Source organism: Glycine soja, chromosome 9 (genome assembly GCF_004193775.1).
Source record: "Glycine soja cultivar W05 chromosome 9, ASM419377v2, whole genome shotgun sequence".
NCBI classification, from domain to species: domain Eukaryota; kingdom Viridiplantae; phylum Streptophyta; class Magnoliopsida; order Fabales; family Fabaceae; genus Glycine; species Glycine soja.
The window spans coordinates 21,323,447-21,428,815 of record NC_041010.1 but is presented as its reverse complement, the minus strand read 5'-3'; the positions used below and the strand labels follow the sequence as shown (position 1 = coordinate 21,428,815).

Below are 105,369 nucleotides of genomic sequence, written 5' to 3'. Positions count from 1 at the left end.
ATCAACATCACCACATATCAATTAAAGTCATCAATAGCAACATCAACAGTAAGTCACATTCCTTATATACATATTTCTTTCATGCCTGAGATTCACACTCCTCAGGTCTTCAAACAACACAAGTCAAATAAAGACAATAAGTTCATTCATCAACAATAAATATATCGCATCCCATTCGTCAAAAACATAGTTTTTCTTCAAAACCAGCATGCACATCAATAAAAATTATATCACATCCGATTAGTTAAAAACGTTGTTTTCTATAAAGGAAAATCAGCATGCAACAAAGACATGCATATATTCTCATAGCTAGGTTCCCTGACCCTAACTTTGGTGTCAAAACAGTAAATTTTATAATAAACTCCTCTCACCTATCGTGAGCTTCCCGTCGGTTCCTCTTTGCGTCACTTAGAGGTCTCTTTCTCCTTCACGCTTGTCGGTCCAACGCAAGTCTCTATTACACCAAAATGAAGGAAATTACTATGAATTTCAGAAATAAAGTTAACAACAATACTCTGAGTCAAATACTCATGTCACTACATGAAAGGGTTGAGGGTTGTTTCAGATTTTACGAAAGGAACATCATTTTGAAATTCCGATCACATTGGCGTGATCGGGGTTCAATGAAGATCACGAAAATAACACTCATTTGATAAAAAGATAACTTTTACAAAGTCTCTTTCTCTAAGGTTTTTCGAAGGAAGCGTAAAACATACAATGATGGTTCCAAAGTCAGAAAAGATGCAAAGATAAGCTTAAACTACCAAGGAACAAGCTTAAAATCACGGTTACCTCAAAGAAAACTGCAAAGGTCAAATTGGGCTTCGTTCTCTACCGAAACCTTGAGACAAGCTTGGAAGATTCCACTTCGATTAAAGGGTTCCTCTCGGTGTGGGGTTTCAACGGAGAACTATGGCAGCTTGCAGTGGCTATCGGTGGTTGTGGGTGATGGACAAGAAGCTTGGGGCATTGAGGAAGGGTTTTGGAAGAAAGAAGGAGAAAGGAATGGTTGTTTTCCAAGGCTACACGAAAAATAAGACTTGAAACACTCAAGTGTTTCTACTCTCAGGAAAAGAAGCTTTTCTCACACACCAAAAGACATATTGTAGATCGTAACGATCAGGTCGTAGAAATCTGTCCTATGAACCTCCAGACCAAATTTCGAGAAGATCTAACAATTAACGATTGCAGGAGGGCGCTTTTACCAAGGTAGCTTCAGGTAGCTTCCTTGAGAAGCTTTTCTCGAGAGGCTTCCTTGATAAGCTTCCTCGTGAGGCTTCTTTGAGAAGCTAGAGTTTTAACTACCCACACCCTTATAATAACTAAATTCACCTCCTTGAAATAAAACATGGATAAAACAACACAATAAATAAAATTAAACATCAATTATAATTACTAATAATATTTCAGGGTGTTACACTTCCTCTTTAAGTTTCTTATCCAAGGCACTCTCTTAGTGGTGAAGCTTCTCCTTCCATGGCTTATTCTCTAGTGGATGACGTATCCTCTCATCTCATCTTCATTATCTTTTGTTGCAACTTCATGGCTGAAAATCACCATTGAAAGACCTCATTGAAGCTCAAAGATCCAGCCTCCATAGGAACTTCTCAAGCAAGCTTCCATCAATCATCATATATCTTACTAAAGATATAACTGATGCTAATGTAGTGCAGTCTGCTAGTTCATCTCCCAAATGCTTATGTAGTACAAGCAAATATGCAATGCATCAATTCATCTCCCCCTTTTGGCATTAACAAAACCAAAAGGTTTGAACTTATACACAGATCATACAAATGAAGGGAAAGCATTTCATTAAAAAACATTACAATCATTAATCATAGAATCATGAAAACTTACCTATCATAGTAAGACACACAAAACAAAACAAATCAACAGACAATAGAACCAAGCACAAGAACATAACTGCTCTTCATCCTTATCCGGGTTGAGAAGGTTACTAAGGGTTAGCCTAATTTTTGTGTTCTCTAGCCTAGTGGTAATGTTCTCTAAGGTGTTGTGAACATCGGCTGAGTGTTCTTGATGGAGGTGAAGCATGCCATCCATCTTTTGAATCATAAGAGACTCAAAAAGACTTCATTGGTGTGCAAACTCTTGTTGAGCTTCATCTTCCGCTTCTTCTTCCATTTGGTCCATGTTTGTTTCTGTTGGTGGCTCTCCAGCCATAATCCATTCATGTTCAACAAATCTCATCCCAAGCTTCTTGAGATGCCTTTTGGTTTTCTCATTAGATGCTCTGGTGAAATCAACTATCTCATTAAAGACATCGATATGAAAATAATCAATGAATCTAGAGGCTAGCACAACATACAAAAACACATAATCCACTAACCGAAGGCTCTTCAACATGATATTTTCAATCAGAAGCACCCAATTCACTTGAATACCTGATTTTAGACCATACACGATTTGTAAATCGTTGTCAGTCACCTGTGCATGGTTGCTAGACATTGGTGTGAGAATGTATGTTATGAGATACACAAGCATTCTATCTTTAGCAATTAAACCACCTACATCTAAGCGATTCCTCAGATTCCTTGTTGGGCCAAGGAGCATACCTCTGTAAGTTTGCATCTTGTTGTAACCATCAGCAGATTCTTCAAACTTGCGGGCTCCACCCATGTCCAGTCCGGTTACTACCTTCTAAACTACAGCATCGATAACCATTTCTACACCATTAATAGTACAAAACATATTACCTTCCAAATCAGCTTGGGCACAAGTATAGAAGACCTTCACCAGCTTCGGGTAGAAAGTTCCTTTCATCTGTATAAACTTGGACAGACCCTGTGCTTCGAGTAGATTAGGGAAGTTAAACCCTTGTTGAGAAAACCACTCCAAGTCCAAAAACTTAGGGATTCTCGCATTATTCACTGCGTATATAATCTTGAAATCGTTCTTCTTATTCTCATCTATGAACCACGTGTCAAGCCTGTTGAGAGCAGGCTAAAAGCACTTTTCTTGCTTCCTCTTGGAGGACTTGGCCTTCTTTTGAGCTCTGGAGGGGTTGTTAGCCATCTTTAGAAGAGAAATAGAGGGTTCACAGGTAGAAGAAAGTTAGGGTTTCAAAAATGGTAATTTAAGGAGGTGTTGATGTGATTGAAGATGGGGTTAGGGTTGCCTTTTATAGAGGGATAATGACGTTCTGGTTGGCTGAGGTAGGTGGCGGGAGTAAAAGTTGGAGTAATGGAGGTTTTGATGAGATGAAGATGAAGAAATGTAACAGATTACACGCAACAAACACACAAGTAATTGATTAAAATGACATAGTAATCGGTTAAACTGGCCCTTGTTTTCACTTAAAACCAAAAGATGTTATAAGTAATCGATTAAATATGCCAAAAAAACTCCCCCTAAGGCCATGGTAATCGATTAAAATGTTAAGTAAACGAAATCCATCCTGAACTCATACATATAAGCATGTAATCGATTAAACATATAGGTAATTGATTAAAATAGACGACTTTAAACAAAAACACCACAAACACATAAAGCGGTAATCGATTAAAATGTGGGGCAATCGATTAAAATAGAAGATTTTCAAAACTCAAAGCACATACCAAGCAATGGTAGTTGATTAAATTATGGCGTAATTGATTAAAACATAAAGTTTTGAAAAATTGATCATGCAACTAACATACAATATTCGATGAAAACGAAGAGTAAACACATGATTTTATGAAAAACAAATGAGTAAACACACAACTCAACAAACTAAGACACGTCAAGAGTAATCAAGTGACACAGAAAGCAATATGCAACAAATAATGTGTATTAAACAAAAATTTATTCTATGCTAGATCCATCTAAAATGCCTAGTTCATTTCTAATGAAGAATAACCTATCTCAAGTAAGTGGTTTAGTGAAAATGTTTGCTAGTTGATGCTCACTATCTATGAACTCAACGCAGCAATCACCTTTTAACACATGATCTCTAAGAAAATGATGCCTTATTTCTATGTGTTTAGTCCTGGAATGCATGACAAGATTTTTAGTTAGATTGATCAGACTTGTGTTGTCACATCTTAGAGGAATGTGATCAAGGTTTACTCCAAAGTCTTTAAGTTATTGCTTCATCCAAAGACTTTGAGCACAACAACTTCTAGCTGCTATATACTCAGCTTCTATAGTGGAAAGTGTTGCATAAGCCTGTTTCTTGCAATTCCAAAACACTAGGGAGCTTCTTAATAGGTGGCATGTCCCACTTGTGCTTTTTCTATCTAATTTGCAACCTGTAAAATCAGAATTTGAAAAGCCTATTTAAGGAAGTACCTTTGGGATACCACAAACCTACATTGGTTGTGCCCTTAAGGTAATTAATGATCCTTTTAACGGCTATTAAGTGAGATTCCTTAGGATTGGTCTGATATCTCGCACATAAGCTAAATATTAGCATGATATATGGTCTACTTGCAGTTACATAAAGAAGTGATCCGATCATACCTCTATATCTTGACTCATCCACTAATTTACCTTTCTCATCTAAGTCAAGGTAGGTTGAAGTTGTCGTTGAAGTAGATGCTTCTTTGCATTTTTCCATACCGAATTTCTTGATTAGTTTTGTACATTATTTGGTTTGGCTAAGGAAGGTTCCATGTTTCATCTGTTGACTTGGAGTCCAAGAAAGAAGTTTAATTTTTCCATTATAGACATCTCAAATTCTTTATGCATACAACTTGAAAATTCCTTACACAAAATTTCATTAGTAGCACCAAATATAATATCATCAACATATATTTCAACAATTAACAACTCACTATTTACTTTCTTAATAAGCAATGTTTTGTCAACTTGGCCTTTAGTGAAAGATTGCTCAATTAGAAAATTACTCAATCTATCATACCATGACCATGGTGCTTGCTTCAAACCATACAAAGCCTTTTTTCAGTCTGTAGACATGGTTAAGATGTTCATAGTCCACAAATCCTGGTGGTTGATCTACATACACTTCTTCTCCAATGAGACCATTGAGGAAGACGGTCTTCACATCCATCTGAAAAGTTTGAAATCCATGATACTTGCAAATTCTAGCAACAATCTTATGGCTTCTAACCTTGCAATTGGAGTGTAGGTTTCATCATAGTTGATTCCTTCTTCTTGGTTGTAACCTTTTGCAACCAATCTTGTTTTATTCCTCACTATGATGTTAGATTCGTCAAGTTTATTTTGAAACACCAACTTAGTTTTGATTGATTTGTGAGAGGTTGGTTTAGGAATAAAGTCTCACACTTCATTTCTCTTAAACTGATTTAGCTCTTCATGCATTGCCATCAACCATTGTTCATCGCACAAAGCTTCATCAATGTTTCTTGGTTCAACCTAAGAAACAAAAGCCATGTTGTTACACAAAATCTTGAGTCTAGAACGAGTAGAGACACCCTTTGAGATTTCTCCAATAATTTTATCCAAAGAGAGGTTTTTCTGAGTTCTCCATTCTCTAGGAAATTCTTTAGGCGTTGTCGTAGAGATATCTTTGCTTTGTTCAAGCTCTTCAGCCTTGATGCCATCTTCAAGAGCATAATCTTTTTCCTAAAAACCTGCATCTTCTTCTAAAGAATTATCTTGAACAATAGAGTTAGTTTCATCACAAAATACATGTACATATTCTTCAACATTTAGTGTTCTTTTATTGAATACTCTATATGCTTTACTATGCAATGAATAACCAAGAAAAATAGCCTCATCGGCCTTTGCATCAAATTTGCCAAAAGATTCTTTACCGTTTTTTAAAACAAAACATTTGCAACCAAAAACTCTTAGGTGAGAAATATTTGGTTTTCTTCCTTTATATAGTTCATAAGGAGTTTTCTTCAAAATAGGTCTAATAAGTACTCTGTTCAAGGTGTAGCAAATAGTACATACAACATCAGCCCAAAAGTACTTAGGTAACCTTGTTTCATTTAGAAGGGTTCTTGCACCTTCTTCAAGGGATCTATTTTTCCTCTCCACAACACTATTCCGTTAGGGTGTTCTTGGGGTAGAAAAATTGTGGTGAATTCCATTTTCTTCACAAAAGTTTTCAAAAGACTCATTTTGAAATTCACCTTCATGATCACTTCTAAATGAAACAATGTTGAGACTTTTTTCATTTTAAATCACCTTGGCAAGTTTGCAAAAAGCGTCAAAAGCTTCATTTTTCATTTTCAAAAACAAAGTCCATGTGAACCTTGAGTAATCATCTAATATAACTAAGCCTTAGTAATTACCACCCAAACTCATAGTTCTAGAAGGACCAGATAAATCAATATGAAGTAGTTCAAGGGGTTTTGAAGTAGAAACAGTTTTACTTTGAAAAGAGTTTTTAACTTGCTTCCCTTTTTTACAAGCTTCACACAATTTATTTTTCTCAAACTTGAGTTTTGGAAGACCAATTACTAAGTCTTTCTTAACTAGATGATTAAGATGATGCATGTTTATGTGTGCAGTCCTACAATGCCACAACCAAGAGTCATCTATCTTACCAAACAACTCAGCTCCTAAAATGATGCATGTTCAATATTTAACATATAGATATTACCTACTCTCTTTCCAATATGGACATCCTGACCAGACATAGCTTCACTAATAAGACAATAATTCTTGTTGAATTCAATTTTGAAGCCTTTGTCACATAGTTGACTAATACCCAAGAGGTTATGCTTTAGTCCATCCACATATAGAACTTTCTTTATCTGAGTTTTGTACTGATTTCCAATATTTCCTTCTTCCATTATCTTTCCTTTGTTATTGTCTCCAAAAGTGACATATCCTCCTTCTTTTGACACAAAGTAATGTAGCTCCATGTGGAGCTTGTAAGCCTTGGATCTTCTTCATCAACAGAGTCCTTTGTTTCTTGAAGATCAATGGAAGCGGAATGGAGAAGGAGGAAAGATGATTGGAGACACCACTTTAATGAGAAAATGAGTCAATAACAAACTCACCACCATAGGAAGCCATGGATAAGAGCTTGAAGGTAGGAGAAAATGAGTGGAGGGAGAGGGAAAGAAGGGGCACAAAATTTATGCCTCAAATGAGGTCTGAACTTTGAAGTGTAATTTCTCAAATGATCAAAGTTAAAAAAAAATGCACACACAAAGCCTCTATTTATAGCCTAAGTGTCACACAAAATTGAAGGGAAATTTGAATTTTTATTCAAATTTCACTTGAATTTGAATTTGAATTTATGAAGCCAAATTTAGAGCCAAAATTTCACTAATTATGATTAGTGAATTTCAGCTATGGTTCAGCCCACTAATCCAAGATCAAGTCCAAAATTGTCCACTAAGTGTTCTTAGGTGTCATGAGGCATGTAAAGCATAAAGGACATGCACAAAGTGTGACTATATGATGTGGCAATAGGGTATAACAAGTAAATGCTCACCTCCCCCTTAGGCTGGTCCAAAATCTAATTGGATTGAGCTTCTCACAATTCAATTAAATTTCTTTCCAAACACACAAATCAAATAGTGCACTTAATGCATGTGAAATTACAAAACTACCCCTAATACAAAAATTAGTCTAGGTGCCCTAAAATACAAGGACTAAAAAATCCTACATTACTAGTGTACCCTCTCTACACTATGTAGCCCTAAATACAAGGCCCAAAAATAATGAAACTCTAATCTAATATGTACAAAGATAAGTGGACTCATACTTAATCCATGGGCCCAAAATCTACCCTAAGGCTCATGAGAACCCTAAGGCCTTCTCCTGTATTTCTGGTCCAATCTTCTTAGAGTCTTCTATCCAATGCCCTTGGGGGAGGATTACATCATCTCCTCTCTGCAAACATGTTCCATCTACACAATCGTGTCCACGTTCATCCCCATCCATTTAAAGAGATTCAAAAGAGTTGTTCCAAGGGAACCCTTACAGATGCTCAGAGATTTCCTGTAGCATTCATTAATGGTAATCTTGCATCTAAATCTCCCTACTCTGAATTCATCTCTATTGAACCTGTTGAAAGGGAAACCATTAGTGTCCAAGCTCCTACATGGACGAAGTATGACTATGAGCACACATCATCTGAGGCCTTTAAAGCTCTACCAACAGATGTCATAGTTTATCTTCCACTTCCACAATGGACTTGTCAAGTCTAGTGCAACCAAACATTATTAAGATGCCTCCACAATGGCTTACACCTGGCACTCAACAATGAGTTCGTCCCTCAATAAAGGTCTTCCCAACATAAGCTTGGCGTAACCTTTAGAAATGTAAAGACAAGAAAAGCACACAAAACATATATCTCTAGGGATCTATTTGAAAAGCACAAAAGGGACCCCTCGCAAGAAGTTGAACCTCCGAAGAGTGAATTTCAAAAGAAGGTGAATTTATGGATGCGTATCACAAAGCTTTTACCAGTGCATCCAGCTGATCTTAATCTAACCTAGGAAGAATACTTATCTCTTGGAAATCTTCATGCACAAATGTATGAAAGAGATCAAGCCACTGCCTACCCTTTTGGTCTACACATCTCAAGGGTCATCAATGTCAAGATAATAGTTGACAAGGTGTATCCATGTCTCCCTGTTTGGGATGCTACTAAAAAGAAAGTCTTCAAGTTGTACTACAATGAGGAGATGCCTTTAAGGAAAATAAGTTGGAAATAGTCAATCACCCGCATAAATGGAGCTTCCTATTTAGCATGAAAAGGCTTGTTCGTGCTCCTAATGCTTATGATGCCAAGACCTTCTAGAACCAGATCCTGTGGACAGACACTAAAAAAGCCTCCACTTATGGTTATGATGGAAGGTATAATGTTGAGGACCATGACGTCATGCAAGTGTTATGTCCTGTTAGGAAGTATCACTATGATGATGCTTATGTCTGCTTTACAAAGGACGCTGACAATAACTCGTTCTTTCAACGCATACTCCAACTTCCTACCATTCAATATGAAGGGACTTATAATCTAAAGAAGATGACTAAAGAACAAATGATAGCTCATGTGACTCAACTCCATAAAGCTCAACAAAATAAGAAGGTTGAAGAAGAATAAACTATTGGTTTTGCTGCTATGAAAGAAAATGCCACCTCCGTCCAAGTTGAAGCATATGCTAAAGTCGTGGATGACACCATTATACGTGGGGTCATCATTGATCTTACCAACACTAGTGTCATGGACGAAACTCCTGAGGCATCCAATGTAGCCATAGCTGATGAAGTTGAACACAACACTATAGAGCTTGCGTCCAAGAAGTCAACAACTTCAAATGAGGCTACTTATAGAGACAAGGGAGAACCTGATGTCATCATCATCTACTCCACTAGTTTAGGACTTGCTCCTCTAAATTATGCACAACCTACTACTATTACTAGAGATTAAGTGCAAGACATTATAGGGCAAGTAGTGTGTTAACTCGTTGGCAAGTGTACCAAATTTGTCACAAGTAGTAAAGTACTCGGAAGTTCGAGTGTCGAATCCACAGGGACTTTGTTTGTACTTAGATTAATGCAAACCCAATCTAAAAGCAATAGATAAAGAATTTAAAATAAAGATAAGAAAATATAGTAGATAAGATAAAGATTTAAAAGAAAGGATAAAAGATTTAAAGATAAATATAGAAGATAAAATATTTAAACTAAGATATGATAAAGATAAGAGAAAATAGAAGATAAAAATAAGATAAGAAAAGTAAAAGATAAAAATAGGAGATAAAATCAGAATATGATAAGGTTGGGACCTGGCCTGCCTTGTTTGCCTAGGATGTATGAGTTTATGATTTTTCTTTATCAATTTAGGTGACTCTGTTCTACCCACATCTGTTCAATTACTTGCCCCTGATTCCTCACGATGACAAGCCTATTTTATTTATCTATCTTCCAAATTCCTTTGCAAAGACTCAACAAATAAAATGCATGAAGTATGAATTCTAGATGTTTTCAAGAATGCATAAAATAATCATTCTATTCCTAGCAATGACTTTCTTATGAAATCCTTTCTTTGTGTTCTATTAGAAGTTACCCTCTTCCGAGTGTCTAACCCCTAAAACCAATGCATGCATACCTTCTTTAAATCTTATTTAGAAGTTACCCTCTCCCGAGTGTCTAACCCCTAACAGAATATAAAGATGAATAATGCAAGATAAAAACAGAAAAGATAATAGAATAGAAAACACCTTTGCATTGATAAATAGTGAGTACATCATACATCGTTTGACTTTTAGGCCTGCCAGACCCTAGCTAGAGGCTTAGCCACTCATGACCATTGAGGGGGCTTTACAATGAGAAAGGGGTGAAAGAAAGAGAGGGAGTAAATGAAACCCCTAGGAGAGGGGGTTGTTGTGTGTTCTTCTTTTCTGCTTAGCTTGACTCCTTTTTTATAGTTGTTGTAGTGGACTTGGGCTTGATGCTAAAAATCTTCTTTTTTGATATTTTTGATATCTTTTGGATTTGTTTTGCATGTAATCATATCTTCTTGAGATTTCTTGATATTTTGGATATTTTCTAGATCTTTTTCTCCTTTAATCTCTCCTTTTCATATCTGCAAGACATAAATAAGAAAAATATCAAATCTTAATATTTAAGCCAAAGATAACTGCTAAATATATATTTTTAAAGATATTTTCAATATATTTTTACTATCAAAATAACTCATATTTAGCAGTTATCATAGTGGAATCCTTCGCCGAACGACAACGTAAAGAAAATGAGCAATTCAAGCTCTCCATGCAGAATACAATCACCACTCAGTTCTCCAACCTTTGTGTTGTTATCTCCCAAAACATTCAACATGCTTAGATGTCTATGTTTGGAGTTATTGTTGCACCTACCTATTCGTCAACCTCCATCTGCACCTCAACCTTTTGAACCTCCACCACTAACCTTAGGCCCAACACCACCTCCTCCATCTTCACCTCCATCACCACCACCTGCTCAGTACTGACAATGATGTTCATCATTATTACTATCTTTAAACCCAATTCTTTACTAAGTAAAGTCATTTTGTAATCGAGCTTTATTGTTTATCCACTCTTGGAGTGTTGTCGAATACTCATATTCATTCAAACTACTATTTGTGAAAGCCAAGAGTGGCTTTGTATTAAAAAAATACTTTAGTTTCTTATATTTATGGGGAGTATAAGAAAGTGTCAGAAGTAGTATTAAGAATACTTGTAAAGTCAGGAGTGGCAGGTCAATTACTTGTTTTGTAATCAAGTTTTGATTAGCAGAACCCTTTACTGTTGAGTAAAGGAGAATTGAACGTAACTTAGATGGAGTGAACCAATATTAAACTAAGTATTTTTACTTCTCTCCTTTATGGTTTATTGAGCATTCTATTAACACTCTTTGTCACTTCTTTAATACCAAGTGTTGATTTGAAAAATTGTTTTAAAAAGATTTTTTGTTATTAAGTCTTTGAACCATCAAACCAGTCTTTATTAAAATATGTTTTCCTTTTAAGTGGATGATCTATCTTTCTTCTATATATGCTTCTATACCTACATTAAAAGTTGATAAAGTTCATTATATCTTTGATTAACACACTATTCAACCCCTCTTCTAGTGCGATTGTTGTTATTTCACATAAAAGTTTCTGGTTTATAATGATCTTTTGAAGAAACTTTGATTTATTTAAAAGGATTTTTTTAATTTGTATTAAGAATGATTTAATAACATTTTTGAAAGAATCTATTCAACCCCATTTCTAGATCCCACCTTATCTAACATTATATCCCTAATTTTCATCTTCACTAATACTACTCCTATTGCTAATTATTTTTATCATTGCTTTCATTTCATTGTTGTCATTATCACCACCTTTGTCATTGACACCATTATTCTTGTCATTGTTGCCCCATCCCCATTTTTCCTGTCACCATTGATTACTATTTTCATTGTCACCATCACCTCCAACAATCGCCACCACCTTTATCATTCTTTCCCCACAATCACCACCACCACATTTTTTCCACTCAATCTCAACATAATCTTATATATGACCACCCTTAATAAGTTAAATGTGTCAAAATGAAATTAAAATTTAATTCTTTGCACAATTTAAATAAGAATCACAATACACAAAATGGTTTGACCTAGTGGAAGCGTGCTAAACCCGAAAGGCTTGAGAGTGTGTACATGGATGTTCCACAAGGAGGTCCTTGACTTGATTCCTATGAAAAGCATCCCTTTGGGTATGGAGTTTACCCATGTCGCTCTAACTTGGGCATGACAATAAAAATTGAACTGATGGGTACCTATCCGACCTTGCCTTGATTTTGACGGTGAAAACTCGCTTTGATCGGGATCGGATTTTGCCCGACTTGGGAAAGCATGGTTTGGTTCGGATTTGGGTATGTCACTCCTCACCCTGTTTTGTCCCCGCCTTTGTACCCACCCCATTACACATATTTTTATAATTATTAATAATATATACTTATATTATATGTAATTGTTAGTTATATAATTATGTAATTATTTTCATATTTTATTATTTATAATTATTAAAATATATAATAATTGTAATAGTTAAATAAATAATATTATAATTATATTACTAATTATAAAAAATTAAAAACTATACATTTGGTTAAAAATATAATTTAATTCTTAAATATGTTTATATTATTTATTCTTTATTAAATTATATATATATATAATGATTGAATTAAAATATAATTAATAACTTAATCTAAAGTATATGATTTTTTTTAATGTAAGATGGATTCTCCGCCGCGAGCTTCCCTGACTTTAATAAACTTAATCTAAAGTATATGAATTAATAACACCGATGTGGATGGGATGAATTTTATTTTTTCACCCAGACTTTAATAAACTTGAACCCTCTTCATCTTTTGTGGGATCCAAGGTAGAAATAGATAAACTTGTCTTGTAACCGTTGTCATCCCTACTCTAATTCCCAAGACACGGAATTTTCCCTCACAATTTTTCATTCAAAAAAAAAAAAAAATAAGAATCCCAATTTTAAACGAAATATAAGTTTTAACAACATTTGGATTAGAATTTTTATACTACAATTCCAGTAAATTGACCTTAAATACAATCCCAAATAAAATCATTCTAAAATCATAATTTAATAAACTAATCTACATCATTTATGATGTGTAACGTGGTTACAATTTATTTATAAATGAAGATATAATAAGTAAGCTTCAACTAATTGAAAAAAAGTAAGTTAATTGTCTGGACCAATTTCTTTTAGCAAATCATATAAAAATAACAAATTTTTTTATTAGATAAAAGTGAATTTATTAAAAACTAGTCAGTAACCCATGCGTACGCACAGGTCACTCGATTAACCAAACTTCAAAGGTTGATGTTCATGTGAATTTGAAATCCGTGCATACGTATGGGTCACTTGATTTAGAGACTTCAAAGGTTGATCTTTATGCGAATTTAAAATCTGGGCATACACATAGATCACTTGATTAAGGAAACTTGATGTTCATGCAAAACAATTGTTTCCGATCACAAAATTAACAAACTATATTAAGATGAATCTCATAAGGCTCAAACATAATAAACAAAGTAAGTGTTTAAAACTAAAAGGGTTAAAAAGTAAAAAGAAAGTGTAATTAAATTGAGAATTGAAATTTCAAATAAGTCAAATAGTTTTTTTTATAAATATATCACAGCATGTCAATTATAATATAAATTACTCCATATTTACAACCCGTGCACATGCACGGGTTGTTTGGTTATTTTTTTTTTGCAAGATAGAAATAAAAAATGCATTCTTTGTTTTTTTTCTTCTAAGTTATAAAAATTGTAAATTTGCACTTATTTAAGCGCAAGATAGTTATATTACAGGCCAAATTAAAGATATTAAGCATAACAAACATTTTGTATGGGTGTAAGTTTAAATTGTATTTTAATTTATTTCAAACTCTGTTTGATAGACATATTTTAAGGAAGTCTTTTGCCGTTTTAAGCTTATATAATCGTTAGTTTTATTGTGAATGTGAAATGCAGGAAAAATAACATGTCCGATAAAATTCTTACTTTCTTCCCCACCTATTTTTTTTATTGATTAAACTATAAACTGGTTGTGTGTTTCAAGCTGATAATTTTTTATTATCTTGTTAGAAAATTAGACTAAGGTTTCAAATCAACCAAACTATGACTAAATTTTTTTTATTAATACAATTTGTTTTTAAAATATTACATGAGACATTTATATTGAAGCAAGAGAAATTAAATAATTGCTATGATTCTGCCCACGTTGGCTCTCAGAGCATGCATGATATTGATGAACTATGTTGGATACATAATAAGAAAGCATGCAGAGGAAGAAAGATGTTTTATGTGTCCCTGCTGTTCACAATATCCCATAGAAGTATTTATAAAACAAACAAAAAGAGGAGACCCGTGATGCAGAGAAGAAAGCATATACACCCAGACCTCTCAAATATACCAATAAGAAATAAGAAAATATACCTAAAAATATCATCTTGACATTTAATCAAACACATAACCTGCAACCAATAAATGTCCTAATGAACATGATTAGAAAATGTGAATTATCAATCTGAATGATTTTGATTAATCAAAAATGGGGAAAAAAAGTTATCCTAAAATGCTAATTAGAAACCTGCAACCTATGTATATTACCTGTGATGAGCTTGCCAATTCGAAAATCTGCGAGCAATTTCCTTACCCTGCATCTTGTTCTGCAGACAAAATAAAACACCATTAAGGAAGGTAAAAATGTTAGAAAACTCACAAACACGTTAAAACAAAACAAAAACAAAAACTTGGCAATTAGAGGAAAGAAGAGGGGAAAGTGTGGGAGAGATCTCATTCGGAGAAACGGTGTCGTTTCGCCCACGTGGACGGTGTTGCTACCCCCCTCGTCCTACTACTGCTTGCTACCGGTAAAACCTCTTACACGGTATCGAACTGCCAGAAATAGAAATAGAAATAAAAATAAAAATAAATTAAAGAAAATAGAAAAGCGGGGTAGGATGGTACGGTCCGTTGGTTGCACTCTCTCCAGGACAGCCTTTCTACCGTTCTTCTCCTTCTATAAATAGCAGCTTCTGAGAAACAACTAATTTTTTTCTTTCTCTTTCTCTCCTTTTTGCCATTCTCTCCGCGCCTCGTTTTCCGGCGAAATCGCCGGTGAGTCACCGTCGTTTCCGCCGGACACTCTCTTCCCCCGTCGTCGTCCTCCTTCAGGTTCTCTCCCCGTTTTACATCTCAGCTACCGTTTATTTCCCTTTCGTCTTCTCAGATCTGTCTATTTTTCTGTGCAACGATCAATTGCGCTCATTCTTGCGTCGCAGCTGAATTTAACTTTCATGCGTGATTTGTTTTTTTCTCTCGCTTAGTGAATGAGGAAGAAACCCAAGAGGGTAACAAAATAGGCGGAGAAATTGTACGAAAGTGTGAAATGAAGGAATTAAAAGCTATTTTAGTAGGTTTAAGGAAAAGAAGACGTGTTGCTGTTTTGGAGAAAAAGTAAAACATGTGTTGGACAATATAGCAAATCACACATGCAATGCTACACCTGGATGTGGCAACAGACAAAAAAATGCAAAAAAATAATAAAAATGAACAGGTGTGAAGCTTTCAGCTATGGGTATTTTGACCAAAAAATCAAAATTTTGGACGGCTGTCAACCTCTCAAAATGGGTATTTCAGTATTTTCAATTTCCTTCTCTTTTATATATAGATATAGATAAACTCAAGCTATTCATTCAAGTTCATTATCACAATAATCAAAGTTACTTATTTAATTTATTCATTTTATTTAATATATTTTACGTATCATGCTCAAAATATCCAATTGTTTTTCTTAAAAAAACACGATGGCAACTTGTCATTAATAAATCCAATTTTAATTAAAAAATTGTATCAAATTAAAATAATTTAGTGTCTATTGTGTTAATTTTCAATCATTGAATATATAATATTAAAACATAAAATTAAGTTAAATTTAATTACAAATTTTATATCAAAATACATGGTATAATATTAAAAAAATAATTTTAATTGTCATGCAAATGATCTGATATTGCTCATTTTCTCTTCACTTTAATTTCAATTTTGATTTTGATAACATTATCCAAATTCTTAAAAGAAAAGTAAAACCATAAAAAAAGAAAAAATATAAAAAAGAAAAAAATAAAAGAATAAAGAGAGTGCCCTTAACGTATGGAAAAGACTTGGATGAAAGATACAAAGATTAATTTCATGACTTTTTGTTATGGGATATCTTACTTTTATAAAAGAAAAGAAAAAGAAACTAAATAACAATTTTGATGTCCTATAATTTCCGTAATTTTAGTATTTTTTATTCTAAATCAAGATATTTCATTTTTTTCATTTTTCAAAATAAATAAATTTGGTCTATTCAAAATTAAAAATTAATTTTGATGTGATATATTAAGGTTGATAGAAAGCTTATGTAGACGGTTGATATGACCTTTATTCATAAAAAGATAATAAACCACTTATACATTTACTTTGTTTAGTTAAACATATTAATATAATTTTTTTATTAGTTAAGAATTATTAATTTTTTTAAATTATCAAAATTTATAAGTTAAAAATATTTAATACATAAATATTTTTAATTTTATTTTATATCATTTTATATATTTTTATTTTGATAGTTTACATTTTTTTATTTTATCAATTTATAACTAAATTTCATAAATTAATATTTAAATCGCTTACATAATTTTTTAAATTAATTTTAATATATAGATTATTTTCACTCTAATTATTTACATAAAACTAAAAAGATTTATATATTAAATATCTTTTTAATTTATAAATATTGATAATTTGAAAAAATAATTCTTAACTAATGATATATAAAAAATAATATTAATATAATTAATTAAATAAAATAAGCATTTTATATGAATAATTTTACATAAATAATTAGAATAAAAATAATCTGTATATTATGATCAATTTAAAAATAAAATTATGTAAATAATTTCGGTATTAATTTATCAAATTTAATTATAAATTGATAAAATATGTAAACTATTTAAAATAAAAACATATAAAATGATATAAGATAAAAGTAAAAAATTTATACATTAAATTTATATTTTAATTTATAAATTTTGATAATTTAAAAACTTAATAACTTTTCAGTGATGATACATAAAAATAATATTAATGTAACTAATTAAATAAAAAACTTAGTAATTTATTGTTTTGTTTATGTATAAAGGATGTTGAATTTATATTTTAGTTGATCAACTGATATAACAATCAAAATTATTTTAGAAAATAAAAGATTAAGTATTTTTTATTTAAAAATAAAAAATTAAAATTACGCATCTAAAATTATAAGTATAACAAAATTGCAATTTAACCAATAAAAAAATGTCCTTGGGATTCTGTTCTGGGCGATAAAGCATAGAAATAACATTAACATAAAACGCTGCGTTTTAGAGAAGTCAGCTGTGAAGAAAGAAGCTACGCTGTCTACCTCGCTTCGCGTGTGCGCGCGTGGCTTGTTCTAATTTTTTCTCTCGTCTTCTCCTCTTTCTTTCTTATTCTTTCCTTCCTTTCTCTGCGTTAGGTTTTTCCATAGCTACACTCTTTACACCCTCTTTTTTCTTCTTCTCCACCGACAACACTCTTTTCTTCTCGGCCCCTATTCCCCTCATCCGATGCGAACTCCAACGATTTCCTTTCCTCAAATTCTCGCGCGATAAGGTACGGTTCCTTCCCTTCCTCGCAACGCTTTTCTCGTTTCGCCATGCATTGCCTCCGGTTATCGCCGCGAGATTTAACGGTTTTTTTTCTTTTCGCGCCGCGAAACAGATATGTTTTTCGCCTTGTGAGGTTTTGGCTACCGCGATGGCGTCCAAAGGTCCCAGGTCCAGGATTGATCACGAGAGCAGAGCCAAACGGCAGAAGGTTAGCTCGCGTTTCGCCTTCTTCGTCGTCGTTTTTTAGCGTTTCACTCTTTTTTTTTGTGTGTTCATTTTGGTGTTGAATGAAACTGTAGTTACTGGCTGAGAAATTAAAAAAAAAATGATTTATTAACAGAATTGAAGTTCTACTCAGTGTCTTCTGGCTCTTGAATGCAAAATTGTCACCTGCATATTTCAAAACTTTTTTTTTATAATTTTATTTTATTGGTTTGGCTTGTTAATTTTTGGCGTTGAATGGAACTGTAGTTACTTGTTATGATTTCTTGCTCTATTAGGGTTTGTTCCTCTTCTTGTGAGGCTTGACTTTTTTTTTGGGTCCTTTGAACGATTAGTTTTGTTTTTGGTGTGTAAAAAATAAAAGAAAGGAACTCAGATTCGGGAAAACTAGCTGCAATGTTGATGGTTGTTTTTCTGGTGAACTTAGGAGTTGAATCAAGTAAAACTAACTGAAATGGTGCTTGTGATGAATGTGAATTGGAACTGGCTTATACAAAACACATTCACGATAAAATGAGTAAAAAAGTTGAGGTGTGGTGAAGAAAATTAAGTTAGCTACCCTTTAATGTGTTAATATAGGTTGCTGGAGATTAATCCTTGGCTTCATGGATAACAAACCCATGCTTTGGTATGGGAAGACAATGTCCCTATTGTATCAAGTGAGAGCGTGAGAATTAACCTTGACTGTTTAACATTACACGGATGGTTAAGATTAGTTTTAAGTGAAACTAATCTCAATCATCCAAGTTTGTATGATTAAGATTAGCTCCTTTTAGCTCCCATGCTCTTACTTGATATGCCTCCTACACACTCATGCTAGGCTTAAGAAATTAAAACTGATTTATTACCGAAATTTGAAATTCTACCCTCTTAAATGAAAAGTTGTCACCTGCATATTTTGAGAGTTTTGAAATCAATAAACTAATATATCCTGATGCTAGAAGGCTCCTTACTATGTGAAGGTATGGTGGAGTGTCATTGCATATGCAGCCTTACAGGATGTTGTTCAATTATGACTTATGAGCATATGCTGTCTTCGATCCTTCCTGTAATGACTCATTTGTCTCTTATTCTAGTGAACATGAGTTTCCATGTTAATTTGTAACAAAAGGAGCAACTAGTTCTTGTGTCAGTTGTATTGTATTGGTAGTGTTGGATACAAACTACATGGATTAGTCAACATCATTGAGAAGTGAGATCTGTCTCAAACAAAGTTTTCAGTAAAATCATTTAGAGCAAGTTCTTTCTTTAATGGTTTGTCCTAATATTAACTTAGGTTGCTTTACTTCTCTTAATTGGACTATCTTCAATTTGATTCACTTTTATCATTGAATTCTCTATCAGTTGTATCGCATGACGCATGACCAAATAACATTAGCCAAGTGCGTAATCTTTTCCTCAATTGGTATTGCAAAATTTGTTTTGGACATTAGCCAAGTGAAATTTTATTTAAAGTAAGATTGTAAAATCATGTTATCAATTCTCAAATTATCTGAAATTTTGGTTAAATTTGGGGACTAAATATTTGACTGTTGACTTGTTTATTAACTCTCCTGGATTTTTTTGAGTTTAAAATAGGATTTTTCCTGTTTTTTCCTGTCCTTAATGGAAAGCCTCACCAAATGCTAGGTTTGAATATTGGAAGGAACATTTACATTTTTATGGGTTTAATTTGTAATTCATTTAGAGAAAAGTAGAGAGCTTTGAAAGACTAGAAGAGGATAAGAATCCTCCTAGAACAACCTGAAAGAGGAAAAATAAAATCTTCCAATGAGAATCTTTTTAATTGCTTATTTTGCAAAAAGTATTTTTCTCTTCCATTTTCTTTCTAAGTTTGACCTTTTGCTCTGTCAGGCTCTTGAAGCTCCAAGGGAGCCTCGGCGACCCAAAACTCATTGGGACCATGTCTTAGAAGAGATGGTTTGGCTATCAAAGGTATCCACTAGTTTCACCTTCAAAATCTGTAGTGTTCAATGCTACAATATTTTAATTTGTATATTTTGCTTGTGTTCTTTGTTTTGCAGGACTTTGAGTCAGAGAGGAAATGGAAATTAGCTCAGGCAAAAAAAGTAGCTTTAAGAGCCAGCAAAGGCATGTTAGATCAGGCTACAAGAGGTGAAAAAAAGATGAAGGTGCTGATCTCTCTTCTATAAATGAAAGCACTGATAACCTGCCACAGTTACCAATGTTTTTGATTGTATTATTATAAGTTACTGAAAGCATAATTCAGTGATTGTATGCTTGTTTTATTCCCCACTGTAATGTTGCGCGATGAAAGCTGTATCTTGTACAGGAAGAGGAGCAGCGGTTAAGAAAGGTTGCACTTAATATTTCTAAGGATGTCAAGAAATTCTGGACAAAAATAGAAAAGCTGGTAATTTGTTTTTACTAAATTGATTTGTTTGCTAGCATAGTTTTTGTAATTTTCATTTAATGACCTTCATTTCATCATCTATTATTGTGGTAGGTTCTTTACAAACATCAAATGGAACTCGATGAGAAGAAGAAAAAGGCACTTGACAAACAGCTTGAGTTTCTATTAGGGCAAACTGAGAGGTAGATTCCCTTTTATTTTTTTTTTCACTTATCTTTCATGGAAACTGGCAGCCACTTGACTTTGTTGAACTTATCTTTTATATATTGTTAGGTACTCAACAATGTTGGCTGAAAATCTTGGGGATCCTTATAAATCAGCAGAGAATAATTCTGCAGAGCACCGCAAGAGTATTCATTGCAAAGATGTACATGATGTTATTAATGAACCTAAGGAAGCTGATGTTGGTAGGTAGAGAGATGTATCTTTGAGGTTATAAATGGAAATCACTTCTTTTTCTAACTTAATTCAATCCAATTGTAGTGGAGTATCAATCAGATGCAGCTGACAATGATGAAGAGTATGATGTGCAATCTGATGATGAATTGGTAATTTTTTTAAATATTATTCTTTTGATTATTGCTACATAATCATAAAATTCACAGATTCTTAAGGTTTGGGCATGTTGTCTGTGAAGGCAACTTGTTACTTCCAAAAGCCTAGGTGAAGGTTGAGTTTCTACTTTTTAATATTTATTTATTTAAGATGAGATTCATGCTTTCATTATTATGGAATATATTGGAGGACATTCTGGTTCCCTATTGGTGCCGCTTGCACTCTACATGTGAAATAATAACTGGTTTTGGTAATCTGCACATTGTTTGTTTGACCGAAGTTCATATTTTCGGAATAAAAGTACTACTAGAATTCTGCTGCATGATAAGGAGAAATAAGTGTGTTTTGTCTCTCTGGGTAAGTAATAGAAGAAACAATCCGCTTGGTAGTTGTTTTGCTAAAAATGTAACTTTGGGATAGTGTGGATATGTGGGGTTCCACAAGCTCAGGTACTGTTTCATTTTCTTTGTTAAAACACCTATAAAAGAGTGTTATATTCCTATATTATTATGTTTTGTTCTTTTGTTTCTTTTAAAAAAGCACTATATCATTTGCTTTTTGCACTTTCTAATTGCCACATTGTTGACTTATTCATGTGCATACTGAATGTTTTCTATCTTTTAAAAGACATTATATGATATACATTCTGCATTTTCTTGTTGTGACTTGTGACATTGTTGAATAATCCATGTGGATTGCTGAAGTATTCTCAATAATGAGTTTCATTTGAATGTTGAACAACTCTGTTTTTGATCTGATTATTTCTTGTGGCGTTCTAATGGGTGAAGATTGGTTCAAAAACATATATGGACTTATGTTAATGATGGTACTGTTTCCAGGAGGATGATGAGCGAACAATTGAGCAAGATGAGGCTCTTATAACTAAAGAAGAAAGGCAAGAGGAATTGGCTGCTTTGCGTGATGAAATGGATCTTCCGATTCAGGAGTTACTTAAACGTTATGCTGGGGAGAAAGGTGAGATTTATTTATTTTTTAATATTCTTTAGATTAAAAGAGAGAGAGGCAGTTTTATTATACCAAGTTACCAACCATCCTCTTTTTTGTTTTCTGGAATTTTGAGTTCTCTATTTCTCATAAGCTTGACCTTAATACTTCTATTGTGATTGCCTTAATAAACTATTGGAGCATTTATGCCACTGTTTATTTTACAATTAGGAGAATCGGTAATGAAAGGAAGTAGTCCAGAGCATAGTGAAGATGGTGGGAAAATAGTTAGAGCTGGTGATGGTAAGAAAGGACTAGGATCAGGTATGGGCACCTTTTGTTTTGCTCAAGTTATACTTGTTTCTGACATAGAGCGTGGTTAATATATTGCAGAAAACAGAGATGATCTTTTATCTGTCAGCAAAGTTGACACAAGCAACTCCAGCATGGTCTCTGGTCGACGTTGTGTAAGTTGTATGTGTTTTAGTTTTACCACTTTGAATAGCAGAGTGTTTAAGGACTTAGTGTAATGCCTACTTTTTAATAACAGGATGAAAGTAATGGTGATGTTGCTACACCAACAAACAATCTATCTCAATGTGAGGATGGTCAATCTGAAAATCTAAAAGAGACTCCCAGTGAGACAGCCAATGAAGATTTTGCATATGATTTTACCGATGAAGAGGTGATAATGTGCTTAATTTTTTTTAGACAAACATGTATCCATTATAATTAATTGCCCACACAGTAAGGGATCCACAGATCTGGCTTATATGTGACACATCTTCATAAGTGATAAAGTGACGCAGCAATTGTGATGTAGAATTATCCATCAGACAATGTAAGAGTGCACTTGTTTGATGACTTACTATATGTTCACTTCATCTCCCCTTTCTCTTCATCTTCTCCCTTCACTCTCCTGCAACACCACAATTTTTGAAAAAAAAAACGACTTTCCAAAATGAAGATGTTCATCTAAATATAAGATACTCCTCGAGTCCTTTGGGCACCATTAGATAATAAGTGTAGATAAACTTTTCACTGCTGTAAGGCAGAAAAAATGTTCATTTTTAATGCTAAATCGCCATAGAATGAAAATGAATTCATGATTCGTCATCTTTGGAAACTGACCTAACCCTCAAATTGTAGTTCTGAAAACTTGATTTAGAAATATCAAGTCCATGTCCTGGGATTGAGTCTAGAGTTTAGATGCTAGCAGACTCTGTTTGGGACTTTGAGGTAATGATTCATTAGCAATCTGAATAACCTTGACATGGTTGGGAAGGATTCAACCATGTGCCCATGATGGTGGAGATCTGATAGTGATCCGTGGTTTTGCATGCAACAAAAATAAATGATATAATATATTAATATATGCCGAAAATCTAGCATGGAATAATACAAATCACTGGAGAACTAGCTTGATCCCCCAGTTGGATATGGCTATGAGCAAGTTACTGTTCATCTTCATCCTAATTTGAAGATTCAGCTTAATTATAGTCTTAGTGTAAGATTGTAGAATTGGTGATTTCTAAGTAATGAATTAGGTAGTTTTGGTGGACATGCGACATCCATGAGGGAGAGAGGTAGTTTTGGATATCAAGACAGAGGGGACTTATGACAAATAAAACTCTTGGGATAATATTAAGGGGTGACCTTAGAGAGGACAAGTGCTCTGAAATTTTCCAACAAATTATGCTTTTTGGGATAATCACTCTTTCTGCTTTTTCCTTGATTGCACCTTTTTTATCCAACAAATGTTCAATTTTTAATTCCTTTTGCCGTGTTCCTGACATCTGCTCTGGAATATTGTCAGGAAGATGGTGACTTTTTGCTTGTCACAGAAGATAAGGTAATATTATGTTTGAGGATATAAATAATTCCCATTTTTTAGTTTGTTTCAATTGGTTTTACTTTTGATCATCAATGAGGTAGGTAGGTGTGGCTGGTAGTTTATGTTTTCTGTTATCTCCATGCCAGTTGTGTGTATTTGGCCCCTATATTATATCTGTTGCAGATGTTGCATGTCTAAAATGTTCTAAGAGTTTGCAAAGCGACCACAATATTTTGTTCTTTCAGATGTATACTTTGCTTTCCCCATGGTGACATTGACATATTGTATGAAGTTGTGAATGGTGTAAGGCTACTGGCATCTACATGTTCTGTTCCCCTAACAACATAAATGAAAAAAAAAAAACTTGCACATAAATTAAAATAGGGTGCATTTTAAGATAGTTGCACATACATAATCTTTGAAGTGCTATATGGGTGATAAACTATAGCCAATGCTGTTACAATTGAAATCATAAATGAGGCTCCTTTGGTGGATACAAATTATCAATTAGTTTTTATTGGTTGACTTATAATCTTGGAGATGCTTCCTAATTGTTGTGGACCTCACTACCTCAGCAAGGTCTCTGAGCCAGTAATCAAGTGCTATTCCCAAGTCAAATAGCTGATTCGTCTTTGCAGTTATCCTAATTGCTATTTGTTCTGATTCACATTTTCTTTTTCTCAAGTTTGATCAGTGCAAATGCCCAGCTTAGCTTTGTTGTAATTTCCAGTTTGAACATTATGACAAAATGGTCAAACATCAAATATAACATTTTCAGTTGAGGGGCTGACTATAGCATGGCTGAAGCTCTATGGAGGGATTTTTCCCCCCTTTTTGTGTGTTGTAGTTTCTGTTAGCATGTGCAATTTATGTATCAAGCCTTTGCTCATGGAGAGAAGTGCAGTTTAGCTAGTAGTTGAATGACTAGATATGAAGTGATCTGCTGGTAGACCAAGCCTTGCTGTATAGGTTTCAAAATCCAAATGTAGTATATGATAAGGTTTTGCTATTCAGAACTCTAGTATCCTTCCATAATAATCAAAGTATTTTTGAAGTCAATAATTTGTTGGATATAACTTATTGGATTGGATTTTATAGTACAGAAGTTTTTGACATTGTTGGTTGAATCAATTGTTTAACTCTTTTGAAGGTTTTGCTTATATATTTTGTTTTCACTTCTTGGCTGTTGTTGCCTTCCATTTTTTTAACTTCTTTAAAATGATCAGGATGATGAAACAACCTTATCTGAGGAGGAAAAAATGGAAAGAGTTGATACAATTGATCCCAAGGATGAGGTTAAGAGCTAATCTGCCTATCTTTCTCCCAAATTATTTCTGAATAATAATATAGAATTTTGGAATTTTTCCCCATAAACGTTGATCCAGTCTGCTTGGTTTATATATATATATATACTGGTAAGTTACTCTTCATGACAAAATTGTTATTTGCAGATTGCATTATTACAAAAGGAGAGTGACATGCCTGTCGAGGAACTGCTTGCAAGATATAAAAGGGTAAGCGGTTTTCACCTGCAGTTGTTACTTATGGCTTGATTCATCGGTACTAAAACATTGATTTTATTTCTGCACCCTCCCCCTTATGTTTGTTAGGACCCAAGTGACGATGAAGATGGGGAATATGAATCTGATTATGCTTCTGCTTTATCAGAGAAACATTCGGATTCTCCAGTCCATCAAGATGCTGGGCAGAAGGATCCTGCCATTCCTATGGATGAAGATATCAAGTCTGGTGAGCACCTGGCTGCCACCATACAGTTCCAGGAAGAACAGAGGGAATCACCTCGTGAAAATTTGGAAAAAAGAGAAAGTGAGGATATAATTGCTGATGCAGCTGCTGCTGCAAGATCAGCACAACCCACCGGAAACACCTTCTCCACAACTAATGTGCGTACAAAGTTCCCTTTTCTACTCAAGTACTCTCTTCGTGAGTATCAACATATTGGATTGGATTGGCTTGTCACGATGTATGAAAAAAGACTCAATGGAATTTTGGCAGATGAAATGGGGCTTGGAAAAACAATTATGACTATTTCTTTGCTTGCACATCTTGCTTGTGATAAAGGGATTTGGGGCCCACATTTAATTGTGGTACCAACTAGTGTAATGCTTAACTGGGAGACTGAATTTCTGAAATGGTGTCCTGCCTTTAAAATTTTGACTTATTTTGGAAGTGCAAAGGAGCGAAAACTTAAAAGGCAAGGATGGTTAAAACCTAACTCCTTTCATGTATGCATAACAACTTATAGATTAGTTATTCAGGACTCCAAAGTTTTCAAGCGCAAAAAGTGGAAATACTTGATCTTAGATGAAGCTCATCTCATTAAAAACTGGAAGTCACAAAGGTGGCAGACACTCTTGAATTTCAATTCAAAACGACGAATTCTCTTGACTGGTACGCCACTACAGAATGATCTCATGGAACTGTGGTCTCTCATGCATTTCTTAATGCCCCATGTTTTCCAGTCACATCAAGAGTTTAAGGATTGGTTTAGTAATCCTATATCAGGGATGGTAGATGGAGAAGAAAAAATTAATAAGGAGGTTGTTGATCGCCTTCATAATGTACTTCGTCCATTCTTACTCCGTCGACTTAAGCGAGATGTGGAGAAGCAACTTCCAATGAAGCACGAACATGTCATATACTGTAGACTATCAAAGAGGCAACGGAATTTGTATGAAGATTTCATTGCTAGTTCAGAGACCCAAGCCACTCTTGCAAGTGCCAATTTTTTTGGGATGATTAGTATTATCATGCAACTTCGTAAGGTTTGCAATCATCCCGACCTATTTGAGGGTCGTCCTATTGTCAGTTCTTTTGATATGTGTGGTATTGATATTCAGTTAAGTTCTTCTGTTTGCTCCATACTTTTGCCTAGTCCCTTTTCAACAGTGGACCTAAGAGGTTTGGGTCTTTTATTCACTCATCTTGACAGCATGGCTGCTTGGGAAAGTGATGAAGTACAAACTATTGAGACCCCTGCGACTTTAATCATGGAACGTACTGATATGACCGAACTAGAAGTAATTCGGCCACAGAAATGTCAAAAAAAGTTGCAAGGAACAAACATTTTTGAAGAAATCCAACGGGCAATCTGGGAAGAGAGGCTAAAAGAGGCCAAGGAACGTGCAGCAGCTATTGCATGGTGGAATTCCTTGAGATGTAAAAGAAGACCCATCTACTCGACAACTCTAAGGGATCTTGTTACCTTAAGACATCCTGTATATGATATTCATCAGGTTAAAGCAGACCCTGTTTCATACTTGTACTCATCAAAGCTAGCTGACATTGTTCTCTCCCCGGTTGAACGATTTCAGAAGATGACTGATGTGGTTGAGAGCTTCATGTTTTCAATTCCAGCTGCTCGGGCACCCTCTCCTGTTTGCTGGTGCAGTACAAGTGAGACAAATGTGTTTCTGCACCCATCTTACAAGCAGAAATGCTCTGAAGTTCTGTTACCGCTACTAGCACCAATCAGGCCTGCAATTGTCCGCCGGCAAGTGTATTTCCCCGATAGGCGTCTTATACAATTTGACTGTGGGAAACTGCAGGAACTAGCAATTTTGTTGAGGAAATTAAAATCAGAAGGTCACCGAGCTCTGATATTCACCCAGATGACAAAGATGCTTGACATATTAGAGGCATTCATTAATTTGTATGGGTATACATACATGCGCTTAGATGGATCAACCCAGCCGGAGGAGAGACAGACCTTAATGCAGCGCTTTAACACAAATCCCAAATATTTTCTTTTCATCTTGTCAACCCGTAGTGGGGGTGTTGGTATCAATCTAGTTGGAGCTGACACAGTTATTTTTTATGATAGTGACTGGAATCCTGCTATGGATCAACAGGCTCAAGATCGGTGCCACAGAATTGGTCAGACACGTGAAGTTCATATCTATAGATTGATTAGTGAAAGCACCATTGAGGAGAATATTTTGAAGAAAGCAAATCAGAAGCGTGCACTTGATAATCTAGTTATACAAAGTGGGGGTTATAATACCGAGTTCTTCAAGAAGCTCGATCCTATGGAACTATTTTCAGGTCATAGAACACTTTCAATAAAAAATATTGTGAAGGAAAAAGACCAGAACAATGGGGAAGTTTCTGTAACTAATGATGATGTTGAGGCTGCATTAAAATGTGTAGAAGATGAAGCAGATTATATGGCATTGAAGAAAGTTGAACTGGAAGAGGCTGTGGACAATCAGGAGTTTACAGAAGAAGCCATTGGGAGACTTGAAGAGGATGAATATGTAAATGAGGATGATGACACTGCAGAATTAGGTGAATCTGTTTCGAATTTAAATAAAGAGAATGTGTTAATGTTAAACGGAACTGATCATAAGGAAGATAGACCGACACACTCTGTTCCTGTCAAAGAAGATGATCCTGACATGTTGGCTGATGTCAAACAGATGGCTGCAGCTGCAGCTGCAGCTGGACAAGCTATCTCAGCATTTGAGAATGAGCTACGCCCTATTGATCAATATGCCATTCGTTTCCTGGAACTGTGGGATCCAATTATAGATAAAACAGCCTTGGAATCTGAAGTCAGGATTGAGGACACAGAATGGGAGTTGGATCGCATTGAAAAGTACAAGGAGGAGATGGAAGCCGAAATTGATGAAGATGAGGAACCTCTTGTATATGAAAGTATGCACCACATTACTCCCTTTGCTTCATAACATTTGAAATTGTCGCTATTCATGTTTATAAATGTTAAAGTGGTTGTCATTATATTAGACCTCATGAAAGTGTGATTAACCATGACTCTATCCAAATAACTTGTCTCTAGCATAGTTTAGTATGTCTGAGAAATTATAAGCATGCTATAAAATAACTTGTAGTTTGTGTTCCTTCGTATGTTCATTGCACCTGAAACCATTTGTAATTGTGTAATAATTATTCTTGCTGGCATATGGTTATCCTTTTTCATTGATTTTTGGTGCTTGCAGTGTTTGGTATATTTTATTGACTCGTTCAGCAGATGGTTTGTTACAAATAGTGATTTACAAAGATGTTTAGTTTGTATGCATGACATAATTGTAAGATTGAACACTTTCTTGGTCTGGATTATAGGCTGGGATGCTGATTATGCAACTACGGCATATCGACAGCATGTAGAGGCCTTGGCTCAACATCAGGTGTGTTGGATGAACTTTGTTTTTTTCTTTTGTTAATCTCATTTAGGAATGATTATTAATGTTTACTTTTTGTTTTCTTGTAGTTAATGGAGGAACTCGAATATGAAGCTAGGCAGAAAGAAGCTGAGGAAGAAACCTGTGATTCTAAAAAGTATGCCAGCACTGAACTTTCATCGTCTCCTTCCCATCATTTGCCTTCAAAAAAGAATATCTAATATCCATACTAAAACAGTTTTTTTGCACTTTTTAACTGTAGTATTCTTCTACAAACCATAGTAGTTAATTGTGCACAATAGTGACGCGATTGCGTCATTTTGTTGCGTTGCGGCACCCTGCTGCTCCTCCAAGGGCCATTGTGTCGCACCTGGCCATTGTGGCTGGAGGGACGCTTTTTTCTGGCCAAAATCACGGAAAATGGAAGCCGGAGCGAGGAAATCGCGCCACACTAAAGATCTACAGCTTCTATTCACTGTGCCATTTCATGGCTGTACTTGCTGCTAGTGTGTCAGAGAAGAGAGATGGCCCATTCACAATCCCCTATCTTTAAATGGGACACAAATCGTGTTTGGACTTGGACAGTCAGTTTTAACATCACCATTTGGACCATCACTGGACCCTAATTCATACTAGAGTAACTTGACTTTCTTATCTCTTTTAGTCAAAATTTACAAAATCAAAAATCAAAATTCAATTATGTTAGGACCTCGGTATTGGACTCTAGCCCAATATGGAGAGTGTATTCCAGAAGGAATAGAAAGGGGAACAAAGGATAATTGCTGAGCTGGCAGAGAGAGAAATTGAGTAGTGTGTTGGTTGTGAGGGGAATTCGGTTATAAGAGGGGTTTGTCATGAGTTAGTTATGGGCAGAGAGCATTTGTGCCTCTGAGAGCTGAGCTCTTGGCAGTAGGAATTGTGATTCCTCTGTATTTCCTTTTATGCATTCTTAGTACATCATATTTCATCAGTAGTATTTGTTTGACACTACCGTTTCTCTTATATGTGATTGTGGTTTCTAACAAGTTATAGACGCACTATAATAAAGTTTATTTTCCAATCAAAATTTAAATAAAGATATTTCCTAATCAAGATATTTTAGAAACAAAAATAAAAATATTTTTAACTAAGATATTTTAAAATTTCAGGTTTAATTTAATAAAAGAAAATCTTAATAATAGAACTTATCATGTATTGTTTAGTTTCTAATAAAAAATATTTAATTGCTAGTTCAGTAGTATGGAAACCTTACCATAATTCTTAACGGAGTCCAGAAGAATGGAAACCTTACCATGTCCCTCAACGTTTTAATAGAAGCCTTATTTAAGGCTCCTTCACACTCCTTATTGAAATTAAGGGGTGCTTCTTCTTCTATACTTGGCTGGCCTCTTAGAATTTGGGTTTAGGGCCTAACTCTACCCCACAAACTGGCTCAGCTTGTAAGGTGAGGACTGCCTAAGCTTTGTAAGCTATATTCAAGCCATATATCTTATTTGATGTGAGACTAAACCACCACTCTTGAGGCTGGAATTAATGCAGCCCCCAAAGTGGCCCCAACTAAGATGGGCTAGGGGTGACCACAATTTAGGCAGCTTTCCAAAAATCTCTTTTATATATCAATTTATGTTTAATACCTTTTTATCATAAAATCTATCATTAAAATTTTAAAATCTGTTATAATTTTTCAAATACTATTATTTAATTAATATATGACAATCTTAATAGCATTATATTTATTATAAATTTTAATATTATTCTACTATAATATAATATTAAAATAGTGGCCATCCTGCTATCTGTTATGGTGTTTTTGGTGGTGGCCGCTCTGCTCCGCGCTGCTATCTGCTATTAACTACTATGCTACAAACTACGCTTTCTGTGGTGGTTGAGGTTTTGGTATTAATCCTTGCTTAGAAAATCTGCTTTGTTTTAATTGTCTCTTCTACGCTTTAACTAGTAAAGAGTTTGAAATACATGGAAAGTTTTACATTGAAATAAGTAAATACCTGAGAATGCTATATCTTCTTTTTTCTGCAGGACTCCAACACCAGGAGATTCGAAGCCCAAATCTAAAAAGAAACCCAAGAAGGCAAAGTTCAAATCTCTAAAGAAAGGTTCTTTAACCTCTGGCTTGAGACCTGTGAAAGAAGAGTCACAAGCACAGCCTATGAACATAGATGATGAGAATGTCCCTGGTCTAGATTTTCAGTCTCCAAATTCAACCATGCAGAAAAAACGTAAGAAATCTAAATTAACAACTGATGGTGAAGAAGAAAAGAGACTTAAGAAGTCCAAAAAGTCCAAGAGGGATTCTCCTGACATTTATGCTTCCGATTTGGAATCCAACTCATTAGTTGTGCAGGATGAACATGCAGAATCAAAGACTTGTGAAAGTCTGGTTGATTTAGAACAGAAAACAGCAAGCAGGAGTAAGATGGGAGGAAAAATATCCATCACTCCTATCCCTTTAAAACAGGTCTGGATGATAAAACCAGAAAAATTGAAAAAGGGAAATCATTGGTCCAAAGATTGTATTCCACCAGCTGATTTTTGGCTGCCTCAGGAGGATGCAATATTATGTGCTGTTGTTCATGAATATGGTCCTAACTGGAGTTTGGTTAGTGAAACACTTTATGGCATGAGTGGTGGTGGGTCATACAGGGGAAGATATCGTCATCCTGTCCAATGCTGTGAGAGGTTCAGAGAACTATTCCAAAAGTATGTCTTGCTGTCAATGGACAATGCAAATCATGAGAAGATCAACAGTCCGGGCTCTGGAAAGGCTCTGCTTAAAGTTACAGAGGTTAGACGGGCAATGTTAAGTTTTAACATGTCTAATTTATCTCCTCAATATTTTTTCTTTGCATGTCGTGGTGACCTCATCTATACAATTTCATTTCATTTGGAGTGGATTTCAACTTTTATTTGCTATTTATGATTTAGAAAATATTTGACCATTCCTATTAGGCATTAGTTATCCCAAAATTGATAATTGCAATAGAGAAACCTTTGTTTCCCCTCATATCTAATCTCTTTTGGCAGGATAACATTCGGATGCTGTTAGATGTTGCTTCTGAGCAGGTAAATAGGGAGTTACTGCTGCAGAAGCATTTTTTTGCATTGCTTTCATCTGTCTGGAAAGTGGCATCACACGTTGACCACAGGCGAAATCCATCACCCTCCTGTAATGGTCTCTATTTCGATCAGAGTTTCTATACTTCCATTGGCCAGCCTTCACAAAATTCCTTGAAGAAATCCTCTGAAAGGATGGCATTTGCAAATTTGGCCCCGAGCAAGAATTTAGTAGCAGCTGCACTTGATGATATCACAACTAGGCAAGTGAATGACAAAGTCATTCTGTCTAACCAAGGGGAAGACATGCCAGTGAGTGCAGATCAGCTGGATATAACACTGGAGTTTGCAAAAGAGGATAGCGACGTCCTATCTTCATTTCCATCTGTTATAAATTTATCAATACATGGGACTGAACCAACACCATCTTTAAATAAGCTAACAGGAGAAGATGATCTTAAAGTTGGTTTGTTCATTGCTGAGAATCGTTTCAGGTATGGCTGAATATAGGTTTTAGTTCATGGTTTGACTTGTGAATGAAATTTCTGGTAATTTGTTTTTTATTTTGTTTTTTTGTGTCTGCTTAAATAAGGGGGCAAGCGTTTGATATAACTGTTACAATCACTATACGAACATTTTTTTCTTGGTTACTGTTGGAAAGCTGCTTATGATGTTTTCTCCTTTTTCCCCCACCCCTCAGGGAGGCTGCAAGAGTTTGTGGAGAAGACAGCTCTGGATGGGCATCATCTGCATTCCCAACCAACGATACAAGGTCTCGACCTGGATCCAGGTTACAATCCTCCGGAAAGCGGAAGTCTTCTGTATCTGACTCTTCTAAGCCTTCTAGGTCAAAGTCCAAAAAAGCTTCAATGGATCGTAGTGAAATGCATCCCTATCAGGCTGACTCAATATTCCAGTCAATGCCATCACTTAAAGATCTGAAAATTGATCTCACTTCATTAACTACTGATGAAGTTGGAATTGATGGTATGGATAGCATTTTCTCCTTTGACTTGAATGGGGAAAGTTCATTGGAAATGGAGAGTGTTGGAATGATCCCACATGATTATGTTGCTGGTTTAATCTCAGACCTTGATGATAGTACAGCATTCCCTGAATATACTGACATTAGATAAGGATGAAATCAAGCCTGAAATGCAGTTTTGAAATGACCTTTGGCTTACCAAGTGGCATACTCTTGGCAAGTTAGTCTTGATCAGTTCATGAATTGCTGTTGGCTTACAATTGGAAATGCATTCTTGCAGTTCGCTCCTTGGCATGCCATTTTTGGATATACAGACAAAACATTTCAAAGGCTAGCCTGCTGAAGGTTTCGATATGAAAATATAGAGATGTAGAACGCTGTCAATGATTTAATTTCTTACTTGGAATTATGTATTGGCTTGGTGGTTCAGCTCGAATTTTGACAGCGCCATTCTTCCATAGATCAGTGCTGATTGGTAAGAAGCCCTTCATTTTCTCTTCCCTCTAATGGTGCACATGGATTTGCCTTGGATGTTTTGCATGCTCACGTACATATGTTTTTAGCTGAGGCATGCCTAGGGTTTAGTTCTTTAACTTGCAACATTTTGTTATGCCAACAGAACAATTTAGTCCTTTAGTGGCTAGTTCATTAGTCCCATTCATTTAGAACAACACTTCACATGATTTAACATGAGTTTTACACCATCTATAAGCTCAGTCTAATATATTATATATTTTAGAATGATGTTTCCCTTTATTTTTTTCCGGTTCAAGGAACGATGATAAGTGATTATAACATCCCCAATCTGCAAGCCAAGTTGCCCAATCTGTGTTTCAAACCATATGTTTCGCTTTTTATGTGATAAGTCCTCACGACCTGAATTTGTCGGAACCATTTTCTAATGCAAATAGCATTTTTTGAATAGCAGACAAGTCACGAGTTTATGTAATCCATTGTCCACTGGGGTGAACTGATTTGTTAATATCATAGCAACAAAGTTAGCTTAATACAACTCTTATGATGCATTATTTCTTTTTTCAATTTATAACCAGTAATTCATTTATAATGCTGTAACTAAAAAAAAATGATCAAATTGGCTTCACAAGTTACAACACATTTTTATGGCTCATCAATCATGATTTTTATTTTTAAATTTTGTGCAATCTTGGTTCTTTTTATCATATGCAACGTTTGCTTGTCTAAAGAACCATTTCTTTCTCTGAATGTTGTCTCAAAGTTGTTTGTCCGCGAAACATTGTATGGAATAATTGTTCGAGATACGCACAACCTGTGGAAAAGATGCTCTAAATTCTCGAAATATATCGGAGCTGCTATTCGAACATAATGAATTTTACGTTTTTACCACGTCATTCTGAATTTTCCAAATATTATACATTATAAAATTCTAAACATAGTTCAATCTGTTACGAAGTGTTTGCAGTTTGCACCGAAAATTCTTAAATTGTATTATGCTATTTAAGCTTCATGAATATTGAAAGTTGAAAATTATTTATAGGTGAAATTATTAAGGAAATAAAAGTATTCACGGGAAAGAAAGTAAGCGTCATGTATAAACAATTGTATTTTAAAAACTTATTTAGAATATTTTAATTCGAGGAATTATATTTAGATGACGTTCATGCACGTTTTTTAGGGCATTGACAAGAATTTTGAAAACATCCAATCACACTTGAATAACTCAGACGGGACTAGTCAAACTTTTAAATGTTTGCTTCATTCATTTGACACCTTGTGTGCGCTTGAAATTAAACATTATGGCGTGGGTTGAAATAGAAGATTAAAATGAAGAAGAACCATTACTTCGGTGGATCATTTGATAGGTGGTCCATTATAAACCATAAATTCTGGTTATTGGATTATTATCATGTTAATAGATATATTTTACATATATCACACCAGATTATTCTTCTCCTGTGTAATCCTGCTGCCGACGACCACCTTGTCGGGAGACGATTTCCTGGGACTGTGCAGCTTCCACTCCCTTGCCGGAAAAAACACGCTTCCGATCTACTCTAGACACAGTTGCTTGATCAGAGAAATCATAATGTCGTATACTCAGTTCTCCTTTCGTTTCAATCTCTCTTCTCCAGCAAGTGAGTGAAAAGAGAGTATCTTGAACCAATTTTTTTTTATAAAAAAAAGGAAACGAGGGGAAGAACGAAATTGACAAACCCAAAACCTACGAATTCCAATCTAGTAAATCTTGCTGTCATTTTTTAACAGCAAGGTGGAACACATTTGCTGCAACTGGAACTGCAAATTATTTCTCTCATTCCATTTTTAGTTTTGCAGATATCGTTGGTTTGAATCGTGTTTTGGCTTTTCTCCTTTTCAGAGGAGAATCTGAGGGTGTGGTAGGTAGTTGGTTGTTGGATCTGATGAAGTTCAGGTTATAGATGTTACATTGTTCCAATTATTTTGATAGCCTTGTAAAATTGCCTGCGATAGTGATGTAGAAGGTGAAAATACACTTCAACCATCGAAGAGGTTGCAATGGCCACTTACTGGTGTGTTGCAGTGGCAATCTTGTACAGAGGATGTATGGTATAAAGATAGGGACTGGATGAATCTAACGGTAATTAAAAAATGGGGCCCTATAAATCTCCTGTGAAGTGGTCTGTGCTAGCTTCCGCCTTGAACAATTATTAACATATTTTATAGAACGAGTTTGAAGATGACAGATTCAATTTTTTTTCTTCAAATATTTAATATGTAATATATATATATATATATATATATATATATATATATATATATATATATATATATATATATATTTCTTTTTTTTTTATCGTCAAGTAAAATTATTAATCTTTAGTAATTAGATGTAATAATGTTATATGATTGATTCACTAAGAGGTCACTCATTTCATCCCTAAATTTGTTATGGTGTAAGAGTGAGCCTAATTTAAAGATGAAAACGAAAAAATAGAAATAATTTTTTTTAATTAAAATAAAGTGTAGAAGGTGTGAGACCCACATGAGCTTCATACAATTTTTTCTATTTCTCTCCTCTCCCACTCAATCAAGCACACCCTAAAATACAATATCACAACAATATTATACAATAATGTTAAATAAATATGTAATTTCTTGTCATATAATTATGAAACTACTAAGAGTTATTCAAATAAATATTTGAACCAACCTATCAGATCAACACATTTTGTTTGGGCATCTTGTTGGAGTTAAATGTGAATTATTTGTCATCTATTTTTTTTTTCTATTCACACCACCTCTATCTCTGTCTCTTTTTCATTTCCCCTAAAAATATCCCTAACAAATGCTGATTTTTGAAATTTAATATATCGAGTTCTTATGTATTGTCAATTTAAATGTTTTTATATCATGAATTAATGAGAAATCTTTCTCTGACTTTAAGATAATTGTTGTAAAAATTAATAAACTTATCATATATGATTGTGTAAAAAAATTACATCGTGGGTACATATATTATTTATTTTGCACTTACAATTTCTACGATTTCTTAAGATTTCACATGACCTTTTGCTTCTTTTTTTTTTTAATGTTTATAACAACTCTTCTAAGAATTTATAATGTAATTTGTTTCTTAGGTAATGTAGGATGTTAGTGTAATATATAACAGATGCCAATGTAGCCTATTTTAAACATTAAAGAGAATTGGTGTAGGGGTAAATGGTCTTACTCCTTTATGAATCAAATGAGAAATTCAATGATAGGTAATTAAAATATGTTGCATTCAGTCTTTTATTTTGTATAACCAGGTTTACATTATTTATTATGATCCATATTGATGGAGGAAATTGACTAGTCATTTAAGATACCCAACCTAGTGACGCAACCATTTATTAAGCATAAACTCCCTGACATGAAGTACTACTAACACTCAAATCTTTTGTGCAATCCTTCCTAATTAAAGAAGATAAAGTTAAAAAGTGGAGCACATGTAGCATTGATGGTTTAAAAAAGATATTATAAAAGAAGTATCCTAAAAATGAGATTCTGGTTTAAATCTAACATGTCCAAACTTGCAATAGAAAATGCAGAGATGACAATAGGATAGCCTAGTACTTTATCCCTTTTTATGGTAGGCTTATTGTTGTCATCAACAAAATGAATCAAAGCGGTGCTTTTGCATTTAGGGCACTTGTGGTTATCCTTATTGACCATCACATACATAAGGCAACAAAGGAACCTACTAGCACCATGGAAATGACTTCAGGGTTACTGGAGTATTCGAGGTTGTTGTTGTTGTTGTTGCCATCTTGGTGTATGATCAAATGCTTATCACTAGGACAAAAACTATAGCTTATAATCAAGGTTCAACACTTTCTACTTAAGAGCGTAATAGCCCAATCGTCATAAGTCGATTGTAACTTGACCCACTTGGGCCTCCGCCATGGGACAATTGATGCCACAACCCGACAAACAATCTCCCTCTCAGCAATTGCCCCGCTGGGAATCAAACTTGTGACCTTGGCTCTGATACCAACTGAAATAACAATAAAAACACTAAAAGAGAGGAGGGGGTTGAATAGTGTGTATATCAAAGATATAAACTTTTGTAATATTAAAGCGAATATCAATAGTGATATATATGTGTGTGCATGCGTGTGCGCACGTGTGTATGTAGCAAGTCGTCCACTGAAGATAAAGTAGATATTTGATTAAGATCAATATGGTCGTCCAATGACTTGATAAAAGAGAGAGTTCTTAAAACAATTTTTCAAATAAACACTTGGTGTTAAAAAGGTGATAGAAACTGCTATAAGAATGCTCAATAAACCGTTATGGAGAGAAGTAGAAACACTTGGTTTATACTGGTTCACTCAACTTGAGCTATGCTCAGTTCTACTTTATTCACTAGCAAAGAGTTTCACTAATAAAAACTTGATTACAAAACAAGTATTCTAATTTGTCACTCCTAGTTTTACAAGTATTCCTAATTCCACTTTTGGCACTTTCTTAGACTTCTCCTGAATTTAAGAAACCCAAGTAATGTTTAATACTAAGCCACTCCTGGCTTTCATAAACAAAATTTTGGATGAATACAAGTATTATGTAACACTCAATGAGTGAATAAACAATTAAGCTCAAATATAGAATAACTTTGCTTAGCAAATAGTAAACAAATGAAAATTGTATATCATTCGTCTAGTGATTTTAACAAAGTTTTGCTTCTGATATTTTCTTGCTCTCTTGTAAGATTTTTTGTCAATTGCTTCCTGGATGGAGACAACATTTTATAACTTCAGTGAAGAATTCATTATGGGATCAACGTCGATTCCTTGAAAGGACTATTGTCTCACAGTGAAGGATATGACGACATGTCATGTTTGATTGGAAAGGAATGAACCATAGTACAAATAGCGTCATGTGCTTCTTGTCTTTAGCAAAAGTGACCTTTAAGAGAATATTCCATGAAAACCTTTTATACTTTTCTATATTGTGTTTTTCTTAAATTCAAACATTAGCAATTCAAAATAAAGAGAGGCAAATTGAATTTGTTACTGGTTTTCACAAGGGTGGACGCTGTCTGATTTTACATGTTGGACGCTAGATAAAATAAAGCATTCTCTCTTGGATTGTGGACAATACAAAATATTTTCAAGTCCTATAACATATTGATCCTGTTCACTTGTCAAAAACTCATTAGAACATCAATAATTTATACTTATTATTATTTATCAAACTTTAAGGTGGATGAGACAAATGGTCGTCCAGACCTAACAATCTCCCCATTTTTTATGATGACAAACAATATAAATTTTGATTTAAAAATAATTAGATTTTTAAGAGAATGAAATGAATGTAATGCAGTTAAACTCCCCCTGAGTTCGATCATGGCGAGAATATGACAGATGAATTATATATGACATATGTGGTAGCAAAATAATAACAGTTAACAAATAAATAAAGAGAAAGCATATGAAAAATACTCCAAAACCTCTTATTTAAAACTGTTAGCTCTTTTACAATCAAAATTCCTATTTCTCCCCCTTTTGTCACAAGCAAAAGTTGGGTTTGAAGATAGAAATATTGAAGAACATCATAGTTAGTCCTGAGCAAACGGTGGTAGTGTAGGTTGAGAAGGTGGTGGTGAAGATGGAGGAGGTGGTGGTGTTGGGGCTAAGGTTAGTGGTGGAGGCTCAAGAGACGCAGGTGCAGGTGGTGGTTAAGGTATTGGTGCAGATGCAGCAACAACTCCAAGCATGGGCATCTGAACTTGTTGAATGTTTTGGAGAAGAATGACACCAAGATTGGAGAACTGAGTGGTGATTGCATTCTGCATGGAGAGCCTGAATTGCTCATTCTCTTGATGTTGTCATTTGGCAAAGGTTTCCATGGCTTGCCCTATCATATCTTGCACTTGATCCCTGGTAATAGTGGTAGGTTGTGCATAGTTAAGAGGAATGAGGCCTGAATTGGTGAAGTAGACAATGACAACATCAAGTTCGTCCTTGTCTCTAGACGTAGCCTTATTTGAAGTTGTTGACCGCTTGGATGTAGGTTCTAAAACGTGTGTTCAACTTTATCAGCTAAGGTTGCATTAGGTGCCTCAAGGGTTTCGTCCATGACATCAAAGTTCGTAAGATCAATGATGACCCCATGTACAATGGTGTCGTCCATAACTTTAGCATATGCTTCAGCTTGGACCGAGACAACATCTTCTTTCATAGCAACAAAAATAACTTCTTCTTTAGCCTTTCTCTTTTGCTGAGCTTCATAAAGTTGAGTCACATGAGCTAACATTGGTCTTCAATCATTGTCTTCAGATTATAGGTGCCTTCATATTGAATAGTTGGAAGTTTGAGAAGATGTTGAATAAACAAGTAGCTGTTAACATCCTTTGTGAAGCATACACAAACATCATCAAAGTGGTACTTCTTAGCAAGACGTAACACTTGAATGAAGTTGTGGTGCTCAGCATTATCACTTCCATCATAACTAGAAGTGGAGGCCTTTTGAGAGTCCATCCACATAATCTGATTCTAGAAGGTCCTGGCATCATAAGCATCAGAAGTGCGAATTAGCTTCTTCCCACTGAATAATGAGTTCCATTTGCGAGGGAAATTGACAATCTTCCCCTTCAGCTTTCTTGAGGGCATCATTTCATTTTAGTATAGCTTGAACCCCTTCTTTTTGGCAGCATCCCAAATTGGTAGGCATGGACTCACTTTATCAGCAACCATCTTTATATCAGTGGCCCTTGAGATGTGTAGACAAGGAGGGTAGGCAATGGCTTGATCTCTCAAGTACATTTGTTCATGTAGTTTACCAAGAGATGAACAGTCTTCTTGAGACAAATTGAGATCAACTGGATGCATTGGTAAGAGTTTGGTGACTGGCGTCCACAGATGCACCTTCTTTTGAAACTCGATCTTTGGGGATTCCACTTCTTGCGAAGGGTCCCTTCTGTGTTTTTCAAACATATCCCTAGAGATGCTGCTTTGTGAACTCTTTTTATCCTTGAACTTTTGAAGACTGCACCATGCTTCTGTGGGGGATACCTGATGTGATCTTGATTAGGAGCGGATCGCTTGATACAGGCTACAGAGATTTGGATGACGCCACTTCCAGTAAAGGAAGATAAGTCAGGATAGACGCCACAAGGATTACTTTGATAAGTCTGAGATTGGTTCAACAAGGAACCCAGAGAGAAGCTCTCACCAAATTTTATGAAAATGCCAAAAGTCCTTTTATTGAAAACAAAAACCAATACTTATAGTGTATCTAAACAAAAAGATAAAAATAGACATGAGCCTTCTAAACAGTTTGGGCCAAAATTACAATAAATAAAAATTATAACTAAAAAAACATATTTAACTTGGGCCTTCAAATTAGTTTGGACCTTCAACAACAATTAATAGTCTTGGTAGTGCCTCTACCTCTGGGCCTTCATCTTTCTCCACTTGGGCCTTCAATCATCATCAATGGCAGCTATACAAATGATCAGCCTTGTCTCTATGACGTGTTGGGCCTGTTTAAGTCTGTCTCTGGTCATGAGCCCTTCAAGTGCTTCATGGTCCTTGCCCTTAGTTATGTCCTCATCACTGTGTTGGGACTATTTAAGTCTGCCTCTGGTCATGGGCCCTTCAAGTGCTTCATGGTCCTTGCCCTTAGTTGTGTCCTCATCAATACCTTAGTTGATGGATGAACTCATTGCTGAGTACTAGGTGCAAGCTAGTAATGAGGCATCTTGATAACATTGGGCTGCAATAGACGAGTCCATTATGGAGGAGGAAGATGAACTATGGCATTTGTTGGCAGAGCCTTAAAGGCCTCAAATAGAATATTCTCATAATCTTGCTTCGTCCATGTAGGTGCTTGGACATTAATTGTTTCCTTTTCAATTGTTCATAAACTATAAAATAAGAGTATGGAGTTTCAGGGGTTGGATTACCATTGATGAATGCCAGAGGGAACCTCTGAGCATCTATTAATATTTCCCTTGGAGCAGCCCTTTTGAATCTGTCTAGATGATTGGGTGATGGAGGTGGACGCGGTTGTGTAGAGGGAGCATGTTTGCGGAGAGGAGAAATAAGAGTATCATCTGTGGACTCACTATTTGATGATGATGATGAGGCTGGATCCTGCTTATTCCCAATGAAGGAAACTCCCTATTCCTTGTCACCAATCTTGGGGTTGGCTTCGATTGCCCTCGTCTTGGAATAGCAGAGGGGATGACAGATACTCATGGTTCATGGTCCCCCCAAACTTTTTCCAGCATATATAGAGATATAGAAGATATAAACAAAAATGTCTTGCTCATAGAAATTTTCTCTATTACGTAATTAAAAAAAGGCATCATCTAACCTTGTGTGTGTTTGGGCTTAGTTACATTAGGAACAATTGAAATGGGCTTATAAGCTATACTATCCATTTTCAATCTAGTAACACTTCAAAATGGGAAAGAGATAGAGAACAACACGTTTATGTCTTAAATCGTATGTATGTTGTCTTTTTTTGTTATTGTTATTTTTATAAATAATTTTTTATGTTAATATTATTATACTTATATATTTTTACTTTTGATAACATAAGTACTTATGACTTATATTAAACGTTTATAATACTTTTCATATATTAGCTATTTTATAATTGTAAAAAAGAATAAGCTATTTTATTAATTAATTGAAAAAATATGATTATTTTCGAAAACTTGTTGAAAAATCCATAGGAAATTTTGATATTTTATAGATTTTGATACAAATTTGGTTTTATATAAGTAGTATATCTTGAAGAATTTTACACAAAACAATTTTCAAATAAGTTCTCTATTTTTTCTTAATTTAGTATCAAAGGTATAAATTTCATAAAAAAACCTAAAAATGTTTATTAATAAAGTACGAAAATAGATATTTTGGTATAAAAATAATTAATATTGGAATATCATCTTTAAATGCTTAAAATCAACCATGAAAATAACATTTATCAAAATTAGTACATTTAATTATGCAATGTAATCTTAATTATTTTGGCCCCTCCAAATGTTTTTTCCAAGCTCCGCTACTGGTTGTACACTTTTGTTAACTGTATTAAAGCTAATGAGATAAAAGGTCATAAGCTAACACTAACATTGTGATCAGCACTGTTCTGATAAATTTTCCCATTGATGGTATAATAAACAGACAGATGATAATAAGTTATTGCTTCCATATGGCTACTTGTGAATTCATTAGTTTGCTCTGATACAATGTTGCCATTATTAAGTATTGCTCTGTAGCTGTTGAGTTAACTAGTCTTTACACATGATCATTAATTATTTTTTTGTGAAATCAAAATAAGAATTTATTTTTATGTGGATATAAGGTGGAACGAATGACTGGTCTAGACTTAAGCATTGACATGGTATAAGAAAGACTTACTATGGTAACGGTTGATCCTCTGCAAGGGGGCCTTGTTGGACCTCTGCCACGTCACCTATATCTCTTTCTTGTGTTTGACATAGTGTTCCTGCTTAAGTGTTTCTCTTCGAGAAACTTGGTTTTGGAGTTTTGTTGGTTTTCAAAATTTATTTGAACATAACACATGTATTGTTAAACAATCCGTGATTCTTTTTCCATGTTTACATTCCTATGCTAGGAGTTACTTTTTCACTTGTGTCCTAGAAAACAGGAAATAAATATAAAGAGAGGCTTGCATTTTAGATTGTGCTGTACCGTCTTTTTCAGCAATGCTGGCTGCCCTGCCCATTTGGTGAAGGCTGCCACTTCTTGCATTACGTTCCCGATGGTTATAATGTTGTTGCACGCATGAGATCTAGTCATTAGCATCGGATAGTACCTAATATTACAGAACAAATAAAAGACACAAGATGTCACTTAGGATGATGTCTCGTGCATCATAAGTAGCAAAAACCACTCAGGCAAATAGTTTTATAAAAAAAAACCCACTTGAGTAATTAGTTTTACAACATAATCCATTTTATTTTAGTAAAAAAATTCATGAATATAAAACCTGCAACTCCTCCACGAAGAACCGTTGCTGCACCACCAACAGTCCTTAATGTTAGGAATTATAAATTTTTTAATTAATTAATATGGACTACATATTATATTATAACATTTATATTAGTTATTTATATTTAAATGAGTTCAATATAAAATGATCTATTTAAGTGAGCCCATTAGACTGTCAGAAAATTGATATGGACTTAATGAGCGGAAATCAGTTTGACCAATTAGGGGATAATGAAAATCCTAATAGGTTTAAAACCTAAAGCATGGTTATGGTCTTCAATACACCAAATCAATAAACAGTTTCTCCTCTCTCCATCTGAGGAGAGAACGAAGGTCCCATAAGGAAAAAGGGAATTGGTTGAGGAAGGTCATTAAACTAATTGTTCGTGACCACTGTCAGATCCGCTGCGTGTTGATCAAACTCTCTATGGATCCAGGTATTCCTTAAAACCTCTTGATAATCTGACGTAATGTATTTTGATGCTCATTTGGTATTTTATAAGGTTTATTGAAAATTACCAACAAGTGGTATCAGGGCCACCATTACTGTTAGATTATTGAGATTTAAAGGCTCTGTTTGATATGTATCATATCTGAATCATTTTAGTTATATGAACCCTAATTTTATTTTGGGGAGAAACTATTTTGATCAATAAAATTGTAAAACCCCTAAATTTATGTGTTATGGTCATAAAGTTTTTTTCCTCTTTAGAATTAATAAAAAACCTCTGCATTTGATTTACGGGGTTGTACAATTTTTTTTTGTTTGTGTCGCATTTGCTGACATATTATTCTATTTGGGATAAATGTTCTACGTATCTGGTGTTGACATTTAGTACGTGGCGCAATTTCATAAATATATATTTTTTTGTTTATATGAATCAGTAATAAGACAATGGTCTTTTGTCTTATATGAATAATTTATTAGTTTTTGGCCAACTATTTTTTTATGAAACGGTGATAAACTGATAATTTATGATATTCATGTGGTTAGTATAAATTTGTGATAGTGTTGTGATATGTTTGTTTCGGGTGCGTAATTAGTTTACCATGATGTAATTTTTTCAAACATTTACTGCTATCACAATTGGGTGCAAATTTAATCATTACAGATTCTTTCCATTTATATGCGTGTCTTGTAATTTTATTTAAATTGATTGAACCATTATTTGGTCAAAGTAACCTCTATTGCGTAAATTAATTTAATTAAATTGCATGGATGTTAGTATAAAATTATTTATGTGAATTGTGATTGACCCAAAGGAAGACACAATTTGGCCAAATAATAACATACCTGCGATGATAAATATGTGACAATTATAAAGTTTTTTTTTTGTGAATAATAGTCGGTACCAAGAAAGGCTATTATTTGACAGAACTAATTGTCAATATTTGATCATTGCGTTGAGAGTACCAATTACAAATTAATTTCTCTGTCCAAAGACTAAAATTAATGTTGTGCTAGGTATCTTGTGATGGATTTGTTATAGGAAATATTTGCATATCTTGTTATATATACTTTATATGACTTGCTTGATTATTTGTGAACATGTTATTTTTGTTCTCTGTTTAGTTAATATTACCAGTGCTGCAAATGTTACTGCCCAAGTGTATTCTATCCCAATGCTGAATGGGACAAATTTTAAGGTCCGGAAGGAAGCCGTAGAAATTGTTCTTTGCTGTATGAATTTGGACTTGACATTGAGGATGGAATGACTCATTTCCACTCCGAAAACCTTTAATGAAGTAAAAGTTGAGAAGTGGGATCGGTCCAACCGAATGTGCCTTATGATCATGAAGCGCTCTATTTCTGAGGGTCAAAGTGCAAAGAAATTCCTTGAGGAAATTGAGCAATACTTTGCCAAAAATGAAAAGGCGAAGACGAGTAACCTTTTGGCTAAACTCATCTCCATGAAGTATAAAGGCAAAGGAAACATAAGGGAGTACATTATAGAGATGTCCAATCTCGCATCAAAACTCAAGTCACTTAAGTTAGAACTTGGTGAAGATCTACTTGTGCACTTGGTTTTGATCTCGCTTCTTGCACACTTTGGGCAATTCAAAGTGTGCTATAACACTCAGAAGGACAAATGGTCCCTCAATGAACTTATATCTCACTGTGTGTAAGAGGAGGAGAGGCTGTAGAGAGATAGGACTGAAAATGCTCACTTGATTTCGACCTCTCAGAATAAGAAAATGAAGAAGACTAAGGGTGCTGCGGAAAGGGCTTCTCAGCAAAAGAAACAAAATAAGGATGAGGAATTTGCCTGTTACTTTTGCAAGAAGTTGGGACACATGAAGAAAGAGTGTCCCAAGTATGCTGCATTGCGTGTGAAGAAAGGTAAATTTCTTACTCTAGTTTGTTCAGAAGTTAATTTGGCTTTTGTACCTAAAGATACTTGGTGTGTAGATTCTGGTGCTACTACTCATATAAGTATGACTATGCAAGGTTGCCTGTGGAGTCGACTACCAAGTGAAGATGAAAGATTCATCTTTGTGGGTGATGGCAAGAAGGTTGCAGTGGAAGCTATTGGAACTTTTAGGTTATAGTTAAGAACTGAATTTTATTTGGATTTATTTGAGACTTTTTTTGTACCGTCTTTTAGACGGAATTTGATTTCTATTTCTAGTTTGGACAAATTTGGATTTTCTTGTTCATTTGGAAATAATAAAGTTAGTCTCTACAAAAATTTAAAGATGGTTGGTTCTGGTTCTTTAATTGACAATCTTTACATGCTTGATGTTGTTAGTTCCTATAATGAAATACTACAAATAAGTTCACATGATACAAAACGAAAATTGAATGAGAGTTCAACCACCTTATGGCATAAGCGTTTGGGCCATATATCTAAACAAAGAATTCAGAGACTTGTGTTGGATGAAATTCTTGACCCTTTGGATTTATCAAACTTTGAGGTCTATATTGAATGCATAAAGGGAAAACGAACAAACATAAGGAAATTAGGCACCGAAAGAGCTAAAGACGTCTTAGAACTAGTGCATATAGACATTTGTGGTCCTTTTCCTACAACTTCTTGGAATGGACAACAATATTTCATTACGTTCATAGATGACTACTCTAGATACGGTTACCTATATTTGATACATGAGAAATCCCAATCCCTAGACGTTTTTAAGACTTTCAAGGCTGAGGTTGAACTTCAACTTGGAAAGAAAATTAAGGCTGTCAAATCTAACCATGATGGTGAGTACTATGGCAAATATGATGGATCAGGAGAACAATGTCCATGACCTTTTGCACTTTTCCTCAAAGAGTGTGGAATTGTTCCGCAATACACTATTTCGGGCAAACCCAGCATGAATGGTGTAGCAGAACGAAGAAATCAAACTCTTAAGGATATGTTGAGAAGTATGATTAGTCATTCCTCTTTGCTAGAGTCACTTTGGGAAGAAGCCTTAAAGACCGCAGTTTACATCCTTAATAGGGTGCCAAGTAAAACAGTTAACAAAATCCTTTATAAACTTTGGACTGGTAAAAGGTCAAGCATTAAATATTTGTACATTTGGGGTTGTCCAGTTGAGGCACGACCTTATAAGAAAGAAAGCTGGACTCAAGAACAATTAGCTGCTATTTTTTTGGCTATGCTGAACACTCTCGTGACTATAAATTTTACAATCCCACCTTAAGATCCTTTTTTGAGCGGGAAATGCGAGATTTCTTGAGGAAGTTGAGTTTGGGAAGGAAGAGAACATAAAGAATGTTGTCTTTGAGAAAGAACCTATTATTTACAATGATCAAGTCCTCGTACATATTACTGTTCAAGACACAACTTCAGTAATAGAAGACAATGTTCAAACTATTGACATTGTTCCAGAACAAGACAACAATGAGGTTCTCTCTCAAATACCTTTAGAGCAACCTCAACAACCTCAAGAAATGCCATTAAGAAGGTCCATTAGAGAGAGGAGAAGTGCAATCTCAAATGATTATATTATATTTCTCCAAGAACATGAGGATCGTATTGGTTTAACAGAGGATGATCCAATCAACTTCTGTTAAGCTATGCACAGTTCTAACTCTCAAAATTGGATTGAAACCATGAAGGATGAGATGAAGTCTATGAATGTGAATGAAGTTTGGGATCTAGTCGAGTTGCCTGAAGGTGTGAAACCTATTGGTTGTAAATGGATATTTAAAACCAAGAAGGATTCAAAGGGTAATATCGAGAGATATAAGACTCGTCTAGTTGCTAAAGACTTTACTCAGAAGGAAGACATTGACTATAAAGAAACATTTTCTCCAGTATCTTCAAAGGATTCTTTTGGTTAAATTGTGTAATTTTAAGAAAATTTGTGTAATTTTAAGACCTCCTATTTGCTATATTAATTTGTCTTGTATTTTTTGGTTAAATTGATTGAAACAACATGTTGCCAAAGTAACCTCTGTTGTGTAAGTTAATTTGATTGAATTTACATGGATGTTGCATGAAATTATTCATGTGAAGTGTGCTCGGCCTAAAGGAAGACACAATTTGACAGAATAATTACATGCTTACAATGGTAAACATGTGATAATTATAAATAGTGTGATTTTCCATGTGAATAATGAAATGTTCAAAGACAATCATTATTTGACCGAAATAATCATCATATAAGATTTTCATGTGAGCAATGTAGTGTTCAAAGACAACCTTTGTTTGACGGGACTTATCACTAATGTTTGATCAATGCGTTGAGAATACCACTTGCAGTTAATCTTTTTCAATCCAAAGATTGAGAATTAATGGTGCGTTAGGTATCTTGTTTGGGTCTTGAAATTTGCCATAAAGATTATTTGTGCATTACATGTTTATTGTTCTCTTCTTTAATTGTTGTTGTTGTTACTACTATGGTTTAAATTACGCATATGCGAATCCCAAATCTGCATGTATAAAATTTAGAGTTTGAAATTATTTTTGTGGGAGTCCTAAGGTGATATATGAGTAACCTTGGTATGCAACACTAGAAAGTAGTAAAGTGCATTATGCATTAATTGAAGAGAACAATGAACTACATGTTTTCATATCGAAAGTCTAAAAGTTTAGAGATCATTGGGTATTATGACTTTGAATATTTCAGAATGTCTTAATAGCAATCACTTCACATAAGGATTCACATTTGACTATGTTGGTGAAATTAATATTTTGCTATGAGACATTATACTAGAATTTATGATTGCTAAACTATTGTAACTGGCTTGTCTGTTGTCGCCAACAATAAGTAGTCATCAGGTGTTTATTGAAACAATATCTTAGCAGTCTTGTTAAGGATTCAACTAAGTAAAAGTATTTTTTTTTGGTTGACATAAAGTATTTGGTTATTGAATAAAGAATTTAGAAAATACATATTTGTATAGAATATATAGGAACTCATTCCATGCTAGTTGATTCACTTACTAAAGGTATGATACTAAAGTTTTTTCACAAGCACACTGCTCATATGGGTATAATTCCTGACAGTACCTTAGTTTAGTAGGAGTCTTACTCATGTTTTATATATTACGGTTTACAAACATTTTGTTATTTGGATTTTTTGTAGAAATAAAGTTGATGTTTATCATTTTATTTTGAGTTCGTTTTGTGTGCAATATTTGTATTGCATTTTGGATTGATCTCTATAAAGAATAAAGTTTGGACTAGTTGAAAATAGACATGATTAAGATCACATTGTATGTAATTTTCATGCCGCTTATCCATATTTGATCTATGTTATCGAGTATGAGTAACAGTGGTGATCATTGCGGCTTAGTTAAGCTAATTGTGATGAAAACTGCAGTGATTTCTTGTTGCTATATGAGATGGACCAGATTATATAAAAGGAGTCTAAAAGTAAATAACATACGGTTGCGCGCCTAAAGAATTTTGTAATATAAATGTCTAAGGTTAATATGAAACCCAAGTGGGAGATTGTTAGGAATTTTATAATTCCTAATTAATTAATATGAGCTACATATTATATTATAATATTTATATTAGTTATTTACATTTAAATGAGTTCAATATAAAGTGATCTATTTAAGTGAGTCCATTATACTGCCAAAAAATTGATATGAGTTTAATGAGCGGAAATCAGTTTGGTCCATTAGGGGATAATGAGAACCCTAATAAGTTTAAAACCTAAGGCATGATTATGGTCCTCAATACATCAAATCAATAAACAGTTTCTCCTCTCCCCATCTGAAGAAAAAACGAAGGTCCCATAAGGAAGTAGGTGATTTGGTTGAGGAAGGTCATTAAACCAATTATTCATGACCACTATCAGATTTCGCTGCGTGTTGATCAAACTCTTTATGGATCTAAGTATTCCTTAAAACCTCTTGATAATTTGATGTAATGTATTTTGGTGCTCATTTGATATTTTATAAGGTTTATTGAAAATTACCAACAAGTGATTTTGCTCCATTTGCTGTTATGACCTGCATATGTAACTAGTTCGATCCTGCCAAAGGATGCAAATTTGGTGGCAAGTGCCATTTTTGCTCATGGTGAATGAATGAGAACTTGGCAAACCTATTGCTCCACCAATCGATGATGATGATGATAATCCGGCAAGGGGGTCGTATGGTTGTTCGATTAGAGCCTCCTCCCGCGTTGGCTGGTAATTTTGGTGCCATTTCTACCACCAAGATCATTGTAGAAGCTTCCCCTGCTAGAGCTATCAATGGAAGGGTGGTGTGAACTCGAAGCAGATCTGTCCACAAAAAAAAGAGCTAAACTTTCAATTGGAGAACATGAAACTGATCCAAATCTTAGAAACATTGAACTCGAGGGAACTTTTGAACAGATTAAGGAAGCAAGTAACATGGTAAAAGATTTACTATTGACTGTGTCAATGTCTGCCCCACCAAAATCTACCCCAGGTGTTCCTGGTGCCCTTGCCCCTTGCCCCTTGGAAGCAACTTCAAGGCCAAGCTGTGTGAGAATTTTGCAAAAGGATCTTGCACCTCTGGAGAAAGATGTTACTTTGCACATAGAGCTGCTGAATTGCGCAAATCGGCATTTAAAGTGATAGACATGTAGCGGGGTTGACTATTATTAATTTTTTTCAAGTAAATGATTTAATTGAAGGAAATGATCAGAAATTTGATACGAGGGACCATATGTACTAAAGATTTTGAAGTGAATGAACTTTTTATGGTCTTTAATATTACATATATATTATTTTTTTATTTTTTCAAAGATAGGATATGATTTTGAAAAACAGGGTTGTCAACGGATGGATAAGTATAATCAAATACATGTAACTACAGATTAAAGTGGGGGAAAATTGACAATTTTGAGAGTTTTGAAAATATCTTCTTATATCTGGAATAGTTTTTTTTAGAGGATGTTCGTTTCACGGATTATTTACTTATTCCTATGGATGTGGGATTGAAAAAAAATTATCCTCAGGTTTACTATAAGGTAATAAAATAAATGCTGTAAGTTATATCACACGTTTTTTTTTTGAAATACTCACTAATAACATTTCTATGTCATGTTTCCAGCAAGGATTAAAGGAATAGTTCGTGAAACAAAACCAACTTAGTCTCCAATTTGTATATACTTTGTTTCTTTAATTAAATGATTAAAAATTTGGTAGAACAATATGTCTAAATAAAACATTCCGTTGATCAAGTCTATTTTCTTTCTCTCTCTCTTTTTTTTTTTTAATTTATTGTTTGGGATGTACTGAAATTATTTATCAACCTTGGTGGCTTTTGTTGACTTATTAACTTAAAGAGATCATAATAAAGGTATTCAAGAATTTTTTTTTTATCATGTGTTAAAGGAGATTTGAATTTCAATTTCAAATGTTAAGTATTTTTCAAACAAAAACATGATTGTATAGGTATTCCATTAGACATTATGTGTTAATGAAATAATATTATGATCTAAATATTCCAAACAATTAAAATACACATTTAAAACATTTACGTCCACCCATTGCAACCCACATTTAAACTTGACTTTAACTTCGTTATTCTAGACCCTCATTTACTCAAATTGATTGTGATTATTCTATAGAGAGGCTTGGTGATACAGAACTGACAAATTTGCCTCTATTTATAGAACTCTACCCATCACATAGCTCAACCTTCGTGAATTAGAACGTGCGTATGGATAAGATCTTGGGTTGTTGCAGAACGTTGCTTACTCAACATTACTCAATGTGGGTTGAACGTGGACAAAAAATGAATCCCAATTGAAAATAGTTCTTCCCAAAAAATAGCAACGAAAATTCATTCAAAAAATAGATCAAGTTATTTATGCTAAATCAGGAAAATCCAACATTCTCCCACTTTACATTTAACCCAACATTAGTAATAACATGAAACACAGTATAAGTCATGACCATAAGACCTCTAATAATGAGTATTATCTTTCATGTATCACAATATATAAAGTTTTTATATATTAGTTCTCAACTTAATGATATTTCTTAAAATAAATAAATATGTACACAAATGAGACAATACAAGTACACAAGATAAGACATGATGTACAATTAAATGAGCTTTAGACTTGACTTCACCCATTCAACAATAATTGCACAGTTACTGGTACTTATAGTCGTGAGTTTATAGGCTTTTTGACCAATGTGCACCTTCTCTCTTCAGCAAATTCCCAATGTACACCACTTTGAGAAAAAATCCCCCAACTGCACCTGTTTAATTTCTTATAGGGGAGTCGAGTTTGGGCACCCCGACTTCTTCGTGTCCTTTTTTTAAAATTAAATATTATATTATATAAAAATATTTTTAATTACTTTTAAAATTATTTAATTACTAAATTATTTTTTAATATTGATTAAATTAATTTTTTTTATTAAAAAATTGATATTATAGAATTTAACTATTTTTTTACATTATTTAATTTATTTGAGATATTTTTGATTGAATATTTGTTTTAAAATCTGAATTTTGAATGATAATATATTTATTTTGGAAAAAATTTTATATATTAAATTTAATCATTTTACTAAATATAATTAGTTTGCTTATGTCATTAGATTTAATTAAAAATGATAAAACTAAAACTTTTAACAATTTATTTATAAAAGAAATTATACTGCATTATCAATAAAATATTTAAACAATGACATTTGGCTAAAGAAAAATTTAAGATCAGAATATATTAGGACAATTGTTTTTGCTATGACCATGTTACCGACAAAGTCCACATTTTTTTCTACTTGCTCGTTCATTTTCGTCTTCGTCCATCTCAGTGGGAATGCGAGTTGAACAAGACGGCCCTTTGCAGTCCTCTTTCTCCTTGGATCATGACCCCACTGATCTGCTTCATATTCTTGCCACATTGATTCGTATGGCAGTAAACCAAAAGAGTTGTCGTAGATGTGCAAAATGTGTTGCAAAGTGAATAACATCGGCACATAGGTCATGGGATCAACATTGACAGATTTACAGGTAGCCATGACGTGAGAACATGGTAAATGTTTAGCCTGATATTCACCACAATCACACTTTTGGGATTATAACATTACTCTAAACCTTCCAGGTGGTCTGGGTGTTTCAAGTGGGGATTGAGTCTCTGTTATAATAAAAGTGTGATTGTGTTTATCGAATTCATTTACAATGTGTGTATTAAATTCTTGTTGACCGCTATTCATTGCATCGAAGACGACTTCAGAATACTGTGAGCCGGAGTTGATCATTGCCTGAGTTTGTCGACCTCTATTAGCAACAAGTTGTGTGCTCTTGAAATACGTCTCCTCAACCAACGATGACACCGACAAATGTCTTGTGTTTTTGAACATGGAATTAACAGACTCCGACAAATTGGTAGTCATATGTCCCCAACGTTTCCCCTCATCGAAGCATTGTACCCATTTTTGTTTGGGTAATTGATCAAGCCATTCAGCTGCACTTGGCTTATTCGCACGAATATCCCCAAGATGTCGCCAGTGCATCTTCTCCGTGTATGCGTAACCTGTAAATATTCAATCAATGTATTATGTTATAAAATTTGATTGAAAGAAAATTATAACGAATAAATAAAATAGATTCTCACCAGCCAACATAAGTGGTTTCTTTAAATGGTTTTGTTGGTCAGAGGAGGTTTGTTGGCCATGAAGAAAAGAATCGTTCTCGGATAATATTTGTGTGTATGAAGCATAAATGTCAAAAGGTTCTTGTGATTCAAGGTTGTTGTATGAAGATACTGGATTATTGAGGTCTATGTTGTTGTACAATAACTGCTGTGGAGGCGGTAGTTGTAGTTGTGGACATGAGAGTTGTGAAGACGATGGTTGTGGTTGACGAATAAGCTCAGTAATAGCATAGAATTTGACATAATTCAATTGTGAATTCTGGAGAATTGTTTCCATTGCGCCTCTAAGATCATCATTGTCGAATAGTTGAGCTGAAATAAAACGTGTCTGACCGAGATGAAATGAAATAGGGACACAAAATAACAACTGAGCAACTTGTTCAGTTGCTCGAGTAGGGAGACGATTGTTAATTTTTCGAAAGAATTGTGTAAACGTAATAGAACGACTGACGTAAAAAAATATTGGGGTCGTACATGTGTACATCGATCCTTGAACTGGATCGTCTACAATATGACCATTGTGGTAAATGATGGTCGCAATTTCTTTAGGTGGAGTCATGGTGGTGCTTATGGAATATGAGTGGAAATGGTGTGAGAGTTACAAATCGAGTTTTGTTTTGTGAGAAAGTTGTTGGGTGTGATATGTTGTTGTCAAATGGTGATATTATATATAGGCTAAGAAAGTTTAGTACCAGAGTTAGATTGAAATGTTAGGTGGGAGAGTTAGTTACGAGGGTTAGATTGGAAGGTTAGGTGGGAGAGTTAGATTGGAAGGTTAGGTGGGAGAGTTAGTTACGAGGGCTAGATTGGAATGTTAGGTGGGAGAGTTAGATTGGAAGGTTAGGTTGGGAGAGTTAGTTACGAGGGTTAGATGGGAGTGTTAGATTGGAAGGTTAGGTAAGAGAGTTAGATCGGAAGGTTAGGTGGGAGGGCTAGGCAACAAAGTTAGTTACGACGGTTAGGTAGGAGAGTTAGGTAGGACATTAAGTGCATGTGAGTAAATTAGTATACACATGTGAGTGAATAGTATGCAAAGCCACACATTAATATACATGACAGACTGTTCGTTTAATCATGATTGTTGACCGCAGTGTTCTGTATCGCATGCCAAGGTCACATGGATTGTTTAGAAACATGTTAATGGGATAAACATACGCATGTGAGTGAACAGTGTGCAAAGCCACACTTTAATGGGGTGTCAGTGCATGTGAGGGTTAGGTCTGACATTGCTCCGTATCTCTGAAATGATGCATATGTAGACTATTATTACTGAAGTAAATTGAAAATAACAACTTCAAAGCATGCAACAACTACAACTAGATAATAAAGACGGAGAAAAACTTCAAAGCAATACAACAACAAAATATGTTAAATTATTCATTCTAATTTCATGGTATTCTCCAGCTTCTGCTCCATGTCGGCCCAAAATAAGGTCATTAACTTGAGTAGGTGATGATGAATTATGAACATCAACTTTAAGTTCCATACATATTACACTTGTCATATTGAGAAATGTATGAAACATGCATGAGACACCTTCTTTGTCAATAATTTGAATTGCCCTATATTGAACTTCACCATTTAATTGATATACAGGACAACGATACCAAAGGGCATTAATTATAGGTGTAACACCATTATCTGTAATTGATGATTGTATTGCAGTGATTATATTTGGCAGCGTCATTGTTGGATTCAAGAGTAACGACTTTGTGTTGTCACCTCTGAAAATTGTATTTGCAATTGAACTTTGAATGATTTCACTATTGATATAAACGTACGAACAAATAGGCTCTGACCTCATTGCTAGCCCTCTATGTTTTCTCTCACAATTTGATTAGATGCAACTGTGCAAAGTATTGGGTGACATGGTAGGTTTATATATGCAATCAATCACGGGTACATGGTTCACGTGAATTAGAATCTCGATGCGTCACAGTACCACAGTCGTGTTAACGTGCTTTGGAATCTCAAGGCCTTGCAACGAGACAAAATATAAATGTGGTTTGGAATCTCGAGGCATTACAATTATATTAAGTGTAATGTTGAGGCCATGCAAAATGTTGAGAACGAAGCTAATGCGGTTATCGTACGCATGCGGGTGAATAGTGTGCATGAAAATGTCATTGGTTCACGTGCATTAGAATCTCGATGCGTGAAAGTACCACAATTGTTCTTAACGTGCTTTGGAATCTCGAGGCCTTGCAACGAGACAAATTATAAATGTGCTTTGGAATCTCAAGGCATTACAGTTACCTTAAGTGTAACGTTAAGGACATGCGAATTATTGAGAACCAAGTTAATGCGGTTAACGTACGCATGCGGGTGAACAATGTGCACGAAATTTCATTGATTCACGTGAATTAGAATCTCGATGCATCACAGTACCACATTCATGTTAACGTGCTTTGGAATCTCGAGGCCTTACAACGAGACAAATTATAAATGTGCTTTGGAATTTCGAGGCATTACAGTTACCTTAAGTGTATTTGTGCTTGCAAAAATGAACACAGTTTAAATGACAAATAGATGAGAGGTGCATGCCAATACCACATTTGCATCACCCAACTTCAAATTTTATATCATTTGTATTCGGTTTACCATTTGACATCATTCTCATGGATGATAAACCTCTATTGCGTCATCAACACGTTCATCGTTCACGTACTACGATTAATGAGTTAATCACTTCCTATTACCATACAATACCTGAATCAGAACCACAAATTATACCATTATTATCGTGTACCGAGTTCCAACATATTGCCCTAATCAAACAGTGTAAAATTGATTCTGCATTGATCACTGCATTGGTTCAACGATGGAGGCCTGAAACACATACCTTTCACATGCCATAGAGAGAGTGCACCATCACATGTACTGCAATTATTTGTTTCTCGATTGTCGAATGACATCAAACAAATCGGGTTAAGCTACAGTTTGGACTACAACAAGATATCCCTGTTGATCCCATGAATCTTGATCTACTTCACCAAATTGACATGCGAGGCAATCATTACACTGATTGGATGGAATACCTTGCGGATTGGATTAATCTCTGGAAAAACAAACACAACGATGTTTTAGTTGGGCAATGGGTTGAAGGAATAGTGACACATACACCAGCGTACATGGAATGGTATAGGAAAAACACTACTTTGTTCTTGTCTGTTGCACAACAACTACAGGATCCACGCACAACAATTACCCAAAATATTGCAGGGTCAGGTGTTGAACAAACACATTTTGAATTTCCACATCCTCAGTGAATGTATTCTACTCCTTCACCTGCTCATCAAACTTTTGGCCACACTGGCGAGTCAGTCACTACAACCACCCATGAATGGATGACCAATTTATTTGGCGTCGATTTTAATACACCAAATTCAGCGGCATCATATTTAGCTACTTTACAACACTTAGATGCACCGCATTCATTTGGAGAACAAGGTCAAAGTTCTTCAGCTGCAACAACCAACATTGAAAATACTAACATAGAACAACAACATCATCATGACGTGGGAGAACCAGTCATACTAGAAAGAAGAAATCCGCGACGTAATCGGCGTCCACCACCTTGTGGGACTGGTCATTGAAGTATAAAATGTTGTGATAATGGGATCAAATATGTTTAAGTACCCCTGTAACGGCATCATCAAATATGATTTGGACCCTTGAAATTATAATTAAGTGCCCATGTTCTGCATTTTTTTAAAATTATGTCGAACACATTAATGATATTTGTGACTCGTTTTTCCTATGGTTTGAACGTCAAAGAATCCAAAAAAAAATTATTTCGTGCACCAGTTCCATGGAATAACACCTCAAAATACAAGTACTAAATAAAAAAAACTATAATTTGGACCCTTGCAACTATGCTTAAGTGCCCATGTTCTGCATTTTTTTTAAAATTATGTTGAACACATTAATAATATTTGTGACTCGTTTTTTGTATGGTTTGAACGTCAAAGAATCCAAAAAAAATTATTTCGTGCACCAGTTCCATGGAATAACACCTCAAAATACAAGTACAAAATAAAAAAAAATTATGATTTGGACCCTTACAACTATGCTTAAGTGCCCATGTTCAGCATATTTTTAAAATTATGTTGAACACATTAATGATATGTGTGACTCGTTTTTTGTATGGTTTGAACGTCAAAGAATCCAAAAAATATTTCGTGCACCAGTTCCATGGAATGACACCTCAAAATACAAGTACCAAATCAAAAAAACTATGATTTGGACCCTTGCAACTATGCTTAAGTGCCCATGTTCTGCATTTTTTTAAAATTATGTCGAACACATTAATGATATTTGTGACTCGTTTTTTGTATGGTTTGAATGTCAAAGAATCCAAAAAAAATTTATTTCGTGCACCAGTTCCATGGAATAACACCTCAAAATACAAGTACAAAATAAAAAAAAAACTATGATTTGGACCCTTGCAACTATGCTTAAGTGCCCATGTTCTGTATTTTTTTTTAAATTATGTCGAACACATTAATGATATTTGTGACTCATTTTTTGTATGGTTTGAATGTCAAAGAATCCAAAAAAATTATTTCGTGCACCAGTTCCATGGAATAACACCTCAAAATACAAGTACAAAATCAAAAAAACTATGATTTGGACCCTTGCAAAGTGCCCATGTTCTGCATTTTTTTAAAATTATTTCAAACACATTAATCATATTCGTCACACACTTTTTCTATGTTTTGAACGTCAAAGAATCCAAAAAAAATTATTTTGTGCACCAGTTCCATGAGATATCACCTCAAAATACAAGCACAAAATAAATAAAAAACTATGATTTGGACACTTTCCATGGTAATAACGTCAAAAAATCCAAAAAAAATAATATTAGTGACACACTATGCAATTTTCACAAATCATTTTTTTTATTATGAAATTATAATGGACTTCTGTTGCATCAATTATCAGGGATAAATCATAGTCGAAAATGACAACACTTGGCAATTTGCACAGGTTTCTAAACAAATAAATGTCTCACCAGTAAAACTGACATGACATGGACTATTCAATTTTTTTTCACTTTGATAATTATAATGGACTTCTACTCCATCAATTACCAGAGATAAATCATAGTCAAAATTGACAACATTCAGCAATTCGCACACGTCTTAAAAAAAATAAATGTCGCACCAGAAAACTGACATGACATGGACAAATCAATTTTTTTTTTCACTCTGATAATTATAATGGACTCCTGCTCCATCAATTATCAGGGATAAATCACACTTGAAATTGACAACACTCGGCAATTTGCACACGTCTCTAAAAAAATAAATGTTGCACCAGTAAAACTGACATGACATGGACAACTCAATTTTTTTTTTCACTTTGATAATTATAATGGAATTTTGCTCCATCAATTACCAGGGATATTTCACAGTTGAAATTGACAACACTCGGCAATTTGCACACGTCTCTAAAAAAATTAATGTCACACCGGTAAAACTGACATGACGTGGACAACTCAGTTTTTTTTCACTCAGTTGCTTTTATCACTCGGCAATTTGCACATTATGGACCCTTGTAAATATGCTTAAATGTTCATTTACCGGTTCATCAAAATGCACATTTAACTAGTGACTCACTCAACTATAACCAAATTCTATAAATACCACTACAACTAAAGACATTCGTAACAATTTCAAATTTTAATCTCAATCCCTACCACAATGTGTAACCTAACTGCATATGTTTGTGTTTACTACGACGGCCAAATTTGTAATACTAATGAGGGCACCACCTTCGTTAGTAACAACACAAAAACTTTCATGGTCGACAAGGTCATAACCTTTACACAATTGCTTGAACTTGTTCTCCAAAAACTAAACATTGACCCAGAACAACATATCCAACATCTCCACTTTCGGTGCCCTATATTTGAGTCAGGACAACGTTATATGTACACATCTTTTATTCTGCGAGATGATGCTGATGTTCGACAAATGTTCAACATTTTTTACAACAACCCATCACTATCATTTGTGGAGTTATTTGCCATAATCTGTCACAATAATAACCCACCACACAACCAATATGGCTCAACCTCCAATCTTGAGGACTTATCAGATGAATACGAGACTTGTTGGGTCAAAAACCATGATAGTACTGACTCCTCTTCCGGGCCCGAAGGAAGTAACCTGTCTCCATCCCACGAACCTATATTCAAACGGGATTGGTAATCTACAGATCATTCATGTCTAAGTTATTTCTTCTTTGACACTTTCATGTAATGTCTTATCTTCAGTTATCACTTTACGTATTGAAATAATTTTTCCTTTAAATTTAAATTAGCAATTTTCAGTTTACCCACTTTTACTGCAGTAGTTGACATGGTAACATAACTGCCAAAATTCACAATACTTTGCCATTTACACTACACTGTATCTAAAAATTAAATGTCTCATCGATAAAACTGACATGAAATGGACAACTCATAATCTCTTTGTTCACTCTGAAAATAATTATGGATGTTTGCTGCTTTAATTACAAGGGAAAAATCACAGTCCAAATTGACAATACTCTCCAATTTTCACACGTCTCTAAAAATTAAATGTCTCACCTGCAAAACTGACATGAAATGGACAACTTATAATCTCTTTGTTCACTCTGAAAATCATCATGAACGTCTGCTGCTTTAATTACATGAGAAAAATTACAGTCCAAATTGACAACACTCTGCATTATGAATTGTCCATTTCATGTTAGTTTTGCAGGTGAGACATTTAATTTTTAGAGACGTGTGCAAAACTGACATGAGATGGACAACTCATAATCTCTTTGTTCACTATGAAATTATAATGGACGTTTTCTACATCACTTACTAGGGAAAAAGAAACATTGGATTCCAATACACATCAATGTGGCAGAATACTCATACAACTATAAATAACACAACACATACACAATACAAACACACAATCTCACAGAACATAATTTCACAAACCAAATTCAATCTTATTACTATGTCATTTTTGGGAGAAACAAGCAGTCAGACCATTGCTAACTCCATATTAACTTTCATTTTTCCAAATGGATCAATCACTCACAACCAAATTGGTGTTTATTTTCAAAGTCTCACTCCAACACCAATGCGAGTTCCTAACAACTGTTCTTTTGATACACTCAAGCGTAGAATGCACAACACCCTTCAACTAACCAACGATCAATTACTGGATGAAATCTACTATCGACAACCATTCATAGATGCAGGTCAACAATATTTTTTTCAATCTTTACAATTGAAAAATGATGATGATGTTTACACAATGTTAATGTGCAATGAGCAATACTCGTGTGTTGGTCCTATAGAATTATTATGTACCATTATTAGAACACTGGATGCTATACTCAACCTGCAATCAACCATCACTCCTACTCATGATGCAATTATGTATTACAACGGGAAGTGGAACATACCACATCAAGGTGAGTTTTTGGGTTACTCCTTTACTGGAACTAATCCAATAAGATTTAACATTCCTTCGGGATGTGGCATGGAGAAACTCAAGGATTTAATCAAGTAAGTTGCACCTATAGGGGTTCCCCCTAATGGAATTCATGGATCACAATTGGTTAGACGATTGTTCTTTCGATAACCAGGTCATTCTAAGTATTTCAAAAATTTGATTGAATATGAGATAACAAAATTGAAAAATGATGAAGACGTGCTAAAGGTGTTAACACAATCCAACTATTGGAAACGATTCTACACAATAGAAATTTTGGCTATTTTTAGCAAATCAGTAATTCAAATAGAAGAAGACATGTATTTTGCACAACATATTTTAGATCTTCATTAGTTTTGTTATGTTTGCATTGTAATTATAATTTTTAATATGTTTCATTATTGTCGAGTATTAGTTCAGTTACTGTAATTTGAGTATTTTGTCTACTTTATAAGACAAATGTGCCATATATTTTTTTGCGAAATTTTTTTACTGTATTTTAATACTACTAACTAATTTCATTATTTTTTAATTATAAGAACATACAAAAATTAACAAAACATAAATTTAACCACACAATTACATATAACATAAATACAAAATTATACTCTAATTTGGCTTTTTGACCAATGTGCATCTTCTCTCTCCAACAAATTCCCAAAGTACACCACTTTGAGAAAAAATTCCCCAAATGCACCTGTTTTATTTCTTATAGGGGAGTCGGGTTTGGGAATTGACTTCCCTTTGTGTCCTTTTTTTTAAAAAATTAAATATTATATTATATTAAAATATTTTTAATTACTTTTAAATTTATTTAATTACTAAATTATTTTTTTAATATTGATTAAATTAATTTTTTTATTAAAAATATACATAAAAAGAAAAATATAAAAATTGGATAAAATTAGAGGGTTGTTTTACCATATTGCACCTTCTCTCTCCAAAATTTGCTTAAAATACACTAGTTTAGGAATTAATTCCCAAACTACACCACTTTCATGCTTTTCACGGAAGTCGGGTTTTGGCACCCGACTTCCCTTCTTCCTTTTTTTTATAAAAAATGTTTATATATTATTAAAATTATTTATTTATTAAATTAATTTATCTAATATTATTTTATAATTTAATTTTGTTATTAAGAAAATGATATTATTAAATTTAGTATTTTTGTTATATTATTTAAATTATTTAAGATATTTTTTGGGTGAATATATGTTTTAAAATCTGAATTTTGTGTAATAATATATTTATTTTGTATAATAATCTGAATTTTAAAATTTTTAATTTAACTATTTTACTAAATATAATTTGTTTGTTTATGTTATTTGATTTAATTAAAAATGATAAAACTAAAGCTTTTAACAATTTATTTATATAAGAACATTATACTACGTCATCAATAAAATATTTAAACAATGACATTTGTCTAAGGAAAAACTAAGATGAGGATACATTAGGACAATTATTTCTGCTATGACCATGTTGTCGGCAAAGTTCACATTTTTTTCTATTTGCTCGTTCATTTTCGTCTTCGTCCATCTGAGTAGGAATGCGAGTTGAAACGGGACGACCCTTTGCAGTCCTCTTTCTCCTTGGATCAGGACCCCACTGATCTCCTTCATATTCTTGCCACATTGATTCGTGTGGCAATAAATCAAAGGAGTTGTCGTAGATGTGCAAAATGTGTTGTAAAGTGAATATCATTGGCACATAGGTCATGGGATCAACATTGACAGATTTACAGGTAGCCATGACGTGAGAACACGATAAATGTTTAGCCTGAAATTCACCACAATCATACTTTTGGGATTGTAACATTACTCTAAACCTTCCAGGTGGTCTGGGTGTTTCAAGTGGGAATTGAGTCTCTGTTATAATAAAAGTGTGATTGTGTCTGTCGAATTCATTTACAATGTGTGTATTAGATTCTTGTTGACCACTATTGATTGCATCAAAGACGACTTCAGAATACTGTGAGCCGGAGTTGATCATTGCCTGAGTTTGTCGACCTCTATTAGCAACAAGTTGTGTGCTCTTGAAATACGTCTCCTCAACCAACGATGACACCAGCAAATGTCTTGTGTTTTTGAATATGGAATTAACAGACTCTGACAAATTGGTAGTCATATGTCCCCAACGTTTCCCCTAATCAAAGCATTGTACCCATTTTTGTTTGGGTAATTGATCAAGCCATTCAGCTGCACTTGGCTTATTCGCACGAATATCCCCAAGATGTCGCCAGTGCATCTTCTCCATGTATGCGTAACCTGTAAATATTCAATCAATGTATTATGTTATAAAATTTGATTGAAAGAAAATTATAACGAATAAATAAAATAGATTCTCACCAGCCAACATAAGTGGTTTCTTTAAATGTTTGCAGTTTGAGTTACCACGAAGAAAGTTTTTTGCAATGTGGCGCAGGCAAAAGAAATGGGATCTGTCCTGGACCCATAAGTTACTTGGGTTGTTGTAGGAACTTATAATTGAGGGGTGTCAGTCTGAAATAAGAGAAATGTTAATTTGCGGAGTAACATGTTTTCTCAAATTCTTTAGAAAAAACCCCAAGCTGAAGTTGTCTCACCTTCTACAATGGCATAGGCAATCAGGAAGATATAGTTAGCTCCATCTTGTATGGTAGCTATCAACAGTGTGCCAGTATACTTTCCATAAAGCCATGTACCATCTACTTGTATAATGGGTTTGAAATATGCAAAACCATTAATGCATGGACCAAATGACCAAAAGACACATTTAATCAATCTTTTGCCCGGTACTATTTCTCCCCCCTCATACAAGGATTCTGTTTGAGCAGCGACCACTGTCCCGGGAACACAAGATTGCAAAGCTTCGAAAAGTTTTGGCAGTTTGGCATATGATTCTTCCCAGTTTCCATGAATCATCTCCAAAGCTTTTTGCTTTGCTAACCATGTCTTCTTGTAGGATGGGGTATAATTCATGAACGTTTTGATCTCTGCAATCAACGTCTTGATGGAGACGGTTGGGTTTGTTTTGACAATTGGTTGGATGATCTGTGCTATGACGTGTTTGTCGAGTTGGCGATGATCTTGTCTGAGCATCGGCACGAGACAAGTGTGATGACCTCTGATACTCATGATAATCCATTTGTTATGCCTCTTTGAATTGCATGCGCCCAAGCTCCATGTACAACCATTTTTATGCAACTTGCAGACGAAGTTTAGCCTTCTTTGGTCAGAGTAAATTGTTCTGTAATCAAAATGATTTCTGATGTTGTATTCTTTGATTGCTCGAATACATTGTGCTTTGTCATCAAAGGTCATGCCAACCTTGAGTACACCGACTGGTGGTTGTACATTGTGTTGCTGATGAACAAAATGGTGTCGATCAATATAGTGTGGTAGGTGGTCAAAGTTCAAGTCTACTGGACACCTAGGTTGCTGATATTGCAACGGAGGTGACGGGGGTGTCGTTGGCCTGCCAACACCCTCGTCATCGGTTTGGTCATCACTTTGCTGATTGATGTGATCAAAGAACTGTTGATCCTCATCCTCACTAATATCATCCATGTTTTCATGATGAAATCGTATAATGAGATCTTCGTTAGCAATGAGATGTTCATCTCGGTTTAATGTTTGCGTTTGTGGTAGCTGTGAAGGTGGCGTAAAGGGGGATGAAGGATGGTTTTGTTGGTCAAAGGAGGTTTGTTGGCCATTAAAAAAGGAATCATTCTCGGATAATATTTGTGTGTATGAAGTATAAATGTCAAAGGGGTCTTGTGATTCAAGGTTGTTGTATGAAGATACTGGATTATTGAGGTCTATGTTGTTGTACGGTAACTGTTGTGGAGGCGGTAGTTGTAGTTGTGGACATGAGGGTTGTGGAGACGATGGTTGTGGTTGAGGAATAAGCTCAGTAACAACATAGAATTCGGCATAATTCAATTGTGGATTCTGGATAATTTTTTCCATCGCGCCTCTAAGATCATCATTGTCGAATAGTTGAGCTGAAATGAAACGTGTCTGACCGAGATGAATTGAAATAGGGACACGAAATAACAATTGAGCAACTTGTTCAGTTGCTCGAGTAGGAAGACGATTGTTATTTTTTTGAATGAATTGTGTAAACATAATAGAACGACTGGCGCAAAAAAATATTGGGGTCGTACATTGGTACGTCGATCCTTGAACTGGATCGTCTACAATGTGACCACTGTGGTAAATAAGGGTCGAAATTTCTTTAGGTGGAGCCATGGTGGTGCTTATGGGATATGAGTGGAAATGGTGTGAGAGTTACAAATCGAGTTTTGTTTTGTGAGAAAATTGTTGTGTGTGATATGTTGTTGTCAAATGGTGATATTATATATAGGCTGAGAAAGTTTAGTACCAGAGTTTGATTGGAATGTTAGGTGGGAGAGTTAGATTGGAAGGTTAGGTTGGGAGAGTTAGTTACGAGGGCTAGATGGGAGGGTTAGGTGGGAGTGTTAGATTGGAAGGTTAGATGGGAGAGTTAGATTGGAAGGTTAGGTGGGAGAGTTAGTTACGAGGGTTAGTGGGAGGGTTATGTGAGAGTGTTATATTGGAAGGTTAGATGAGAGAGTTAGACTGGAAGGTTAGGTGGGAGAGTTAGTTACGAGGGTTAGATGGGAGAGGTAGGTGAGAGTGTTAGATTGGAAGGTTAGGCAAGATAGTTAGATCGGAAGGTTAGGTGGGAGGGTTAGGCAGCAAAGTTAGTTACAACGATTAGGTAGGAGAGTTAGGTAGGACATTAAGTGCATGTGAGTAAATTAGTGTACACATGTGAGTGAACAATATGCAACCTCACACATTAATATACATGACAGACTGTTCGTTTAATCATGATTGTTGACCGCAATGTTCTGTATCGCATGCCAAGGTCACATGGATTGTTCAGGAACATGTTAATGGGATAAACATACGCATGTGAGAGAACAATGTGCAACACCACACTTTAATGGGGTGTCAGTGCATATGAGGCTTAGGTCTGACATTGCTCCGCATCTCTGAAATGATGCATGTGTAGACTATTATTACTGAAGTAAATTGAAAATAACAACTTCAAAGCATGCAACAACTACAACTAGATAATAAAGACGGAGAAAAACTTCAATGCAATACGACAACAAAATATGTTAAATTATTCATTCTAATTTCATGGTATTCTCCAGCTTCTGCTCCATGTCGGCCCAACTTAGGTCATTAACTTGAGTAGGTGATAATGAATTATGAACATCAACTTTAAGTTCCATACATATTACACTTCTCATATTGAGAAATGTATGAAACATTCATGAGACACCTTCTTCGTCAATAATTTGAATTGCCCTAGTATTGAACTTCATCATTTAATTGATATACAGGACAACGATACCAAAGGGTATTAATTATAGACGTAACACCATTATCTGTAATTGATGACTGTATTGCAGTGATTATATTTGGCAGCGTCATTGTTGGATTCAAGAGTAACGACTTTGTGTTGTCACCTATGAAAATTGCATTTGCACTTGAACTTTGAATGTTTTCACCATTGATATAAACGTACACACAAATAGGCTCTGACCTCATTGCTAGCCCTCTCTGTTTTCTCTCACAATTTGATTAGACGCAACAGTGCAAAGTATTAGGTGACATGGTAGGTTTATATATGCAATCAATTACGGGTCCATGGTTCACATGAATTAGAATCTCGATGCATCACAGTACCACAGTCGTGTTAATGTGCTTTGGAATCTCGAGGCCTTACAACGAGACAAAATATAAATGTGGTTTGGAATCTCGAGGCATTACAATTACATTAACTGTAATGTTGAGGCCATGCGAAATGTTGAGAACAAAGCTAATGCGGTTATCGTACGCATGTGGGTGAATAGTGTGCACGAAAATGTCATTGGTTCACGTGCATTAGAATCTCGATGCGTGACAGTACCACAGTTGATGTTAACGTGCTTTGGAATCTCGAGGCCTTATAATGAGACAAATTATAAATGTGCTTTGGAATCTCGAGGCATTACAGTTATCTTAAGTGTATTTGTGCTTTCAAAACCGAACACAGTGTAAATGATAAATAGATGAGAGGTGCATGTCAATACCATATTTGCATCACCCAACTTCAAATTTTATATCATTTGTATTCGGTTTACCATTTGACATCATTCTCATGGATGATAAACCTCTATTGCGTCATCAACATGTTCATCGTTCACGTACTACGATTAATGAGTTAATCACTTCCTATTACCATACAATACCTTAACCAGAACCACAAATTATACCATTATTATCGTCTATCGGGTTCCAACATATTGCCTTAATCAAACAGTATAAAATTGATCCTGTATTGATCACTGTATTGGTTGAACGATGGAGGCCTGAAACACATACCTTTCACCTGCCATGGGGAGAGTGCACCATCACACTCAAAGATGTTGCACTTCATCTAGGCATTAGAGTCGATGGTCGTGTTGTGGCTGGACCTAGCTTCTTACATTGGGATGAGTTATGCCACGAGTTAGTAGGGGAAGTCCCTCCCGAAAATGCACGTAAAGGAGCCGCACTAAAGCTGACATGGTTGCTAAACATGTTGTGCGCACCATTGCCTAAAGAACCAACAACGCACCAACTACAATGCAGGTGTAGAGCTTACATAATGTACATGATTGGCGGTGCTTTAATTCCTGATAAATATGGAAATAGAGTTCATTTAATGTATTTGAACCTATTACATGATTTGAACAACACAAAAAAATATAGTTGGGGTTCGGCTTGCTTAGCAAACCTGTATAGAGAACTATGTCGAGCATCATTGGAGGTTGGTAAATCTATGGGTGGTTGTGTCATACTATTGCAGTCATGGGCTTGGTACCGCATGCCTTTTATTGCACCAAGAGTCCCACGACCCGAAACAACTTTTCCACTGGCTAAAAGGTTATTTACATATAGCGAAATGTAAATTTTTTTATTTCAATGACGTGTATTATAACATTACAATGAATACTGATTTTGTATGTTTTACATTTTAGATGGAGTGGTGGTAGATTAGAATATAGGGCCACACCGCATGGTGACTTAGTCGGATATAGGTCTCGTATAGATCATATGGAGAGCCATGAGGTATAATACTATCATGATCTGCACCTTAAATATAAACATACATACTAACATGTTGCTTTGTTGGCATATATTTCAGTTTTCTTGGGTCCCATATAGAGGATTTGAAGAACACCTACCCAGACGTGCATATAGAGACATGGAGATTTGGTCTGCATGTACTGCAATTATTTGTTTCTCAATTGTCGAATGGAATCAAACAAATCGGGTGAAGCTACAGTTTGGGCTACAACAAGATATCCCTGTTGATCCTATGAATCTTGATCTACTTCACCAAATTGACATGCGAGACAATCATTACACTGATTGGATGGAATATCATGCGGAGTGGATTAATATCTAGAAAAACAAACACAACGATATTTTAGCTGGGCAATGGGTTAAAGGAATAGTGACACATACACCAGCGTACATGGAATGGTATAGAAAAAACACTACTTTGTTCTTTTCTGTTGAACAACAACTACATGATCCACGCACAACAATTACACAAAATGTTGCAGGGTCAGGTGTTGAACAAACACATTTTGAAATTCCACATCCTCAGTCAATGTATTATACTCCTTCACCTGTTCATCAAACTTTTGGCCACACTGGCGAGTCAGTCATCGCAACCACCCATGAATGGATGACCGATTTATTTGGCAACGATTTCAATACACCAAATTCAGCGGCATCATATTTAGCTACTTTACAACAGTTTGATGCACCGCATTCGTTTGGAGAACAAGGTCAAAGTTCTTCAGCTGCAACAACCAAAATTGAAAATACTAACATAGAACAACAACATGATCATGACGTGGAAGAAACAATCATACTGGAAAGAAGAAATCCGCGACGTAATCGGCGTCCACCACCTTGTGGAATTGATCATCGTCTTGGTCATTGAAGTATAAAATGTTATGATAATGGGATCAAATATGTTTAAGTACCCCTGTAACGGCATCATCAAATATGATTTGGACCCTTGCAACTATGGTTAAGTACCCATGTTCTGCATTTCTTTAAAATTATGTCGAACACATTAATGATATTTGTGTATATTTTTTCTATAGTTTGAACGTCAAAGAATCCAAAAAAAATTATTTTGTGCACCAGTTCCATCGACTAACACCTCAAAATACAAGTACAAAATAAAAAAAAACTATGATTTGGACCCTTGCAACTATGTTTAAGAGCCCATGTTTTGCATTTTTTTAAAATTATGTCGAACACATTAATGATATTTGTGACTCATATTTTCTATAGTTTGAACGTCAAAGAATCCAAAAAAAAATTATTTCGTGCACCAGTTCCATGGACTTACACCTCAAAATACAAGTACAAAATAAAAAAAACTATGATTTGGACCCTTGCAACTATGCTTAAGTACCCATGTTCTGCATTTCTTTAAAATTATGTCGAACACATTAATGATGTTTGTGACTCATTTTTTCTATAGTTTGAACGTCAAAGAATCCACAAAAAAATATTTCGTGCACCAGTTCCATCGACTAACACCTCAAAATACAAGTACAAAATAAAAAAAAACTATTATTTGGACCCTTGCAACTATGCTTAAGAACCAATGTTCTTCATTTTTTTAAAATTATGTTGAACACATTAATGATGTTTGTGACTCATTTTTTCTATAGATTGAACGTCAAAGAATCCAAAAAAAATTATTTCGTGCACCAGTTCCATCGACAAACACCTCAAAATACAAGTACAAAATCAAAAAAACTATGATTTGGACTCTTGCAACTATGCTTAATTACCCATGTTTTGCATTTCTTTAAAATTATGTCGAACACATTAATGATGTTTGTGACTCATTTTTTCTATAGTTTAAACGTCAAAGAATCCAAAAAAAATTATTTCGTGCACCAGTTCCATGGACTTACACCTCAAAATACAAGTACAAAATAAAAAAAACTATGATTTAGACCTTTGCAACTATGCTTAAGAACCCATGTTCTGCATTTTTTTAAAATTATGTCGAACACATTAATGATGTTTGTGACTCATTTTTTCTATAGTTTGAACGTCAAAGAATAAAAAAAAAATTATTTCGTGTACCAGTTCCATAGAATAACACCTCAAAATACAAGTACAAAATCAAAAAAATTATGATTTGGACACTTTTTCCATTGTAATAACGTCAAAAACTTCAAAAAAAAATATTCGTGACACACTGCAATTTTCACAAATCAATTTTTTTTTACTCTGAAATTATATTGGACTTCTGCTGCATCAATTATCAGGGATAAATCACAGTCGAAATTGACAACACTCGACAATTTTCATAGGTCTCTAAAAATATAAATGTCTCACCAGTAAAACTGACATGACATGCACTACTCAATTTTTTTTCACTCTGATAATTATAATGGACTTATACTCCATCAATTACCAGAGACAAATCACAGTTAAAATTGACAACACTCGGCAATTTACACACGTCTCTAAAAAAATAAATGTCGCACTAGTAAAACAGACATGACATGGACAACTCAATTTTTTTCACTCTGATAATTATAATGGACTTCTACTCCATCAATTACCAGGGATAAATCACAGTTGAAATTGACAACACTCGGCAATTTCCACACATCTCTAAAAAAATTAATGTCGCACCAGTAAAACTGACATGAAGTGGACAACTTAGTTTTTTTTCACTCAGCAATTTGCACATTATGGACCCTTGTAAATATGCTGAAGTGTTCATTTACCCGTTCATCTAAATGCACAGTTAACTAGTGACTCACTCAATTATAACCAAATTCTATAAATACCGCTACAACTAAAGACATTCGTAACAATTTCAAATTTTCATCTCAATCCCTACCACAATGTGTCACCTAACTGCATATGTTTGTGTTTACTACGACGACCAAATTTGCAATACTAATGAGGGCACCACCTTCGTTAGTAACAACACAAAAACTTTCATGGTCGACAAGGTCATAACCTTTACACAATTGCTTGAGTCAGGACAACGTTATATGTACACATCTTTTATTCTACGAGATGATGCTGATGTTCGACAAATGTTCAACATTTTTGACAATAACCCATCACTACCATTTGTGGAGTTATTTGCCATAATCTATCACAATAATAACCCACCAGGCAACCAACATGGTTCAACCTCTAATCTTGAGGACTTATCAGGTGAATACGAGACTTGTTGGCTCAAAAACCATGATAGTGATACGGACTCCTCTTCCGGGCCCGAAGGAAGTAACCTGTCTCCATCCCACGAACCTATATTCAAACGGGATTGGTAATCTACGGATCATTCATGTCTAAGTAATTTATTCTTTTGAGATTTTCATGTAATGTCTTATGTCTGTCTTCAGTTATCACTTTACGTATTGAAATAATTTTTCCTTTAAATTTAAATTAGCAATTTTCAGTTTACTCACTTTTACTGCAGTAGTTGACATGGTAACATAACTGTCAAAATTCACAATACTTTGTCATTTACACTACACTGTTTTTAAAAATTAAATGTCTCATCGAAAAAGCTGACATGAAATGGACAACTCATAATTTCTTTATTCACTTTGAAAATAATTATGGACGTTTGATGCTTTAATTACAAGGGAAAAATCACAATCCAAATTGACAATACTCTCCAATTTGCACACGTCTCTAAAAATTAAATGTCTCACCTGCAAAACTGCTATGAAATGGACAACTCATCATCTCTTTATTCACTCTGAAAATCATCATGAACGTCTGTTGCATTAATTACATGGGAAAAATCACAGTCCAAATTAACAACACTTTGCATTGTGAGCTGTCCATTTCATGTCAGTTTTACAGGTGATACATTTAATTTTTAGAGACGTGTTCAAAACTGACATGAGATGGACAACTCATAATGTCTTTGTTCACTCTGAAATTATAATGGACGTCTGCTACATCACTTACTAGGGAAAAAGAAACATTGGATTCCAATACACATCAATGTGGCAGAATACTCATACAACTATAAATAACAAAACACAGACACAAGCTGACATGAAATGGACAACTCATAATCTCTTTATTCACTTTGAAAATAATTATGGACGTTTGATGCTTTAATTACAAGGGAAAAATCACAATCCAAATTGACAATACTCTCCAATTTGCACACGTCTCTAAAAATTAAATGTCTCACTTGCAAAACTGTTATGAAATGGACAACTCATCATCTCTTTATTCACTCTGATAATCATCATGAACGTCTGTTGCATTAATTACATGGGAAAAATCACAGTCCAAATTAACAACACTCTGCATTGTGAGTTGTCCATTTCATGTCAGTTTTACAGGTGATACATTTAATTTTTAGAGACGTGTTCAAAACTGACATGAGATGGACAACTCATAATCTCTTTGTTCACTCTGAAATTATAATGGACGTCTGCTACATCACTTACTAGGGAAAAAGAAACATTGGATTCCAATACACATCAATGTGGCAGAATACTCATACAACTATAAATAACAAAACACAGGCACAATACAAACACACAATCTCACACAACATAATTTCACAAACCAAATTCAATCTTATTACTATGTCATTTTTGGGAGAAACAAGCAGTCAAACCATTACTAACTCCAGATTAGCTTTCATTTTTTCCAAATGGATCGATTAGTTACAACCAAACTGGTGTTTATTTTCAAAGTCTCATTCCAACACCAATGCGAGTTCCTAACAACTGTTCTTTTGATACACTCAAGCGTAGAATGCACAACACCCTTCAACTAACCAACGATCAATTACTGGATGAAATCTACTACCGACAATCATTCGATGCAGGTCAACAATATTTTTTTCAATCTTTACAATTGAAAAATGATGATGATGTTTACACAATGTTAATGTGCAATGAGTAATACTCGTGTGTTGGCCCTATAGAATTATTATGTACCATTATTAGAACACCGGATGCTATACTCAATCTGCTTCAATCAACCATCACTCTTACTCATGATGCAATTATGTATTACGACGAGAAGTGGAACATACCACGTCAAGGTGAGTTTTTGGGTTACTCCTTTACTGGAACTAATCCAATAAGATTTGGCATTCCTTCGGGATGTGACATGGAGAAACTCAAGGATTTAATCAAGCAAGTTGCACATACAGGGATTCCCCCTAATGGAATTCACGGATCACAATTGGTTAGACGATTGTTCTTTCGACAACCAGGTCATTCTAAGTATTCTGAAAATTTGATTGAATATGACATAACAGAATTGAAAAATGATCAAGACGTGCTAAAGGTGTTAGCACAATCCAACTATTGGAAACAATTCTGCACAATAGAAATTTTTGCTATTTTTAGCAAACCAGTAATCTAAATAGAAGAAGATATGTATTCTGCACAACATATTTCAGATCCTCATTAGTTTTGTTATGTTTGCATTGTAATTGTAATTTTTAATATGTTTCATTATTGTCGTCGAGTATCATTTCAATTACTGTAATTTGAGTGTTTTGTCTATGACAGATTTGTCATATATTTTTTTGCGGTTTTTTTTTTACTGTATTTTAATACTACTAACTAATTTTATTATTTTTTAATTACAAGAACATACAAAAATTAACAAAACATAAATTTAACTACACAATTACATATAACACAAATAAAAAATTATACTCTAATTTTATCCAATTTTTATATTTTTCTTTATATATATATTTCTCTTTACAAAAAATTATAAAATAATATTACATAAATTAATTTAATAAATAAATAATTTTCAAATCAATTAAAAATAATTTTAATAATATATAAACTTTTTTATAAAAAAAAGGAAGAAGGGAAGTCGGGGTGCCAGAACCCGACTTCCATGAAAAGCATGAAAGTGGTGTAGTTTTGGAATTAATTCCCAAACTAGTGTATTTCAAACAAATTTTAGAGGGAGAACGTGCAGTACGGTAAAAAAAAAACCCTGAGTTTATACCAATCCTTTCCGTTGTAGGGGGTAGGTTGGGTGGGTCATGTGATATTCAACCTTTACATACATGATGTTGTCATGTTTCATGAAAATAGTAAAGTGCTTGCCAAATAAAGCAAATTAAGTTTATAATTTGGAAAAGAAATCAAAATATCTTTCTTTTATATAAAAAAAAAAGAATGATGGGAGGATATTTGGAATGATGACATCAACCATGTTTCTAGAATTGGATTGATCATTCAACCCATAAAAGTTTATTATTTTGAATTAGTTCATAATTTACGAATTTAGTTATGGTTGAATCGAAATCGAATTCATAATAATAAAATGTACATTTTAAAATTATATAATATATTAAGCAATGGACTATTATAAAGTTATAAGATGAAAATTGGCGAGGCCTAAATCTTGTTGAAAGAGCATGACCAAAATATCAACAAATCCTTAGAAGGATTAGTTAATGTGTGTAAAGAGAAGCTTGCTTTGTGTGGCACTTTTTTTTCTTCCAAAACTGTTCACACTTGTCAAGCATCAAAATTCGAACTGCATTTCTCACCATCTTTTTGTTTTCTAACTCCAAAATATATTCTTTGCTTCCAACATATATATATATATATATAAAATAAAACCCCAAAAAATCCAAAGCACCATTAGTTCACTACTAAACTTTTATTTATTATTGAAATAAACAGATATAGCAACTTCACGGAACGAAATGTTCCCTTATACAATACAACATTGGTCCCATAATTAAGAAAATTAAGAAATATAAGAGACAATACAAGTACACAAGATATGTCACATAGTAATGTGAAGACCCTAAACTAAATATCCAACAGAACATAAATTAAAAGAACCATAACATAAATTAAAAAAAACCAAATGAACATTCAAACTTCAGTAATTATTATTCAATTTAAAGTAGGCCCAGGCCCACTTGAAGGAGCACTGCCACCTGCAACAAGGGTATTTTGGGCCGTTACATCTTCAGTGAGTCCTCCTTGCCTGGGTCCATGCTCATGGCCCTGGTTAGCCCCCATTTGTCCATAGTCACCAGTGGGGTAGGTGGCAGTCTCAGGCCCAGGCCCAGTTCTTATGGGTATAGCATTGTCATGCCCAGGCCTTGTGGTGTATGTGGCAGTCCCAGGCCCAGTGCTGGTGGGTATAGCATTGTCATGCCCAAGCCCACTAGTGGTGTACGTGGCAGTCTCAGTCCCAGGCCCAGTGTTAGAGTACATAGCATTGTCAGTCCCGGGCCCACTGGTGATGTGTGTGGCAGTCTCGATTCTAGGCCCGGCGGTGTCGTGGTTGCCCTTTGCCATGTGCTCAGCCATGGCGTATTGTTTTGCAGCGGCGTAGTACTTACGGGCCTGCTGCTTCTCCATCTCAGCCTGGTTGATCTTCTCTTCTTTCCTCTTGGTAGCCATATCCATTTGAGTTTGATCTTCTGCATTCATCTTCTCATTCTGTTCAGGCCCAATTATAAACTTAGGAGAAGCCCAATAACAAAATGGCCCAATTTATTGGGCATATATATATATATATATAGGCATTCAAATTTGATCTAGAACAATCATTAGAAATGCTTAATAGTTCGAAAAGAATATGCATGACGGTATGAATAAAAAAGAATATGCATGATTGTCTTTTTGCGCTAATCGTCTATAAAATAATGTTTAATCATGTCTATTAGAAAAAAAAATTGCATCCATGATTGCTCCGTTTGATAAAAAAATTCAATAGTTCTTACAGTCACAAAGTTTAGAGATTTATATGATCATCTAATTATAAGTATAACATGATAAGTTTGTTCCCAACCATCATAATTTCACATTTTTGATTGATTTAGAATGTAACAACACTCAGAAACTAAACTCAAAAAACAATATTTTATATGATTAATGTTTTATTTTGTGAACGACACATACATGTGTACGATAATATTAATTACATAGTGTGCTATTATTCCACAACAATAATAACAATGAATCAAGCAATACCAACATAGAACAAAGAAAAGATGGTTTGGATATCATGAACAATGAATCTTAAGTAATGCCAACATAGAACATTCATTATTTACTTATTATTATTCTCAGAAAGAAAAATGAGGCAAAAAAAAACAACCTTCTCTTGGATAGTGGCCTTGGTTTTCTCCAAGCCAGACTTGGCAGAGGCGCCAATGTTGGCTGCGGTTTCCTTAAAGGTCTCTATGGCTTTCTTTGCTGCCTGCATTTTTCTTTTTTTCACAATAAACAAACTCTTCAAATTTTCTGTTCAAATAATTTCAATGGTCAGAGGAAAGGAAACGGTCTTTCGTTATATATAGATTAAAGTGTCCCTTTTGAAATCTTACACGTGTCCAACATTGCACACGTGGCATGGTTCTAAAGGCAGTGCAGCTTATCGTGGGACACGTAACTGCCACGCTCGAGGGAGTAACGGCCTTGTAGGAAGTTACTATTGATTTGCGAGAATTGCTATACGCACCATTCATTTTACTGGTATACCAGTATAACATATGTAATTTCCATATTACCCTTCTCTAATTGGTTTACGGATTCATAATTCGTAAGTCAATTACAGATCAGCCCAACCCATATATGGTCCATACGATTTTTTTAATTTTTTTTCAAAACTATGTTTCACAAATTAATTTAAAGTTAATAGTTCAAGTAGGAATCAAACCTGCGACTTTCGAGTTATTAGCACAACGCTCTAACTAACCGAACTAATAGGTCAATTATGTTATAAAATAATTAGTGTCGATATATATAAGACTAAAACTTTTAATGTATATTTAATGCACATGTAAATTTACATAATCAATTTTGTGATAGTTAATTTTGATTTAATAAACAAATTAATTATTAGATCAAAATTAACTGTCACAAAATTTATTATGTGTATTTACATGTGCATTAAATATACATTAGAAATTTTAGTGTTATATATATCGATATTAATTATTTTATAACATAATTGATTTATTAGTTCAGTTGGTAATCCATAATCCAATTATGGAAGGACATTATGGGAATTACATATGTTGTGCTGGGTGTACTAGCAAAACAAATGGTGCGCGTAACAATTCCCTTCATTTGATTGATGAAGGCCATGCCCATCACGGTTCCTCTAAATTTTGTATGACTTTTTTTTTTTAAAGAAGATAAAGATACTTCGATAATAAAGCCAAGAACACCAAACTTAGCCAAGTAAAATAGATTTAAAATAATAAATATAAATCTTTTTTTTTCTGGCCATGATATGTCCACCGAAAGTGACGATTAATCTTCATTGGAGACACTATGCGCACACAATCTTCCTAACAAGATTTCATTCATATCTAATGGTCAATCAGAATTTGAACCATGGACCAATTGGGACATATAAATATAATTTATAAATAAACAATATATTAATTAATAGAGTTTAATGTTTATGTATTTGCACTATCATCCAATCACAATTCACAAATCAACATATTTTCCCTTTAATTAAGAGAAAATTTTGATTTCTCGTAGAAGTTTCTCTCTTGAGTTTGGTGATAAAAATGATGTGAGTTGTGACACAACCAATAACAACATTCATGCGGTGGGGGTGGATCCTATGTGCAGCTGACTAAAACGTCATCCACTTGAAACTTGGGAAGACGGATGCTAGTGGGAGTGTTGGTGGTGGTGTTGTTGTTACTTTTGGTGGCAGGTTGGTGTTGGGGTTAAGAAAGGGTAAAGGTATTCAGTCGGTGGTGACGATTGTGCGGTGGTGAAGGTTGTAGGGTTCACAACAATGATGGTGCCAAGGTGTTAGGAGGAGGGGTGCCACGTGGTGCAGCTGAACATAAAGGACTACTACTAGAGGCATAAGGAAGTGGTAGATTTGAGTGAAGGAGAGATGGTGGTTTCCGTAGAAGAAGTGGAGAGTGGTAGAGTGGCAAGAAGCAAGAAGGTGGAGATAGACCAGTGGAGATAGACCACCAAGTTAAAGCTTATGAGAGTGATGAAGGCCTGGTCGGGAAAGGGGTGGTGGCCTAGTCGAGGAGAAGCTTGTTCTTCAAGGGTGTGAGTTTCGTCTTCGGAAGAAAAGAGATCGAGGTGAAAGATGAAGGCAGGGGGTGATAAGGAAGAAGTAGATAATCAAGTATTGGACGACTCAATACCAAAAATTCCTTTTTTTACGACGCACATTCTACGACAATCACAAAAAATATATCTTAATAAAGGCGATGATAATTTTGTAAATATGAGGTTTCTATAATAAAACCGTCTTAGAAACTGTTTTGTGAAAATTGTCTTAAAAGGTTGTCACATACGATTTTGTAAAAACCGTCTCTGAAGTGAGTGTGTTTTTATAATGTCTCTCCCTTTACTCTCTCGCTTATTCACGTTTCTTCACTCTCCCTCTCACTTCTTTGACTCCCTCTACCTCTACAGTTTAGCCTTCGTCCCTTTCCCCACTCCACCCTCCTCCACTCGCCGCCTCCCTCCACCCTGTTGGTCCTTCGATGAAACCTTCACCCTCATTGATGCCTACCACAACAAGTGGTACTCCCTCAACTGTGGCAACCTCAAGGACACCCACTGGTAAGAGGTCACCGACTCCATCTCCACCTGCTGCCCCGATGTTAGTCGATGAATACGACTAACTTTTGTGTATAAAACTTGTGTAAATTGTATCAAACTCCTTCAATTTATGGTTATTTTGTAGTGTTGTAATTAATTTTTGTAAAAGATAGGTAATAAATACTTAGTATTCACATTTTGTGTGTTTAATAATCATTTCCTCTCAATTTTAGGTTAATTAGGCGAGTTTGTGAAGTGCTGATCTTCATCCTCTCGCTAAGCCAATCTTTTGGCTTAACGAGCCATCCGCTGAGCGCAACACTCCTCAGCTGAGCGCGAGGAAGAATTTGGAAGAAGGATGAGTTGTGCATGCGCACTGAGCGAAGGGTCATCCCTCTAAGCGCACTACTTCAGTCCATCTGTTGAGCGAGAAAAGCATGCGCTAAGTCGAAATCCACTAATGCACGCTGAGCGGTCCATAGTGGCGCTAAGCGTGCTAGCACAAACAAAGCCACCTATTTAAGCCTGAAATAAGATTTTGGAGAGGATTTTGGCCATTTTCTCGAAGAGCTTCTGCATGTGAGAGATTCTAGAGATAGAAAGGTCTGAATCCAAAGAGTTTTGAGAGATTTTGTTGTGCGAAGACCTGCAGAGAACGAAGCTTGAAGAGGAAGTTGTCCTGAAAGCTTGAGATGAGTCTGTGAGTGATTGTGAAGTTCTAGAGGTGGAGGAGACATCCTCACCGCTTCTATTTCTTCAATTCTTCATTTTTCTCTTCTCTTTATTGTAAAGGAAGCTTTCTAGATATGGAGAGCTAAATCCTTTGTTGGTTCATCCTTGTAGGTACTTGATGTAAATACCTGTATAATGTATATCTATTTAATGATGTTTTATGTGTTCTCTGTGCTATCAGTACGTCATTTCAGTGTGCTTTTACCTGGATAACGTAGATGCATGCTTTGTTAGGATCATTCAACAGTGGAAACTTGTCTGATTCTTAGAACTTGATAGGACAGGGCTAGTTTATCATATTATCACGAGGGATCGGGGTACGGTAACCTAGTTGTTTGTATGTTTGTCTTAATGCGGTTCTGATCGAGTTTAGTCCAACAAGAGGAATCTGAGGATGATGCTTGATCGGGATTAGGCTAGACTATCATGAGGAATCGGGGTTTAGCATTTCAGGAGACACCATAGAACACATGAGCATTGTTAGGTAGAGAATATCCTTTTAACATCAGGCACCTATTAGGAAGACTGATGTGCCATCATTTTCTTGGCCCCATTACAACCTTAAAAGACCTTTTGATCCTCATGTGCTTGTGTTTATGGGTTGATTGTCAATTTTAGAATCTTGCCAAGTTTATGTGGTGTTTGCTTTCATGGGTGCTTTGAGGGTAAATAGTAGCCTAGACACTTGAGAGATAGAGTGTATATCTTGTGAGGCTTTATCACTTTTCATTCTTGAGGTGATTAACTATTTTGCCATGATTGGGTTGCTTGGATGATTTTCATGAATGTCTTGACTTTTTGGATCTCCTTATGTTAGATGTTACCCATTCCTTTTATTCCTTGATGTTCATTGAGAAATATGTGAATGTTTTTGTTTGTCTCCCTCTGATATCCTTGGATTTTGTTCTTTGTTTCATTTTGCCCAGGAGTGCAAAAGGCTAAGTATGGGGGGTTTTGATGTGCCATCATTTTCTTCTATTTTCTAAACCCTTTTTGCACCATTTTAATTATTGATTGGTCTTAATTGTCAATTAATTAGGCAGTTTTATTATTTGGGCCCATTCAGCTAATTTGATGTTTTTAATCTAATTTCAGGAATTAATGAAGCATTGGGCTTGAATCTAGAATTGGGCTTGGACTTGAAGAGGGCAGACTAATTTATTCTATAAAATTAGATCTTATCTTATCTAGATATTATTTAGATTTGATCTCATCTAGATATTATTTCATCTAGATCTTATCTTATCTTATCTTATCTAGATTTGATTTGATTTTACTTATGGGCTTGGATTTAAAACATATTTGTAAGCTTTGGGGCTGAAAAAAACTATATAACAGCACCAAGGTTCTAGTTTAGGGGGCTCCCTCTCTCCCTCGCGGGAGACTCTCTCTCTCTCTCTTCTATTTTTCGTTTTTAGTTTTAGTCTCTCTTCTCTTTCTCTTTTATTTTCGTTTTTTTTCAATTCCAGTTCAGACTTTTAGTTTTATCAATAAAATTTCATTCTCTATTTGATTAATGGAAGGCTAAGTCCGCAGCGTTGTTTTCCCTTGAGGATCAAGCACAGTTCTCTTTGAGGTTCTATTATTACTGTTAAATTCTGTTTAGTTTTTCCTCTTCACTAATTACTTTGAATTTGTTGCTTTTAATTCATGCATGCTTAGTGCTTGATTAATTGTCTCTGCGCTTAATTTACGTTCATGCTTAATGATCGTTTATGAGTAATTGGTGTATGTGATGCTTAATCACATAATGAATGCCTTATGTTGAATTTCGCTTAGTAATTTAATTTAGGGTTGGATTAAGTGGTTAAACTGATAAAGGATAAACTCTCGTAACCTAGGATAAGAGACTTGCTTGTGAATCAAGGGGAAGCAACGTGTTTTAATTCTGATATTTTCTAATTCACATATATTCGCTGTTTAATTTACAAAAGCAAACAACCCCCCCCCCCCATCGTTACTGTTACTGTTACTTCAAGTATATTATGAACATTTGGCTTGTCACTGCTCGTTGGGAAACGACCTAGGATCACTTCCTAGTTACTACATTTTAATGTTTATTTGATTCGGGTACGGCCTCGATCAAAGACCAACGTGTTGTCTACTCGTCTTTACGCATCATTACTCACGTGATTTTCCTTTTAATAGTTAGTTTACATACTTGTTCATAGTCAACACATCTCTTTTCATACTAGACACCTATTTACTGAATATAGCTTTACCAAGTAACACAAGCTCCCCGATAGTTCGATACTCGGTTCTTACCGTTTTATACTACTTGCGCGATCCAGTGCACTTGCCGCAATTGAACAAGTTTTTAACGCCGTTGCCGGGGAACTTCTTTCTATTTGGAAAGTTAGTTCAGTCCTAGGTGTCTATTGTTTATTCTTTGATAAACTGTGAATATTTACTTTCAATACATATTTGTTTTCCTCTTGAACTGGATAACCGCTGTTTTTGTTAGTGTTTTGTATGTATAGAATCTCCTACAGGTAGCCTAGTTATTATGAAGAAATACAATCTCCTACCGCTGTATCATGAAGATTGTTATCTCTATTCCATTAATAAATTGTGATTTTGCTGGAGGAGAACATTACCAGGACAATTTTTATTTCTATTCTATAAATAAATCCTATTGGAGACAGGAGTCGACCATGTACAATTATCATGAGAAAGGAAGAGCTCCTGATCTTGAAAGTGTATTGGAAGACTTCATGACATATCAAGCTAGCTCTAAAGATTATCAATGGGAGTCAGAATGGAAACCTTATTATCACAATGAAGCAGAAGGATGGTCTAATCTGGATGACCTGTTAATGCAATTCAAAGATACAATAGATTCAATGCAACATGCATTTAAAAGAGCTGAGACTCAGATTGGTAAGTTGGTGGGTGACATGACTAAACTTATGGTTAGAAGAGAAGAAGAGTATGCAGAGATTGAAACACATCAAGAAAGCATTTTTCAAGTTAACATAATCCATCATCAATTGATCACCAAAGAAGAAAAGGATGAAGTCTCCATTATTTCAGAATATCCCTACATGGCAACTACTGGCTATGTTGTAGGCAAAGATAAAGGTCGATTGGAACTTAGTGTAGAGGATCAGAAAATCTCCTTTGACCTTTTTGAAGCAATGAAACACCCAAATATAGGTGATGCCTGTTTTGAAGAAGAAGAGGTGGAGCAGGAGATAGCATTATCAGCTTCAACCATGGTGCTACAGTTCCCTTTGGTAAAAGAACCTAATTATGTGACAGACTGCCTAGTTTGTGATGAAGAGCTTGATGATCCAAAAGACAACTCTGTTGGTCATGTGGTTCTTGAAGAATTATAAAAAACTAGACCAACAGAAAAGCCCAAAGCAGAATTGAAGACCCTTCCAGCGCATTTAAAGTATGTATTCTTGGAGGATAATGAGACTAAACCCGTTATAATTAGCAGCTCTTTGCAGAAGGAAGAAAAGGATCAACTAGTGCAGATTCTAAAACGTCGAAAAGCTGCTATTGGTTGGCACATCTCTGATTTAAAAGGAATCAGTCCATCATATTGTATGCACAACATCAATTTGGAAGCTGATTACAAGCCCATGAGACAACCTCAGAGAAGATTGAATCCTATAATGAAAGAAGAAGTAAGAAAAGAAGTGCTCAAGTTGCTAGAGGCAGGACGCTTAGTGGGTGGATTTCGTGAAGGTCTTGTCTTACACCTTTGAGAAAATTGATAAGGTAGGTTTGTATGATTGAGATTTTTTTTAAACTTTAGTTATTTATCAGGTGCTTGTGTTACCTCTAACTTGAAATGGAAATGCATTTGAGAATGCCATATTATGGATATGTGGTTTGAAGTTCATCAATGTAGAATTAAAGATTATGTTTGATTGATCATTGATGTTGTGATAGTGTTGTCGAAACTCATGATGCATTGTTGGATTGATAAAATCCTGGGCAAGGTTAAAAGGAATTGAGCCTGCATTTTTTGAAATGTATTATTCTATGCTTCTTATTCTTTTTTTCTTTAAATTTCCCTTTGTATTAGATTGGTCAAGGAACTTATAGTAATGTATACAAAGCTAAAGACACATTGATGGGTAAGATTGTTGCACTGAAGAAGGTTTAGTTACATCTAGAATGTCCTTGAGTTTGTACCTGGTGTTTGATTACATGGTACATGATTTAGCTGGACTTGCTTCAAGCCCTAAGATCAAGTTTACAGAGCCTCAGGTTAGGGCAGGTTTGCCTTAATAATCTAAGAAATAAAATATATGGACCCTTTGGTTTATTTTTAATTGGTTGTATTTGATGTCTTCAAATACTATGTGTCTCCTACTGCAAGTTAAATGTTACATGCATCAACTGCTATTAGGACTTGAGCACTATCATAGTGTGGTATTTCAACAAATACTCTATTTTGAAATGTTCAAAAAGAAGTTATATCTCCTAATGGAACAATATGCTTTCTAGATATGCATGTATGAACCATTTAATTATTGCATTGCAACTCCTCCCTCCTCCCCCAACCCTTTCTTCTCATGGGGTAGACCTATGTAAGTTTATTCCACAAAGAGGTCTTAGGCAAGGAGATCCACTAGCACCCCTATTGTTCAATATTGTTGTGGAAGCTTTAAACGGACTGATGAGAGAAGCAGTGGATAAGAAGCTATTTAGTGGATTCCTAGTGGGGAAAAGTAGTGTGGCAGTCAACATCCTACAATATGCTGATGACACTATATTTTTTGGTGAGGCTATAATGCAAAATGTGAAGGCAATCAAAACCATTATGAGGAGTTTTAAACTTGCATCAGGCCTCAAAATCAATTTTTGTGAAAAGTTGTTTTGGGACAGTTGGGAAATCGGATCAATGGAGGAAGGAGGCTGCTGAGTATTTGAATTGTAGCATGTTGTCCATGTTGTTCACGTATTTGGGCATTTCTATTGGGGCAAACCCAAGGTGTAGCGAGTTGTGGGATCCTATCATTAGCAAGTGTGAGAGAAAGTTAGCAAGATGGAAACAAAGACACATCTTTTGGGGGGAGAGTGACCCTTATACAGTCAGTCTTAACATCTATCCCCATTTATTTTTTCTCATTTTTCAGGGTACCTAGCAGAATAGTGGACAAGTTGATCAGCATTCAACACAGATTTTTATGGGGAGGAGGAATGGAGCAAAGGAAGATTGTGTGGATCAAATGGGAAACAATGTGTCTTCCAAAAGAAAAAGGGGGCCTAGGCATAAAGGATCTCAAGACATTTAACACAACATTGCTTGGAAAGTGGAGGTGGGACCTATTTCAGCAACATGGGGAACTATGGGCTAGAATACTGGATTCCAAATATGGTGGATGGAGATCCTTGACTAAAGGAACAAAAGGCAATAATGAATATCTATGGTGGCAGGACCTAATGGTGGTGATCCACCAACAACAGCTGAATAATGTCCTTCAAAATGGAACAACTTGGAGGGTGGGGTGTGGAGATAAGATTAGATTCTGGGAGGACTGCTGGACTGGTGCTGGTGTATCATTTATGGTAAAATACCCTAGGCTGCATCAAATGTCCTGCCAACAACAACAACTCATTTAGCAGTTGGGTAGCTACACAGATGCAGGATGGGAATTGAATTTTACTTGGAGGAGACCTTTATTTGATAATGAAGTTGACACGACTGACGGATTTCTTGGGGAGATAGCACAGACAGTAGTTCAACCACATACAACAGATAGTTGGGTGTGGAAACCTGATCCTAATGGCCAATACTCAACAAAAAGTGCATATAATCTGCTGCAGGGAGAAACAATGGAGGAGAACCTAGATGGAGCTTTTGAGGAACTATGGAAACTAAGGATCCCAACCAAAACATCATTCTTTGTATGGAGGCTAATTAGAGATCGACTGCCAACTAGGTTAAATTTGCAAAGGAGACATGTAGAGGTAAATGACTTGATGTGCCCATTTTGCAAGAACAAGGAGGAGGATGTAGCCCATTTATTTTTCAGTTGCATCAAAATTCTACCTTTATGGTGGGAGTCCTTGTCTTGGGTGAACACCTCGGGTGTTTTCCCGCAAAATCCGAGGCAACATTTTCTGTAGCATGGAAATGGGATGGATGGAGGGATAAGATTTAATAAATGGAAGTGTTGGTGGGTAGCTTTAACATGGACTATTTGGCAGCAAAGGAATAGGTTAATTTTTTCAAATGAAACTTTCAATTGAAGCAAGCTGATGGATGATGCAATATTCCTAGTTTGGACATGGCTTAGATCTATGGAGAAAGATTTTGTAATGCACTTCAACCAATGGTCCAGTAACCTAAGAGTAGGCTTTTGCAATTAGGAGAGTATAGCAATTTTTGGATATTGTAGTATTTTATACCGTGACTAGCTTGGTTCTTTCTCAAACTGAAATAAGTCTGGCCATAGGAACCAGCTGTCTACCTAAACTCATCATGTAACTTTAGTACCACTGGTACTCATATATATATATATATAATTATTTTTTGCTGAGCAAAAAAAAAATCCAAGCTTTGTGCATTTTACTACCATTTAGAAGGTTGGCATTGTTCATATCTGCAATGAATAGAAAGACACACAATTAATAAGAAATAAACTAAGAAACACGATGCATGATTTGACAAACCATTTTACTGCATAGACAATTACATATGCCTCTGTTGAGCTATGAAACATGATGCATGATTTGATAAACCATTTTACTACATTGACAACTGCATATGCCTCTGTTAAGCTATGAAACATGATGGGTGGAAGTGGAACTAATCAAATTATTGCCTAGATAATGTAAAAGCCAGTGGAAGAGACTGTAACTTCTTGTTACTTCTAGTCTCCCTGATGTAGCCTTTATGCTGTTGGTTTTCATTTTTGCACGTGTACCTTTGACTTTATATCATTTGTTCAAGCTTTTTAATGCACATGTACTATTGAAAACAAAAACTGGGTAAAAACTAAAAAGGAGATATAAATTTTAGAATACTATAGGGGAGCATGATTAATAGCTCAGTTTAATGATGGTCAATAACATATTTACTTGAAAACTTCTAGAGAGGAATAAAGTGGTAAAATTTAGATGCTCTATTTTTCTTTTCTTTTTTTTAAATCAAACCCTCATACATTTACTTTGTTTGACCTTCCTATCATTTTGCAGTTCTTTACCATAGAACCTTATGCTTGTGATCTTTTTAGTCTTTCAAAATATCCCCCAACCAAGGAAATGGATGCTAAATGACGGGATGATTAAGCAAGGAGGTACCTTTTCTCTCAATTTTCTTGATGCATACTTGAAGTGAGGTGCACATAGGTGTGAATATTTTAAAAAAAATGATATTGTTTTTTTAAAGCAAAGGGGAGGGATTAGGACAGAAAAATTGGAGGAAGTTATGGACATTGAGGATAAAAATCTAAGGTGTTGATAACAATTCTATTTTATATTATCTATGAATTATTCAATGACACTTATTATAAATATCTTTTATTGAGTAACTTATAGGTATGCAAATAATAATGATGACTCTTTTGATTTCGTGTGTAACAGAGAAGGCATTTAATCACTCATGCAAATGCTAAGAGCAAGAGTGAAAAGTTCCTTCCACCACATGAAGATGGACAGCTTGGCCTTCCTTTGGGATCTTCTAATCATATTGATCCATATATTGTTCCTTCTGATGTTTCATTGGGTTCAACCTCGTACACCTTTTCAAAGGAACTATTCCAAGCTTGGTCAGGTCCCATTGGTAATACTGCTAGCATTAGTGTCACAAAGCAGAAGAAACACACTACAGGTGATGCATTGGATTTATCAAAATCATATAAAGGTGCCCTCAAGGATAAAGTTAAAGGAAAGAAAATCATAGCTTAGATATTTAGTACATTCTTGTAGAGTCAAATTAAGAAAGAACCTGTCCCTACTTCCTCATTTTTGGTGTTGGAGTCCAACTGCTTAAAAATATGTTATGCTATATGCTTGCTTCTTAATTTAACTCCTTATCAAGAGGTAGTGTTTCCATTAAAACTGAAACACATCAAACAGTTGGTGCATCTTTTATAAGTTAGAGTTTGTGTGCAAGAATCATTGTTAATCATACTACTTATAACATTTATTATTATTATTATAATTATTTTTGGGTAAACCCTTTTTATTACCAAAAGTTTGCTTAGACCAAGCATAAGCTGTTTTCAATTAAAAAATAAGCTAAGTTCCATTACACCTTCTTACAACATGCCGGAGTGTATTTGTTAGTGTCAAAAGACTAGTGGCTGGAGATTCTGTGCTTTTCATATGGTGTTTATTTGTTTTATCTTCTATGCTACCTTTTCCTCCCCTTGGATCCTGCAAACTTCTTGTTTATTGTTTTATTGTATTATTATCTACATTTCCATTTCTGAATCTGATACTTATTTATTAGAAATTATAATGCTGCTTTATCAAAGTTGTGTACCATACACGTGCTTCTGTTGGTATGCGTTTCAGGATGCTTTTCAAGATTGAAGAATCAAGTGTCCACAGGTACTTGTTGCCATAATTTTTTCTTAAAGATATGTTTTTTTTTTGCCTAAAAATTGTGGACATTTTTCTTGAAAATCTTAGATCAGATAATTGTATTTTGCAAGGGGTAAACATAGTTATAAATGTGTATGACAGAAGACGTCCCTATTAAAATAGCTTACCTATAAAAAGGTTGATATGGCATCTACATCTAATTTGTAAGGAGGCAAGTTTATTCATAACTGGTGATGGAGGTACAACCAGCCTGCCTAATGATCCTTTACATGAGATTGGAGGTCCTATAACAAGTTCAAAGACTAGGAGGATGAAGCAAGCATTACAAGTCCTGGTCCTAAAGATCAAAGAAAGAAGACCAATGCAAATTAAGGGTTGCACCTAATTGGGTCACTCTCCTACAAATTGGTAAAGATGCTTTGAGGCCAACTTGAAGAATTAGGTTGGGAAGCCCAATTTATAAGACAAGAAGCATCCAGGGACTCAGTTGATTAATTTAGGTGGACTATTAATATTGGGTTGATTAGATAATACTTAAGCCTAACATGATCATAAATTTCATCTAAGTTATTGGGCCTTGAGCCTAATTCAGGGTTATCAATAAGAGTATAAATAGACTAGGAGGATGAAGCAAGCATTACAAGCCCTGATCCTAAAGATCAAAGAAAGAAGACCAATGCGAATTAAGGGTTGCACCTAATTGGGTCACTCTCCTACAAATTGGTAAAGATGCTTTGAGGCCAACTTGAAGAATTAGGTTGGGAAGCCCAATTTATAAGACAAGAAGCATCCACGGGCTGAGTTGATTAATTTTGGTGGACTATTAATATTGGGTTGATTAGATAATACTTAAGCCTAACATGCTCATAACTTTTATCCAACTTTTAAAATAGGATTTATTATCATTTTAATTGTATTTTTGACCTATTTTAAGAGGTTCTCACAACCTTTTATTCCTATTTTAAAGTCTTTTGATTATTAGATTAATTATTGGGCCTTGGGCCTAATTTAGGGTTATCAATAAGAGTATAAATAGACTCCTAAACACTTTATTGATAGATTTTGAAGATAAGTGAAATTTGAGAGTATCTTTATTGTGAGAGCTTTTCCTTTGTTATTGGGTTAAGAGGGTTAAGAACAAATAGTGTTGATTCTACCGGCAGATCGTGGTTAGGGTGAATTTCCTTTCTTTTTATACATGTTTCCAAGACGATCCCAAGTAATCTCGTATCCTTTGGTACCATATATTTGGTTCTTGAAACCAGTTGTTATCTATACATTTTCCCTCCTTTGTTTGTTCTTTTCCTTTTACTTGATTCTATATTATTGTTTCGCCTTCCTTTGATTTATTTCTTTAAGTCTATCTTTCTTTTCTAAACTCTCTATCTAGTATCAATATCTTTTTGTCTTTATATATATATATATATATATATATATATATATTATAAAAAATTTCATGCAAAAAAAAAAATCCAATTTTCAAATTTGGAGCTAAAATTCTGTTACAATTCATACTTGGATAATTAAAGTTACTAGGCTCTGAATTTTTTTTCAAATTTGAAGCCAAAATTTTGTTACATTTGGATAATTGAAGTAGGATCTGAATTTAATTTTCAAATTTGGAATCAAAATTTTGTTATAGTCTAGATTTGGATCTATCTAATCACATATTTGCGTTCAAATTTAAATTTAGTGAAAAAGGTGTAGAAAAAAATAAAAGAAAAAAATGTGAAAAAAAGAAGAAAATCTGGACAATTTTTACATTTGTTTACACATTGAAAAAATACACACTTTTCTTAGATCCATTGTTCCTTGTCCTTTGTTTCTTCTTATTCACTAAGTTATCATTGATCCCTTGTTGTGTCTTGTCGTGTATAATCAACCGTAAATGTTCTTACTTAAGAGCTTGTAAGGAGAAGTGGGAGGTAAAAGACAAGAGTGGTGAGAATATTAGAGGGAAAAAGCCAAAAAGAGTGAAACACGTGTGAAAAAAAATTTAGAGTGTAAACACGTGAGAGAGTGTTTGTGTGAGAATATTTATTTGTCCATTTACAATCACTTCTAACATAATTCTTGCAACAATTTTAATCATGAGTGGATCTCAAATTGTTTGTTAAAGGTTTTAATGAAAAATGTTAAGCTTTAAATTTGAGATTGGATAGTTTACAATCTCCATTCTGATCTAGAAGTCCCAGACAATCAACTTCAGGAGAAGAAGAGAAGGAGTATTCAAATGCAAGAAGTCATGGAAGAAGATGAAGAGGCGAACCAAGAAGAGAAAATCATTTGGGGAGCATTAAGATGACAATCCGTACGTTTCAAGGTAAAAATGATCTTGAATTGTATTTGGAGTGGGAGAGAAAGGTTGTGATGCAGGATCATTAGTATAATCTGTAATTAGATGATAATACAAGGTTGAGGGAGTTATTTAGCAGTGCCACGTGTCATTAGGTAGTGGCTTTGAAGAGTTGTTAATTCTATTAGGTTTTCCAATCGAGAAGTTTGTTAGGAGGTAGTTAGTAACAACTTGCTATATATAACAAGTTAATGTGAAGGCTCATTTTTATGTTTGAATTCCCAATACTCTTGTAATTCTATGTATTCTTCATTCTACATCAATAATATCAAAATCTCTTCTTGTTTTGGATTCTCTTCTTCATTTCTAGTTCTTCAGTTTGATCCTAAATCCTAGAACTATATCAATTGGTATTAGATTGGCACCTTCCAGATTCATCTCGAAATGGAAAAAAACACCAAAAACCAAACACTTCTTCGTGAAACAAAAGAATGTTTGAGCTCGAAGCTGGATGAGAGGTTCTTGGAGTTTGCGTGTTTGTTACGACAAACACTACGTGAAGACATGGATGAACTTTTGCAGCAATGGGCAACAGGGCATTCTCCTTCTTCCAGCGCGGGAATTAAGACACAGTGAGAAATCTTCTACTTATTCTTGTTATACATGTCTTGCAAGACTTGATTTCCTTAGGTTTAATGGTGATGAGATTAAGAATTGGTTGGTTCAGCGTGAGACTTTTTTCTCGGTGGATAATACTCTAGAAGATTTCAAAGTTAGGTTGGCTGTGGTACATTTTAAGGGAAAAGCATTGCAATGGCATAATGCTTATGTTAGAATAGTGGGATTAGGAAATTTTCTTTCTTGGAAGGATTATTCCCAAATTTTATTGGATAGATTTGGTGAATTCTGTCTGGATCCTATGGCGGAGTTGATGAGGTTAAGTCAAAAGGGATCTGTGACTAAATTTCATGAACAATTTGATGCAATTGTATCAAGAGTTGAATTGGCTGAGGAACATCAATTAAGTTGTTTCTTGGGAGGGCTTAAACAGGATTTGCAAATGTTGGTGAGGATGTTTCCAACCGGATTCAATTAGGAAGGATTTTTCCTTAGCCAAAATGTATGAATTTTCTATTACTGCTAACCCCCAGCAAAAACTATTTTCTAAATCAGCCAAGACTAGTCCTTTCTCGAAACCACCCTTGTTGCCTACACCCCTTAAACCTGCTAAAACATCTAAGCCCAAAAAACAAACTACAAGAAATCTTACACCTGCCTATATGAGTGAAATGAGTGCAAAAGGGTTGTGCTATTTCTGTGTTGAGCCCTTTACACCAGAGCATTGTTTAACACACAAGAAATTGCAGATACATGTTATGGAGGTTGATGATAATTCAGATTCAGAGGTGGAAGATGTTGTGAGTGAGGAGTTGGTTGTCTCTTCAGCTAGTGAACCACTAATATCAGTAAATGCTTTAATTGGAACTACTAGTTTCAGAACAATGCGAGTCACTGGTTATTACAGGAAAACCCATTTCATATCCTCATTGACAGTGGTAGTACACATAACTTTTTGGATGCACATGTGGCAAAGAAATCGGGATGTAGAATTGAGGTGATTCCTTCTTTAAATGTAGTTGTGGCTGATGGAAATAAGGTACACATTTTGAATGTGGTTAAGAGTTTTACATGGGTGATTCAGAATACCAGTTTTTCATCTGATATGATGTTGTTGCCCTTAGGCTGTTGTGATTTGGTGCTTGGGGTGAAGTGGTTGATAACTTTGGGTGACATTACTTGGAACTTTGATAAGCTGACTATGGAGTTTGTTACGCAAGGAAGAGGACATGTGCTGAAAGGGGCTTCTAATGCTAAGCTGAAAATAGTGAAGAAGCAGCAATCACACAAGGCACTTTCTTCTGGTGTGCACATTTCTATGCTGCGGTTGTGTGAGGGAGAAAAAGACCCATTGTTGAATTCACTCACTATTCATGCACCTGCATCTGCCATTCCTACTAGTGTTGCATAATTGTTATGCAATTTTGATGATATTTTCTAGGAACCTACCAATCTACCTCCTGTTAGGCCTGCCCATGATCACAAGATTCCTCTAGTCTCAGGCACTGTTCCTGTAAATAAAAGGCCATATAGATATGCTAAACACCAGAAAGACATCATTGATGGTTTGGTCAAGGAGTATTTGCACTCATGCATAATGCAAAACAGTAGTAGTCCCTATTCTAGCCCAGTTGTATTGGTGGGGGAAAAAGATGGTAGCCAGAGGCTTTGTGTGGATTATAGGGAGTTGAACAAGGCTACAGTGAAGAATAGATTTCTAATCCCTCTTGTGGATGATCTTCTAGATGAGTTGCATGGTTCCAAGTTGTTCTCGAAGGTAGACTTAAGGTATGGCTACAATCAGGTGAGAATGGATGAAAATGATGTGCACAAAACAACATTTAAGACTCATGCAAGTCACTTTGAATACCTGGTTATGCCCTTTGGTTTAACAAATGCACCAGCTACATTTCAAGGTCTTATGAATGCTGTGTTTCAGGAATATTTGAGGAAGTTTCTGCTAGTATTTTTTGATGATATTCTCATCTATAGTAAGTCATTAGAAGACCATGTGTCTCATTTAGACACTGTCTTTTCTACAATGAGGTCTAATTCATTGTTCGCAAAGAGGTCTAAATGCTATTTTGTTGTAGCTAGAGTGGAATATTTGGGTCATTTCATTTCAGGTAAGGGTGTTGCAACTGATCCAGCAAAATTTGAAGCAGTTAAATAGTGGCTTCTTCCCCAATCTTTGAAGCAGCTAGGGGGATTTCTTGGGCTTGCGGTGATGCAAGCCTACCCCCCAAGGGCATTGGATAGAAGACTCCAAGAAGATTGGGCTAGAGATACAAGAGAAGGCCCTAGGGTTCTCTTCGGGCCCATGGGCTAAGTATGAGCCCACTTATCTTTGTACATATTAGATTAAGGTTTCAATATTTTTGGACCTTATATTTAGGGCTCCATAATGTAGGTAGGGTACCCTAGAAATGTAGGATTTTTCAGCCCTTGTATTTTAGGGCACCTAGAATAGTTTTTTGTATTAGGGGTAGTTTTGTAATTTCACATGCATTAAGTGAATATTTGATGTGTGTGTTTGGAAATAAATTTAATTGAATTGGGAGAAGCCCAATCCAATTAAATTTTAGAGGGAAAGGTGAGCATTTGCTTGCTACATCCCATTGCCGCATCATATAGTCACACTTTGTGCATGTCCTTTATGCTTTACATGCCTCATGACACCTAAGCACACTTAGTGGAGAATCTTGGACTTGATCTTGAATTAGTGGGCTGAACCATAACTAAAATTCACTAATTATAATTAGTGAAATTTTGGCTCCACTAATTCAATTTCAAATTCAAGTGAAATTCAAATTTCCCTCCAATTTTGTGTGACACTTAGGCTATAAGTGTGTGCATTTTTTCAACTTTTATCATTTGAGAATTACACTCCAAAGTTTATATCTCATTTGAGGCACAAAATTTCGTGCTCTTTCTCTCCCTCTCCCTCCATTATTCTTCTCCTAGCTTCAAGCTCTTATCCATGACTTCCTATGGTGGCGAGCTTCTTCTTGACTCATCTTGTCCTTGAAGTGGCATCACCAATCATCTTTATTCCTTCTCCATTCCACTGCCATGATCTTCAAGAAGCAAAGGAATCCATTGATGAAGAAGATCCAAGGCCTACAAGCTCCACATGGAGCTACATCATGCGGGGTACTATAGAAGGTTTGTGTTTTGCTATGGTACTGTGGAAAAGCCTCTTAATGACATGCTTAAGAAGGATAACTTCTGCTGGACTCAAGAAGCTAAGTTAGCCTTCTAGAAATTAAAGGATCTATTAGTCTCAGCACTTGTCCTTGCTCTACCCAATTTTGATAAGGAATTTGAAGTAGAAGCAGATGCCTCAAGTATAGGTATTATCTTGATGCAGGACAATCATCCCATAGCCTTCATCAATAGGAGCTTGAATGTCCAGCAACAGTCCCTATCCAATTATGAGAAGGAATTGCTAGCTGTTGTCTTTGCAGTGCAGAAGTGGAGACATTATTTGTTACCTAAGAAGTTTGTAATCATAACCAATCATAGGAGCCTCAAGTATATTTTGGATCGGAGGTTAGCTACAACATTCCAGCAAAAATGGTTAGTAAAACTCATGGAATTTGATTTTTGCATAGAATACAAGCAAGGTCAAGAAATCATTCATCAGTGCAGTACTTGTCAAAGGTGCAAATATGACTCTACTGCATATCCTGGACTGCTGCAACCTTTACCTATACCTGAGCATGTATGACAGCACATTATAATGGATTTCATTTAGGGACTTCCTGACTCAAGGGGCAAACAAGTTATTTTTTTGGTGGTGGATAGACTCAGTAAGGCTGCACACTTCATGGCTCCATCATCCTTATTCTGTTGCTGATGTAGTTCAATGTTTCATGGACAATGTCTTTAAAATGCATGGGTTTCCTAACTCTATTACAAGTGACAGGGATCCTATCTTTGTCAGTCAATTTTGGAAAAAGTTTATGGCCTACCACGGTGTGCAAGTCCAATTGTCTACCGCCTATCACCCACAAACAGATGGGTGATAACTGCTAAATAAATTTGTTTTTTATAATGAAAAATAAAGTGAAATTGTTTGTAAAAATAATTATTTAGCAGTTATTTGTGCTTAATTGTTAGAAGTGATGCTTTTCAAAATTATGGCTTGTAGATATAAAAATTGGAGGGGTTAAAAGCAGAAAGCTACAGAAATTACGAAGAAAAGTTGAGGATTTAGCATTAGGCCGAGCCCAAGGCATGCTGACCGCGCTAAGCGTGCAAGCAAGCAATTGCGCTAAGTGTACAACACGCGCTAAGCGTGAAAACATACACCTGTGCTGAGCGAGTAGAGCATGCTAAGTGTGAGTACGAAGGCCCAAATCCACTTCAGCAACTATATAAGTGAGTCAAGCCAAGGAGAAAGGACACAGAGTCTTAGAGCACTCTCATACATACCCAAAGTCTAAGAACTCTTCCTTAGGGAATTCTCTTCTCTTTCTCATCATTCTTTGAATTCCCTTCTTCCATCCCTTCTCCTCCACCAATCCTTATACCCCCATTTCAGTGTAAGGCCCTCAATGGCCATAAGAGGCTAAACCCCTAGTTAGGGCCTGGCAGGCCTAAAAAGCCATAAGATACATGATGTACTCCATATTTATCAATATAACAGGTGTTTTCTATCCTATTATCTTTTCTTATTTATATTTCATGCATTACTCATCTTTACATTATGTTAGGGGTTAGATGCTTGATAGAGGGTAACTCTTAATAAAAATATAAAGAAAATATGCATGTATCAGTTTTATGGGTTAGACGCTCGACAGAGGATAACTTCTAATAGAACAAAAAGAAAAGATATCATAATGAAATCATTGCTAGACATAGGATGATAACATTATGCCCAAGCATTAAAGCACACATCTAGAATCAAAGCTTCATGCATTTTATCTATTGAATCTTTGCAATGGCATTTGGGAGATAGGTAGGTAAAATAGGTTTGTCATCGTGAGACATCAGGAGCAAGTAATTGATTAGATGTGGGTAGGATAAATTCACCTAATTGATAAAGAAAAATCCAAAAATCATACATCCTAGGCAAACAAGGCATGCTAGGTCCTAAAATTTTCATTATATTGAATTCACTAATTAATTATTTTGCTTTCTATTATTTTCTCTACCATTAGCTGTTATCTATTACCATTCTTTTACTTATTTTACACCACTCTTCATTTCTTCCCTTAAGAATTGAAAATTATACAATAAAAGTACAAAACAAAATCCTTGTGGAGTTCGACACTCGAACTTCTGAGTTTTACTACTTGAACATTTGGTGTACTTGCCAAACCGTTAACAAGTTTTTGGTGCCGTTGTTAGGGATTTTGTCTTCGTACTTGGTTGCCATACATTTTCAATTTGTAAGCAATAATTCTTTTATTCTTTATTTTATAATTTTTCTTTTCCATTCTTTTCTTCCATAATTTGCACGGTAATGCTTGTTTTTGTGTATGCGAGGTAGAACTGCACCTGGAGATTTAGCTCCTATCAACTTTGAAATTGAAGCCACTTGCAGGCGTAACAACGCTGCAAGAAAAAGAAGGGAGCAAGAAGCACAAAGATGCAGTCAAACCTCACCTCCTCCCTCTCCACAAAGCTACATTCAAATGGAAGAGGAACATGCATGACGAATGACGCTAGAGGACTACTCTAGCACTGGAACTCCATAATTCTTCACAAGCATTGGAAGGCTGGAGGTTCAAGCGGCCAACATTTCTTACCCTCATTCTCTCATACAACTAATACAAGGAAACCTCTTCCATGGTCTACCAAATGAGGATCCTTATGCTCATTTAGCCACCTACATATAAATTTGTAATATGGTAAAAATAGTCGGTGTTCCTGAAACTGCTATACGCCTTAATCTCTTTTCTTTTTCTTTAGCAGGGGAAGCAAAAAGGTGGCTACACTCCTTTAAAGGTTATAGCTTGCGGACTTGGGAAGAAGTCGTAGAAAAGTTCCTAAAGAAATACTTCCTAGAGTCAAAGATTGCTGAAGGGAAGATGGAAATATCTTCATTCCATCAATTTCCTGATGAATCCCTCAGCGAGGTGCTTGACCATTTCCACAGACTACTCAGAAAGACGCCTACACATGGGGACAGTGAGCCGGTGCAACTAAACATCTTTATAGATGGATGATGACCACAATCAAAGCAATTCCTTGATGCATCCGCGGGGGAAAAATCAAGCTGAAGATGCCAGATGAGGCAATGGAATTGATAGAAAACATGGCGGCCAGTGATCACACCATCCTTTGTGATCAAGCATACATGCCAACAAAGAGAAGTCTTTTGGAACTCACAGCCCAAGATGCAACTTTGGCTTAAAAAAGGCTATTATCCTGACAGATAGAGGCCTGTTCACAACCGGCAAGTATACCGGATCACACAAGTAGTATAAAACAGTAAGAGCTGAGTATCGAACTCTCGGGGAACTTGTGTTATCTGGCAAGCTATTTCGATAAATAGGCGTCTGGTGATCAAGGTAAAGGCACACTGGAATGAAAAGCAGATAGCACAGAGAACACACAAAACATCATTACATAGATAGAAATATATTTACATCAGGTACCTATAGGGAAGATCCAACAGAGGATTTAGCTTTCCATAGTTTGGAAACCTCCTTTACAAAGATAGAAATATATTTACTAAGTTACCTGAGCTTAGCGTATCAGCCTCGCTTAGCCCAGGTACTGTACCAGGCGGATGAATGTTCATCCTCAAGAAATAAACTCTCTTAACACACAATGCGCGCTTAGTGAGTGCTCATATAAACACCAATGTTCAGGGAAGAACTCGCTTAGCCCGGTAAGAGCGCTCAGCGAGCTCTTCAGGAAAACGCTTATATTCAACGAATATTGATGAACTCGCTTAGCGCGGTATGCGCGCTAAGCGAATTCATTGCATTTTCCAGAAAAACACAGAAATAGTGTCGCGTTTTCCTCCATATTTCGGGCCTCTACCAAGTAGATTGAACATGCACAACCCTGAGTACAGTTTTCAGGCACAAAATGAACCTAAAGGTTTCAACTTTAAATCATTCCTAAAACAACAAAACCCTAAAATTTTAAACCTACTCTAGAGTTGTATAACCTAAGGTTTGATAAAATAACAAAGATAGAGATCAAAGAACCTACTTGTGCTGCGGATGCTTCATGAAAACAAGTAGATGCAGAGTAGAAGAAGCAAAAACGCACAGGGAACAGTTTGAGATAGAAAGGGAGCAGAAGGGGCGCAAATTTTCGAAGAATGGGTGTAACTGACGTTACAACCACTAAGAACGTTTCGTTCTTTTCGCTTAGCAGAGCGGTTCGCTGAGCGAAAAGACAAGACGTTTGGTTTCTCAATTTTTCTTCCTGCTCAGCAGTCCCGCGCTTAGCCAAATTCAAAATTCAATTTTGTTTTTTTAACACAGAATTTGGCTTAGCGTGAGAATGTTGTCGCTTAGCGAGATATGCAGATTAGAAAACCTGCAATTCTTGCTAAGCCAGGCTTTAGTCCGCTTAGCTAAAATTATGCAATTTAGGTACAAAGAAGTTGGCGCTGAGCGGTCAATAGCATCGCTTAGCGCATATACTGCCACAAGCGATTGAGCTCAATGACCATGAGTGGTGCTAAGCTGCAGTGAATCCAGTTTAAACCGCAAGAATATCCGCACTCAACCCCATGATCCTCAATTCTGACCGCAATGAATCACGCTTGGCGACATTGGGTCTCGCTTAGCCAAAGTGAAGCCATTGCTTAGCGATCAGTCTGTCGCTTAGCGGAATTCAACTCGAATTGATTTTGGCTTAGCCAAACCTTGGCTAGCTTAGCAGAAATAATCAACCTCAGATGCCAGGGTGGTGCGCTAAGCGCTTGAACTCGTGGCTTAGCGTATGAGTGATTATGCGCTTAGTGAGAAGCAGGCGCTTAGCGAAAGAACTAATTTTCAAAAAGATTTTTTTCTAAGTTATAACTTAGTCCTTTCCCAAGAAATTAAAACCCTTAATTTCACATTCAAAGAGAGGTTGATATGCTCTATGTAAAGATTATTAAGCAAGTTCCTAATGATCAAATGCATGTAAAAACAAACACAACAAAGATTAAAATTGGGTCGTCTCCCAGGAAGCGCTTCTTTAACGTCATTAGCTTGACGCTTTTACCTCTCTGGGAAATCTCATGTTTTGGTTCTCACCTTCAGAACCTCTTGATCTTCTCCCATTACCTGCAAGCAAACATTGTGTTCTGGAGCAGGCTTGTTTTCCACAAATAAGTTGAAATCAATTTTCTGGTCTTCAAAACCTAACTCCTGCTTTCTCTTTCCCATGTCAACTATGTAGCTTGCAGTCAACATGAACGACCTTCCCAAGATTACAGGGATGTCAATATCTTCAGAGATATCCATGACCACAAAGTCTACTGGGAAGATAAAATGCATTACCCTGACCAACACGTCTTCAATCACTCTATAGGGCTTGGTAATGAAGCGGTCAGCTAATTGCAATCGAGTGGGCATAATCTCCAACTCTCCCAGTCTTTTGCACATGGAGAGTGGCATCAAATTAATGCTGGCTCCTAGATCAATCAGAGCCTTTCCCACATTGACTTCTCCTATTGAACAAGGAATGGTTACACTCCCAGGATCTTTATGCTTTGGTGGAAGGATCTTTTGGATTACAGCACTACAATTTCCTTCCACTATGATGTTTTCCTGATGAATGTACCTGTGCTTCCTTGTCAACATATCTTTCAAAAATTTAGAGTAGAGTGGCATCTGCTGCAGAGCTTCGCCAAAGGGCATGGTTATTTCCAGTTTCCTGAAAATATCCAAAAACCTTGCCAAATGACGATCTTTTTCATTCTTGGAAGGCACCACATGATATGGTACTTCCACACTCACCACATGATATGGTACTTCCACACTTTCTTCCACAACCTTTCCACTTCTACTCTTCTCTGCAACCTTATTTTTTTCATTTTCATTTTTCTCATTTTCTATTTCTTTTTCTCTTTCTTTTTCTTTTTCTTGGTCCTCCATCTCTTTATTCTAGACCATTATTTTCTTCCCTTTTTCCTGATTCTCTTTACCCTTCACATCATTTTTCTTAACCTCAACACTTGTCTTTTCACTCAGTTGTTCCTTGTCTACCACATTTTCTTCATCCTCAGCTTCCACAAACCTTTTACTCTTGGTCATCACAGCCTTGCATTCCTCCTTAGGATTATTTTCCGTATTTGCTCCAAAGTTGTTTGATGACTTGTCAGCTATCTGCTTGGCCAGTTGTCCCATCTGTTTTGATGACTTGTCAACTATCTTCAAGGTTCTTTAGTGCTGATATAGTACTCTTATGATTTGACATCATTACCTGCATAAACTGAGTCAAGGTCTCTTCCAACTTAGTTGTCTTCTAAAAGATGTTAGGCCCTTATTGAATTGGCCTGTTTGAGGATCCACCTTGGTCTTTATTGAACTGGTTGCTAGGGTGTGTTCTCCACTGTCCTTGTTGATTATAAGGACCTTGCTGGAAACCTGAAAACCTTCCTTGAGTGTACCCTTGCCTCTTTTGATTCCCCATGAAATGAATTTCTTGAGTGTTATCGTCAGTGGGAATGCATTGGCCTGTCTCATGAGCTTCACCACAAATGGTACAACCTGTGACCTGCAAAACAGAAGAATGTGTAGGTTGTCCAATCGACAGTTTAGTTGGCAGCTTACCAAGTGTTTTCGTTAGGATCTCAAGTTGCTTAGATAACAACTTGTTCTGTGCCAACAAGGCGTCGTGTGATGTTAGTTCCAACAGGCTCTTCTTTGTGGGTTGATGGGTTCTGTCCCTCAGGATGGCATGATCACTGGCTGACATGTTCTCTATTAGCATCTAGTAATTGCTTGGTTTGTGGTCTCAGCCCATCTATGAACATATTCAGTTGGATTAGCTAAGAGAATCCATGGGTGGAGTTCTTCTCAATAAGTCTCTGAATCTCTCCAATGCCTCACTCAAGGATTCATCAAGGAACTGATGAAATGAAGATATTGTTGCCTTCCCTTCAGCAGTCTTAGATTATGGAAAGTACTTCTTTAGGAATTTTTCTACCATTTCTTCCCAGGTTTTAAGACTGTTGCCTTTGAATGAGTGGAGCCACCTCTTGGCCTCTCCTGCCAGTGAAAATGAGAAAAGGCTAAGTCTGATAACTTCATTTGGTACACCGAAAATCTTAACAGTATTGCAAATCTCTATAAATGTTGCCAAGTGTGCATAGGGATCTTCATTGGGTAATCCTTGAAATAAATTCCCTTGTATCAGATGGATCAAAGAATGTGGGTAGGTGATGTTGTGTGCTTGCACTTTAGGACGTGCAATGCTAGTGAAAAATTGTGGTACAGAGCCACTTGAATAGTCCTTAAGGGTAGTCCTCTGATCATGCTCATCTGCCATGGTAACAGCTTCAGAATGTTGATTAGTGGATTCCCTTGATGATGGTGAATCAGGTGATAATGAATTAGAAAAATGAGTCTCCTCCTCAAGAATGGATGCAACTGTTCTGTCTTGCAACAATTTCCTTCTCTTCTCAGCCCTGTTCCTTCTTAGTGTAGCTTCTATTTCTAAGTCCAAAGGAACTAAAGTGCCTGTAGGAGATCTATGCATAAACAGTACTAACAGAGTAGTGGTTATCCAGTTCAATTAGAGAAGATAAATATAACTTAAAGAACAAATATTCACAGAAACAATCAAAGAATAACAAATAAAGAATAGACACCTAAAAACGAGCTAACTTTCCAAATAAAAAGAAGTTCCCCGACAACGGCGCCAAAAACTTGTTCACAACTGGCAAGTATACCGGATCACACAAGTAGTATAAAACGGTAAGAACCGAGTATCGAACTCTCGGGGAACTTGTGTTATCTGGCAAGCTATTTCGATAAATAGGCGTCTGGTATGAAAATATGACTGTGGTTATGAACAAGTATTTAAACTATCTAGGCAAAAAGAAATAAAATCCCGCAAGAGAAATACTGGGTAAAAACAAGTAGAGAATGCGTTGGTCTTCCTCATAGGTTCCTGATGCTAAAAAGGATGTTCTCTATTTAACAATGCTTATGCGTTCCTATGTTGTCTCCTGGACTGCTAGACCCCGATTCCTCATGATAGCCTAGCCTAGTTCTGATCAAGCCTCGTCCGCAGATTCCTCTTGTAAGACTAAACTCAACCAAGACCGCATTAAGACACACATACACAACTAAGTTCTTGTACCCTGATTCCTCGTGATAGCACAACAACTTAGTCCTGTACTATCAAGGACTTTAGAATCATACCAGTTTCCACTGTTGAATGACCCTAACAAAGCATGCATCTAGGTGATCAAGGTAAAAGCACACTGGAATGAAAAGCAGCTAGCACAGAGAACACATAAAACATCATTACATAGATAGAAATATATTTACATCAGGTACCTACAGGGAAGATCCAACAGAGGATTTAGCTTTCCATAGTCTGGAAACCTCCTTTACAACAAAGAGAAGAACATGATGAAAGACTGCAAAAACACAAGTGGTGAGGATGTCTCCTTCACCTCTAGGATCTCACAATCACTCACAAACTCATCTCAAGCTCTCATAACGGCTTCCGCTTCGAACTCGCATCTCTACAGATCTTCACACAGCAAAATCTCTCAGAACTCTCTGGAACTTGGACCTTTCTCTCTCTAGAACCTTCGTGCATGCTGAGCTTCTCAAGAAAAGTGCCCAAACTCCATTTGCAAATCTGATTTCAGGCTTAAATAGGTGGCCTTGTTCGTGCTCGTGTGCTTAGCGCAGATCTGGATCGCTTAGCACGCATAAATGGATTTTGGCTTAGTGCGCTTGTTTCGCTTAATGGATGAGCTGAAGCGGTGCGCTTGATGACCTGGAGCGGTGCGCTTAGTGAACTTGATAGCTCATCTTCTTCTGGATTCTTCCTCTCGCTTAGCCATTGAAGGTTGCGCTTAGCGAATTCTCGCTAAGCCAGCAGCTTGGCTTAGCGAAAGAGTGAAAAATAACACTTTGCCAAAGTTGCCTATTTAACCTGAAATTGAGAGAAATTGATTATTAAACGCACAAAACAAAAGTATAAATTATCTATTACCTATATTTAACAAAAAATACTTATAGTATTACAAAACAACCATAAATTGGGAAAGTTTGATACAATATACACAAGTTTTATACACAAAAGTTAGTCGTATTCATCAACTGACAAGGCCCTAACAGAAACCCTTAACAAGCTTTCACAACAACTACAAGTGGTAAGTCCTTATCACTTTTCTGTTATGCAGATAGGGGGATACCACATATGTGGAGGAGTGCACGACCCAGGACAATGTATAGTCCAAGAAGATCCTTCCACGGACTTGAATTACATGGGAGTACAGAATCACCACGGATTCCAAGGCTATAACCAAGGAGGACCGCTGGGATTCAATCAAGGGAGGAATTTCACACAAGGCTCAAGCTGGAGGAATCATTCGGGAATCAATTCAACAAGGAGCAGAGAAGTCAGTCAGCCCATAATCTTAACCTACAGGTACATCTTCATGAGAAAACTAGCAAGCTTGAGGAGACATTGAACCAATTCATTTAGATATCCATGTCTAATTACCGGAGCACATAAGCCTTTATCAAGAACCTGAAAATTCAAGTGGGACAATTAGCCAAACAAATGGGTGAAAGACCCACTAGCAGCTTTGGAGCCAATACAGAGAAGAACCCAAAGGAGGAATGCAAAGCAGTGTTGACAAGAAGCCAAAGAAGAGCACAAGGAGAACAAAGAGATGAAAGAGACCAGTTTGAGGAAGGAAGGATAAACAAAGAAGGAGAGAAAGAAGAAGAGAAAGAAGGTCTTAATCTCTTAGACCAAAAGCCAGTTAGCTCGAGAAGCTAGGAAAGAAGAGCCACCAGCCCCTCTAAAGGAGCCCCTATATCCTTTAGTGCCCTCAAAGAAGAATAAGGAGCGCTACTTCAAGCGTTTCTTGGAGATATTCAAGGGGCTGGAAATAACCATTCCATTTGGAGAAGCCTTACAGCAGATGCCACTCTACACCAAATTCATGAAAGACATCCTTACCAAGAAGGGAAAGTACATTGATAATGAGAGCATTGTGGTAGGAGGCAACTGTAGTGCGGTGATACAGAGGAAGTTGTCAAAGAAATTCAAGATCCCGAGAGCGTAACTATCCCTTGCACTATAGGGAATGAGTTGATGGGAAAGACCCTCATTGACTTAGGGGCAAGCATCAACTTGATGCCCCTATCAATGTGTAGAAGAATTGGTAATATGAAGATAGGCCCTACCAGGATGACACTTCAGCTAGCAAACCGATCAATCACAAGACCATACAGGGTGGTAGAAGATGTTCTTGTCAAATTTTGCCACTTCACTTTTTCGATGGATTTGTTATCATGGATATAGAAGAAGACATGAAGATTCCTCTTATCCTAGGTAGACCCTTCATGTTGACTGTCAATTGTGTGGTAGACATGGGGGAATGAAAATCTAGAAATGAGTGTTGACAACCAAAAGGTAACCTTCAACCTTTTTGAGGAAATAAAATACCCAGAGGAGGACAGTAAATACTTCAAGGTGGAGGAGGTCGATAAAGAAGATGTTAGCACTCTTGCAACCACACAAACTTTGTTGGAGAAAGCCTTAATAAATGCTATTGATTACCTAACCAGTGAAGAAGAAGAAGATCTAAGGGCTTGCTTGGAAGACTTAGACCGTGAGGATAACATGCCTATGGGGGGGGGGGGGGGGGAGGGACCAGTTTTGAAGAACTAAAAAACAAGATTCCATCTGAGAAGACCAAGGTAGAGTTGAAGACGTTGCCCAACCAACTGAAGTACGTGTTCTTGGAAGAAAATGAGACCAAGCATGTGGTGATCAATAATGAACTCATATCCGAAGAAGAAAATAGGTTGGTAGAAATCCTAAAAAGATACAGAGTAGCAATTGAGTGGCACATATCGAACCTCAAAGGAATCAGCCCTGCCTACTGTATGCACAAGATAATGATAGAAGAAGATTACAGACCAGTCAGACAACCCCAGAGAAGCCTCAACCAATCAATGAAGGAAGAGGTGAGAAAAAAGGTGATTAAGCTTCTAGAGGATGGGCTTATCTACCCCATCTTCGACAGTGCTTGGGTAAGCCCAGTTCAGGTGGTACCAACAATGACTGTTACTGGCTGGAGAATGTGCATCGACTACCACAAGCTTAACGAATCCACAAGGAAAAACCATTTTCCTTTACCTTTCATGGATCATATGTTGGAGAGGCTTGCGAGACAGGCCTATTACGGCTTCCTAGATGGATACTCTGGATATAATCAGATTGTTGTGGACCCCAAGGATCAGGAAAAGATGGCTTTTACATGCCCTTTTGGTGTCTTTGCCTATAGACGAATGCCATTTGGGTTATGTAATGCACTTGCCATATTCCAAAGGTGCATGTTGGCCATTTTTGCAGATATGGTGGAGAAAAGCATCGAAGTATTCATGGATAAATTTTCAGTGTTTGGGACCTCATTTGAAAGCTGCTTAAAGAACTTGGAAATGGTACTACAAAGATGCATAGAAACAAACTTGGTGCTAAATTGGGAGAAGTGCCACGTCATGGTTCGAAAAGGCATAGTCTTGGGCCATAAAAATTTGGCTCGAGGAATTGAGGTTGATCGGGAAAAGATAGATGTTCTTGAAAATTTACCACCACCATCAAACATTAAAGGCATCAGGAGTTTCTTAGGACATGCAGGGTTTTACAGGA

General features: G+C 35.5%; 5 protein-coding genes and 1 pseudogene across 7 annotated transcripts; 3 read left to right on the top strand and 3 right to left on the bottom strand.

Moving 5' to 3' along the window:
• The first annotated feature begins 17,392 nt into the window (after positions 1-17,392).
• Positions 17,393-33,870, top strand: LOC114367931 (protein PHOTOPERIOD-INDEPENDENT EARLY FLOWERING 1-like). Of its 3 annotated transcripts, XR_003657282.1 has the most exons (22): positions 17,393-17,640; positions 17,749-17,844; positions 19,713-19,793; positions 19,883-19,990; positions 20,152-20,232; positions 20,326-20,414; positions 20,506-20,639; positions 20,716-20,780; positions 21,627-21,762; positions 21,964-22,056; positions 22,126-22,199; positions 22,283-22,417; positions 23,549-23,584; positions 24,793-24,861; positions 25,018-25,080; positions 25,177-28,243; positions 28,670-28,734; positions 28,818-28,885; positions 30,766-31,531; positions 31,771-32,294; positions 32,501-33,260; positions 33,559-33,870. XR_003657282.1 is itself a non-coding variant. In XM_028325198.1 (21 exons), exons 2-21 carry the CDS (start codon positions 17,785-17,787, stop codon positions 32,934-32,936), a joined length of 6,129 nt encoding a protein of 2,042 aa, XP_028180999.1. In that variant the 5' UTR covers positions 17,393-17,640; positions 17,749-17,784; the 3' UTR covers positions 32,937-33,526. The 3 variants fall into 3 exon arrangements, 2 of the variants coding, with proteins under 2 accessions (XP_028180999.1, XP_028180998.1); XM_028325198.1 differs by lacking the exon at positions 33,559-33,870 and having other exon boundaries at positions 21,964-22,035; positions 32,501-33,526; XM_028325197.1 differs by lacking the exon at positions 33,559-33,870 and having other exon boundaries at positions 32,501-33,526.
• An 11,175-nt stretch (positions 33,871-45,045) lies between these two features.
• Positions 45,046-45,378, top strand: LOC114368261. Its single transcript, XM_028325583.1, has one exon. The coding sequence runs from the start codon at positions 45,046-45,048 to the stop codon at positions 45,376-45,378; it is 333 nt and encodes a 110-aa protein (XP_028181384.1).
• Positions 45,379-49,781: 4,403 nt separating this feature from the next.
• Positions 49,782-50,270, top strand: LOC114368260 (annotated as a pseudogene).
• A 2,070-nt stretch (positions 50,271-52,340) lies between these two features.
• Positions 52,341-53,920, bottom strand: LOC114425638. Its single transcript, XM_028392578.1, has 2 exons — positions 53,262-53,920; positions 52,341-53,180 (listed from the first exon to the last, which is right to left on the bottom strand). The coding sequence occupies exons 1-2, from the start codon at positions 53,857-53,859 to the stop codon at positions 52,723-52,725; spliced, it is 1,056 nt and encodes a 351-aa protein (XP_028248379.1). The 5' UTR covers positions 53,860-53,920; the 3' UTR covers positions 52,341-52,722.
• Positions 53,921-62,125: 8,205 nt separating this feature from the next.
• LOC114367654 lies at positions 62,126-65,079 on the bottom strand. Its single transcript, XM_028324839.1, has 3 exons — positions 63,366-65,079; positions 63,130-63,282; positions 62,126-63,048 (listed from the first exon to the last, which is right to left on the bottom strand). Exons 1-2 carry the CDS (start codon positions 65,011-65,013, stop codon positions 63,278-63,280), a joined length of 1,653 nt encoding a protein of 550 aa, XP_028180640.1. The 5' UTR covers positions 65,014-65,079; the 3' UTR covers positions 62,126-63,048; positions 63,130-63,277.
• A 9,408-nt stretch (positions 65,080-74,487) lies between these two features.
• Positions 74,488-76,129, bottom strand: LOC114425461 (18 kDa seed maturation protein-like). Its single transcript, XM_028392388.1, has 2 exons — positions 75,961-76,129; positions 74,488-75,299 (listed from the first exon to the last, which is right to left on the bottom strand). The coding sequence occupies exons 1-2, from the start codon at positions 76,066-76,068 to the stop codon at positions 74,745-74,747; spliced, it is 663 nt and encodes a 220-aa protein (XP_028248189.1). The 5' UTR covers positions 76,069-76,129; the 3' UTR covers positions 74,488-74,744.
• Between the last annotated feature and the right edge of the window lie 29,240 nt (positions 76,130-105,369).

Excerpts from the sequence above, each read along its gene's own strand:
- LOC114367654 (XM_028324839.1), bottom strand. The coding sequence starts at position 65,013 with ATGGCTCCACCTAAAGAAATTTCGACCCTTATTTACCACAGTGGTCAC.
- LOC114368261 (XM_028325583.1), top strand. The coding sequence starts at position 45,046 with ATGAAGCGCTCTATTTCTGAGGGTCAAAGTGCAAAGAAATTCCTTGAG.
- LOC114425461 (XM_028392388.1), bottom strand. The coding sequence starts at position 76,068 with ATGCAGGCAGCAAAGAAAGCCATAGAGACCTTTAAGGAAACCGCAGCC. Across the intron at positions 75,300-75,960 it reads AGGCCACTATCCAAGAGAAG|AATGAGAAGATGAATGCAGA; the intron begins GTTGTTTTTTTT and ends GGGCCTGAACAG.
- LOC114367931 (XM_028325197.1), top strand. The coding sequence starts at position 17,785 with ATGGCGTCCAAAGGTCCCAGGTCCAGGATTGATCACGAGAGCAGAGCC. Across the intron at positions 17,845-19,712 it reads GCAGAGCCAAACGGCAGAAG|GCTCTTGAAGCTCCAAGGGA; the intron begins GTTAGCTCGCGT and ends TTGCTCTGTCAG. Across the intron at positions 20,640-20,715 it reads ACCTAAGGAAGCTGATGTTG|TGGAGTATCAATCAGATGCA; the intron begins GTAGGTAGAGAG and ends ATCCAATTGTAG.
- LOC114425638 (XM_028392578.1), bottom strand. The coding sequence starts at position 53,859 with ATGACTCCACCTAAAGAAATTGCGACCATCATTTACCACAATGGTCAT. Across the intron at positions 53,181-53,261 it reads GAAACCACTTATGTTGGCTG|GTTACGCATACACGGAGAAG; the intron begins GTGAGAATCTAT and ends GAATATTTACAG.